At 40.2% G+C, this 144,179-nt stretch overlaps 2 protein-coding genes across 15 annotated transcripts; one reads left to right on the top strand and one right to left on the bottom strand.

The window, feature by feature from the left end:
• Nucleotides 1–78,414: 78,414 nt before the first annotated feature.
• Nucleotides 78,415–85,381, bottom strand: CHCHD7 (coiled-coil-helix-coiled-coil-helix domain containing 7). 9 transcript variants are annotated; one of them, XR_010159560.1, is made up of 5 exons: nucleotides 85,251–85,340; nucleotides 84,177–84,324; nucleotides 82,424–82,493; nucleotides 80,340–80,705; nucleotides 78,415–79,763 (listed from the first exon to the last, which is right to left on the bottom strand). XR_010159560.1 is itself a non-coding variant. In XM_009455414.4 (5 exons), exons 2-4 carry the CDS (start codon nucleotides 84,214–84,216, stop codon nucleotides 80,589–80,591), a joined length of 207 nt encoding a protein of 68 aa, XP_009453689.1. In that variant the 5' UTR covers nucleotides 84,217–84,324; nucleotides 85,251–85,381; the 3' UTR covers nucleotides 78,415–79,763; nucleotides 80,563–80,588. The 9 variants fall into 9 exon arrangements, 6 of the variants coding, with proteins under 6 accessions (XP_009453689.1, XP_001151645.3, XP_009453687.1 ...); XR_010159559.1 differs by having other exon boundaries at nucleotides 80,340–80,661; XM_009455414.4 differs by having other exon boundaries at nucleotides 80,563–80,705; nucleotides 84,197–84,324; nucleotides 85,251–85,381.
• Nucleotides 85,382–85,711: 330 nt separating this feature from the next.
• Nucleotides 85,712–136,762, top strand: PLAG1 (PLAG1 zinc finger). Of its 6 annotated transcripts, none has more exons than XM_519767.8 (5): nucleotides 85,735–85,967; nucleotides 120,452–120,556; nucleotides 128,772–128,870; nucleotides 131,575–131,933; nucleotides 132,462–136,762. In XM_519767.8, the coding sequence occupies exons 4-5, from the start codon at nucleotides 131,692–131,694 to the stop codon at nucleotides 133,720–133,722; spliced, it is 1,503 nt and encodes a 500-aa protein (XP_519767.2). In that variant the 5' UTR covers nucleotides 85,735–85,967; nucleotides 120,452–120,556; nucleotides 128,772–128,870; nucleotides 131,575–131,691; the 3' UTR covers nucleotides 133,723–136,762. The 6 variants fall into 6 exon arrangements, with proteins under 6 accessions (XP_003311863.1, XP_003311864.1, XP_024200944.1 ...); XM_063817117.1 differs by having other exon boundaries at nucleotides 85,749–85,967; nucleotides 131,575–131,724; XM_003311815.6 differs by lacking the exon at nucleotides 120,452–120,556 and having other exon boundaries at nucleotides 85,712–85,967.
• The last annotated feature ends 7,417 nt before the right edge of the window (nucleotides 136,763–144,179 follow it).

Below are 144,179 nucleotides of genomic sequence, written 5' to 3'. Positions count from 1 at the left end.
ATTAGAGTCAGAAATGAGAAGGAAAGCAGACGGGAGGAGAAAGAAAGGGAGGGGAAGGAAGGGGAGGAGAGGGGTAAAAAAAAGAAAAGAGAAGGGGAGGGGAAGGAAAAGATGAGAAGAGAGGAGGGGATTCGAGGGAAGGGGAGAAGAGAAGAGGAAGAGGGAGGGGAGCAGAATGAGGGGAGGCCAGGAGACTTTCCATTCAAAACCAGGAAGGGGACAGAAGAAACACAGTGCTGGTCCACAATGATGGGATTTTGCTGGGCAGGAATCACAAGTGCTTCCTTTCTCAGGCAGCCCTGCCTGCTTCTACTCTGTGATATGCCATCTTGTCCATTGTCCTCCATGAACCTAGAGGGTTCTTTGCTGTTTAACATTTTCCCCGCAGCTGAGGTGAGCTTTGCAGACTATATTCTCTCTCAAGGCTACACAGATTGTATAGTCTCAAACTAGAGGGAAGAAGAATTATAGCCTGTGTCAAGGCTGTCTTCACTTTTGCAATACAATTGGCTCCAATAACTCAATTGGCTTCTTGTGTATTTATTTCATCCTCCTCATTGGCCGTTTAAACCACTGCCACAGATCTTGCTTGGACGAAGCTTTAAGACTGAAAGCTGCTCTGTAACTGGCACCTGTGCTCTGCCCATGCCCGCCTCTGTCTCTGTTTGGTAGATGGGGTGGGAAAGGTTTAGGGGAAAGGCCACACCCATGGTGTGATGTTTATTGCTGACTGGATCCCAGGTCTGGCAGTCAATCTTTAACGGAAAGTGCTGGGGAAAAACTTAGGACCACAACATTTCTTCCCCTAAGGCCATTGTCTGGGATCTACACTTCTGAGTGCCTCCCATCAGGCACAGAGGGTGTTGGCTGTTTCAACCCTCCAAGGCTCCAAATTGCCATGCTCTCAGTCAACTTGGCTTGCAGGTAGAGAGGGCTGGGTTCCCTCCCTCCTCTACTCGCATGCTATGCTCTCCACACTGAGCTCCCTTCTGTGAGTTTCTGCTCAAAGCTGCAGAGCACCCAAGCCACAGAAAAATTCTGAATTTGTCTTACCTTTTCCCTTCATGCTACAGTCATACTCAGCAGGTAACACATTTTCCAAGGTAGAGTAGGATCCATTTGAACCAAATGTTTTCACTGCCAAACAAGTATGCCCAGATTTCTGCAGAATCTGGAAGATTCTGAACACTTACCACCTCTCACCTACGACACGACCTTCATTATACCACATATTTCCATTTCCGTTATGGGCAGCACTTCTTGTATGGTACTAAGTTCTATATTCACTATAACTGTGGCCCCAAGTAAACAGCCATGTAAGAGCTATGAAAGTCTGCTCTTGTCAGGTGAAAGTCCAGAGGAAGACAAACCATGTCTTCTATGTTGGTTCTGCTATAACAAGAAGGAACCCAGGCTACTGACAGCTCCTCGCTCTGCCATCCCAAGAATGTGACCATCATCATTAGGGTCAAGAGAGCAGCAGACCTAGGAAGGGATAAAGACGAAAGCAATCAAGGCACCAATTTGCCTTTTAAGAATATTTCTATTCCCTAGAAAGCAGACCCACATTAAAAAAACATAATAAAAAGACTATTTCTAGAAGCTCACACAACACTCCCCTCAAATACTATTAGTTGAGATGCAAGGATGCAAGGGAGACAGGTGATTGTAGTTTCTAGGACAGTAGCCATGATTCTGTCGAATGACTGTGAAGATTTCTGAGTAGGAAAGCAGGCATTAGTAATCTTGGCCATGGGCTCTCTCAAGTCACAGATGTGGATTCAAATCAATCAGTTTAGCTATGCAACTAAACTGATTGAAATCAAGTGATTTGAACTTTCTGAGACCCTTTTCCCATATCTGTAAATGGCTGCAGTTCTTCATATGACTGTCCCAAGGATTAAATGAGTTGACAGTTGTAAAATGCCAAATGCAGGGTTTGACACATGCTAATGCTCAACAGACGTCAGTATCTACTGTGTCCCCTATCTAAACTCTGACCTTGAACTTCTGGTATCATTTGAAATCTCTTTATATTAACATTTATATATCTATTCACTTTTTCCCTCTATATGTTAAGAATATTTTGATATTTCACTGTGGGAAGTAGAATTGCTTAAAGCTATGGATTTTAATTCTTTTTAATAGAAAATTTTTTGCCTCATTCTTTTTTTAGTATGTTTATTTAAAAAAGAGAAAATATAATGCCTCACTTTGAACTTCTGCTTATGCTGCTATTCAACATACTCTATGTATGCCATTTATGTTGATATAATTTTTGATAAATTTTGAATCTTGGCCCTCTTTGCCCTTGTGCTTCCTATTTTGTCTCCATTTCTTCCTCACCTGCTCCCTTCTCACTGCCCTGTCTCTTTTCCTCTCCTTATTTTTCCATTCAAAAATATGTAGTGAGTGCCTCTTATGTTTCAGTCCCTTTACCATGTGTTACATAATAGGTATATAAATATAGGTTACAGGATGTCAAATGGAACTTTTTTGATGTCTTGAAATTTTGGCTGAAGCCACAAAGCTGAGAAAGAATATGGATGGTAAGTACTTTATGTTCTTAAAAAAAGGTCCTGGCCGGGCACGATGGCTCATGCCTGTAATCCCAGCACTTTGGGAGGCCGAGGCAGATGGATCATGAGGTCAGGAGTTCGAGACCAGCCTGATCAACGTGGTGAAACCCCCGTCTCTACTAAAAATACAAAAATTAGCCGGGCGTGGTGGCACGCACCTGTAATCCCAGCTACTCGGGAGGCTGAGGCAGGAGAATCACTTGAACCCAGGAGATGGAGGTTGCAATGAGCCAAAATCGCGCCACTGCACTCCAGCCTGGGCGACAGAGCAAAAACTCTGTCTCAAAAAAAAAAAAAAAAAAGGTTCTAGACATATCTGTGAAAGGACAATAAAAATCTGAGGACTCCAAACTCTGCCAAAAGGAAAGTTAAGCTTGATAACTGAGTCATGCAAAAACCGCCTTCCTTTTGTTCCCAAACAGCTGTGATTTCACATGCTTGCTTTATCTAACCTAAAATACAGATCTACTGAGTGCAAGATGAATGTGTAATTCACACCCCCCTAACTCCGTTCTTTTCACATGTAAACTGTAGGTCCATTGAGTGCTAATCAGAGCCTCACAAGAATGCAATCATCGGCGTCATTGCCTACTCACCTCTTTTTTCCTTTCCTCCTTCCCCTCATGCTCACTCTTCCCCCTTTAAATATTGAAGTCCTCAAAACTCTCTTTGGAAAAAGCCCAGGACACAGACCCTGCTGTGTGTGTTTCTTTTTCCTGGTTGCATTCTCAACCTGGGCAGAATAAATTTCTAAATCAATTGAGGTTTGCTTCAGTCACTTTTTGGGTTACTTATCTGTGTAGAGCTAGTGAAAAACATATCAAAACCAGACTTCAGATTTCATTTCCAACATGTAAAGGACTTGAAAGTCCCATTCCTTTCCTTACAATAATAAAAAGCTGGATAAATGGAAAATAAATCACTTTTCTTGGACCCATCAGAGAATAGAGGCCATAGGACAAACTGCCAACCAAAAAAATCTGGGGAAACAGGCTCATTTAGAAACACACAGCCAAGATTTGCTCATCTGGAGCAGAAGCTGCCTGGAGCTCTTGACTGGTGGGAGCCTTGACATGAAGATTTCAACAAATTGCTGGAGGAGTGTGAATTAGCATAAGAGTGAGAAGCTCTTGGGGATCAAAGTCTTAGTAGGACCTCCACAAAAATGTGGGCTTCACATCCAGGAATCCCAGCAGGTTCTCACAGGGAAGCTCTAAGAAAGATCCCCTCCTGGCTCTGGAGCAGAGTAATCACTGTGAAATAAGGCCAGAACCTTCCCCATGCAAAGGTTTACCCTCCAGGAAAAAGGAGTCTGCCAGCCTTAGCCCAGCTGCAGGAAGGGTATTCCTCCCTACTCGCTCTCTCCAGCCCTGCTGTCTCATCTAAGGGGAAACAAGATTCAAAATGGGCCAGGGCTTCAGGGAATGAAGAGGAGATGGGAAAAGCTATACACCTGGACAAACACTTGTGAATGTCAGCTCTCAGAAGCAGGGCCTCCAAGGCTAAGGTTTAAACAAAAGATAATACAATATTATCCCTCCCCCTGCACCTTGCCTCTGCACCAACAGAGCTCCAGTATAACAGTGGATCGCAGCTGCAAAAGCTACAAGACATAGGCTCTCTCTGAAAAGAAACACTTATGGAAACCCAAAGACAATACAGGAGACACAAACAAGCACCCAAGAGGAATTTGAAGCCTCTGGCATTTAAAGCTACAGCAAACATTAAATATCACCCAACTCCTAGCCAGATTAACATAAATCCCCACACCAAGGGCCTATTTACCTCAGTTCCTATAACCCAATGAAACATGTTCAGCTTTCAAGAAAAAGTTACAAAGCATACGAAAACCAAGAAAAAGTACAGCCTCAAGAGATAAATTGTCAGAACCAAACTCAGATATGACACAAATGTTTGATTTGTCAGACAGGGAATTTAAAATAACTATGATTTGTATTTTAAGGACTGTAATGGAAAAAGTAAATAATACGCACAAGCATATGGATAATGAAAACAGGGCAATGGCAATGCTAAGAAAAAAATCTAAAGAAAATGCTAGAAATCGAAAATGCCATAACAAAAATGAAGAATACCTTTGATGGTATTCTCATCAATAGACTAGATACAGCTGAGGAAAAATTTTAAACTCAGTGAGAGTGAAGACAGGTCAATAGAAATTTCCCAGAGTGAAACACAAGAGAAAAACATACATGTCAGATGTGTAATTAGAATATCAAAAGATAAAGTAAGGCAGGAGGAAGCAGAAGAAATACTTAAAGTAATTATAGCTGAGAACTTTCCAAAATTAATGGCATACACCAAATCCTTACTACAGTAGAATTGGACTAGAAACAAATAACAGAAAAATAGCTGGAAAGACCCTAAATATTTGGAAGTTAGCCTCACACTTCAAAATAACCCATGGATCAAAGACCTCTCAAAAGAAACTTAAAAATATTTCAAACTAAATAAAAATGGAAATACAACTTACCAAAATGTATGAAATCCAAGAAAAGCGGTGCTTAAAAGGAAATTTATCTCGTTAAATGTATTGAATAGAAAAGAAAAAAGCTCACAAACCAATAACCTAAGCCTCCACCTTAAGAAACCATACAAAGAGAGCCATTTAAGCCTAAAGCAAACAGAAAAATAAGAATAAAAATTATAACAGAAATCAATAAAATTCAAAACAGGAAAACAATTTTTTAAAATCAATGAAATGCTAAGTGATAAAATTGTATCATATAAAATGCTCAATTAAAACCGGAGAAGGCAGAAAAAGTGATCAACAAAATTGATTGTCCTCTAGCCAGATTAAGGTAAAAAAAGGAAGACACAAATTACCAATGTCAGAAATGAAAAAGGAGTCATCACTACTGATCCTGTGAAAATTAAAAGGATAATCAAAGATAGCAAAGCCAGTTCAGCAACTACTCTTCTCAACAACCACAAAAGAGAACTGGAGTTTTAAAAGGAGCTTGAATGAAGAGGCACTTTGAAGTGTGAGTCCCTCAGATCAGAGAGCACTTTACATTTCTCCTCCCCACCACTCCCTGCACTGTCCTTCCCCACCACCACGTCTGACGGCATATTCTCCAAACAGGTTATTGGTGGCAAACTAGGAGATGTCCATGAAGACAGGGAATTTACAATTTCATGGTCCAGCTGGAGGCTTGCTAAGCTGCCAGAATCACAGGCAGCATTTGGGTAGAAATGCTATTGAGAGAACTTGACATATGTCCACAGGGGTTTCAGGCCTACATGAAAAAGGTTCTTGCCTCTTGGTTGAAGAATTCTAACTCCAGGAGACTGACTAGAGCTGCTCAGTATGGCAGGATCCTGGGAAGCGATTCAGCAGTTGGTCAAGCAGAAATGTAATGTGGTGGGTCAAGAAGCACAAATGGATGTTTAAGCCTCCTTGAAGCAAAGAGGGTTGCCAGCCAGGGAAAAGAGATCCCTGCAGAAAGAATTTGTAAACATTTACTACTGGTGTACAGGAGCTGGGATGTGCATGCAGCTCAATGAGAAATCTTACCTCATTGGAGAATGGTGGCATAAAGGGGCAGGGCTTCCCAAGACTGCCAAAATCAAGCCCCTAAGAGAGAGAGCATTTGGACACCTGTTATTGCAGACATTGACAACTGCATCACATCAGCAGCCATCCCACCGTTCTTATGACTTTATTCCTGCCCGTTTGTTTCCTCCTCACCACTGACGCGTGCATGGAAAGCATCAACAGAACAAGATATAAGAAGAGAAAAAGTAGATCGTACCTCCCCACCCACCATCTCCAGGACAGATCTTAAAGAGGCTTTGATTTAGAGTGGATTCGACTTTAAAATCTCCAAAAATGAGCTTAAAAATGACTGAAAACCATGAGATCTGCTAATTATGCTATTAAAAGGTGGGAAAGGGAGCTCTGGCAGAACACAGGAGTGAGAAGAAAAGGCAGCTGTCACTTTGGGAGGCCGAGGCGGGCGGATCACGAGGTCAGGAGATCGAGACCATCCTGGCTAACACGGTGAAACCCCGTCTCTACTAAAAATACAAAAAATTAGCCGGGCGCGGTGGCGGGCGCCTGTAGTCCCAGCTACTCGGGAGGCTGAGGCAGGAGAATGGCGTGAACCCGGGAGGCGGAGCTTGCAGTGAGCCGAGATCGCGCCACTGCACTCCAGCCCGGGCGACAGAGCGAGACTCCGTCTCAAAAAAAAAAAAAAAAAAAAAAAAGAAAAGGCAGCTGTCTGCTGACCTGTCCCACTGAGTGGAGCCACTGAATAATCAGGTTACCAATCATTGCTTAAAGAATAGTAGAGGGAGTTGGACATCTGGAAAACAAGAGCTATAGCTATCACATAGTTGATTCTCATTATTCACAGTAGTTAAGTTCTAGAAAATTGTACAAACCCTGAATTTGTGAATACTGAACCATTGCTCCCAACAGGAAATACAAGTTTAGGTTCCTAAAAGCCTCTGGTGATACTTTTGTCAACCCATCAGTACTCAACCTTGTTTTATGTGTGTTTCTGTTTAAAGATACCTTATTTTATATTATATATGTATATATGTATACACATAAACACACACGTGCACACATATATATGTATAGTTGATTCATTAACATTGAACCCACTCCAACAACACTGTAACTCATTCCTGAAGGAAGCTTATGTAACACACATATTTTCTCCGCAAGACACATCACAGTCTCTTGGCTTAGCGACACTAGACAGCACTTCACCTGGAGGCCATTTTAAACACCAAAATCACCAAACAAACGTTCCAAAAATGCAAAAAATGTGATACTAAATAGATTGTAAAAAGGACAGTTGTTTACAGTATGGGAGCACAAACAAGAAAGCATAGTGTTCAATGTTGTTCAGCCTCAGCTAAAAACATGCATGTTGGGAGACTCAAATTTTTCATTGCTTTTAGCATGTCCACAAATGACCATGAAAGCACAATAAGTGTTGATTTGGGAGTTATAGATAAATTTTAGCAAGTAGGCAAATTCACAAATATGAAATTCATGAATAATGAGGATGAACTGTACATGCTGGGTCTGGGGTGTGGGAGGGGACCTGAAACCCCACACTTGCCATTATCCTGGTTTTCAGTATTACTCTGTCTAATAATGGTCAAGTCATATCATTGTTTAAATAAATTAACATTTCTCTAATTTTTTAGCATCTCTGATATGCTTATTAGCCCTTGGTGATTCCTCTTCTGTAAATTGCCAGTTCATATTCTTTCCCTTTTTGTCTGCTGGGATTGTTCATTTGCAGTTTCTTCTCTATGCCAGGCACTAACTGCTTATTGATATTACATACAGCCACCCACGACCATACCACCCTGAATGCACCCTATCTCATCTGATATTACATACAGCAAATATCTTCTCCCAGCTTACCATCTTCTTAATTCTGTCTTTTTGATGGAATCAAGCCATTAGTTTGTTTTTTAAGTGTTGATTAAGAAGTTCCTCCCTCTTTGGGAGGCCGAGGCAGGCAGATCACCTGAAGTCGGGAGTTCGAGACAAGCCTGACCAACATGGAGAAACTCCAACTCTACTAAAAATACAAAATTAGCCGGGCATGGTGGTGCATGCCTGTAATCCCAGCTACTCAGGAGGCTGAGGCAGGAGAATCGCTTGAACCCAGGAGGCAGAGGTTGCAGTGAGCCAAGATCATGCCATTGCACTCCAACCTGGGCAACAAGAGTGAAACTCCATCTCAAAAAAAAGAAGTTCCTCCCTGCCCATAGGTTATAATAATATATTTTTCTGCTTTTAATTTATATTTCATGTAGGCTTTTAATCCATCTAGATTTCACCTTCATATGTGGCATTGAGTACTAATCTATTTTTGATATTCTCCGCATGTTGAGCCTATCTCTTTGTTCCTTATTATTCCTCCTTCATCATATTTTAAGTTGTTATATCTACGTGAGTCTGTCTCTGGACTCACTATTTTGTTCCATTGGTCTTGTCTGTCCATGCACCAGTACTAATGGTTTTTCTAAGTAGAGCTTTGTAGTTTTATTAATGTCTAGTAGAAAAGGCATTGTTTTTAAGATTGAGTTAAATGGACTTTAGACTTTAATTCCATCATATAATTTTTACATGTATAAAAGTTCACTTAAAAATCTGGGTTTTAGGGGTATTGAACACATTTATGGGTTCTTTCAAGAAGATTTGACATCTTTATGATATTAAATCACCCCCTCATCCTATGCAAAAGAATAGAGTGATAATTTATTTGAATGATTTTTAATGTCTTTTAATAGTTTTAAATTTTTTCTCCATAGAGGTCTTGTGCATTCTTGGTTAATTCCTAGATATCATTACAGTTTTTGCTGTTGTTTGTGAGTACAATCTTATTAACAAATGTTTTCAAGTTGATTATTACTTATTAGAGAAATGCTTTTGATTTTTATAGGCTATTCTCATATCTGAGAAAGTTGCTGATTTTTCATTAGTTCTGATAGTTTATTTGTTGAATATGTCAGGTTTTCTAGGTAGGTGATCTTATCCACTGCATCACCTCCAATCTTTACATCTCTCTTTTTGTTTTGTTTTGTTTGTTTTGAGACGGAGTTTCACACTTGTTGCCCAGGCTGGAGTGCAACGGCGTGATCTCGGCTCACGGCAACGTCTGCCTCCTGGGTTCAAGCGATTCTCCTGCCTCAGCCTCCCGAGTAGCTGAGATTACAGGTATGCACCACCATGCCCGGCAAATTTTGTATTTTTAGTAGAGATGGGGTTTCTCCATGTTGGCCAGGCTAGTCTCAAACTCCCGACCTCAGGTGATCCGCCGGCCTTGGCCTCCCAAAGTGCTGGGATTCCAGGCATGAGCCACCGTGCCTGGCCCAATCTTTACATCTCTTATTTCACTTTCCTTTCAATATTGGTTAGGATCTTCACTAGTGGTAATAGTGAGCATATATATCTTGTTCTTGTTTTTAAAAGAAATGTGCATAAAGCTTCTTAATTAAGTTTAAAGTTTATTATAGGTCTTTTGCTACATAAACTTTATCAAATGAAGAAAGTTTCCTTGCAGTCCAAATTTTCCAAGGGTTTCTAAACTTATAAATATGATTTTTCAACTTTGTGATATAACTTGTATAAAACTGGAATTGGTACAAATTTACCAAATTTGTACATAAAAAGTTTGGCAAACTTTACTGCATGGGCTTGTAGGCTTTTGAGAGGGAGTTACTTTGACCATTATTTTCACTCATTTAATTCACATTGGTTGATTCAAGTTCTCTATTTTCTCTTGCATAAATTTTATTTTTTAATTTTAGACTCAGGGGTTACATGTGCATGTTTTTTATGTAGGTATATTGCCTGATACTGAAGTTTGGGCTTCTAAATGATTCTGTTGCAAAATAGCGAACATAGTACCTGATAGTTTTTCAACCCTTACCCCTTCTCTGCCTCCCCCTTTTTGGAATCCCCAGTGTTTATTATTCCCATTTTTGTGTCCATATGTACCTTATGTTTAGCTCCCACTTATAAGTGAGAACATGAAGTATTTGGTTTTCTGTTTCTACATTAATTTGCTTAAAATAATGGCATCCAGCTGCAAAGTACGTGATTTTGCTCTTTTTTATGGCTGCGTAGTATTGCATGGTGTATAGGTACCACAGTTTCTTTATCCAATCCACTGTTAATGGACACCTGGGTTGATTGTATGTATTTGCTATTGTGAATAGTGCTGCTATAAACATATAAGTGCATGTGTCTTTTTGATAGAATGATTTATTTTCCTTTGAGTATATACTCAGTAATGGGATTACTGGGTCAAATGACAGTTCTATTTTTAGTTCTTGAGAAATCTCAGAACTTCTTTCCACAATGGCTGAATTTGCATTCCCACCAACTGTGTATAGGTGTCCCTTTTCTCTGCAATCTCACCAATATCTGTTTTTTGCTGACTAATAATAGCCATTCTGACTGGTATGAGATAGTATCTCATTGTGATTTTGATTTGCATCTCTCTGATGATTAGTGACGTTGAGTATTTTTTCATATGTTTGTTGGCCACTTGTATGTCTTCTTTTGAGAAGCGTGTTTTCATCTTTTGCTCACTTTTAGTGAGGTTATTTGTTTTTTTCCTTTTGATTTGTTTAAGTTCTTTATAGATTCTGGATATTAGTTCTTTGTTGGACACAGGGTTTTCAAATATTTTCTCTCATTCTGTAGGTTGTCTGTTTACTCTGTTGATAGTTTCTTTTGTTGTCTTGCATTAATTTTTAAACTGTATATTTTTCTAGGAATGTAGTAATTTCATTCCAGTTTTCAGTTATCATATAGCTATTTATAATACTCTTTTATTAATTTTAAATCTCTTTTTTTCTGTAATTGTTTCCCCTTCTTCTGTATTGAAAATGATGGCTAATGCAGCTCTTTCTTCTACACCATATTGCCGTTATTAGAAGTTGACGTTCCCGTATTTATTTTAACATGTACATAATTTTTTTCTAGAAAAAAAAATAAAGCTTGGCCTTGTTAAAGAGGCTGCCTTTTCAACAGGGATGTTCACTGTTGACCCTCCCAAGGCAAGTAGCGTAGCCAGGTCCTGAGACTTAATTTGAAGCTGAGGTAAGGGCTGAGGCTGCTGCAAGAATGATTCGATAGGGCCAAAATTCAGAAGTACTGAGATTAAAAGATTAGAGACCCAGATGCTGTGATTGTACAACCTGATTTCTTAATCTGTCACCTGCATGCAGCATATGAGGCCTCTGAGTGTGAGGACAGCATTCTGTGACTGCACAACCTGATTTCTTAATCTGTCACCTGCATGCAGCATATGAGGCCTCTGAGTGTGAGGACAGCATTCTGTGACTGCACAACCTGATTTCTTAATCTGTCACCTGCATGCAGCATATGAGGCCTCTGAGTGTGAGGACAGCATTCTGTGACTGCTCCCAAACAGCACAGAGTTCAGTGCACACGTCTGAACTGAGGCTGCCACTCACTGCTGAATGTGACCTGAACCCTGTCTGAAGAAAATGGGCCAATCCTTAAAACTCAAGAGGTTTCATACACATCACACACACAATTCTTACTCAAGTCATCAGAAGGCACTGCACGGCAGTATTTGCTTCAGCAACTATCTTTTTGGGGCATCTTTCCTTTCTGTTGGTATGACATCGCACCTGTTTGTGTTACCTGCCTTCCCATGCTGACATTCAAAGTTTTGGACCCTAGTATAATATTGGCCCTTAACAGTCCTCATGGACCCATCATCCAGGAATGTACATGCACAGACCTTCCATCTCCTCCAGTTTACAGGCTGACCAGAGATGGTATGGACTTGGTATCCCCAGGAAAGCCCTAGCCACACCCTTATTTTTGAAAATGTCATATGAAATTAGAGGTTGCTTCTTGTTCTCAAATTTAACTTTTCATTATGATGATAAGTGTTTAAATATTTATATTGCATTAAAAAATATGTTTCTAAAAATCTTATGGTGAATGAGAAGTGCTAGTGACAATTGATATAAGAAATAGGTTAATAAATTGTGTATAATCACAACTATATAAAATATGAGTTAAAACAATTCAAACTCATTTGGGGAAAACTTTATGGCTTAGATGCTGCTTCAATGGGTAGCATGACTACGGGTGATTTTTTTTTTTTTTTTTTTTTTTGCAGACGGAATTTTGTTCTTGTTGCCTAGGCTGGAGTGCAGTGGCACAATCCTGGCTCACTGCAACCTCCAGCTCCCAGGTTCAAGTGATTCTCTGGCCTCAGCCTCCCGAGTAGCTGGGATTACAAGTGTGCGCCACCACACCCAGCTAATTTTTTTTTTTGTATTATTAGTAGAGACGGGGTTTTACCATGTTGGCCAGGTTGGTCTCAAACTCCTGACCTCAGGTGATCCGCCCACCTCAGCCTCCCAAATTGCTGGGATTACAGGCGTGAGCCACCACGCCTGGCCGACTATGGGTGACAGTATATATTTTTTTTTGTTTTTTGGTTTTTTTGGTTTTTTTGAGATGGATTCTTGCTCTGTCTCCCAGGCTAGAGTGCAGTGGCACGGACTATGGGTGACTTTTTAAAATTTTTCTGTTTCCTGTGTCTTCAATGAAAATGAGGATGCATAGATACTGTTGATGCCCTGCCCAGACCTCTACCTACTGATACCTTGTCCCCAGCTACTGCAAGTGATTGCTAACAGTTTACCCCTGTGGTCTTCTCCCAAGACTTCTGCTTGCCTTACTAGAGCCAGTGATAACCGCCCTGGTGGCCAATGTCTATTTGACTCAGGATACAAGGGGGACAACTCTGTGATACAATTTCAGCTCTAAAATGACCCCTCCTCCCCCATCACGTCAAAGTGAGACTTTACTTAGCCAAACCCTTGCTTAGCTCTTACCCCTTCCCTAAAGCTTCCCTCTCTCTGCCTTATAGGTTTTTAACAATCAACCCATTTTTTATGGAGTGATGTCCATATAACTGCTAGTGTTTAGGCTGCTAGTTTTAAGTGGCCCAGAATAAGAAGGGGCTCTGAAGCACAGCCAAGCTCCACTACTTGGACCATAGAACCCAGAAGTTCCCACGATAGTAGATGTACAACAGATGCAGGCATGCTTCTAGATCTCCGGAGCAAGATTCTGCTATCCACAATAGAAAACCAGCTCCTAACATCTCACCAGGCCCTGGAGCATCTGACTATGGGACATCAAGTAAATACACAACCGAACTTCCCATATGAGATGAGGACTCTCAGATTACCAAGTAAGTCATAAGATCAGGCAAACCCAATATTAATAGATCTCATACACTTAGATCTCATCTCAGGCTCTGCTGCTGGAGAATCTGATCTAAGACAGTTGTTGACACTAGGAATGGGCCTACAAGGCAGGTTCTAAGGAAGGAAGTCTGGAATTGAATCAACTGCTACTAAGGAGGACCCTCCTAGCAAAAAAGTTTGGCATGTTATATCAATGGAGTTGTTCAAACATCCCCCTGTGATGAGCTGGGATGGCATGCGCTGATTGGTACAACATCCCTGCATATGACATATACAGGAGAAATGGTAATTATAAAAACTGTGGAATTGGGTGGCTGTTTCTGGATACCCTTGATGCATTAGAGGAAGAAAATGACTGGCTCAGTTTGGTTAATCCCCATATAAAGCAAACTGTGAAGGTCAAAGGGCAGCCTTGGTGCTATTTAAAAAGACCCTCATCACCTGTAGATGTAGGACAGACAGAGCTGAAGAGAAGCACAGAGCTTAATTCAAAGAATCTCAGAACTGCAGACAGTGAGAGACTCTGTCTCAAAAAAAAGAAAAGTAATCCACTATTGCATGCCAATTTGGCACAAGGTGTCAGATACAAAGAAAAACAGATGGGGTATTTCTGATGTGCATTTCAACCTTAAAAGTGAGAAACTAACTTCACTATTCCAGTAAAGACCTAGGGAAAACCTCCTTCCTAATCTGCTTGTTTCTCCAGTTATTTATTTCAGTATTTAAAACAATTTAGTTTTTTTACTTTTTATCTTGAGCTCTAAAGACCCTGGTAAGGAAGCGGTGGGACCCGGGAACTAGGGCAGAGAACACAGGTTGGTGCAGTTGAGACTCTTGATCCTCCAGCTTGTCTTGGGCCACTCTCCTTTGTTAGGGAAGAAAGCCCTCCTTTCTGGAATAGTGGCTCCTCCCCATACTTGAAGACCATACTAAGCCTCAAATGAGGTCCTTCAACTTTACCCTTGCCTTCCTCAAGATATGCTCCCTTCTCCCAGCCACCATGCCAATAACTAGCATCAAATCTCAGCATGGTCCTACCAAGAAAGTTATGGGACTGCTGAGGAAGAACAGAAATTATGAGGCAGCAGTGTTACAGTGCCTGGCCCAAGTGGCTGGCCAGTATCAGGAGAGCAGAATCGGGAGCGACGTCTTAGGGACTGGATTGAGATGAGAGACAGAAAGACACAGCTGTGACCAGGCACGGTGGCTCATGCCTGTAATTGCAGCACTTTGGGAGGGCGAGGCAGGCAGATCACCTGAGGCCAGGAGTTCCAGACCAGCCTAGCCAACACGGTGAAACCCCATCTCTACTAAAAATACAAACAATTAGCCAGACGTGGTGGCAGGCACCTATAATTCCAGCTACTCGGGAGGCTGAGGCAGGAGAATCACTTGAACCCAGGAGGCGGAGGCTGCAGTGAGCCAAGATTGCATCATTGCACTCCAGCCTCGGCAACAAGAGCAAAATTCTGTCTCAAAAAAAAAAGGAAAGAAAGAAAGAAAAAAAGAAAGAAAGAAAGAAAGAAAGAAAGAAAGAAAGAAAGAAAGAAAGAAAGAAAGAAAGAAAGAAAGAAAGAAAGACACAGCTGGATAAGCAGAGCCCACCAATTAGGAAGAACTCTCCCATGACACAAGAGCTGACACCCTATCAAGGGCCCAAGAAAACATTTCCAGGTTCTTACATAGTGCTAAGGTAGCCATATTAAATGAAGGAGAAATGCTCAAATACCCCATGACAGACTTTGGAGGAAGGGATCAAAAGATGCAGAGAAGTGGGCCTGCTGGGGAAATAAGAGCCACTGGTTGGCAATATCCTTGGGGACAGACCAAGTGAGACGTGGCTCACTGAGATGGTAACAAATTTACTGGCCAGAAGCATCACTGAGGATCTCAGTAGTGTCTGCCGTCTGCTAGCTGGAGCTGAAGGTTAGAGATATTGTTACTGAGCAACCTAGTAGAATAAAGATGCTAGAAGCCCCCAAATAGCAGAAGCAAATGGGAGGAATTTCAGCACTGGCAGCCAGAGACCTGAGCCACTGGGCTCTCTGGGGATGGCTCTTAGAATTCAGTACTTCAAATCCTGCTACTGGGTATATATCCAAAATAAATTGTTCTACCAAAAAGACACATGCACATATATGTTCATCACAACACTATTCACAATAGCAAAGAAATAGAATACACCTAGGTGCCAATCAACAGTGGACTGGATAAAGAAAATGTGGTATCTATATACCGTGTGATATGGCTTGGATCTATGTCCCCACCAAATCTCATGTCAAATTGTAATTCCCAATGTTGGAGGTGGGGCCTGGTGGGAGGTGACTGGATCATGAAGGCAATTTCTCATGAATAGTTTAGCACCATCCCTGCCTTGGTACTGTACTCACAGTAGTGAGTTAGTTCTCACGGGATTTGATCATTTAAAAGTGTATGGCACCTCCCTACTCACTCTCTCTTGCCCCTGCCCCTGTCATGTGACACTCCTCACTCCCCTTTTGCCTTCTGCCATGATTGGAAGCTTCCTGAGGCCTCCCCAGAAGCAGATGCCCCTATGCTTCCTGTACAGCCTGCAGAACCGAGAGCCAATTAAACCTCTTTTCTTTATAAATTATCCAGTCTCAGGTATTTATTTATAGCAATGTGAGAATGGACCAATACACCATGGAATACTATGCAGCCATAAAACAAGAAGAAAATCATGTCCTTTACAGCAATATGGATGCAGCTGGAGGCCATTACCCTAAGCAAATTAACACAGGAACAGAAAACCAAAAATCACATGTTCTCACTTATAAATGGGTATTCATGGACATAAAAATGGTAACAATAGACACTAGAGACTACTAGAGAGGGGAGGGAGAGAGAGGAGCAAGGGTTGAAAAGCTAACTGTTGGGTACTATGCGCACTACCTGGCTGATGGGATCATTGGCATCCCAAACCTCAGCATCACAAAATATATTCATGTAACAAACCTGCATGTGCACCCCCTGAATCTAAAATGAAAGTTGAAAATATTTTTTTAAAAAGAGTTTAGTACTTCTAGAGCAAAACAGATAGGTAGCCCATAAAGATACTGCTATTATATATAATAATCAAATATATATAGTATGTAATATACATATAATTTATATACAGATTATATAATTATATGTATATATAATCAAAAGATAGCAAGAACAGATAAGCAGAAAGCTGGGGTCAGCTGCTCCAGTGGAAATCCTTTGTCTAATTTTCAGACTAGAGCTAGTTCTCAGAGACCAAGTCCTCTGAGGACGGGCCTGGAATTCTGCAACAAAGGTATATAAACAATGACAGCCCCCTTCCTAGGCTTCCCTCAAAAAAACCTATGAAAAGCTGCAGTCACTTGCATAACTGTATTCTGGGGAAAGAGAATGCCAGACTTTTTGAAGGCTGTCAGAGCAAGTTTGAGTTGGTACTGATATCTGGAGACTCAAAATGCCATCATTGTCCTCCCTTTGAGTAAGGACTTACGGGGACCAAGGAATAAACAAAGCGTGGACTCAGGTCCATTTCACATGGGTCCACTGGATCCACAAGTCCACCCAGGAGTGTTTACCTTGTTTCCAGAATGTAAGATTGAAATGAACATACTTAGTAATTGGCAGAACCCCCACATAGATTTCTTGATCTGTGCAGTAAGAGCTGCTGTAATAGCAAAGCGCAAACCACTCACTGTCCACACCACTGACCCAGTCAAGATAGTAATTCAATACCAAAGTCACTTCCTAGGGGAAATGGCAGAGTGTAGTGCCACCCTCAGAAACTAACAGGAGGCAGAGATGTGGTGCTCCTCTAATACGCACTTAGCTCATTAGTCTGATCCTTACCCATATTAGGTGGATCATGGCAGATGACAAAGGACTGCTTACTGCAGGAAGTAAATTATTACCATAAGAACTCCACATGTGGCTGTTAATTAGATCCCATTTGTCAATTTTGGCTTTTGTTGCCATTGCTTTTGGTATTTTAGTCAAGAAGTCTTTGCCCATGCCTACGTCCTGAGTGGTATTGCCTAGGTTTTCTTCTAGGGTTTTTATGGTTTTAGGTTTTACACTTAAGTCTTTAATCCATCCTGAGCTAATTTTTGTGTAAGGCGTAAGGAAGGAGTCCAGTTCCTGTTTTCTGCATATGGCTACCCAGTTTTCCCAGCGCCACTTATTAAATAGGGAATCCTTTCCCCATTGCTTGTTTTTGTCAGGTTTGTCGAAGATCAGACGGTTGTAGATGTGTGGTGTTATTTCTGAGGCCTCTGTTCTGTTCCATTGGTCTATATATCTGTTTTGGTACCAGTACCATGCTGTTTTGGTTGTAGTATAGTTTGAAGTCAGGTAGCGTGATGCCTCCCGCTTTGTTCTTTTTGCTTAGGATTGTTTTAGCCATATGGGCTGTTTTTTGGTTCCATATGAAATTTAAAGTAGTTTTTTTAGTTCTGTGAAGAAAGTCAATGGTAGCTTGATGGGAATAGCATTGAACCTAAAAATTACTTTTTCATGATATTGATTCTTCCTATCCATGAGCACGGAATTTTTTCCATTTGTTTGTGTCCTCTCTTATTTCCTTGAGCAGTGGTTTGTAGTTTTCCTTGAAGAGGTCCTTCACATCCCTTGTAGGTTGGATTCCTAGGTATTTTATTCTCTTAGTAGCAATTGTGAATGGGAGTTCACTCATGATTTGGCTCTCAGCTTGTCTATTATTGTTGTATAGGAATGCTCATGATTTTTGCACATTAATTTTGTATCCTGAGACTTTGCTGAAGTTGTTTATCCACTTAAGAAGTTTTGGGGCTGAGATGGTGGGGTTTTCTAAATATGCAATCATGTCATCTGCAAACAGGACAATTTGACTTCCTCTCTTCCTATTTGAATACCCTTTATTTCTTTCTCTGGCCTGATTGTCCTGGCCAGAACTTCCAATACTATGTTGAATAGGAGTGGTGAGAGAGGTCATCCTTGCCTTGTGCTGGTTTTCAAAGGGATTGCTTCCAGCTTTTGCTCATTCAGTTTGATATTGGCTATGGGTTTGTCATAAATAGCTCTTATTATTTTGAGATACGTGCCATCAATACCTAGTTCATTGAGAGTTTTTAGCATGAAGCGGTGTTGAATTTTGTCAAAGGCCTTTTCTGCATCTATTGAGATAATCATGTGATTTTTGTCATTGGTTCTGTTTATGTGATGGATTACATTTATTGATTTACATATGTTGGACCAGCCTTGCATCCCAGGGAGGAAGCCAACTTTGTCTTGGCTTTTGATATGCTGCTGGATTCAGTTTGCCAGTGTTTTACTGAAGATTTTTGCATCGATGTTTATCAGAGATGTTGGCCTGAAATTTTCTTTTTTTGATGTGTGTCTGCCAGGTTTTGAAATCAGGATGATATTGGCCTCATAAAATGAGTTAGGGAGGAGTCCCTCTTTTGCTATTGTTTGGATTCATTTCAGAAGGAATGGTACAATCTCCTCTTTGTACCTCTGGTAGAATTCAGCTGTGAATCTGTCTAGTCCTGGGCTTTTTTTGGTTGGTGGGCTATTAATTACTGTCCCAATTTCAGAACTTGTTATTGGTCTATTCAGGGATTCGACTTCTTCCTGGTTTAGTCGTGGGAGTGTGTATGTGTCCAGGAATTTAGCCATTTCTTCTAGATTTTCTTTTTTTTTGGGGGGGGGGAGGGGGAAGGACAGAGTTTCCCTCTTGTTGCCCAGGCTGGAGTGCAATGGCACAATCTCGGCTCACCGCAACCTCCGACTCCCAGGTTCAAGTGATTCTCCTGCCTCAGCTTCCCGAGTAGCTGGGATTACAGACATGCGCCACCATGCCTTGCTAATTTTCTATTTTTTAGTAGAGACAAGATTTCTCCATGTTGGTCAGGCTGGTCTTGAACTCCCAACCCCACGTGATTTGCCCACCTTGGCTTCCCAAAGTGCTGGGATTACAGGTGTGAGCCACTGTGTCTGGCCAATTTTCTAGTTTATTTGCATAGAGGTGTTTATAGTATTCTCTGATGGTAGATTGTATTTCTGTGGGATCAGTGGTGATATCTCCTTTATCATTTTTTATTGTGTCTATTTGATTTTTCTCTCTTATCTCTTTTATTAGTCCAGCTAGCGGTCTATCTATTTTGTTAATCTCTTCAAAAAACCAGCTCCTGGATTCATTGATTTTTTAAAGGGTTTTTCGTATCTCTATCTTCTTCAGTTCTGCTCTGATCTTAGTTATTTCTTGTCTTCTGCTAGCTTTTGAATTTGTTTGCTCTTCCTTCTCTAGTTCTTTTAATTGTGATTTTAGGATGTCGATATTAGAGCTTTCCCACTTTCTGATGTGGGCATTTAGTGCTATAAATTTCCCTCTAAACACTGCTTTAGCTCTGTCCCAGAGATTACAGTAAGTTGTTTCTTTGTTCTTATTGGTTTCAAAGAACTTCATTATTTCTGCCTTAATTTCATTATTTACCCAGTAGTCATCCAGGAGCAGGTGGTTCAGTTCCCATGTAGTTGTACAGTTTTGAGTGAGTTTCCTAATCCTGAGTTCTAATTTTATTGCACTGTGGTCTGAGAGACTGTTTGTTAGGATTTCCATTCTTTTGCATTTGCTGAGGAGTGTTTTACTTCCAATTTTGTGGTCGATTTTAGAATAAGTGCAATGTGGTGCTGAGAAGAACGTATATTCTGTTGATTTGGGGTGGAGAGTTCTGTAGGTATCTATTAGGTCTGCTTGGTCCAAAGCTGAGTTCAAGTCCTGAATATCCGTGTTAATTTTCTGTCTCATTGATCTGTCTAATATTGACAGTGGGATGTTAAATTCTCTCACTATTACTGTGTGGGAGTCTAAGTCTCTTTGTAGGTCTCTAAGAACTTGTTTTATGCATCTGGGTGCTCCTGTATTGGGTGGATATATATTTAGGATAGTTAGCTCTTCTTGTTGCATTGATCCCTTTACCATTATGTAATGCCCTTCTTTGTCTTTTTTGACCTTTGTTGGTTTAAAATATGCTTTATCAGAGACTAGGATTGCAACTCCTGCGTTTCTTGCTTTCCATTTGCTTGGTAAATATTCCTCCATTCCTTTATTTTGAGCCTATGTGTGTCTTTGCACATGAGATGAGTCTGCTGAATACAGCACAGCAATGGGTCTTGATTCTTTATCCAATTTGCCAATCTGTGCCTTTTAATTGGGGCATTTAGCCCATTTACATTTAAGGTTAATATTGTTATGTGTGAATTTGATCCTGTCATCATGACACTAGCTGGTTATTTTGCACATTCATTGATGCAGTTTCTTCATAGTGTCGATAGTCATTATATATTGGTGTGTTTTTGCAGTGGCTGGTACCAGTTTTTCCGTTCCATATTTAGTGCTTCCTTCAGGAGTTCTTGTAAGACAGGCCTGGTGGTGACAAAATCCCTCAGCACTTGCTTGTATGTAAAGGCTTTTATTTCTCCTTCGCTTATGAAGCTTAGTTTGGCTGGATATGAAATTCTGGTTTGAAAATTCTTTTCTTTAAGAATGTTAAATATTGGCCCCCACTCTCTTCTGGCTTGTATGGTTTCTGCAGAGAGATCCACTGCTAGTCTGATGGGCTTCCCTTTATGGGTAACCTGACCTTTCTCTCTGGCTGCCCTTAACATTTTTTCCTGTTTTAACCTTGGAGAACCTGATGATTATGTGTCTTGGGGTTGCTCTTCTCGAGGAGTATCTTGGTGTTCTCTGTATTTCCTGAATTTGAATGTTGGCCTGTCTTACTAGGTTGGAGAAGTTTTTCTGGATAATATCCTGATGTGTGTTTTCCAACTTGGTTCCATTCTCCCTGTCACTTTCAGGGACCCCAATCAATTGTAGGTTTGGTCTTTTCACATAGTCCCATATTTCTTGGAGGCTTTGTTCATTCCTTTTCATTCTTTTTTCTCTAGTCTTGTCTTCACACCTTATTTCAGTAAGTTGGTCTTCAAACTCTGATATCCTTTCTTCTGTTTGATCAATTCATCTATTGATACTTTGTATGCTTCACCAAGTTCTTGTGCTGTGTTTTTCAGCTCCATCAGATCATTTATGTTCTTCTCTAAACAGCTTATTCTAGTTAGCAGTTCCTGTAACCTTTTGTCAAGGTTCTTAGCTTCCCTGCGATGGGTTAGAACATGCTCCTTTAGCTTAGAGGTATCAGGGAACCAGCCCCCAATATTTCAATATAGGTTCTTTCTATGTTTCCCTAAGTGTCGGCCAGTCTGAGAAATAAAGAGTACAAAGAGAGAAATTTTACAGCTGGGCCTCCTGAGGTGTCATCACATATTGGTAGGACCGTGATGGTGACCTCGAGCTGTAAAACCAGCAAGTTTTTATTAGGGATTTTGAAAGGGGAGGAGGTGTACAAACAGGGAGTAGGTCACAAGGATCACATGCTTCAAAGGGCTGTAAAGATCACAAGGCAAAGGCAAAATTAGAATTACTGATGAGGGTCCATGTCCCGCTGTGCATGCATTGTCTTGATAAACATCTTAACAGGAAACAGGGTTTGAGAGCAGACAACTGGTCTGACTTGAGAGCAGACAACCCATCTGACTAGAATTTACCAGGCTGGAATTTCCCAATCCTAGTAAGCCTGAGGGTACTGCAGGAGACCAGGGCATATTTCAGTCCTAATCTCAACTGCATAAGACAGACACTCCCAGAGCGGCTGTCTACAGACCTACCCCCAGGAATGCATTCCTTCCCTGGGGTCTCAATTATTAACATTCCTTGCTGGGAAAAGAATTCAGCGATATTTCTCCTACTTGCACGTCCATTTATAGGCTCCCTGCAAGACAAAAAATATGGCTCTATTCTGCCCAACCCCACAGGCAGTCAGACCTTATGGTTATCTTCCCTTGTTCCCTGAAAATTGCTGTTATTCTGTTCATATATATATATATCATATATATATATATATGATATATATAAAGATAAATGTCCATGAAATCTTCACAATTTGTGTTCAGAGATTGCAGTAAAGACAGGTGTAAGAAATTATAAAAGTATTAATTTTGGGAACGGATAAAAGTCCATGAAATCTTCACAATTTATGTTCTTCTGCGTCAGCTCCAGCCGGTCCCTCCATTCGGGGTCCCTGACTTCCTGCAACACAGAGGAGTTTGTTATTACCCACCTTCTGAAGCCTATTTCTGTCAATTTGTCAAACTCATTCTCTGTCCAGTTTTATGCCCTTGCTAGAGAAGAGTTGCGATCATTTGAAGAAGAGACGTTTTGATTTTAGGAATTTTCAGCCTTTTTGCACTAGTTTTTCCTCATCTTCCTGGATTCATCTACCTTTGATTTTTGAGGCTGATGATCTTTGGATGGGGTTTCTGTGTCAGGGTCCTTTTTGCTGATGTTGACGTTATTGCTTTCTGTTTGTTAGTTTATCTTGTAGCAGTCAGGCCTCTCTTCTGCAGTTTGCTGGAGGTCCACTCCAGACCCTATTTGCCTAGGTATCACCAGCAGAGGCTGCAGAACAGCAAAGATTGCTGCCTGCTGCTTCCTCTGAAAGCTTCATCCCAGAGGGGCACTGACATGATGCCAGCCAGAGCTCTCCTCTGTGATGTGTCTGTCGACTTCTGTTGGGAGGTCTCTCCCAGTCAGGAGGCACTGGGGTCAGGGACCCACTTGAGGAGGCAGTCTGTTCCTTAGCAGTGCTCGAGCACTGTGCTGGGAGAACCCTCCTTGTTAGGATCTGCTGTTCTCTTCAGAGTAGGAAGGCAGGGATGTTTAAGTCCACTGAAGCTGCGCCTTCCCCCAGGTGCTCTGTCCCAGGGAGATGTGAGTTTTATCTTTAAGCCCCTGACGGGGGCTGCTGCTTTCTTTTGGAGATGCCCTGCCCATTGAGGAGGAATCTAGAGAGGCAGTCTGGCCACAGCCACTTTGCTGTGCTGTGTTGAGTTCTGCCCAGTCCAAACTTCCAGGCCTCCTTAGTGTTGTCAGGGAAAAACTGCCTACTCAAGCCTCAGTAATGGTGGATGTCCCCCTCCCCCACCAAGCTTAATTGTACCAGGTCAACTTCAGACTTCTGTGCTGACAGTGAGAATTTCAAGCCAGTGGTTCTTAGTTTGGTCGACTCCATGGGAGTGGGACCCGCTGAGAAAGACCACTTGGCTCACTGGCTTCAGCCCCCTTTCCAGGGGAGTGAACAGCTCTGTCTCACTGGGGTTCCAGGCACCACTGGAAACTCCTGTGCTAGCTCAGTGTCTGCCTGAACAGCTGCCCAGTTTTATGCTTGAAACCAGGGCCCTGGTGGTGTAAACACATGAGAGAATCTCCTGGTCTGTGGATTGCAAAAGCCATGGGGAAAGTGTAGTATCTGGGCTATATAGCACAGTCCCTCACAGCTTCCCTTGGCTGGGAAAAGGAGACCCCCCTACCCCGCTCCTTGCACTTCCCGGGCAAGGTGACACCCCACCCTGCTTCTGCTCGCCCTCCATGGGCTGCATCCACTGCCTAACCAGTCCCAATGAGATGAAGAGGGTACCTCAGTTGGAAATATAGAAATCACCTGCCTCCTGCATTGGTCTTGCTGGGAGCTACAGGCTGGAGCTGTGCCTATTCTGCCATCTTTCCCAGCAATTCAAGAATGTATTAAATGTGATCTGGGTACAATGGTGTGAGCCTGTAATCTCAGCTACTTGGGAGCCTGAGGTGGAAGGACCACACTTAAGCCCAGGAGTTTGAGTCCAGCCTCACAACATAGCAAGACCCCTTCTCAAACCAATACAATCATGTCATATATTAAATGTGAAAAGCAAGGAATACTATATTCACTTTTTTAAAGGTAACAATTTGGGATTTCTCAGGCATCTTCATTATAGTTAGAACAAGTTTCAGATTAAAAGACAACTCTTCTGAGTTGTGCTGTTGAAAATGTTCTCCATTCTGAGCTTCAGCACTGTGAAGGATTAAACTCCTATTCAGCAAATATTCATTCCCTTCCTCTTCAAGGTTCAGGCAGAGTATAATTCCATGCTTCATTGACCTTGGACTTGGTTAGGTAAGGTGTCTTGCTTTTGCTTTGGACAGAGGAGCTTCAGTGAAAATGATGTAAGCAGATGTCTTAAGAGGCATGGCAATAGGCTGACTCACACCCTAAAGCAAAGCCTCTCCTGTAAGCAAAAAAATGAATACATAAACAAATGCTTATCTTTGTAATCCCTAGAGCTTTGGGGTGGTTCCTTGTGCAACGTTATTGGGCAATAGCTGGCAATTACAAATATTATTTACATTGTCTAAGTATGATTCTAGGTAAAGACCATTCACCTGAAAGTAGCTGAGCTGTCAAACCAGAAGATGTGGAGCTCCACCTTGAAAAGACTTGGATGAGATTATTCACCTAGAGAATGACCTGTTTTGTAAGCCTGGAATTATATAGATTACACTGAATCTTATGAAACTGAAGGCTCCATAGATTACCATTGGCTTAGCTTGATTTTATCAATTTTATCGATTTTATCAATGTGCCACGTACATCACACCTGGAAACCCTAAAAAATGACTTTGCCCTTGTTCTGTACCTTATAGAGAATCTACAGTCATTTTCTAGTTCACACCACACAATTCCTATCTTCAAATATCCTGCAGCCATATTCTACCCTTAACACAAATAACGTGTCCAAAGTTTATCTGTAACTGACACTAGTTGTGAAAGAATTAGGAAAGGAAGTTTGGGCCCAAATAAGACAAATGCAAAATAAATAAAATCAGCCACAGGGAGATGCAGGGAGTTTCCAATCAACTCTTTCCCAAACGGAAAGATGACTTGAGCAAATGTTGCTGCTGTCTATAGCAAGCACATGACAGTTGAGAGAAGGCTGAGGTAATTGGACAGTTGATTATATATATAATTGATTATGTATATAATCAATGCCCAGAATTACACTTAGCAACTGTGGTATAATAAATAATATTTGGTCTTTGTTCCCAGTTCCAGGCCCACAATTCCTATAATCCTTGGGACCTCTGGAGCAATGAGTGTCTTTTAAATGTTAATGGGATGACTGGTGGCTGGGGACTCCTAGACAGCTTCAGGATGGAGCTGGTTGCCCAAGGAACCAATCATGTGATTAGAGGGTTGGAACTTTCAGCCCCGCCTCCCAACCTCCTGGGAGAAAGGGAAGAGGCACTGGAGACTAAGTCAGTCATCAATAGTCAATGATTTAATCAATCATGCCTACATAATAAAACCTCCATAAAAACCCCTAAACAACAGGGTCCAGAGAGCATCTGAGTTGGTATACACATTGAGGTACAGAGAGGGTGGTGCACCCCAGTTCCACGGGGACAGAAGCTCCTATGCTAGAGACCCTTCTGGACCTTGCCCCATATACCTCGTTACCTGGCTGTTCACTCGTACTCTTTATAACAAGCTAGTAAACATAAGATAAATGCCTTCCTGAGTTTGGTGAGCCATTCCAGCAAATTATCAAACCTGGGGAGTGGGTCGTGGGAATTTCCAATTTATAGCTGATCAGTCAGAAGTACATATGGCCCAAAAATTGCAACTGGCATCTGAATTGCAATTTTTTGGGACCAAGCCCTTTACTTTGTGTGATCTGATCCTAATTCTAGGCAGATAGTGTCAGGATTGAATTCAATTGTAGGACACCTCATTGGTGTCAGAAATTTGAAGAAATGTACTTTGAAAAGACACCACATATTTGGTGTCAGAAGGAGAGAAACCTTTCATCTGGTGTCAGAAGTGGTGTGAGAAAAAAAATCACTTAGCAACCATCCAAAATACATTCTGCGAGGGGTGTAGTCAAGGGGTACACAAGTCTGAAGCACATGTAGAGTGCCCCTGAAAATGGCAGACTGATGGGTTGTGTACAAACATAGTCAAGGAAGCTTTCATTTACCAGAGTCTAAAGCATATTTTGAGGGTGTCGCTTGTCTTTTGATGGAAGTTCTTGTGCTCCTTCTTTAGCCTAGGCTTTTCGTCTGCTGGGTGTGAAGTGTCTCTTCTGTACCCTGTGTAAGTGCCCAGTGCCTGACTGCTCACCTGATTCAGCCGTCTCTTGATAGCTCCTTAACACATCACTCTCTTGACTCAATTCCCACCTTTCTGGCAGCTCCTCCTGTCTTCTATGTCAGTTCCCTTCTTCTACTATAGGTTGCAGTTTTCTGTGTTCCATCTTCAACCCCCTCACTAGACACATTATTTCTGGGTGATCTCATGGCTGCAATCATGATTTAATTGGTAATGAGCCCAAAATATATGTCTTTTATTTAACTCCACATCCACATATTTAATTGTCTGCTTAAACAGACCCACCTATTTCTGAGATATTTCAATCTCAACAAGTCCAAAATTGAACTCATTATTCTTCTCTGGTATTGACCACCCCATCCTCCCATCCCCTAGCCTCTCTGTAATGCACACACAAAAAGGGACAAAGCCATTAAGTTGCAAGTCATCACTGACTCCTCCCTCCTGCAACAACCCCATACCCCATATGAGAAGTCTCTTTTTAGAGATGGGGTCTTGCTGTATTGCCCAGGCTGGATTCAAACTCCTAGGCTTAATTGATCCTCTTACCTCAGCCTCCTAAGTAGTTGGGATTACAGGCACATACCACCGCATCCAGCATCCAATCTGAGAAGTCTTGACTTAAGCTTTTTTTTTTTTTTTTTGACAGAATGTTGCTCTTTTGCCCAGGATGGAGTGCAGGGGTGTGATCACAGCTCACTGCAATTTCCACCTCATAGATTCAAATGATTCTCTGGCCTCAGCCTCCCGAGTAGCTGGGATTACAGGTGTGCGCCACCATGCTCAGCTAATTTTTGTATTTTTAGTAGAGACCAGGTTTCACCATGTTGGCCAGACTGGTCTCAAATTCCTGACCTCAGATAATCTGCTCACCTTGGCCTCCAAAAGTGCTGGGATTACAGGTGTGAGCCACCACACATGGCAATTTAAGCTTTTAAATAGGAATGGGAAACAAGGTATTCTGTGACTCAGAGATGGAGCCATTGATGAAAACAGAAGAATCAGAAAGGAGAACTATTTATATTAGAAGTGGTTTTTTAGAAATACAAAGTTGAGGTGTTTACTATTACAACATCCATGCATGGCTACTTAACAATCAGTAGGAAATTTGAAATTAAATATATAAACTTGAGGGTTTTCTAGGTGGATGCAATTGTTGAAATCATAGAAATTTTAAAATACAGAAAAAGAACAAGGTTAGAGAACAGAACTTTGAAAAATGCCTAAATTTCTACACTGAGTAGAAGAAAGGAATTTAGTGAGAAAGTTTATTAAAAAACAGTTAGACCTAAAGGAAGGACTAAAGTAGTAAAATATATTGAAAGCAACAAAGGAAAGAGTTATAAGAATAAGGCAGAGGTCAACTTTCTCCATTATAAGAAAAATGTAAAGCAAAATTTGAAAAAGATTCTACTTTCACCTATCACATAAGTGGAGATATAAACATTTTATATTATTCTATGTTAATGAAAGTCTAGGGGAAAAGGCACTCCTGTACATTTTTAGTGGAGTGTAACTTGGTTCAATATCATTGGAGACAATTTGGCAGAAACAATCGTTATAATAATTTGTGATAGTCATTTGACCCAAAAATTTCCTTAGAGAAAAAATTTAGCCCACAGACATATTTACATACTCAAGCAATTATTGTAGAAGATAATTTATTATAGGATTATTTATTGTAAATAAAGGTAATAAACAAGTAACCTTTAATAAGGGCAAGTTAAAGAAATTACAGTACATACATAAAATGAAACCATATGCACTTGTTAAAAATAATGACTTGTGTCTGTATGCACTGATATGGGCAATTCTCAAGATGTATTATTAATGAAAAAAAACAGGTGCACACAGGATGCTACCACTTCTCCTACAAAAGGCTGTCTCATGGAAGAGCGGGTGGGTGTGAATAGGTATGCTTTTATACACACAGACTAACTCTGGAAATCTTCACACATGCACAAACTAGTAACAGAGGGATTTGGGGGACTGGAGAAAAAGGTTTTCTTTTTCTGCATTTGTATTATTTAATATTTTTAATATAAGCAAATTTTTTAAAAATGAGAGACTTTGTTTTTTTTCATGGCAAATTGGTTTCCCTGCCTTGGCCAACCAATAACAACCACTAGAAGTGCTCAAAGTTTGTTTCAAAATATCTTTTTAAATGTATAGGTAAACTGACCAAGAAGGAGGATTCCTAATTGGCCAAAAACTAAGTGGAAAGAGGAATTCGAAGAGATAAGTTGGCATTTTCCCCAACAGCATTTGTTGAACTCAAAGAACTAGAGTTTGGGTTTTCAAGTATAAAGTCTTTAGGGTTTTCCCAAGTTGGGAAGTCAAATAAGAGACACTCCTCTTAAAGACACACTCTCAGGATAAAGGTGACCTTTAAGTAACTCTTGCTCCTTCTTTCCACCCTTGGCCCCACCAGAGGACAGAAAGGATATTTTCCTATTATGAAGCTTGGTTTATGGAAAAGAAGGAAAAATTACAAACTAACCTTCACATGATTTTGTTGTCCAAATACATCCTGCATGAGAGAGCTTAAAATATATTAAGCCAAGAATTTAGCTGAAAATACCCGAAGTTTCAAGTGCTGAGAAGTCCACCATATAAGTCCCACAGATAAACTTCCAAGGAGCTGGACTTCACAATTAGAAATTATGAAAACACGAGGGAACAAAACACTATGAATGAGATAAACAGAAGAAAGAGACCCACAAATACATGTGACTTTTAGAATTTTCAGATACAAAATATAAAATAAGAATGGGTTGAAAATATTCTTGTAAGGAACAAGAAGAATTGTTCCTTACATGAACTGTTCCTAAAACATGATAATTTTTTAAAACAAGCTTATTTAAGAAATAACTAAATATAACTTCTAGACATTTTTAAAACATAATAAAAATTAAAATATCAATAAATGAATTTAGTAGAATCCAGATTTAATGAATTACAGAACAGAACTAGAGAAGTGTTTCCTAATGTAGCACAAAGAAAAGCAAAAGAGAAATGAGGGGAATGGAGTTCAGAGTGTCACATTCCAATATAAATGTCCTGTGAGAATTTCAGCAGAAGAAAAGGGAGAAAATGGAAGAAATGTAATATTTGAGCAGATAATGACTGAGAATCTTTGAGAATTGATGAACTGGTTAAAGAACACCAGTCCTCAGATTCAGATTTGAATAATCTCAAGCACAATAAATAAAATAAATCCACACTTAGACATGTCATGGTAAATGTGCTGAAAACTAATGACAAAAGTAATCTGCATAAACAGAAATGACAATTAGTCTGGACAATTGAATGCTCAAAACCAAAAACTGTAGTCTGAAAGAGTGAAATAGGATCTTCAACATGAGAAAAATTAACTGTCAATATAAAACTATACAAAATATCTTTGTAGGAAACAAAAATTCCTCTTAGAAGTATCTTTTCTAAAGTCCCCTTAGAAAAATCTTTTAGAAGATTTTTTAGAAATAAAATGAGCCAAAATGTCTTTTTATCTTATTAAGAATGTCCTTTAAACACAGTATCTTTCGGAAATGAAAATTTAAAAAAAAAAGTTTCAGTCAAGTAGAAACTGAGAACATTGCCACCAGCAAACCTTATAAGCAAAATGGTCCCAGAAAGAATGATGAGCAAAGAAAGTTGTAAAATGTGAATAATAAATCTAAACAAAACACTAGCTACATACAACAATAATAAATGTGTTGTTTTAAAGGGTTAAGATAAGATTGACACATCCAAAACCATCACAGGTAGAGATGATCAAATTTGAATTGGTCTGAGGTTCTTGTACTGCTTGAGAGGAGATTGTAGATTTTAAAGAAATAAATAATTGTATATGCTAACATTGCTAGGGTTATTTAAAGAAAGTAGAAATGCAGTATATAACTTATAAACAAAACTAAGAAATGATCAAGCATATTCTATCCTTTCAAAAGAAGGAATAGAAGTCACAGGAGAGAGAGAAAAAGAACCACAGAAAAGGCAGAACCAGGGCATTGTGGGGAGATGCAGAGGTTGAGCCCTGGCATTCCAGTATATCCAAATCCCCACAAGAGATTTAAAAAACCAGACAAAGCCTCCATAGCAAAGACAAGAACCCACAGATAACATTCCAACGAAATTAGGTGACAAGTGAGAACCAACCAGCAAGACCTTCATGGTATCCAGCTTCCATAGAGGGAGAGGAGGGAAGCAACAGATGGCTGACAGATCAAGGACAAGGGAACCCAAAACAGCCAACAAGTAGCACCCTAAAGTGTGTTGGGCCAATTTGAGAACAGCAGCAGAAATAGAAGGGATTGACCCACTCCTACAGAAGGTGAGTACAGTGTATCCATGGTAGGAACTGACTGTGCTACCGCAGCCTAATCCCTAGCAAGTCCACACACCCACCCACCCAGGCTCCCATCCAAGAGATGGCCCAGCAATAAGGAGACATTTCTAACAGAGTAATTAAAATTTTGGGGGTGGAGCCAAGATGGCCAAATAGGAACAGCTCCAGTCTACAGCTCCCAGCGTGAGCGATGCAGAAGATGGGTGATTTCTGCATTTCCAACTGAGGTACTGGGTTCATCTCACAGGGGAGTGCTGGACAGTGGGTGCAGGAAAGTGGGTGCAGCACACAGTGCGTGAGCTGAAGCAGGGCGAGGCATCACCTCACCCGGGAAGCGCAAAGGGTCAGGGAATTCCCTTTCCTAGTCAAAGAAAGGGGTGACAGATGGCACCTGGAAAATCGGGTCACTCCCACCCTAATACTGCGCTTTTCCAATGGGCTTCACAAATGGCACACCAGGAGATTATATTCTGCACCTGGCTCGGAGGGTCCTATGCCCACGGAGCCTCTCTCATTGCTAGCATAGCAGTCTGAGATCAAACTGCAAGGTGGCAGTGAGGCTGGGGGAGGGGCACCTGTCATTGCTCAGGCTTGAGTAGGTAAACAAAGCAGCCAGGAAGCTCGAACTGGGTGGAGCCCACCACAGCTCAAGGAGGCCTGCCTGCCTCTGTAGGATCCACCTCTGGGGGCAGGGCACAGACAAACAAAAGACAGCAATAACCTCTGCAGACTTAAATGTCCCTGTCTGACAGCTTGGAAGAGAGTAGTGGTTCTCCCAGCACGCAGCTTGAGATCTCAGAACAGGCAGACTGCCTCCTCAAGTGGGTCCCTGACCCCCAAGTAGCCTAAGTGGGAGGCACCCCCCAGTAGGGGTGGACTGACACCTCACACGGCCGGGTACTCTTCTGAGACAAAACTTCCAGAGGAAAGATCAGGCAGCAGCATTTGCGGTTCACCAATATCTGCTGTTCTGCAGCCACTGCTGCTGATACCCAGGCAAACAGGGTCTGGAGTGGACCTCCAGTAAACTCCAATAGACCTGCATCTGAGGGTCCTGACTGTTAGAAGGAAAACTAACAAACAGAAAGGACATCCACACCAAAATCCCATCTGTACATCACCATCATCAAAGACCAAAGGTAGATAAAACCACAAAGATGGGGAAAAAACAGAGCAGAAAAACCGGAAACTCTAAAAATCAGAGTGCCTCTTCTCCTCCAAAGGAATGCAGCTCCTCACCAGCAACGTAACAAAGCTGGACGGAGAATGACTTTGACGAGTTGAGAGAGGAAGGCTTCAGAAGATCAAACTACTCCGAGCTAAAGGAGGAAGTTCGAACCAATGGCAAAGAAGTTAAAAACTTTGAAAAAAAATTAGATGAATGGATAACTAGAATAATCAATGCAGAGAAGTCCTTAAAGGACCTGATGGAGCTGAAAACCATGGCACAAGAACTACATGACAAATGCACAAGCCTCGGTAACTGACGTGATCAACTAGAAGAAAGGGTATCAGCGATGGAAGGTGAAATGAATGAAATGAAGCGTGAAGAGAAGTTTAGAGAAAAAAGAATAAAAAGAAATGAACAAAGCCTCCAAGAAATATGGGACTATGTGGATATATTCCAGGAGAATTTCCCCAATCTAGCAAGGCAGGCCAACATTCAAATTCAGAAAATACAGAGAACACCACAAAGATACTCCTCGAGAAGAGCAATTCCAAGACACATAATTGTCATATTCACCAAAGTTGAAATGAAGGAAAAAATGTTAAGGGCAGCCAGAGAGAAAGGTTGGGTTACCCACAAAGGGAAGTCCATCAGACTAACAGCGGATCTCTTGGCAGAAACTCTACAAGCCCGAAGAGAGTGGGGGCCAATACTCAACATTCTAAAAGAAAGGAATTTTCAACCCAGAATTTCATATCCCGTCAAACTAAGCTTCATAAGTGAAGGAGAAATAAAATACTTTACAGACAAGCAAATGCTGAGACATTTTGTCACCAACAGGCCTGCCCTGCAAGATCTCAGGAAGGAAGCACTAAACATGGAAAGGAACAACTGGTACCAGCCACTGCAAAAACATGCCAAATTGTAAAGACCATCAAGGCTAGGAAGAAACTGCATCAACTAATGAGCAAAATAACCAGCTAACATCATAATGATGGGATCAAATTCACACATAACAATACTAACCTTAAATGTAAATGGGCTAAATGCTCCAATTAAAACACACACACTGGCAAATTGGATAAAGAGTCAAGACCCATCAGTGTGCTGTATTCAGGAAACCCATCTCACATGCAGAGACACATATAGGCTCAAAATAAAGAGATGGAGGAAGACCTACCAAGCAAATGGAAAACAAAAAAAGGCAGGAGTTGCAATGCTAGTCTCGGATAAAACAGACTTTAAGCCAACAAAGATCAAAAGAGACAAAGAAGGCCATTACATAATGGTAAAGGGATCAATTCAACAAGAAGAACTAACTATCCTAAATATATATGCACCCAATACAGGAGCACCCAGATTCATAAAGCAAGTCCTTAGTGACATACAAAGAGACTTAGACTCCCACACAATAATAATGGGAGACTTTAACTCACCACTGTCAACATTAGACAGATCAACGAGACAGAAAGTTAACAAAGATATCCAGGAATTGAACTCAGCTCTGCACCAAGCGGACCTAATAGACATCTACAGAACTCTCCACCCCAAATCAACAGAACATACAATCTTTTCAGCACCACACGACACCTATTCCAAAATTGACCACATAGTTGGAAGTAAAGCACTCCTCAGCAAATGTAAAAGAACAGAAATTATAACAAACTGTCTCTCAGACCACAGTGAAATCAAACTAGAACTCAGGATTAAGAAACTCACTCAAAACTGCTCAACTACATGGAAATTGAACAACCTGCTCCTGAATGACTACTGGGTACATAACGAAATGAAGGCAGAAATAAAGATGTTCTTTGAAACCAATGAAAACAAAGACACAACATACCAGAATCTCTGGGACACATTCAAAGCAGTATGTGGAGGGAAATTCATAGCACTAAATGCCCATAAGAGAAAGCAGGAAAGATCTAAAATTGACACCCTAACATCACAATTAAAAGAACTAGAGAAGCAAGAGCAAACACATTCAAAAGCTAGCAGAAGGCAAGAAATAACAAAGATCAGAGCGGAACTGAAGGAAATAGAGACACAAAAAACCCTTCAAAAAATCAATGAATCCAGGAGGTGGTTTTTTGAAAAGATCAACAAAATTGATAGACCGCTAGCAAGACTAATAAAGAAGAAAAGAGAGAAGAATCAAATAGATGCAATAAAAAATGACAAAGGGGATATCACCACTGATCCCACAGAAATACAAACTACCATCAGAGAATACTATAGACACATCTATGCAAATAAACTAGAAAATCTAGAAGAAATGCATAAATTCCTCGACACATACACTTTCCCAAGACTAAACCAGGAAGAAGTTGAATCTCTGAATAGACCAATAACAGGCTCTGAAATTGAGGCAATAATTAATAGCTTACCAACCAAAAAAAGTCCAGGACCAGATGGATTCACAGCCAAATTCTACCAGAGGTACAAGGAGGAGCTGGTACCATTCCTTCTGAAACTATTCCGATCAATAGAAAAAGACAGAATCCTCCCTAACTCATTTTATGAGGCCAGCATCATCCTGATACCAAAGCCTGGTAGAGACACAACAAAAAAAAGAGAATTTTAGACCAATATCCTTGATGAACATTGATGCAAAAATCCTCAATAAAATACTGGCAAACCGAATCCAGCAACACATCAAAAAGCTTATCCACCATGATCAAGTGGGCTTCATCCCTGGGATGGAAGGCTGGTTCAACATACGAAAATCAGTAAATGTAATCCAGCATATAAACAGAACCAAAGACAAAAACCACATGATTATCTCAATAGATGCAGAAAAGGCCTTTGACAAAATTCAACAACACTTCATGCTAAAAACTCTCAATAAACTAGGTATTGATGGGATGTATCTCAAAATAATAAGAGCTATCTATGACAAACCCACAATATCATACTGAATGGACAAAAACTGGAAGCATTCCCTTTGAAAACTGGCACAAGACAGGGATGCCCTCTCTCCCCACTCCTATTCAACATAGTGATGGAAGCTCTGGCCACAGCGATCAGGCAGGAGAAGGGAATAAAGGGCATTCAATTAGGAAAAGAGGAAGTCAAATTGTCCCTGTTTGCAGATGACATGACTGTATATTTAGAAAACCCCATTGTCTCAGCCCCAAATCTCCTTAAGCTGATAAGCAACTTCAGCAAAGTCTCAGGATACAAAATCAATGTGCAAAAATCACAAGCATTCTTATACACCAATAACAGACAAACAGAGAGCCAAATCATGAGTGAACTCCCATTAACAATTGCTTCAAAGAGAATAAAATACCTAGGAATCCAACTTACAAGGGATGTGAAGGACCTCTTCAAGGACAACTACAAACCACTGCTCAATGAAATAAAAGAGGATACAAACAATTGGAAGAACATTCCATGCTCATGGGTAGGAAGAATCAATATCGTGAAAATGGCCATACTGCCCAAGGTAATTTATAGATTCAATGCCATCCCCATCAAGCTACCAATGACTTTCTTCACAGAATTGGAAAAAACTACTTTAAAGTTCATATGGAACCAAAAAAGAGCCCACATTGCCAAGTCAATCCTAAGCCAAAAGAACAAAGCTGGAGGCATCACACTACCTGACTTCAAAATATACTACAAGGCTACAGTAATGAAAACAGCATGGTACTTGTACCAAAACAGAGATATAGACCAATGGAACAGAACAGAGCCCTCAGAAATAATGCCACATATCTACAACTATCTGATCTTTGACAAACATGACAAAAACAAGAAATGGGGAAAGGATTCCCTATTTAATAAATGGTGCTGGGAAAACTGGCTAACCATATGTAGAAAGCTGAAACTGGATCCCTTCCTTACACCTTATACAAAAATTAATTCAAGATGGATTAAAGACTTACATGTTAGACCTAAAACCATAAAAACCCTAGAAGAAAACCTAGGCAATACCATTCAGGACATAGGCATGGGCAAGGACTTCATGTCTAAAACATCAAAAGCAATGGCAACAAAAGCCAAAATTGACAAATGGGATGTAATTAAACTAAAGAGCTTCTGCACAGAAAAAGAAACCACCATCAGAGTGAAAAAGCAACCTACAGAATGGGAGAAAATTTTTGCAATCTACTCATCTGACAAAGGGCTAATATCCAGAATCTACAATGAACTCAAACAAATTTACAAGAAAAAAGCAAACAACCCCATCAAAAAGTGGGCAAAGGATATGAACAGACATTTCTCAAAAAAAGACATTTATGCAGCCAAAAAACACATGAAAAAATGCTCACCATCACTGGCCATCAGAGAAATGCAAATCAAAACCACAATGAGATACCATCTCACACCAGTCAGAATGGCGATCATTAAAAAGTCAGGAAACAACAGGTGCTGGAGAGGATGTGGAGAAATAGGAACAATTTTGCACTGTTGGTGGGACTGTAAACTAGTTCAACCATTGTGGAAGTCCGTGTGGCGATTCCTCAGGGATCTAGAACTAGAAATACCATTTGACCCAGCCATCCCATTACTGGGTATATACCCAAAGGATTACAAATCATGCTGCTATAAAGACACATGCACATGTATGTTTATTGTGGCACTATTCACAATAGCAAAGACTTGGAACCAACCCAAATGTCCAACAATGATAGACTGGATTAAGAAAATGTGGCACATATAAACTGTGGAATACTATGCAGCCATAAAAAAGGATGAGTTCATGTCCTTTGTAGGGACATGGATGAAGCTGGAAACCATCATTCTCAGCAAACTGTCGCAAGGCCAAAAAACCAGACACCGCATGTTCTCGCTCATAGGTGGGAATTGAACAATGAGAACACATGGACACAGGAAGGGGAACATCACACACCGGGGCCTGTTGTCGGGTGGGGGTAGGGGGTGAGGGATAGCATTAGGAGATATACCTAATGCTAAATGACCAGTTAATGGGTGCAGCACACCAACATGGCACATGTATACATATGTAACAAACCTGCGCGTTGTGCACATGTACCCTAAAACTTAAAGTATAATAATTTTAAAAAAAAATTTTACAGGAGAAAAACAGTAGAAAATAAGAGATGAAAAAGGTCCAGGTGAAAGAGATGAGAGGAAGAACAAGTCAGGAAATCTCAGAAAGAAAGCTACTAATTTTTAAACACTCCAAAAAAAAAAACAAACAAACATGAAACGGAGAGTTTGGAATTTAGAAGAGCTACCCTGAACATCACCACCTTCTAACATGCAAGAAATATACTTTCTCATAAAAAAATACAGGAGAAAACTCTCAAAGTTAAATCTCATGCAAAGTTATTTTAAGAAAAAAAAGGAACAAAACAACACCTTTAACACAATAAAAAGAAGCATGGCAAAAGAATTGCCCATAGAACAGGTCAAACTGTAACTTTCTATTTTAAAATAGTCAAAAACAACCAGGCATAGTGGCTCATGCCTGTAATCCTAGCACTTTGGGAGGCTGAGGCAGGTGGATAACCTGAGGTCAGGAGTTTGAGACCAGCCTGACCAACACGGCGAAACCCTGCTTTACTAAAAATACAAAAATTAGCCGGGTATGGTGGTGCATGCCTATAGTCCCAGCTACTCAGGAGGCTAAGGCAGGAGAATCACTTGAACCCGGGAGGCAGAGGTTGCAGTGAACCGACATCATGCCACTGTACTCTAGCCTGGGTGACAGCATGAGACTTGCATCTCAAAAAAAAAAAAATGAAGAAAATAATAATAATGAAGAAGGAACATGACCCAGAAACTAGAACTAGAAAAAGTGAGACATAAGTTGACATAACTAAGGAAAGAATCCAAAATAAAAGGAAAACTGATTTCAGAAGTGAAGATTAAGCTAGAAGTAACACAAGAGTGAATAAGCACAACAGGTAATACCTTAAAAGAGATAGTTAAAAGGGGGAAATGATAAAAATCAAAGCTAAATGAAAAATTTTACATGAGTATTTATAACAGCATATTCATCATAACCAAAAAGTGGAAACACCACAAACGTCTAGCAACTGATGGATGGATAAATAAAAAATAGCATACCCAATGAAACATTATTCAGCAATAAAAATAAATAAGTGCATGCCACGATATGAATGTATCTTGAGAACATACTAGGTGCAAGAAGCCAGTCACAAATGCCCACATATTGTATTATTCCACTTATATTAAATGGTCAGACTACGCAAACTCGTAGAGAGAAAAGTTATTGATTGCTGGGGACTAAGAGAGTTGGGAGGAAATGGGGTATGATTACTTATGGGTATGGATACCTATGGTAGGGGGCTATTAAAATGTTCTAAAATTGATTGTGGTGATGGTAGCACAACTCTGAATATACTAAAAACCATTGACCTGTCCACTTTAAGTGGGTTAGTTATATTATATAAAAGTTATATATCAATTTTAAAAGTAAATAAATGAAAAAAGGGATTTGAGAGAAATTGAGACTAATATTGAAGATAGGCTAAGAAGATTCAACATATTACATGAAAGGAGACTGTGAAGAAAACCAAAACAAGGGAGCAGAATATTTAAACTAAAATTCTAGAAAACTTTCCTAAAATATAAAATAGATTTGAATATGTATGTTGAAATAGCATGCCATATACCTGATCATATTTATCCAGAAGACTTGACACCAATACTTATTCTAGAAAAAAAATTGCTGGGCTTTAAGAAAACTAAAAAATTATTTGAATATCTAGACAAAAATATCAAGAAACTTATACAGAAACAAAAATGAATTATCTCTAGACTTTTCTACAGCAACATTTATGCAGGAAGTAATTATGTAACATATTCAAGATACTGAAGGAAAGAAAGTGTTAGCCAAGGATTTTTATATTGAGAAGAATATTAAGTATATAAAGCACAGATAAATATTCAATCAACACTCTCAGGGAATACTGTTCCTATGAATCCTTCTTGTGGAATCTACTAGAGCACAAGCTTCAGTCCAGGCGTGGTGGGCTCACGCCTGTAATCCCAGCACTTTGGGAGGCCAAGGCAGGCAGATCACTTGAGGTCAGAAGTTCAAGACCAGCCTGGCCAACATGGAGAAACCCTGTCTCTACTAAAAATACAAACTTAGTTGTGGCGGCATGCACCTGTAGTCCTAGCCACTCAGGAGGCTGAGGCACTGGAATCACTTGAACCCAGGAGGCAGAGCTTGCAGTGAGCTAGATCGCACCACTGCACTCCAGCCTGGGCAATACAGTAAGACTCGGTCTTGAAAAAAAAAAAAAAAAAAAGAACACAAGCTTCAGACAAGCAAAAAAAAGGCTATTAAAACTGTGTAGTAAAGAATTTAGTCTTGCCCAAAAAGAATTCTGGTCCTTGCCCTCACATTCTGGGAAGCAATCTCTAGGCCCTTGGCTATCATGCCTGATGATAGTATCTCTGTTTGCCTGGGAGGATGGGGTCACACTGGATTGTCTAGCAATATGACTTAGAGGGTAGGTTGGCCCTAAACTTAGGGTAGGAGCTGGCCACTCCAGAAAGAACAACAATGTGATTTAAGGTAAGGGCTTTGAGTCATCTGATATCAGTTGAACTGGAGATCAATCACATGGGCAATCAATCAGTGATACCCTCGTGGTGGAGCACTGATAAGTACTCTGAACACCAAGGTTGGGTGAGCCTCCCTGGCTGACAAAACTGCATCTTGTCACACATCAATGCCAGAAAAGTAACACATCCTGACACCATGAAGAGAGGCCAATGGGAGCTCCATTTTTGTTACTTCCACAGATTCCACCCCATGTACTTCTTCTCTTGAGTGACTTTAATCCATATTCTTTCCCTATAATAAATGATAATTGTAAGTATAATAGTTTTAGTGAGTTTTATGGGCCCTTATACCAAATCATTGAACATGAGTATGGTTTGGGAAACTCTTCTACATTTGCAGTTGGTGTCAGAAGTGAGGGAGGTCTTGTGTGAACCATGTACCCTCTAACAATTATAGCTGGCCAAGCCTTTGCGGACCACAACAAAAGGATTTGTCAGGCCAGGCACAGTGACTCACTCCTGTAATCCTAGCACTTTGGGAGGCCGAGGTGGGAGGATCACTCGAGGCTAGGAGTCCAAGACCAGCCTAGTCAACATTGTGAGACCCCGTCTCTACTGAAAATACAAAAATTAGCCAGGCACGGTGGTGCACATCTGTGGTCCCAGCTACTTGGGAGGCTGAGATACAAGATGGTGCCACTGCACTCCAGCCTGGGCAACAGAGCGAGACTCTGTCTCAAGAAAAAAAAAAAAGGATTGGTGGTAAGCATTAGAAATATAATTACTATTAGAAGTAAGATTAAATAGGAGCTAAAAGGGAAAAAGTCTGGTTTGTAATGTCTGTTTGCTCAATTTAGATATTGTATAATTATAAAAATAAGGGGAAATGGGAACAGCATATACCAAAAATGTTCACTCTTGTCAGTAGATATATTGAGATTGGTAATATTATTATTATTCTAAAACTTGTGTGTGTGATGTGTGATTTGAAAAGAATGAGTAATTATCATTTCAATTCTATAATCTTCTGTGTCCCTTAGAACCAGGATTCTGAGTGTGAAGAAAGGACATGCAGATATAAGAAGAAATTTCTAGAAATATTTTCTAGTCCTATTTGAATGTGTGTGTGAGGCCTAGAAAAAGTAGCCCAGTAGCAATGAATATCCCAAGTCCCCAGAAGGTGGTCTTATGTGGTCTTAAAATACCATTCACCTAGTTACTAAAGGAAACAAGGGTTTCTTGGAGCTGAGTGCAAGACTGGAATATGAAATACACAAGATGTGCCTGGAAAAGTTATCATATCAGATAGCAGGGAAGCTATTTATTAAAGACTGCTAGAGTTGTGTCAAAGGACTTGGGAGACAACTTGAAGAGGCTCCCACTGGCCAGATTAAGCTTTAAAAAGCTCAAATTCATCAATAATTTATCAATTAATAATTCATCAATAGTTTAAATCCATGAGTTCATGATAACACTGTTTTGAACAAATGTGTTTTCCTTAGAGGAATGATATGGAAGAAATTATTATCTTGAAAACTAGTTCAGAAAGAGAAAGAATCAATAATTTCTCCTGCATTTTCAACATAAACTATACCACTGGGAAACCACAGAGTAAATGGAGAAATTGATAGGCTAATCCTTGTATTTACTTAATAATGTATTCTCAAAATACGTAAAGCTAATAATATAGTAATAAACAGTTATAAGTAACAGAACTAAAAGGAGCAATATACAAATTTATAATCATAAGAGATTTAACACACCCCATTCAATAATTAATTCCTTAAGCAAAAAAAATTAATGAGTAGTAATCAGTAGTCCTGAAGAAAAAATAAATAAGCTTAATCTACTGGTTGTTTCTAAAGCATTGCAACCAACAAGTGGTACATTAATTATGTATTGCCGTGTAACAAATTATCCCCAAATTTAGCAGCTTAAAATAACAGACATTTCTTATCTCACAGTTTCTATGGGTCAAGAATCCAGAAGCAACTTAACTTTTTGGGTAATTTCATCTGAAGTCTCAACTGGGGAGGATCTGCTCATTCACAGGGTTGTTAGAACATTGGTAGGCCAGAGACTTCGTTTTCTCACCATATGGGCCTCTCATAGCCTAGCAGCTTGCTTCCCCCAGACCAAGCAGTCTAAAAAAGGCAGGGAGTGGGTGAGAACAAGTGAGAGCATCGAAGATGGAAGCCACAGACTTTTTTTTCTTTTCTTGGTAATAGCTTTAGTGATATAATTCACATACCATTCCAGTCACCCATTTAAGTGTACCATTTAATGGTTTTTAGTATATTCACTATTCATAGAGTTGTGCAATAATTACCACAATGTCAGAACATTTTCATTACCCCAGAAAGGTATCCCCCACATACCCTTTCATTGCCATCCCGTTAGCCCATCCCTCTTCCCCATTCCTAGATAATAACCAATCTACTTTCTGTCTCTGTAGATTTTCCTATTCTGCACATTTTCATATAAATGGAATCATATAATGCACGGTCATTTGTGACTGGCTTCTTTCCCTTAGTATAATGTTTTTAAGGTTCATATACGTTGTAGTATGTATCAACACTTCACTTCTTTTTAAGGCTACACAATATTCCACATTTTGCTTATCCGTTCATCAGCTGATGGACTTTCAGTTGTTTCCACTTTTTAGCTATTATGAATACTGCTGCTATGAACATTCAGGTACAAGTTTTTATGTGAATATACGTTATTGTTTCTCTATCTGGGTATATGGCTATAATAGAATTTCTGTGTTGAATTGTAACTCTATGTTTAATCATTTGAGGAAATGCCAGACTGTTTTTCAAAGCAGCTGTAGCATCTTACATTTCCATCAACAATGTATTAGTGTTTCAATTTCTCCACATCCTAACCAACACTTATTATCTGACTTTTTTATTATAGCTACCCTAGTGGGTGTGAAGTGGTATTTCATTGTGATTTTTATTTGCATTTTTATGATAACTAATACTGTTGAACATGTTTCCACATGCCTATGGCCATTTGTGTAGTCTTCTTTGGAAAAATAGACATTTTTCAGATCCTTTACCAAGTTTTAATTGGATTATTATTTTTCTTGTTATTATTGAATTATAAGAGTTTTTTTTCAGAGCTAGTCCATAAAGAGGAAGAAGTTCTCTATATAATCTAAATGGAAGTTCCTTATCAGATATATGATTTGCAAATACGTTCTCCCATTTTGTGAGTTGTCTTCTCACTTTATTAATAATGTCCTTTGAAATGCAAAAGCTTTTAAATTTTGGTGAAGTTTAATTATTTTTTCTTTTGTTGTTTATGTTTTTGATGTCATATATAAAAATACTTTGCCTACTCCAAGGACACAAAGATTTACTCCTATGTTTTCTTTTAAGCAGCTCTTACATTTAAGTCTTTCATCCATTTTGAGTTAGTTTTTGTATTTGGTATGAGATAAGGGTCCAACTTCATTTTTTTGCATTTGGATATTCAGTTGTCACAACATTTATTGAAATGACTATTCTTTCCCCCATTGTATGGTCTTAGCATCCTTGTCCAAAATTAATTGACCACAAATACATGGGTTTATTTCTGGATTCCCAATTACTTCAATAATAGATATGTCTATCCTTATACTATTACCACATCATCTTGATTAGCTTTTTAGTATATTTTGAAATTGGAAATTGTGCATCTTCCAAATTCGTTCCACCTTTTAGAATTGTTTTGGCAATTCTGGATCCCTTGAGTTTTCATATGGATTTTAGTATTAGCTTGTCAATTTCTACAAAGAATGCAAGTAAAGAGCCAGAATTAGTGATGGACTACTGTAATCCTAGCTACTCGGGGGACTGAGGTGAGAGGATCACTTGAGGCCAGGAGTTCAAGACTAGCCTGGTCAACATAGCAAGACCTCCGTCTCTACAAAAAAAAAAAAAAAAAAAAGATGCAAGTGGGTTTCTGACAGGGATTGCATTGAATCTATAATTCAACTTGAGAGGTATTTCCATCTTAACTATATTAAGTTTTTTCACCTGTTAACATGAGATAGAGAAATTATAAGAAAATAAAGAAGTTTAATTCTTTTCTACAATATTTTGCAGCTTTCCTAGTACAAGTGTTGCACTCTTTTGTTAACTTTGTTCCTAAGTATTTATTTTTATGCTATTGCAAATTTTTTCTTAAATTCATTTTGAGATTGTTCATTGCTAGTGTATAGAAATAAACTGATTTTTATATGCTGAGCTTCTATACTGCAACCTTGCTGAACTCATTTATAAATTAGTTCTGATAGATTTTTTAGTGACTTTTATTCCATTTTCTTGCCTAATTGTCCGTGATAGAACTTTTAGTACAATACTTAATAGAAGCAGTAAGAGTGGGCATCCTTGTCTTGTTCCTAATCTCAGAGGAAACTATCTATTCTTTTGCCATTAAGTACAATGTTAACAGTGAGATGTTTGTAGATGCCCTTTATCAGGTTAAGAAAATTTCCGTCTTTTTGGAGTTTATTGAGTATTTTATCATAAAATGTTGTAGGTTCATCTATGCCACAAGGCAACACTGTCCTTCACATAGTTCTTTGTGCTGTTGCTGTGGAGCCAAAGGAAGTTGAGGAGGCTGGGGTGCCACCACAGAGGCCTGGAGAGGCATCTTTTCAAACTCGAAGGAAAAGTTGCCCACAGCAGCCTGGCATGCTTCAGAAGTGATACAGGTGTCAAATATGGCTTGATGGGACTGGAGCCCACCAAGGTGGCCCTGGATATGGAGCGCTTCTGGGAGTGGGCAGTGGTGCTGGCGGATACTGTGGTCTCCAGTGGCACACGCTACCGGGAGGTGCCAATTCTGGTGCATGGGAGCCGGGTCTTTGTGGTCCACATGCTACAGATTTCCAGAGTCCAGTGATGTCTGCCTTTGCTCTTTAGGATGGAGAGCTGCTGACCCATTCAGGGCTCAAGGCACCCAAGGACTTCTAGTATGTCCATGACTGGAGTCCCTAATCATGCTCTTGGCCAGCCACCTTTTGAAAGAGTCAGAAGCCTTTTCACTTTGCCCCAAGCAAGCTCTAGCTCCCACAATTTAGTGCCGGGTCCTCTGTGCAGTGTCCTAGTCATCTTCCTCTTTCCCGCCCTGTGAAATTAGGGATACAGCCAGGCCTTCCTCCCCTCATTTCCCAACTACTGAAAATTTCCTAGGCTATAATGAGTGTATCTTCCCTGACGTGCTTCCTTCGGGGCCTCTGCTCAGGCCTTTCTCAGAGCGTATTCAGTCCTGGGGTCTTATCCTCCAGCTTTGTTTGAATTTATTCATTATTTTGATATCTCTTCCTCCTTTTGTCCACATGTAACTTGCTTGTTCTTGGAGCTCTACCAAATCTCTCCAGAGTAAATTCTTTCTACCTCTGGGTCAAGTAGTGGTGCACTCAATGACTTGGCCCTTTCTCTATAGTACAGAGTCAGGGCTCTGGCTTCCTCCAAGAGCACTTTGTTGACTCTAGGTCAGAATGAAAACAGAGCCCCGCTTCCCCAGTACCTCAATGCCACAGACCCTCAGCCCCACACTGCTGCAGCTATCCTCATCCCGAGTCCACCTACCTTACTCTATACCTCTGACAGACACCTAGGGGATCTGTCATGATCATTATCCCAGTTATAATCATGACCAAAGGGGAAGGGATACTTGGGGGATATGTAGGGAATTCATGCTAGAAGCTGTTGATTCTTGAGAAGTTCCATCTTCATTTCTTCCACAGTTGGAACTTCTAAAGGAAGGAGGGAGGCCTGAGGTTTTGCACAATCCATTTTGGAACCTGTTCAGACTCAAACCTTCACTTCCCTTGGCAGCCTAATACCTAAAGCAGTATTTTCGGTTGAGAAAAACCTGGTGCAATAAGTGAACATGTATGTGAAGTATGTGTTGTTGAGGCTCACTCTGGCCCTGTGGTTCCATCTTATTCTACCTTCTATGATGAGACTGGATAGCCCTAGGGGAGAAAGAGAAGGACTGGATTTAGCAAAAATGATTTGTGTCATTAAATTTTATTTGAGCATATGCACACACATAAAGCTGTCATATACTGTAATATTGTAACATGCTTTTCAGTATTCTACTGAAATGCTCATATGGGTTTTTTGTTTTTTATTCTATTGATAGGGGACAACACTTGCTGATATTCATGTTTAAACAATCACGCATTTCTGGCATAAACTCCACTTGGTCATGGTGCGTAATTCTTTTTATATGTCTCTGTATTTAGTTTGCTAGGGTTTTACTAAGTACTTTTGCATTTGTATTCATAAGAGATACTGGTTTATAGTTTTCTTTTCTTACGATATTTTTGGTTTGGGTATCAAGAAATATTGGTCCCATAAAATGAATTGGGCAGTACTTTCTTCCCCTCTATTTTTTGGAAGAATGTGTGAATAATTGATATTAATTCTTCTTTAAGTGTTTATTAGAATCCACCAGTAAAGCCATCTGGGCCTGGGCTTTTTTTCATGGGAGTTCTTGATTACTAATTCAGTTTTATTAAAAGTCTATTCACTGTTTCTTCTTGATTCAGTTTCAGTAGTTTGTGTCTTTCTAGGAATATATTCATTTCAGCGAAGCTGTCTACTTTATGGGCACACAATTGTTTATAGCATTTCTTTATAAATCTTTCAATTTCTATAAAGTTGGTAGTAATGTCCCCTGTTTCCTCTCTGATTTTATTATTTGAGGCTTCTCTCTTTTCTTCCTGGTTAATTCAGCTAACAGTTTGTCAATTTTGTTGATAGTTTCAAAGATCCAATTTTTGGTCTCATTGTTTGTCTCTATTTTCCATTCTCTATTTTATCTCCTCTATAGGCTGGAGAGAGATCCGCTGAGCTGAGGTGGCAGATGCAGGGGGGCAGATGCAGGGGGGTGGGAGGGGTCATGCTTCACATGCTACAGACTCTCACTGTTCTCAGCAAGTTTTAGTGATTTTTATTGGATAAATGTTTCTTCAGTTGTAGTATATCCTTAGGATCATTTTTAGAGACTTTAGTTAGAGTTTTTATTATAATTTCCATTCATTTCACTGGGAAGTTGGTCTACAGAGCTCCTCACGTTGTCTTGCCAGAAGCAGAAGTCCTTCAGTCTATTCATGAGCTAATATTGAAATGATGTGCTGTTTTGCCATATTGCCATATTCATACTCATAGAAGTAAGTCACTAAGTCCAGCTCACACTTAAGGGGAAGGGATTACACAAAGGTATGAATACAGGAGTTGGGGATTATTGGGACTTACCTTAGAGGCTGGGGAACATAGATTAATTTTGAGTATCATGAAACATTTCTGAAAATGTTCCACTAGCTAGACCATAAATTTAAGATTCAATGTATTTCAAAAGACTGGGTCTTATACAAATCATATGCTCAAACCAAGGGTAATTAAGTTAGAGATAATAACAAAAAGATTGCAAGGTAAACTTTGTTTGAAAATTACAAAACATATTTATAAATAATATGTTGGTCAAAGACAATTATAATAGGAATAGGAAACTACGTATACCTGAACATTAATTAAAATATAAAGATTGCAACCTATATATGTATCCAAAGAAAGTCCTGGATGGAAGTGCGTAGACATCAGTAATTATAATAGGAAAGAGAAGATTAAATAAAAATTAATAAGATAATTATCTAACTTACCAAGTTAGAAAATAATTTATAGAATAAACATAAAAACAGCAAAAGAAAGAAAATTATAAGGATAAGAGCAGAAATTCAAGAAATAGAAAACCTAAAATTGAGAGGATAAAAATATCAGGAGTTGGTTATTCAGAAAGTCTAATAAAAAGTGGAATGCCAGATCCTGCAAAGACTTAAAAATTACTCAGAGAATATTTTGAGCAACCTTATGTCAATAAACTTGAAAACTTAGATGAGACAGCCAAACGATTAGGAAAATATAACCTGCCAAACAGTACTTCAAGATGAAATGGAAACCTTAAATGTACCTATAACCCTTAAGGAAAATAAACTAGCTAAAAATTTTCCCATAAAGCAAACATTAGGCACACATGGTTTTACAGGTGAGTTTGACTAATCATTTAAGAAATATAAAAGAAAAGAAGATTCCACAACTCATTTCTTGAGGTTAACATAACTTTTATAACAAAACTGACAAGTACATTCTGAAAAAGGAAAATTATAGGCCATTATTGCTGATTAGCATAGATGCAAAAATCCTAAATAAAATGATGGCAAACTGCATCCAGCAATACACAGAAGAAAGACGAAGAAGAAGAAGGAGAAGGAGAAGGGGAAGGGGAAGGGGAAGGGGAAAGGGAAGAGGAAGAGGAAGGGGAAGAGGAATCAATCAAGACTAACTTAAAGTTCCTAGGAAAGCAAATTTAAAGGATTTATGGTTGTCTCAATATATGCAGAAAAAGTATCTAATTATAATAAAATATCAAAGAAACTCAGCAAACTATGGACAGAACGGTATCTTCTTCTTTTTTTTTTTTTTTTTTTTTTTTTGAGACGAAGTTTTGCTCTATCAAACAGGCTGGAGTGCAGTGGCCCTATCTCGATTCACCGTAACCTCCACCTCCCGGGTTCAAGTGATTCTCCTACCTCAGCCTCCTGAGTGCTGGGATTACAGGCATGCGCCACCACACCCGGCTAATTTTTTGTATTTTTAGTAGAGACCGGGTTTCACCATGTTGGTCAGGCTGGTCTTAAACTCCTGACCTTGTAATCCACCTGCCTCGGCCTCCCAAAGTGCTGGGATTACAGGCATTAGCCACCACGCCCGGCCGAGAATGGTATCTTCTTAATAGTCTACTAGTTATGTTTCTATTTCCTCCAAACAAGTTCAGAGCTCTTTAAAGGCAAAGACCATAACTCATGCATCTTTACATCCTTTGAGCTTAACAAAGCCTAGCACACAGTAGGTACTGATTGAATGATTGTTGACTGATTATTATTATTATTCTGCCATTACTTTTAATAGCGAAACTGCAATTACTTTTGCACCAACCTAATGAATGAATGAATGAAAAGGTGAAGGCTTGATCTTCTTGATAAAATAGTAGATGGGTCATCTGCCTAGAGTAAGAGATCTAGTAAGTCAGCATGTTGGAAAGAAGAGAATATTTAGGAATGTGGCTGCAAGTCATCAAGGGATAGAAGAATCAAATTTTGCAAACACTAAAGTAAAATGCAGGAGTAAACCTCTTTACTGTAGTTGAAATATTGACTTACCCATGCATTTCATTGTTTGTGCAAGGTACTGTAGGTGCTGTATAGGGCTACAATTAATTAGCTAATTCCCAAAGAGGATTTAGTAACTGTTGTAATGGATTATCAGCCCTTTACACCTTAGTGTAAATAAAAGCTCTGAAGGTAGGGGAAGGGTGCCATCTACTGAGAAAATGGAGCATAACAGAGCAGTGAAAGCTGAAATTTCCCATTTTTAAATTGTTTCTAGGAGTTGCCCTATCTAATTTCTTGCTCTGTCCACCACATATTTTATTAAGTATTTTTTTCAGATTATTTTAAAGCATTAATGTTTAAGAAAACTTTATGTCTCTTCAATAAATATTTCATGCCCTTTGCAAATACATCACACTTTGTTCATATCTTTCTTAAAATTTGTAAGGTGCTTTGTCTAAATATCTGTAAATAAAAATTTAAAAATAAAAGCTAGTGAATACATCTCCAAAGTACAGACTATTATTTATTAACAAACAAAACTACCACTTGTTTTGTTAATAAATTCAGGAAAAGTTTTGTTAATGCGAGGAAAACATTTTCACACAAAGTGAGGACAAGGTGTGTTCACATTATTTAATGCAAAATGCAAACAAGGTGCAATTATTAACAAATGCCGAGGAGGCGGCTTTGGCAAAAAGGCATGATTGGCACTGCCGTAGACACAGGAAAGCAGATGAAATCACCAGATCAGACAAATGAGTTGTCAGTCTGAACAGACAAATAAAGAATGCCACTTAAAACACACTTTAGTTCCTAAGGGCACAGCATAGACAATACTCTCTTTAAGTTGCATGAGATATTTTGTCAAGATCCTTCCTTGTACACAGAGACTCAGTTATTATTCACCTAGGGGCTGAGCCAAACACACAGACTTTGGCTCCGTGGCATTCAAGCTGATCTCCCCTGAAAGTCCAAACACAGCAGAAATGACGTTTATTGAGCACTTTCTATATGCCAGTCACTCAGCTTTTCACCTTATATATGGTGTATCATTTACTCAAGTAACCATATGAGGCAGGTTTTACACTGAATTTAATGATAAAGTAAGAGACTCAAAGAAACTGAAGAAACTTACCCAAGTTCTTACATTTAGTAAATGGTTGAATTCTAAGGCTAACCTCTTTGATTCTTAAACCTTTAATATTGTTTTGCACTTGTCCAGGCTGCTTAATAAGGAAAAAGTAGACAATCTAGCCAAGAAAAGTACAGTAGGCAACATCAAAGTAGACACTCTAATTCTTACATTGGGGAGATAGAGTTGAGTGAATCCCCATTAATTGGAACTCTTTGCAATATACACAAGGTAATGTTTCTCAAAGAGTTTCCATTGAAATGCTAATTCCTCACAGTGCCCCATGAAAAAGGAATTCTGCATGTTCAGTTGGGTTTCAGAAATGCTGCATCTGGTATCCTCTCTTAAAGAGCCAAAATGGGGCTACTCTGGGCACACTGCCTGTGGGGTAGCTCTGCTCCATGAGGAGAGAAAAAAAAAAAAAAAGCAGCCAAAATGTACATTCATGTGTTAAGAAGTCCAAGAGGTAAAGAACTCTGTCTAAATGTGTTTATCCAAAGTTTTATGCAGAATTTTCCTGTGGTACATCTAACATCCCAGTGATCACCGGGTAGAAAATGCTGCCCTGGCCAGAAAGGAGTCATTGATGGGTTGAAAGTAGGGGAGTGCTAAGGTTAGATCTGCGTATTTTTTTAAGACACAGGGTCTTGCTCTGTCACCCAAGCTGGAGTGCAGTGGACAACCATAGCTCACTGCAGCCTCAAATTCCCGGGCTCAAGCAATCCTCTCACCTCAGCCACCCAAGTAGCTGCCACCACAGGTGCACACTATCATGCCCAGCCTAGATTTTCATGTTCGACATAGGATTCTGGCAGCTTGGGTTTGAGGATAGAAAAGATTGAATGTGAAGGGAAGCCAGAACCTGAAATAGGGATATTTAGGGGAATAGGGATGGAGAGAGAGGGACAAATAAAGAAATGCTTAAGAGATGGAATCAATAGCACTTGGAGATGGATCAGACATAAGAGAAAAATAAATAAACTCACAAATTGCTAGATTGGGCAACTGAATAAATGTTGTAACATATGAGATAGAGAAATTGGTTTAACTTTTTTTTTTTTTTTTAGATGGAGTCTTGCTCTGTTGCCCAGGCTGGAGTGCAGTGGCGCAATCTCAGCTCACTGCAACCTCCTTCTCCCAGGTTCAAACGATTCTCCTGTCTCAGCCTCCCAAGTAGCTGGGATTACAGGCGTGAACCACCACACTTGGCTAATTTTTGTATTATTAGTAGAGACGGGGTTTCACCATGTTGGACATGCTGGTCTTGAACTTTTGACCTCGTGATCTGCCCGCCTTGGCCTCCCAAAGTGCTGGGATTACAGGCATAAGCCACTGCCCCTGGCCTAATTTGACACTTTAAACCCATTGTTTTCCAAATGTGTTTACCCTTTTTTCCCCCCCAATGAGATATCCCATGGAACTAGTGTTCTATAGAACATACTTCTGGAAACACTGCTGTGGGAGGATCATGCATCAGAAAGCCAACAGCACCATATCATCCAACTCCTACTGGGAAAATCCTAAGAAAAACTGTGTGGTGACAAAGGAATTGTGCTGTGAAAGGAACAATGTAAACATGATTTAAAGGGATATACACAGCCATCCCTTAGTATTCATAAGGGATTGGCTCCAGAACTGCCCAAAGATACCAAAATATGCACATACTCAATCCCAAGGTGGGACTTAAGTACATAAAGTATCTATATGCAGGTTTCAGATCCCAGAAATACTGTATTTTCCATCCACAATGTTTGGTTGTGGATGCGCAACTCACTGATAAGGAGGGCCAACTTTATTTATTGAAAAAAAAATCCATATATAAGTAGGTCCTTGTGGTTAAAACCCATGTTATTCAAGAGTCAACTGTATATCTAACTTAAAACAAAAACCTAACTTTTTTTTTGAGACAGAGTCTCACTCTGTTACCCAGACTGAAATGCAGTGGTGTGATCATAGTTCACTGCTGCCTCGAATCCTTTGTCAGCCTCTCAAGTAGTTGGGACTATAGGTGGGCACCACCACATCCAGCTAATGTTTTATTTTTATTTTCTAGAGATGAGGTCTCACTATGTTGCCCAGGCTGGTTTCAAACTTCTAGTCTCAAGCAATCTTCCTACCTCAGCTTCCTAAAGTGCTGGGATTACAGGTGTGAGCCACCACACCCAACCCTAACTTTTTTGTTGGTGGTGGTGGTGCCACTATAAGATCTGGAGCAAAGGGTTGGCAAATAGTTCTCACACCAAATCCAGGATGCGGGCTGTTTTTGTAACCTTTAATTGGAATACAGCCATCCTTCTTTCTGTAGCTATTGTCTGTGGTTGCTTTCATGCAACAATGACAGCATGGAGTGGTTGAGGCAGAGACTGAATGGCCAGCAGAGCCCAAAATATTTACTATCTAGACTTTTATAGAAAAAGTTTGCCAAACCCTGATCTAGTGAACTGTTAAGCACATAGTGGATTCTTGGAAAGAAATGAGCTGGCTGGATGCAGTGGCTCACAACTACAATCCCAGCACTTTGGGAGGCTGAGGCGTGCAGATCACCTGAGGTCAGGAGTTTGAGACCAACCTGGCCAACATGGTGAAACCCCTTCTCTACTAAAAATACAAATTAGCCAGGCGTGGTGGCACATGCCTATAGTCCCAGCTGCTTGGGAGGCTGAGGCAGGAGAATCGCTTGAACCTGGGAGGCAGAGGTTGCAGTGAGCTGGGATCGTGCCACTGCACTACAGCCTGGGTGACAGAGTGAGACTCCATTAAAAAACAACAACAACAACAACAAAAAAAACCTAATTGATACATTAAAGTTCATAAATGTGAACATCAAAAAATTTGCAACCCAAGTTCCCTCAGGCTATACCAGCTGATGAGTACAAAGGAATCCCAACAACAACAAAAACCCAGCGTGTAAATCTCTGGTTCAGCCTCCCACTCCACTTGCAGAAATTAGGAATTCCATCCCTCCTAAACCTACTAAAGTTTCTAATTATGGCACTTCTGGTGACTACCACTTGGCCTCCTTCAGTTCTTCCCCCCGCGACTCCCAATGTTTCCTCCCGAATCTCTGGCTCCCATTCCCCAAAGTGGGCTAGTCCAGCTAGTACCAACACCACCCCAGTGCTCATCAGCAAACGCTTAGGTTTCTCAGAGCTTTCATGAGTTAGAAATGCATTCAGTGGCAAGTAGCAGAAATTCATACTAAAGAGGCTTAAACAAAATAGGTGTTTGTTTATCCAATCAAAAAGAAGTCTAGTCATAGGTGTCCAGGGCTGATTCTGAGAAGGAAGGAAAAAGAAGGAAGGGCAAAGTGCTGAAGGAAGCATTCCAGCCAAAGTTGCCTTTTTTCAAAAACTTCACTGGTAGCCCAATCTAGTGGCTTCCACTTCTATCTTGTTGTCCAGAACTAGCTCACCTGGCAACCTCTGTTTGTAAGAGCATCTGGAAAAGTTAGTGTGTGAGCTTTCCAGCCCCCCAGTAGAGGGCGGGAAAGGAAATTGGAAATGGCTTTTGGAGTAGCCAGACTCCAGTATGTGACTCAGAGCCTTGGCTGTGTTCTCCATCGTGCCCTCACCGTTGTTTGGCCAAGTGAAGACAGTGCCCCCAACCCTTGTTGGTGCCCTACTTGGATATGGACCCCACCCAACCCTGTTGGCTGTGTTCAGTGGCTCACTGAGATGTGGAGGCTGTGGCCTCATGTGTGTCACAGCCTCAGTTCATCCCAGAGCTAGACATGGGACATAGCATGCTATGGCATATTTGGAGCAATGCTACCTTACCAGACCAACTTTGCCATGATCTCCCATCTTATTCTGAAGCTGGTCATTGAAATAAAGTTTGTAGGTATGCCAGGCATCTTAAAGAAAATTACTTCCCATGCCCTCTCTAGCATTTCATGTTAGTTCATCTTTGGGAGGTCTTCTATATCTCTCCAGACATGGCTGCGTCTGTAGAGTGCATGCAGCTTGGGATCTGACTCTGGAATCTTCACAAATCTAAAAGGGGGAATGAAAGAAAGTGGAAGGAAATGGAGTTTCAGGAATGCCAGTGCTCAGGGCTTAGGTGGGGCCACAGAAGGGAGTATTGATGGAACACCTACCACTTGCCATAAGCTTAAAGTCTACATTTTAATTATAAATGTGTTGTCTATTTATTAAAAAGATCAGAAAAAAAGTCTTGGAAATACAGTGACTAGTACAACACTATATTCATAAGTTTCATAAGAATTCGTATTTGATTGGTTAGATATTGGTTTGCTAGTTGGCTATTACTTTTAGTTACAATATATGCTAAGAAATAAAATATGTAATTTTTATTGCGTGTTCTAGAAATAGCCTCACTTTAAAATCAATGATACAGAGTTCTAAATTTTTCAAATCAGAGAAGTTGTACCCAACTCAAATGCATCATGAAAACAATACTTACCCCTCCACTGAATATGTTAAATTGGTCATGTGTGAACATTAACTAGGAATATAGCTAACATTATTGCATAGTAATAATTTTGGTGCAGAACATCCAAATCTCATTCATGTGCATTCTCATTTGACTTTTACAATTACTAAGTCACTCAAATTTTTCTAGATTTATCAGCCACCTCAGAAAAGTGGCTGCCTTTATAGGCAGATTTTAAGGGGCACTGGTTGAGGGCCCCAGATATCCCAAAATATTTTTGCAACCTGCTCACTAAAGCTTGACATAAGTGATAAATTTTCATTCCACAATTAGAAGTGAGACCAAACAAAATTTCCACAGGATCGACCATATATTCTTCAGTGTTACACGGAGGTCCAAAGGCAATGTAGTGATTGGGAATTCAAGCTCTAGACAGACCAGCCAGTGATCAACATTGGCTCAATTATTGTTAACTACATAAAATGGAAAAATAATTCTCTCTTCCCCCATGTGTTTGTGTCCAGGATTGAAGAAAATAATATTTAGAAAGCACTCAGTGAGTCTGGCAGCTAGGAGGATTCAATAAATGTTAGTCATTTTCTTGTTTTTCTGTTTGTTTTTTATTTTTGTTGTTGTTGTTGCTGTGGTTGTTTGATGGGGAAAGGAAAGACGATAAAAAAGGCACCAAGTTATCTGAAGGGAAGTGGATACATATTCCACAGAGGAGGAGAGAAAAGGACACCAAAAGAAGGGGGAAACTTCTGTGGCACATAATGAACAAACAACCCAAACTTCCCAGTTTTTCTCTTTGGTCCACAGGGGCCAGCCAAGAGCCCATGAGCTGGAGATTAGGACTTACTGGGGGAGGCAATGCAGCAGTATACCACCAGATGGCAGCATGGAGCCACTGCTGTTTTCAGCCTTCGGCAGCATTGCGGCTTCATCATGCTCAACTCCACAAGGTTCCAAAGAATTGGTTCACAGCAATGGAAATAGCAAATGTCCCAGCCAAACTCCCCTCCTTGCACCATCTAAGCCCTGAACATTGGTGTTCCTGAAATGCTATTTCTATCCACTTTCCCTCACTCAATCTTGTTGTTCTTGGGAATGTAAAATGACTAGCAAATCTGATTTACTGCAAATTATCTTAAAAGAGAACCATTTCACACCCAAAGGAAAGAATTGCAAGGCCCATTCTGCAGCAAGTATTTGGCCTGTTTCTTTCAAATCCACAGTGGCTCAGCCATGGCTAAAATATTATTAAAACAAAACAGCTCACATGCTTATAGGCAAATCACATTTTGGCATGATTAGTTCAAAAGCAAAGATGCCAGAGAGATCCAATGGCTTTTTTGTAGAAAAGTCAAGCATTAGTCTACCAACATCTTTGAAGAAAAATTTTCAGATACTGAGAAGCTTATAAATGGATTCATACAAATAAAGTATATTTCTTCCAAAAACTCAAAAGATTTTATAAAATTTCAGCACGGATCTAAAGAAATGGGTCATTTTTTAGCTACCAATAGGAATGACTATGAAGTGATCCATCATAGATTAAAGTATACATTATTGTTTACAACAGTCATCCTACAGTGGTACAGAACACTAGGATTTATTCCTCCTATCTAGCTGTAATTTTATAACCTTTAACACATCTCTCCCTATCCCTCCCTACCCTCTACCCCTCCCAGCCTCTAGTATCCTCTGTTCTACTTTTGAATATATTCTTTTTTAATTTTTAATTTAATATTTTAAATTGATAAATAATAATTGTATATATTCTGGAGTACCTAATGATGTTTTGAGACAAATAATGTATGGTGCTCAGATCAGGGGATTTTGCATATCCATCACCTCAAAGATTCATCATTTCTTTGTGTTAAAAACACTCAATATCCTCTTTCTAGCTCTTGAAACTATCTAATTAATACATTATTGTTTACAGCAGTCATCCTACAGTGGTACAGAACACTAGAATTTATTCCTCCTATCTAGCTGTAATTTTATAACCTTTGACAAATCTCTCCCTATCCCTCCCTTCCCTCTACTCTTCCCAGCCTCTAGTATCCTCTGTTCTACTTTTTACTTCCGTGACATCAACCATTTTCTAGTTTCCACATATAAATGAGAAGATGTGGCGTTCAACTTTCCATTCTTGGCTTATTTCACTTAACATAATGTTATCCAGGCTCATCTTTGTTGTTGCAAAAGACAGGATTTCATTCTTTGTATGGCTGAATAGTATTCCATGGCATATATATTCATATTTTCTTTATCCATTTACCTGTTGTTGGACACCTAGGTTGATTCCCTATCTTGGCTATTGTGAATAGTGCTGCAATAAACATAGAGGTGCAGGCGTTTCTTCAATATACTGATTTCCTTTCCTTTGGATAAGTTTCCAATAGTGAGATGGCTGGATCATATGGTAGTCCCATTTGTAGTTTTTTGAGGGACCTTCATATTGTTCTTCATAGTGGCTGTACTAGTTTGCATTCCCGCCAACAGTGGATAAGAGTTCCCTCTTCTTTGCATCCTTGCCAAAGTTTGCAAGTTATTTTTGATCTTTTTGATAAAGAGAAGGTCAAAAGTGTACATAATATCCCCAAATGCTACAACTTACATTTGGCTCATAGATTTAGTCAGCAGATGAGAAAAACATCCAAATAACTCCCTAGAAAATAAGCACATCCAGAATCTGAAAACAAGTTATCCCTGCTTATGTCAGGATTGACTTATACTTAACCTGCTTTTGTATTGTAATAACCTAGCCTGACATAGCAATTATGTGCACACCCCTTTTCTCTGGAGATATGTGTAACTTACTGTGGGGTAAATGTGAGCCCATATTAATTTAAATAGATAATTTTAAAACACTGTTTAACAGTGACACTACTTTGAGCCAAAGAAAACAAAAGAATCTACCATTTAAAATATGTAGTCTTACCTTAAAATTAGTACCACCAGTAACTAACTTTATCAGTGATATTAACATACCACATCATGTGCCTCTAGATACAGTGCACTGGGAAGAACACAACAGCATTTAGATAGTACTATGGCCAAAAAACTCCAGGTTAAATAACTCCAGGTTATTTAAACCTAGATCCAATGATGAGGAAATCACAGATAAACTCAAATTAACAGAAATTCTACAAATAAATGACCTGTACTCTGCAAAATTGCCAAACATGAAAGGCAAAAAAAAAAAAAAAATGAGAAAGTGATCCAGAATAAAGGAAATGAATAAGACATAAAAACTAAATGCAATATGTGATCCTGGACTGGCTCTTTGACCAGAAAAATAAATTGCTATACAGGACATTACTGAGACAGTTGGCAAAATTCTCATAAAGACTATATATTAGACAATACTAATGTATCAATATAAAACTTCCTGATTTTGATCATTGTACATAGTTACATAAGCCAAATGTCCTTGTTCCTAGGAAATATACACTTCAAGTATTTAGGAGTAAAGGGCGATGTACTCTCAAGTGGTCCAGAAAAAATATATAATTATATGTGTAGGAGGAGAGGAAAAAAAGAAAAAGAATGTGCAAATGTAGCAAAATGTTAACAACTGGTGGATCAGAGCAGAGCGTATTTGAAAGTCCTTTGCATTATTCTTGCAACACTTCTATAAATTTTAAATTGTTTCAAAACAAAAAATAATCCATTTAAAAAATCGTAGCAACATCATCATTCCAGGCCAAAATCCTGTTATTACTTTATTAACAAAGCACCACTGTGCACAAAAAACAAGAAAATGTTTAAAAGAAAATGAAATCACCCATAATCTTCCTCCCTGTTCTCCAGGTATCACCTGTCTACAGGTTTCTTCCCCTGTCTCTAAGTCACATGTCTCTTGCACCCTCTGCTCCAGGCCTCCATCATCTCTTGACTGGAGACTTGGGTTCTCCACTTTTTCTTGTCCCCTTTCCATCTGATCTCGGCAGATGTGTGCCCCTCGTGCTTGGCACTTGGTAGGGGCTCAACAAACCTTTGTTGAATTAATGAGTGAATGAATCACAGTAAAAACATTCTGTCATTTGCTTTTTTAGGTAAAGCAAATTGAAATGATGTTGTACACATTCACATTTTTTTAAAAAACAGAAGTAGAGATTTGGGCAAAATGCATTCTAAAGTGCCTGCCTGAATATTTTAGCATTTGCAAAACATCCAAATGTTTAATCTCGGTTAAACTCCTTCTACTGTAGCTCATCCCTAGAGTAACATGTGCCCCTGACTTTACCTTTATGCCCCCTTTTCCACACCATCGTCAGCTGGCTGCCCACATTCTATTGTACACTGTGGTTCTCTGCCTGGGCATTATAAATCAGGTGGCTATATCCAAATCTCTCAAATCAGATCAGATTGGGTTCTGCCTTCTGGTTGAACTAGAGCCTCCTGGGCCTCACTAAAATTGTGGGCCTCACTGAAATGGAAATCTGCAGGCATTTCCATAACCTGCAGGGTTGGGCACCTGATAGTAAGCATGACTCCATCACTAACCAGCTGTAGGCCTTTCTAAATTTTTAAATCTTTCCTGTTCTCAATTTTCAATAGAGTAAAAGGGAGGTGAGATTAAATAATTTTTAAAATCACCTTTAGTTCTGAAACATTATGATTCTATTATTCTAACGCTAGGAAAAGTAGAAATCAGATAACAGAAAATCAGGAGTGGAAAATTTTTTAAACTCAACAGAATGTAAGTATGATGATCATGATTTATTTTAGGGTTTGGATGCAGAGGACAAAAGAACAGGACTCCCTTCACACAAACTGGTGGAATAGAATTAAGGTAATTACAGACTGGTAGTTGCTGAAGACGATAAATGACTTAATAAAACAGTTGACCACAACTCTTAACAGCTATGGTTGAATGACACATGCCCAAATGCTATAATTAAATTCCTCTGTAACCAAATTCTGGCAGTGAGTAAGCTTTTCTTCCTTTATACTTTCAAAGGCTTGGGAAATTAAGTACAGTCAGTTTTTTAGATTACTATATCAATGGTTCTCAAAGCATGGTCTACAAATCTATTTGACGGATTAGAACAGAGATCAGAGCACTTCAGAGTGAGACAGGAAGGGTTGATGAACAAGTCCCACTTGAGAAAAGTAAAGGCCAGACTAGTTAAGTGGCTTGTCAAAGGTCACACAAAATGACACAACAGACTCACTTCCTGAATGTCTGATTGGGTATATCACCACCATGCATCTCATCCATAAAACACTTCTAACCAGTCATTCATGAGCTGGTATCTGGTGCTGTTATTGAAGTCATGGGCATATTTCACTTCTGACATTGATTCACACACTTCATCCTTGTTCACACCTCTGGGACTGCCTGTAAGCTTAGGTAGGTCTTGTACAATGAGATTCTTTGCAGTCCTGGAGTCATTGCACCACGCTGGAATGGGGGCCAAGATGGATATCCCCTGCCTCCCTGATGTGCGTCCTTCTCTAAACTGCCTAGTGAATACAATCTCAGACAACTCTTCAGGCACAAGCATTCCATTCAACTGTTTTTGCAATGGTAGTAGGAGAACAAGGCTACATATTTATTCTTCTGGGGGCTATATTTCCACCAGAGTGCATTCTGGAAATTTGGACAGTTAGAAAGCCATTGCATCACAGCACCTTGTACATGTTTTGAATTCAAACTAATATGTTAAATTAAAAAGCCAGTTCTTATCTATAGACATTCAGCATGCCTCTTTTCTAGATTTGCCCAGATAGACAAGATGGAATTAAGAAGCACTCTCATGATGGAAGATAATTTTCTTCATTGTAACTATTGGCAAGAATAAAGATCACCTTTGCTATCTGACATGGTGATAGTAGTTTCCACTTTACCATGTGGTGGAGAAGAATGAGCACATGATCATGCCTGTGCCAGCCTTGCAGTAAGCCACCTTCAGCACCTGGCTAATCCCTTTACCCTGCCAAAGCTAGATGAGAACTAAGGTTTTGCAGGTCCCCCCTGCTCTGTGTAAAGACTCCTCTCTTCAAAGGCTTGGGATCCAGAGAGACAGCAAAATAATCAGTCACAGAGCCCCTTGCAGTATTTTCTCACAAAAACCATATGAGGTTTTTTTAAATCAGGTCCAAAGCATCCTTAGGACAAAAAGAATGTGATTTTCTGAATCTCGTGGTCTCAGGCTTCTGCACCATCAGTAAGCCTTTCATAATCATTGGGAAGTTTCCATACATGTGGCTCCAGCCTTTCCAGGTCTCTCAAGCTCTTCTGTCATTCATAACAGTCCCATGAAACGAAAGTGATTCCTTGTCAATTCAAAAGTTTGAGCATTCCTGAGCAGGAAATTTGGATGTGGGAGGATATAATATCTAAGTCCCTTTTTCTAGAGAATTGAGACCTGTAACTTAATTTGTGAGATCATTCAAGGAAGGGGAAGTGATCAAATCGTGGGGTTCCACTCCCCTTTTTTGGGAATCAGACTGTATGAATCTGTATCCCTATTCATTGTTGTTGGTTTTATTCACATAAAGAAAATGTTCTTTTCTTCATCTTTCTGGTGGATGGAGAAGAAAAAGAATTTCCAAAAAATGTAAAATTAGCAATAGGCCCTCTTATAGGTGTGTTTCTCAAGTTCCCACTATCAATGTTTCCCTAAAAATTAATAGCCAATAATTCATATTAAATGTTCCCAAATTATTAAAAAGCATATCCTCTCTAGAGAAATGTATTTACAAAGAAGTCTTACAGATAAAGTTCTAAAGAACATATTCATAATCAAAAACCACCAAACACAAACTAGAACAGGACACCACTGCATGCAAACCACATGAAACAATAGGCAAGAGAAGAAGATCTGCAGAAATATTAAAAACTGGGACCTTCATACATGGAATCACATATATATGTGTGATTAATAGATTTAAATTAAAGATCTACATGATGTTCTACGTACAGCAGTGATCCCCAACCTTTTTGGCACAGGAATCGGTTTCATGGAAGAAAATTTTTCCATGGACCAGGGGAGGGGATGGTTTTAGGATGATCCAAGCACATTATATTTATTGTGAACTTTATTTATATTATTATTACATTATAATATATGATGAAATAATTATACAACTCACCATTATGTAGAATCAGTGGGAACCCTGACCTTGTTTACCTGCAACCAGACGGTCCCATCTGGGGGTGATGGGAGACAGTGACAGATCATCAGCCATTAGATTTTTATAAGGAGCATGCAACCTAGATCCCTCACATACACAGCACTCCTATGAGAATCTAATGCCGCCTCTGATCTGACAGGAGGTGGAGCTCAGACAGTAATGCAAGTGATGGAGAGCAGCTGTAAATACAGATGAAGCTTTGCTCACTCGCCCTCTGCTCACCTCCTGCTGTGTGGCCCAGTTTCCAGCAAGCCACGGACCGGTACCAGTTCGTGGCACAGGGATTGAGGACCCCTGATCTACAGGATTAAACATATGAATAAAGAATGGGAGATTATGAAATAAGCAAGAATATCAAGCAAAGAATCAAAGAAAACTTCTAGTAGTTAAAATGTGGAATAATTACAAGTAATAATTAAATGGACAATTTAAAAAGCAGATTAGCCACAGATGAGGAAAAAAAGCAAATTGGAAGGTAGAGTTGAAGAAATACCAAGACTGCATCTGTTGAAGAAATACCAAGACTACATCTCAGAGACATAAGGAATAGGGAAATATGAGAAGTTAAAACACTTGAGGATAGAGAACTTTCTACATTTCTAGAAGCAAAATAAAGACTGAATAAGGGATGCACAATATGTTAAAGGATAACAATGAAGTTTAATTTTTAAAAATTAATGTAAGATACAAATTTTTAGATTCAAGAAGCCTAAAGAAATACATACCTAGACAAATCAATAAGAAACTAAAAACACAAAATACAAAAAAAAAAGAGTCTAAATATATCCCAAGAAATAATACAGGCTACCTATAAAGGAATAACAGCTAGACAGACAGATTTCTCCTAAACAAGAAGAGCAAAATTCTGAAACTATTGTATAACAACTTCACAGTACCAAAACAATAATAAAAACAAAAAGCCCCTCAACCTAGAATGATTTATCCAGAATAAGCAGCTTATAAAGAGGAGGACCCCAAAAAAGGATAATTTTGTATAGGTAAAAATGAAGATAATTTCTAAAAATTATATTATAACTAAATAAAATTATAATTAAAATTCTTTAGAAATATGAAAGATAGAAGAAATTATCATGTTTAAGTACATTCATTTTGTTTTTAAAAAGTAGATATTAATGTCTTATTAAAATGTAGAGTTAACAAGATGAATTAAAAACTTAAACATAAGACCTGAAATTATAAAATCCTAGAAGAAAACCTAGGAAAATCTTTCTGGACATTAGCCCAAGCAAAGAAGGTATGATGAAGACCCCAAAAGCAAATGCAACAAAGACAAAAATAGAGAAATGGGACATAATTAAGGACTCTGCACAGCATAAGAAATAATCAACAGAGTAAACAGACAACCTACAGAATGAGAGAGAATATTTGCAGGTTGGGTGCGATAGCTCATGTCTGAAATCCCAGAACTTTGGGAGGCCAAGACAGGCGGATCGCTTGAGGTCAGGAGGTTGGAGACCAACCTGGCCAACATGGTGAAACCCCGTATCTACTAAAAATACAAAAATTAGCTGGGCCTGGTGGCATGCACCTATAATCCCAGCTACTCCGGGGGCTGAGGCAGGAGAATCGCTTGAACTTGGGAGGAGGAGGTTGCAGTGAGCCGACATCACACCACTGACCTCCAGCCTGGGTGACATAGTGAGACTCCATCTCAAAAAAAAAAAAAGAAAATATTTGCAAATTATGCCTCTGACAAAGGACTAATATCCAGATTCTACAAGGAACTTAAACAACTCAACAAGAAAAAAACGACTCCATTAAAAGCTAGGCAAAGGACATGAACAGACATTTCTCATGAGAAGAAATTCATGCAGCCAACAATCATATGAAAAAATGCTCAATATCATCAGAGAAATGCAGATTAAAACCACAATGAAATACCATCTTACACCAGTCAGAATGGCTATTATTAAAAAGTCAAAACACAACAGATGTTGGCGTGGATGCAGAGAAAAGGAAATACTTATACATTGTTGGTGGAAATGTAAATTAGTTCAACCTTTATGGAAAACAGTATGGAGATTTTTCAAATAACTAAAAATAGAACTACCATTCAACCCAGCAATCCCACTACCAGGTATCTACCCAAAGGAAAAGAAATCACTGTACAAAAGACATTTGTACTCATATGTTCATCACAGCACTATTCACAATAACAAAGTCATGGAACCAACCTTACTTAGTGTCTATCAAAGTTGGCTGGATAAAGAAAAATGTGGTATATACATATCATGGAATACTATGCAGCCATAAAAAAGAATGAAATAATGTCCTTTGCAGCAACATGGATGGAGCTGGAGGCCATTATCCTAAATGGAGTAACTCAGAAATAGTCAAATACTGTATGTTCTCACTTGTAAGTGGGGTCTAAACAATGGGCATGGGCATAAAGATGGAGATAATAGACACTGGGGACTCCAAAAGTGGGGAGGATGAGAGGAAGTTGAGGGTTGAAAAATTACCTATTGGGTACAATGTTCCCTTTTTGAGTAATGGGTACACTAGAAGCCACTTTTGCAATATACTTATGTAACAAACATACACACATACTCCCAAATCTAATTTTTTTAAATAAAGTATAGAGTTAAGATATCATATAACAATTATTAAAACTGAATGGTGGATAAAGTATTCTAAATGGATCCCTATTTTCTAACTTACTAGCCATGTGAACTTGAGCAAGTCACTTCACCTCTTCAAATCTCCTTTAGTTTATTTGTGAAAACAAGTTTGATAACCAGTTTGACAATAAACAATTAATACAATTCAACTTTTATTATAAATTCTGCTGGGAAGGTAATGTCACATTACATTTATGCCCATGGGTTCTGGAATTATATTGTTTGAGTTCAAATCCTGGATCCATCCCATACCACCTATGTGACTATGGGCAAATTATTTACCTCAAGTCACAGGTTTTTCTCCTGTAATATGAGAATGAGAGTTGTCATGAAGAAAAAATGAGAAGGAAAAGCAATGTACCCACAGAAAGTGCATGGCATGGTGCCTGGTGCATACTAAGCATTTTTAAAATATTGGTAATTGTTAGCCGGGTGCAGTGGCTCACACCTGTAATCGCAGCACTTTGGGAGGCAGAGCCGGTGGATCACTTGAGGCCAACCTGACCAACGTGGTGAAATCCCATCTCTACTAAAAATACAAACTTAGCCAGGTGTGGTGGTACACACCTGTAATCCGAGCTCCTTGGGAGGCTGAGGCAGGAGAATCACTTGAACCTGGGAGGCAGAAGTTGCAGTGAGCCGAGATCGCACCATTGCTCTCCAGTCTGAGCAACAAGAGCGAAACTCCATCTCAAAATATATATATATATATAGGTAATTGTTGTCATTAATATTAATGTAGTAGCAGCAGCAACAGTCATGGTAGCAGTATTGCTCTATTTGGGAGGCAACTTATAATTATTAACTGTGGAATATCTTTGAAAAATGTTTTTGGCAGAAGTTATGTTCCCATTCCTGACTGGAGCTCATTATAAATACCCATCTTCTCTGAATAGCGCAAGGACCTTTGAAAAAGTGTTCTGAGTAAACTAAAAGTGCTCAGCATCCAGGAACATTCTAGATGGGGAACATTCTAGATGGGGAAAAAATTTTTCCCCCTTGAGCTTCCATTTAATTCATTTTAAATCTTTCTTGTGCAATTTTAACTGACAATCAGCATAATTAAAAACAACAAAACAAAAATTCCTGCCAATATTTCTAACATAAAAATTTTAAATGGCCTAACATTATGAACGTTATTTTACTTGAAGTGAACTTACTTTCTTTTTTGAGATGGAGTCTCACTCTCTTGCGCTGGCTGGAGTGCAGTGGCGTGATCTTGACTCACTGCAACCTCTGCCTCCCAGGTTCAACCGATTCTCCTGCCTCAGCCTCCTGAGTAGCTGGGACTACAGGCGCCCGCCACAACACCTGGCTAATTTTTTTTTCTTTTTTCTGAGACAGAGTCTTGCTCTGTTGCCCAGACTGGAGTGCAGTGGCGTGATCTTGACTCACTGCAACTTCTGCCTCCCGGGTTCAAGAGATTCTCTTGCCTCAGCCTCCCAAGTAGCTGGGATTACAGGTGCCCGCCACCACGCCCGGCTAATTTTTGTATTCTTAGTAGAGTCGGGAGTTTCACAATGTTGGCCAGGCTGGTCTCAAACTCTTGACCTCGTGATCTGCCCGCCTCGGCCTCCCAAAGTGCTAGGATTACAGGTGTGACCCACCATGCCTGGCCGTGATTTTACTTTCGAGAGGCTTTATATTATATAATGGATGTGCACTGGATTTGAAGTTAAAACAAAACCAAACAGGCATATTTAAATGATCCTTCATGTACTGTATTAGGAAGAATATTGTGGCCCTGGACATCGCTGATTAATATTTAATCTCAATTTTCCTCAACTGTGAAAATAGAGACTTTAGAATCTGGCTTGTTTTACAAAGTTGTTATTGGATATCAGCTGAGAAAAACTTGGATTAAGTTGTAATTGAAGTCATTGTACAAATTTAAGTTTTTCTTATTTCAGAATGTGAGCTCACTCACCCATACAGATGCTGGTTCTTAAATTTTGTTTGTACTAACTGAAAAACAACTTATTTGGTTGGTTGACACATTTACGCCACTGGGGCCTGAATTCGGCTCCCTTTTAGGAGGGACAGTTTCAGAATATGCCATGAGGTGTCTGCGATGTAGATCCACGCTCTCTGCAAACGGGGCTGCGCCTCTGTAGCTGAGTCCTTTCACAGACTCCTTTAAGGAATTTCCACAGGCTTTTGCAGAGCTGTGCGTGCTCCAAAATATACATTGACATGATGATAAACCAAAATGGATTTAAGTGTTTAAAGTCAGAAATACACTTTTCGAAATAAGTACTTCAGTTGGCCGGTAGAGCAGTAATACCTGGATGCTGAATTGAATTTGTTTAGAATAAACCACAGAGTAAACTTTTTCATTTTAACATTTTGCAATGAAGCAAGGAAAAACAAAGGGGAAAATACAATTCCATGAAACGCTTCCTTCTTTCTACGATATGAAACAATTGCAACTCGTAGCCGACTTATTCAGCCAAGCCAGAAACCCTGAAGTCTCCATAAAAATGTTTAGATTCGAATTAAAATTAAATATGCTTTCTATGCCTCCAGCTCTGTCTGCTTCTTTCTGTCTTTCACTTGTTTCTTACATCTCCTGTAATCCCTTTCTGGTGCCCAGAAAATCTGCTGCAAAAGAATCCCCCAAGCTTGAAAAAAAAATTGCAAAAACATTCAAGTGCCTATTTTTCACTTATTTATTCTGTATTTGCCTGTCAGTGTTAAGAAACTTTCTCGTCCTTTGTTGATGTATAGTTGCTATATCACTGTCTAGTTGTCTCCATTGTTTTAATTTGGGTGGAATATTGTGAAATATTTTGATGTAAGCAGCGTCTTGTGTGGCTGGGCTACCCAGAGTGAACTCCAGTGTTCTGTAGTATGGAGGTGATTTTGTCTCATTCATTCCATTCACTCAGACATCACTGCCCCCAGCATATCCTGAGAAGTGATATATTGTTTTATTATTTTGGAAGCATTCAAGCCCCAACTTGGAACATCAGAGGCTAAAAACCCTGTTTAACTAGATAGGTGGTTCAGCAAACGCTCACCCCATATCATGTCTTCCAATCTGTGTGGTGTTCAGACGAAAGGCTGAGCTCACCCTGGGGGTAGCCCTGGGAAGGTCTGAGAACTTGGCACAAAGGCCCTTGCTCCTCTGTTTCTCCTAAATTGGTTCTCTAGTCAAGAGGTGGGAATTGGAAAACAGTACTCCCACTGTGGCATCAATTTATAACAGAGTAGAGGTTGGCAAATTCTCCCTGTGGCTTAGAGGGGCCCTCCACATTTTGAAACATGGACTCACTGTGCTTGCCTCTGTCAGAAATAAAGGTCCACCACTAAACAATGTGGTTAGGATAGCATGGCCTCCAGCAGCCAGGACAACAAACGGAAGGTTTTCTAAAAGAGGGGAAAATGTTTCTTCCTTCTACCTAAGATTGCACTGCTCCAATCTCACACAGGTATCTTATACCAGCCCCCTGATCCCAGCTCCAGGCTTGACCCTGAGTACACAGTGCAATGTCCTGGAGAAGTAAGAAACTGATGCAATCATCTAGGAGCTTGGCATTATAAAAGCAAAGGACTAACTGAATTTTCCACCTAGGACCTTAGAATCCCCTGTGCTAAGGGATTTTTCTTCAAAGATGTTTGGCATATTTTTTTTAACCTTGCAAGGATGCAACAGACAGCATAGCAGAGAAGGAGCTGTCTGCCAAAGATGTTTGGCATTCTATACATTCAAAATTGAAAGTATTTTTGAACTTCATGCACAGCCTTCATTTATTTTTTGTACGACAATACACAAACTCACTCCCTGCTGTCTGTGGATTGAAAGTTGATTGCACTGTCTTTGTCCTGGCATCCCTAGAGTCCTTTTCTGCCTGAACCCTAGAAAGCTTTGACACTACTATTCACGGCTGCATTTTCATTACCTCAATAAACATTATTTCCAAGTTCCTTAAATGCCCACTCCTGCTCTCATAGGGACACTCATATGACCTCTCTTATTTGCACATTCTAAAACCCAGGAGAGGTTCAATAGATAAACAGTCAGATAGGATAGCAAGAAGCTAAGTCACCCATTTGGGTGGTAGCCAGGAAGGAACAAGCTTTGCTGCCCCTGCCCCTTGTCATGTTCAGTACAGTCACACTCCGTCCTCCCCAGCATCCCTTTATTCCCCACCCCTAACGCTCTAGGCACACACCTCCAGCCCCTCTTATCTTGCCTTATAGATCCTTTTGTTCACAGCATTTATAACTTCCTGATATTGTATCTAGTTCATTTATTGCGCTTATTGCAAATTGTCCATCTCTCTCCACTATCATATAGGTTCCATGAGGGTAGGGATCTTGCCTATTTTGTTCAGTTATGAACCTCCAGTTCCAAGGACAGTGTAACACATGGCAAGTACTCAATATTTATTGTACAAATGAATGAATGCTGAAAGATAGCTATGTCTCTAATGCTCAAGTCATTATGTGTACCCTGCTCATCTCTAAATCTTTTCCTTGCTTGCTTTCCTCATTTCTAGGTGCAAAGCCTTGGCAAAATTTCAAATTAAACTTTGTCCATGTCATTCTTCTCTCTCTCTCTTTTTTTTTTTTTTTTTTTTTTTTTGAGACAGAGTCTTGCTCTGTCACCCAGGCTAGGGTGTAAGAGCATGATCTCGGCTCACTGCAACCTCTGCCTCCCAGGTTCAAGCGATTCTCCTGCCTCAACCTCCTGAGTAGCTGGGATTACAGGCACCCGCCACCATGCCCAGCTAATTTTTGTATTTTTAGTACAGACAGGGTTTCACCATGTTGGTCAGAATGGTCTCGAACTCCCGACCTTGTGATCCACCTGCCTCAGCCTCCCAAAGTGCTGGGATTACAAGTGTGAGCCACCGTGCCTGGCCTCTTCTCTCTTTTGTTACCTTCCTCCCACATTCCCCATTGCCCAGAACTTTTATTTAATCTAAACACATCCTTTCCTTGTCCCACCCTAGCCTATATTCTTCAGAGTGCCCAATGTTTCATTATACAATGCAGTCCCTCTTTTGGTGGCTCACCCCTTCTAAGAAAACCCATCCCATCATTTATTTTATAGTTTAGAAGGAAGGTCTCTATTCCAATTAATTGCTATAATATGCTCTGGCTATCTTTGGAAATATGTTACTGTCTTCTTGAAGATTAATGACTTGCAACACCATGCAATTTTATCGAGCTTGCCCTCTCCCTTAGAGATATCCAGATACTAAAATAACTATAATTAGTTTTGTAATCATTCAGCAATAACGAATTCTTACTCAAGACTAGGATGCAATTTTGAGAACATCAGGAGCTCAACAGCATGGCGGTTAGGGAATATTGATCTATTATTTCAGCAGAAAAAAACCAAAATATAACCCCATTGTTTCAACAGAGATTTCATAAGTGTCTTTTTACTTTCCTTTCTCTTCAAAAGGTAGCAAGAGAGAATAATAAAAGCAGCCAATATTTATTGGTGCTTCCTATGAACCAGTCACGGTGCTAAGTTTTTTACAGACATTGTCTTACTCAATATCCACAGGTCACTCTTTGAGGCTGGCATTTTACAGTTACAGAACTTGAGACTTTTAAATCTAAGAATGTATCCAAAGCTCCCAGTTAAAAATAAGTAAGGAGAATTATAAATCCAGCCAGTGAAAAGAAGAGACCATGCCTCTAATCACCAGTGACACACCTCCCATTGTATACCCTCTTTCCTCAGCTTTTCATATATTCTCTTCCATCCCCATACAACAATTAAAAATAAATAAGCGAAGTAATGAGATTTAAAAAGGAAACATAGGAAACTGACCCAAACACTAGTCTAACACCCTTGTACTAGGCACGGGAAGTCATAACGCTGAGAAGGCTGGAGATGTACAGCCTCAGCTTAGCAGGATTGCAGGAGCATTCACCAGTCTGGGTTTTATGTTGCAGTGGTGGTCCTTTGGTTTTGTTTTCCAGAGAGGGAGACAAATGCAATCTATTAAAGTTATGAAAGACATTCTTCAAAAGTAGGAATTATATACAGAAGCTGTCAAGGGTTTGGAATTCTGTTCTACAAGATGACATATATGTATATATGAAGTGAAAGAAACAGGGAGATGACACTCTGGTTGCCCAGGGTGTGTACCATAAATTCAAAACACCCCATGCCAGTCCACAACTCCCAAGTCTTTAAGGAGTCCACATGTGTCAGGAAACTCCAGCACAAGAAAATGACAAAACCAGCCTACTTATCCAGGGGGGGAGAAGTCTACTTTGCAGATGATCAAGTCTTTTTGCCTTATTCTTCCTTTTGACTTTATGACAAAGGGCATGTTATCATCTCTCACCAATGTCATCTCTCACTGTTATCAGAGGATAACAGTGGATGGGATGAGGATGTGATGAGGTTGGCAGGGTATACAGAATCCAACATTTTGAAAGACTTCTTAGAGTTCATAAGAAGGTTTAGTAGAGAATCAGTTATCCAGTCAATGGTATTTGTTAATTTGTAATTTTCTCCTACAGTATAAACATCCTCATTCACTTTTACATCTTCTACAGAAGCATTTTTTGTGTGTGTGTACCACTCAGTAAGTATGAAATGGTGAAATGAATAGTACTTTGAATAATAGTCACAGTCAAGAGCTGTAAAGGAAATGAAGGACACTGAGCAGGTGGAGTTCACCACAGGAGAAACTGGGGAGGGGGGGCAACATAGATCCCTGTTCAGTAGGCAGGTCACTTAAACTTTGTGAGTTTCCATCTTGCACCTACAAAGTAGGACAAATACTGACATCATTGGGTTGTATTGCATCTTAAAGGTGATCATGTTTCTGACAATATCTTATAAACTGCAAAGGGCTGTGCAAATATGAAGTACCCCAGTGGTCTCTGCTTCTGCATTTTCATGCAGGACGTGACAGATAAAACCTATTTGTACAATGTGGGATAAAATGATAGACACCAACATATAATCATGTACAGAGCCACCTAGAGCTGTACTCAGCTCTACAGCACAGGGAAGGTGGAAAGCGAGGAAGCTGCAGTGAGGTTGAAGAGGTGCTTGAGGAACAGGACTAGGAGAGGCAGAATTAGCACACAGATTTCAGTGGAAGTGAGAAGAGACTAGAGCAGTTCTTGAAGGAAATGAAACACAGCTTTGGAAGGAAGAGAAAGGAGAGGACTTCTGATTATGGTTAGTGGGACAATCTAGCTGACAGTCAGCTTTACCTATATATGTCGTGCTCTAAATGTTGATGGATGATATTAAGTTTCTTCTCAGTGATTTGGTATATAGGTCCAATTCCTTTTACAATCTCCCCACCTCCCCCCAGTAAAATGTTTTTGTATTCCTGCTTATTGGAGATTCCAGGTATATATTAAGGAACTATGATCATGGTAGGATGTGAAGGAGAAGAAAATTATCGAGAGAGAACATTCTGGACCAAGTCATGTAATAAAACTAAAAGTAAAGGAGTGAAATAAAAGAACAAACAATTTGGCTTTTTGTAACTTTTCATAGGAGAGGTGGAGAAGTTTTTTAAATTGTCATTTTGGATTTTTGAGGGGTGGGTGGGAGAGAGGTTTAAGAGGTGGCTGAGTAAGAAGAGTAAAGTAAGTAAGAAGTAGTACTTGATATTATGGCTTTACCAGAGTCAATCAACAATTAGCTGAGGCTTTTACTTATTACAAATACATCGAGTATCTATGTAGATGCATTTCAAATATTAATAATGTCTACTTGCACAACACATGAGAACCTTCTTTGGGTTTCACAACGACCTATAGATTTTTTTTAAAATATATATTTCACAGAAGGAAAGGTGCTGCAGATGAAGCAATCTACTCAAGACCATCCAGGTGATAAGAGGCAAGGCCAGAACTCACACCCAGATATTTGGACTCTGAATGCAACATTCTTTCCACACCCTGCTGTGTTTTACTTGTGTGTGTGCAGCAGGATTTGTGGTTGAGATTCTGGCATGAGGATCTTCATGTTTATGGTAGATGATCTTTTATCCTCAGGACCTACTACAATCCACAGCCCCCATCCTGCACTCAGTGAACCATTCTCTTCTTCTTGCTAGGGCCTCATCAGTCTCTATCACTTCCTCTCTTCCTGCTTAAACTTCCTTATATTATAACTGGCCCTGTTTCCTTCAGCCCACCAATACTGAAGTACGAGGCTTTGCAATGAACCTGATTTTCCTTTAGTTTCCTTTAGTTTCTTACCAGGACTCGTGGGAGGAATCTGAGTCTATCTCAAGCCTATTCATTTGTGGTCACTAATCAATGACAAAAGAAGCAGAAAATAGAGTGTACAGTCACCTAAAGTTTTTGTAGGTGAACAGTTTTTAAATGTAATTTAAGAGTTTTCCTGGAAAAAACACATGTGTTCTGAAACAGACTTTGCATTTCGTTGCATAATAGCACCATCCAGTTGTCAGAGGAAAAGCCCAGCAGCTCTGAGAGAAACCACGGGCTCTGAACGGGGCAGGAGGCCTGGCTTCAGACCTCACCAACACCACACTTGACACTTGCAGGGCTGTCATGTGCTGACGGACACAAGCAATGACAGACACCACTCATAATATGGAAGATTATGAGTGAAAATTGTTCTTGTGTTTATAACTGAAAAGCAAAACAAATCTGCCTCTTTTAGTCTCCTTTTTGGAATAAAGCAACTGATGCTTAAACTACATTTTATTCTTTTATTTTTCCTCTGCAAAATAAAAACTGAAGGTGAAATAATTAGAGTGCATTTAGGCGACTTGATTTGCCTGATTTTACCATGTTCAGTAATGTACCCAGCTACCCAGAGTACACAAAGTGAATATTACAGTAGAGATGAAGGGGAATTAAGAGGAGGGGAGAAGAATTCTGACCGGGCATATGAGGAAGGCCTTAGAGAGATTTCATATGAGCTGAGCCTTAACAGACAGGTGAAATTTTAACTGGAGCAGTCAAGAGATGGCCGTTCAAGTTCAGAAAATAGGATACATTGGGAATGGTGAGTGTGCATGGAAGGAATGCACAGGTTGAGCATCCCAAATTTGAAAATCTGAAATCTAAAGTGCTGAAATCCCAAATTTGACGCTCATAGAAAATGCTTACTAGAGCACACCAACTTCAGATTTTCAGATTTGGGATGCTCAACTGGTAAGTATAATGCAAGTATTCCAAAATTTTTTTAAAAATCAAAATAAAAAACTTTTCTGGTCCTAAGTATTTCAGATAAGGGATGCTCAGCCTGTACTTAGATATTTTTATGTCTGTCTATCTAACTAAAACCTAAGGTCATTGAGGACATGGGTTGGGTCTTATGTGTCCAAAACCAAATCCCTTTCTAACTTCCTCAAGCTGCTCCCTTCATAAACGTGCCAGCTCTCAGAGGATTTTGTAAACCAAGGGAAGAAATGTGAACGTGCGCCTCAGGTGGTGAGCAGATCTTGGGAATTTTTTCCCAAGCAGAGGAATTATTTCATTTGTGTTTTAGAAAGATTTGCCTGGCCATAGTATAGAGAAGGAATGGCGGTGGGAGGTCGGGGGTAAGATTTGATGGGAGAAAAGTTAAGACAGCTGCAGTGTGATTCAGAATCACTGTAATAACCTGTCTGCCTCAATGCCTCTAGATTTTTCTAAACACAAACTAGATTTGATCCTCTCCATCTCAAAATCCTTCATAGCTTTCTCTTGCATACAGAATAAGGTCTAAAATACCAAGCATGGCATTCAAGGCCCTTCATAATCTACACCCATTTTACCTTTCTAGACTTTTTCTCTTGCTACCTCCCTTCACACACCCTGGCTCCCGTGAGAACTTCTCCTCTAACATGCTATGTGTTTATTGCCCCTTTGTATTTATTGAGGCTCCCCTCTTAGAAGTTTGCTCTTATTCCTATTATGGTGATCGTTTCATTTTCCCTTACAGCAGAGTGGAATTCTTTGAGGGCCAGGATAGTGTTATTCATCCATGCTCCTCCACAATGTTAGCCTAGCATTTTGCTCATTATCGACACCTGGCAAATATCTGTTGAGCAGAATTTAACCGTAACAGCAGTACTGGTACTTGGATTCACTTAATATTTATTGAGCTCCAGAAATCATAAATAAAAAAACTGATCCACTTAATTACATTGAAATGTAAAACACTGTACAGAAATATCTTTACAAGCAAAAAATAAAGTTAAAAGACAAACTAGGGAATACCCATAGAATACATATGACAAAAAGGTAATTTCTTTGATAGGCCAAGGGTCCCCAAATCATTCACACCAACATTTTTTTAAATGGGCAAGGGAAAACCAATAACCTGCAGTTCCATTTTTCACTGATTAGATTGGTAAGGATGAAAGAGTTTTAAAGTATCCAGTGGGACTGAGGGTGTCAGGTAAGAAACACTCAAAGGCTTTGTTTATAAGCGTATAAATTGGTGTGGTCCTTTTTGGAGGGCAATTGATTTGCAGTATCTACACATTTTTAAATGCAGAAAGCTTTAACCTAGAAATTCCACTCTTAGAAATTTTACAGATAAAAACATGCACAGACAAAGACCCAAGAACAAAGATGTTGCAACCTTGTTTATAGCATACTCATCAACAGGAGATTGCTTCAATAATGGTATATCATAAAACAGAAACTGAAGCCACTGAAAGAAATAAAGTAAATCTATAATCACAGATAGAAAATCATTCCAAATTTAATATCACTTAATATCATTAAGTGAAAAAAGCAAGGTATCCTACAGCTCATGTACTATGATGTTCTTTTCATGTAATAGATAAGCTTTTATATGCATGGAAAATCTTGAAAACTTGACACCAGCTGCTTCTGGGGCAGATTTATTGTACACTGTATACCCTTTTGCATTGTTTGAACCTGCATGTTTTTCAGTGTGGTCAATTTTAAAAGCCACCACCTCCTCAAACACACACATTTGTTGACCATTTACTATATAATAGAAGCAGACCAGGCATTATGGCTATAACCGTGAATGATATTATGTCCTCCAGGAGCTTACAAATACTAGATCCGATTCTCAAAAAGGAAAAAAAAAAAAAGATGCTTTTCCATGCTACAGACACAGTGCACCATCCTCCCCCAACCCACTGAGAATCTGTAATAAGATGGTTCCTGCAGGACAGAGATGTACATGAACACAGCAAAATGCCTTCTCTATATTTTGTCAGTTGATAATTGATATCAAAGGCTTGCCTGACGCCAAAATTTCTCATGGCGCCCACTGACACAATTTATCAAATTAATTAGCTTCACCTCTCCCAAAGTAGAATCTTGGAAAGGGAAATAAATACAACAGAGGCAAATTTAACAGTGGTGATGAGAAAAACTCCCAAGACTGCCACTCAAAAGTGGTGCCATGAGATCTTGAACAACCAGGTTATAAGAAGAGTATACTGAAGTTTTCAGGGTAGATGTAAAGAGGCAAACTAGGAATTAGGGAATTACTGAAGACAAATTTTAAACTGAACAAGTTTTGCCTGGACAGAGTCATTACATATATGTTAAGGATTTGCTGATTAAAAATCCCAAAACAATTAGTTTGTCATTGAAAGTACTTTATAAAAAACACACTTATAGAAACCAATCATCAAAGAGCTGTGCCATTATTACAAAGCTACAGTAATCAAGACAGTGTGGTGCTGGCATAAGGATAGACCTATACAGGTCCATGGAATAGAATTTCAGGCCAGAAATAAACTCTCACATGTACAGTCAACAAATTTGCAACAAGGGTGCCAAGACAATTCAATGAAGAATAGTCTTCATCAATAAATGGTGCTGGGAACACTGAATAGCCATATGCAAAAGAATGAAGCCTAACTCCTACCTCATAATGTACAAAAATTAAGTCAAAATATACAAAGACCCAAATGTAAGAGCTAAAACCATTAACACTCTACGAAAAAAGGTGGAAATCTTTGTGACCTTGGATTAGGCAATGCTTTCTTAGATATGATACCAAAAGCAACGAAAGAAAATAAAAAATTGGAGTTCATCAAAATCAAAAACTTTTATGCTTCAAAGTACACCATAAAGTGAAAATACAACTCACAGAATGGGAGAAAAAAATTGCAAACCACGTATCTGATAAGGAATTTGTATCTGGTATATATAGAACCCTTAAAACTCAGTAATTAAGACAACTCAATTTAAAAATGGGCAAAGGATCCAAATAAACATTTCTCCAAAGAAGAGATACAAACTGCCAATAGACACATTAAAATTTGGTCGACATCATTAGCCATCAAGGAAATGCAAATCAAAGCCATAAGGAGATACCAGTTCACACCCACTAGGATGGCTGTAATCCAGAGCAGATAACAAGTGTTAATGAGGAAGTTGAGAAATTTGGAACTCTCATACACTGCTGATGGGATTGTAAAACAGTGCAGCCACTTTGAAAAACTGTTTGTGCCTCAAAAGGTTAAACAGTTACCACGTGACCCAGCAATTCAACTCCTAGGTATATATCTTAAGGAGAAATTAATGTCCACATAAAAACTTGTACAAAATGTTCAAAAAACAGCATGACTCATAATAGGCAAGAAGTGGAAATCCAAATGCCCATCAGCTGATTCATGGATAAATAAAATGTGGTATAGCCATACAACGGAATGCTTAAGTACTGATACATGCAACAACATAAATTAACCTTGAAAACATTAGGCTGTCAAAGAGGCCAGTCACAAAAGACCACATATTATATGATTCCGTTTATATAAATGTCCATAAATAGGCAATAAGATAAACAGAAAGCAGATTACCAGTTGCCTAAGTGTTGGAGGTTGGCATTAGAAGAAAATGGGAGCCAGGCACGCAGATACAACTCCAGGTACTCAGGAGGCTGAGGCGGAAGGATGCTTTGAGGCCAGGAGCTGAAGCCTGCAGTGAGCTATCATGACGCCAATGCACTGAAGCCTGGGCAACAGAGTGAGATCTCATCTCTAAAAAATAAAATGAGCCAGGCACGGTGGCTTACGCCTGTAATCCCAGAACTCTGGGAGGCTGAGGAGGGTGGATTACCTGAGGTCAGCAGTTTGAGACAGCCTGGCCAACATGGTGAAACCCCGTCACTACTAAAAATATAAAATTTAGCCAGGCATGGTGGCTTATGCCTCTAATCCCAGGTACTTGGGACTCTGAGGCACAAGAATCACTTGAGCCTGGCAGGCAGAGGTTGCAGTGAGTCGAGATTGCGCCACTGCACTGCAGCCTGGGCGATAGAGCAAGTCTCTCTCAAAAAAATAAATAAAAAGTAAAATGAAAAGGGGAGTGAGTGCTAACGGGTACAGGGTTTCAGTTCGGGGTAATGAAATGATTACTTTCTAAAATTGATTGTGGTGATGGCTGCACAACTTCATGAATATACAAGATCACTGAATTGCATACTTTTAAGAGTTGATATACATGACATATCTCAATAAGGCTGTTATCTTTTTAAAGTCTTTCAGGAAGTCAAGTAAGAGGCATGTCTTTGTGTGGACTCCATGTGCCACCGTCCTAGGAGGGAGGCTCCGGTGATCACTCGAACCCTGCAGCTCTAGTTCTGCCCCCACGTCCAGGTTTGGACTGAGCTACCCCTTGGTCCTGAGCATTTAAACGTTTCTCCCCTGGGCCAGCTGCAGTGGCTCATGCCTGTAATTCCGGCACTTTAGGAGGCTGAGGCAGGTGGATCACTTGAGGCCAGGAGTTTGAGACCAGCCTGGCAACATGGTGAAACCCCATCTCTACTAAAAATACAAAAATTAGCTGGGCATGGTGATGGGTGCCTGTAGTCCCAGCTACTTGGGAGGCTGAGGCACGAGAATCACTTCAACCTGGCAGGCAGAGGTTCCAGTAAGCCAAGATAATAGCACTGCACTCCAGCCTAGGCAACAGAGCGGCACTCATCTCAAAAGTTTCTTCCCCAATCTCCAGAACTATAGCTCCCTACAGAGTGCCACTGGTAAGCCAACTGCAGTTCTTTTTTTTTCTTTCTATGATGGAGTCTCGCTCTGTCGCCCAGGCTGGAGTACAGTGGCGCCATCATGGCTCACTGCAAGCTCCGCCTCCCAGGTTCATGCCATTCTCCTGCCTCAGCCTCCCAAGTAGCTTGGACTACAGGCACCCACCACCACGCCCAGCTAATTTTTTTTTGTATTTTTAGTAGAGACAGGGTTTCACCATGTTAGCCAGGATGGTCTTGATCTTCTGACCTCGTGATCCGCCTGCCTCGGCCTCCCAAAGTGCTGGGATTACAGGCGTAAGCCGCCGCGCCCGGCAGCCAACTGCATTTCTTGAACTACATCAACCTCAACCCAGAGGCCCAGCGGGCACGAGGGCCTGGTGGGAAGGCAGGTGTCCAAGTCTTTACCTGAAGTGCTCAGCAATAAGGCAAAGGTACTGAAAATAAAGACTAACAAGAGTGGCATCAGGACAACTAGTTACAAGATGAATGTTGATACTGGTATGTACCTTCAAAGGAGTGACATTAAAATTCCAAGCCCTTTAACAAGTGTGCTTAAAAATACAAAAATACTTCTTACACAGGTAGGCATTCATTCTTTTCTGGTCCTATTTTAATCCATCATTTTTATAGCAGTCAATACAAATCAAAAGAATTTTGGACATGATCCACTTTTTACTCAAATATAACTACATTTAACAATCAAGGTCATGTGGCTTAGAAACCTGAGCTTGGTTTTAGACTCAGACAGACAGTTCATTGTCGGCAGCCATTAAAACAATGTTCTTGACCCAAGACCAGATGAAGAGAAGGGACAAAAGCAATGTTTTCAAGTACACATTAAATTTCATTCAATAATAGTATGTCTTCATAAAACTACCATGAATGAAACAAACGATTCTAAAAGGCAGTGGGCATAAGGAGGGCTGCTTCACAATCTACCCCAGTCACCACACTGAAAAATCATATTGTGTTTATATCATAAAGTGAAGTTCTAGTCTCATCCCAGTGTTGAGTTCGCCTGATGAACCCTGACCCTTTTCCCTGCCCAACTCATCCTGCAAATAGAAATCTTACTTCTAAGGGAATCCATTTGTCTTTCTTCCCATTACTGTGGTTCAAAAACTGATACTACAGCTGCAGAAGGCTACCCAATATTTAAGGATTTTAATCACAGAATCCTGTAACTAAGACTTTCTTTAAAGAAAGACAACCAGTTCTTTTTTATGTCATTTATTTAGAAAAACCCATTTGCCCCTAGTGAATGTACTAACCTTATTTAAACAAAGATAAGTGAGGGAAGTAAGAAGTGATTTGAGGAATGAGCCTGGGATCTGAGGCCCGCCACACATTCCTTACCTTCAACTTACCTTTCCAGTCTTCTCCCACCACTGCTCCACCCACCTGAGATTCTAGGTGGAGCAATCTACAGGATACTCTCTGAATGTGGTTCCAGCTTCTCTTGCCTCACACTCTTGCTCATAACATTTCCTTTCCTTGGAAACATTGCCTTCATCTCAGCCCCATTCAGTCTTTATTTGTTCACATCATACTCTTCTTTCAAAACCCAGTGGAAAAGCTCAATTTCTCATGTAGCCTTACCTAACTCCATGCCTCCAGAAAGTCATGCAAACTCATGCCACAGCATAGCCAGCAGCAACATACCATCGGCATGGCACTGAGAGCAAGCAAAAAGGACACGGGGTGACTTCACTGTCTCCACTTGAAGAACTTAAGGTCTGTCTGGGTGAGGGGTGTACAGTCTTAAATATTACAGCAATCATTTATTAGAAATATTCATCTGCTTCTAAGTTATATAAACACTTTTAATGCAAACATTCAATAGGGCCTATTTCCCACTGCTCTCAAGATTTCATCTCTTTCTGCTGCCGTAGGCATAAATGGCTTCACTCCGTTCTTTCGTCTCTGCATCACGATAGAATTCTGTGTACAGGCATTAAAATAAAAAAGAAGAAACCAAAATCAGTCATGTATTAAATGCTAATCATTTGCCAGTAATTTGCTATTGCTTCCTCCAAAAGGAAATTCTAAAAACCAAGTTTTTTTTTTAAAAAAAACCCCAAAACCTAATTATAGGACTCCAGATAAACGTATTTAAATTAGTAACAATTAAATAGAAGTACTCATTCCCACAGGAATACATTAACAGCAATTGGGATGAGAATATACAAAGTACAAAGTACAAAAGTATATACAGTCTGTCAAGAAGAGCTACTGAATAATCGTGAAATAAAACCAACAGTGCATTTAGCAAAGCGAAAGGAAATAGCTGGATCCCGTGGTTCAAGGAAACAGAAATTATATACCAATGTTTTCAGAAAAATGGACCATTTTAACTTCCACGGATGGCAGTGAGAGAGAAAAAGGCAGAAATTGAAGCCTAACATGATGTGTTATGACAAGGGAAGTTAAACATTCTGTTCATCTCCAGGAAAACTAAATTTATAACAAAGACATTGTTTTAGGGCTGCAGATACTTAAATGTCTAAGAAGACCCACCTATATTAAAACTGCATTCTTATAGCTTAGAGGACGACGAGGCAGCTAACAAGAGCTCTCAAGGATCTTTCACGGCTAAAGTAGCACACAGAGGATAAAGTTGAAAAGTTAAGTTTCCCTACAGCCATCAGTGGGAAAGGATTGTGGGTACTGACTAATTTTAGGCTTCAGTTTCAACCCTAGGAGATGGGTTTTAACACAAAGCTAACCAATCTAGGCTTACCCAGAATCTCCGGCAGTTTTTGTACCTCAAGAAGTAAGTGGAACACCTTTCCCTGTCATAGTTATTTTCATCCAGACATCTGGTGGAAGCATCAGATTCCTTACAGATATAAGAGAGGCATCATTTAAAAGGTAGAACAGGATCTAAAAGCAAACAAACAAACAAACAAAAGCTGCTTCCCGAGAAGCAAATAATGTGAAATAGTTCATTTGTGTTCATTTTGATGGGTAGACTAATAAAAACTGGACAATCTCGCCAGCTATCCCAGTATGCACTCTGCTCAGGCTAACACCTTCCTTTTTATAATGTGGGCCAGTTTTCTGAATATGTGATCACAGGAATTTGAGCCAAATAACTGTGATCAATTAATCCAGTAACCATTTTAGTAAGAAACTGAGGCAAGGCGCAATGTGTTAAATGACTACTGCACAACTAGAATCAGAATCCATCTCCTGACTCACAGTACATCTCTCCTGTTTTTCCAGATTTTCACTTTGGCTTCAATGTTTGATCATAACATTGGTTTCAAGATTCCAAGTAAATCACTAACAACTGGTCTACAACAAGACAACCTAAATTAACACCATTCATCTCAATGCATTTTTGGCTACCATTTACTCCATTATACAAATACACTATTATATAAGCAATTTTAATAGATATTACTTCAAAACCGAAGTCAACAACACAAGCTATAAATTCAAAGGAAAGTAGGTGCCACATGGGGATTAAATTTAAGCTGTGTGAACTGGAAGTAGATTGAATAACAAACTTAAAAGTGAAAGGTATGATTCTGTGAGGTCACCTAAAGCAGGGGTCCCCAACCCCCAGGCCACAAAGTGGTACTGGTCTGCGGTCTGTTAGGAACCCGGCCAGATAGCAGGAGATGAGCAATGGGCAAGTGAGCCTTACCGCCTGAGCTCCCCTTCCTGTCACATCAGTGGCAGCATTAGATTCTCATCTAATGCTATTAGATCCCTATTGTGGGATCTAATATCACGAACCCTATTGTGAACTGCGTGCATGTGAGGGATCTAGGCTGCAAGCTCCTTAGGAGAATCTAATGCCTGTTGATGCCCGCCCCCTTCCCCGTCTGTGGAAAAATTGTCTTCCACAAAACCGGTCCTTGGTGCCCAAAAGGTTGGGGACCACAGATCTAAAGGAAAGCTTTAGCTATATGGGTAGACAGTTTGCAACACATATCTAAGAAACATGTTCTACCTAAACAGAACAAAGCTGAATTTCTGTGCCAAATATTTAATGAATGTATATATTTGGAAAATGCATATAACTAAAGAGTATAATTTTCATGGGACCAGTATAACTACATTATTCAAACGTAGCAAAGCCACAAGTGAGTATCGCAAATCATACCAAATAAATGCCAATAAAAGCTTACTCTTAAAACATTTCATTTATCAGATACCTTTGTGAAAACCTTTAAGCTTTAAATAGGCTAATTATATTATCAGCCCATTACTCTCAGCCAGGTTGTCAAGGACATGATGATATTATTGCTAGTGAAACAATAAATGTCAGTGACAGTTTAAAAATATCATACCTTCCAGTTTTCCATGTTTGGACTAAATATTCTCAGTGTTACATTTTCCTGTCTAGTTTTACAGTGACAACCAAATGCTTGCATATTATACAAATAAGGAAAACTAAAGAAAAGATGAATGTTTGTTAGAGAAATTATAAACATCTAAAAATGCTCTAGTTAAATAGGATATGCTGGCCAACAATATTTTTTCTAGAGAAATAACTTTATTCAACAACTGCAGAAAACAAAGGCCCACAAAACTAGAGCAGCCTGTTTTTCCAACTTAACACTCATGAAAATTAAAGCAAACCATCCTACCGACAAACAAGGATTTATGTCAGGATCTCTCAGCCTCTGTGTTACCGAGGGCATTCTAACAGTCTTCTTACTGAGGGTAGACAGAAAAAAAATAATTATACAGTAGTTGACAGAAAATAAATCAATACATCTCAATAGCACTAAAAGTACCTGAAATTTTGATTTTGGCATAATGATCACTTAGTGAGGAACTTCATGTATTCTCTGTATTTTGCGAATAAAAACTTGAACGTGTTTTTCCTTTGTATTGCCATGCCTCAACACAAAGGCCATATATTGGATTGAAATGCATCTACTGGCTGGGTGCGGTGTCTCACGCCTGTAATCCCAGCACTTTGGGAGGCTGGAGCGAGGGCTGCTTAAGCTCAGCAGTTCGAGATCAACCTAGGCGACACAGAGAAACCCCATTTCTACCAAAAATACAAAAATTAGCCTGGTGTCGTGCCGTGTGCCTGTGGTCCCAGCTACTTGGAAGGCTAAGTAAGGTGGGATAGCCCAGGAAGTCAAGGCTGCAGAGAGCAGTGATTGCACCAGTGCACTCCAGCCTGGGTGACAGAGAGACCCTGTCTCAAAAAAACGAAAAAGAAAGATAGTTCAATTATAATTCAGTTGTTGTTTACTCTTATTCTTAAGTTTAAGCAACCAAATGTACTAATAAAACCTAAGAATACAGTATGCATTCCAACAATTACTTCCTTATTTTACACCAATTAGCATACAAAATAAGAATGAAATTCAGTACAGTCCAACTTTAGCAAAAACATTCATCAACTGAAGTACCAGAGTGCCTATTTTATGGCCAATAGTAGGGTAGCCAACACACCAAAAAGCCAAGTTATTGCTTAGTTGACATTATGAAAAGCTATACTGTTTCAAAAACAAAAGAGTTGACATTTTACTTCCAGTGGCATCTTCTCTTTAACTATTTCCCTGCGTTGCAGGAAGTCAAGGAATGCTACTGTGCTTCAGTAATCTTCCAATTCAATTCCTAGAGATACAGCTTTGCAAAAGTTTAGGAGGCCGAGTCGGGCGGATCACAAGGTCAGGAGTTCAAGACCAGCCTGGCCAACATGGTGAAACCCCCTGTCTACTAAAAATACAAAAATTAGCTGAGCGTGGTGGCACGTGCCTGTAATCCCAGCTACTCAGGAGGCTGAGGCAAGAGAATCGCCTGAACTTGGGAAGCAGAGGTTGCAGTGAGCCGAGATCGCGCCACTGCACTCCAGCCTAAGCGACAGCAGTGGAAGACGCCGTTTCAAAAAAAAAAAAGAGACACCCAGCCCAGTTCTACTATGGGAAAGATCAGGACGTCCAGGCCAAAGGAGACCAGCCTTTGCAAAAAAAAAGAATGGAAAAGGGTTTGGTTATTCTGGTGTCCATTAAGTAATCACTGAATAATAATTTTATGATTTTCATTGAACAATACAAGAAAATATCCAGCCAACAGTAACATCTTGGCAAAAAAGAAATCAAGATGCTGTTCAATTATATCTACAAGCTTCTTCCTCTCCTGAAGACAATTTTTTTCCACACTTCACTTCTTCCTAAGAGAGATGATGATAGTAAATAAATTCACAGCTTTCTTTTTTACATCTATCCTATGATGTGAGAACACAGAACTCTTCATACACCTTAGATTTAATAATCTCAACAAGGATCAGACAACCTTGCATTAAATTTAAGTTTCGTGCCTTACATGAAAGTATCCTACTCTATATTTTATTGTCAGTCAGAAATTCTTCAAAAATAATACCTAGGTAACATCACATATACCCAGTTCGAGTTTGGTGCATGAGTTTCTTCACATTTCATTTCCTTTTCCTTCCGGATTCTAAATACAAGGCACTCTAAGTTTGGATTTCCGAAAGTCCCCTCCTTTGCATGAGTTCCTCGTGTATTAACTGGAATTGAAGAGGAAATGTCAATTTACAGTGAGGAGCGGGGCTGAAGTGCAACATCGAGTGCTCCGCTAAAGGGGCCTTATCTATTACTTTTTGAATGTACTAAACAAATGTTACAAGGCTCTACTACTTGCAGAGCATAGCCAGAAAGAAAAACCAAGCAAAGATATGAAGGAGGGGCCACAAAACCATAGCACATTCAGGGAATAACTCTAAAATCCACTCCAAAGGGCAAACTGCTTAATAAAGCAGTTCCTGATTTCCCATCCAGTGGTTCACGTCCCCCCTCTCTAAGTAGCTTTGAAAGGGCAGGGGGAAGGAAACGTTTCTGAACACGTTCATGCCCACACGCCCGGTGGTCGGAGCCCAGGCAGGGTCCGCGGCTCTGCTAAACCCGGAAGCTGCACACGCCGTGCCGTTAACCCACTGCCAGGTGCAAAGTGGAAGGGGGCAAGAAGTCAAGGGTGGCCTGCCGGTGGTGGGCGCGCAGGGCAAGGAGAAACGAAGGGCGAACCCGAGGCCTCGCCGCCTTCCGCGGTGTAGGCCGTCAGCATCTGATCTTGGACGGCGCGCACAGGTGAACACACCTTGCTGTGCCCTGAGACCATGCCGAGAGGCGCAAGAGGCGAGGAAAACGCAGGGAACTGGGGGTGGGGCCGGTAACTGCGCTTCAGAGGCTACACAGGAGAGTGGAAGAAGAGCTGGGGTTGCCCGGACTAGGCAGAGGTCATCTTCCTCGCCCCCGGAGCGAACAGACCCGTGCGGCGGGAGGAAGAGCAACGGGAAGAGGTCCGCGCTGCGGCGAAGCCTGGCGGGAGCGCCTCCGCGCCGCAGAAGTGCATTCGGGCCCCGCTACGGCCCAAGGGCACCCCTCTCTTCCCGCTTTTCTGCGGCCGCTTCGGAGGTAGGGCGGGGGAACCACTCACCTCCGGCCTCCGCTTCGCCAGCACCCAGGCCGTCTCCAGCTCCAAACACGTCAATGGCTCACGCAGCAGGACCTTAAGTAGCGCGCATCCCAACTTGCTGCCCCCGCTCCCCGGCGGCAGCCCGCCCAATCGGCGCGCGCCGCCGCCAGACTGACAGCCGCGCGGGGCCCTGGGCCGCAGGGGCGGGCGGGCCTCGCCCCGCCCCCGCCTGGCGAAAGGAGGGCCGAGGCGGGAGGAGTGGGCGGGGCGGTGAGCGCGACCCCGCCCCCTCTTCCCCCGCCCCACCGCGCCCCCCAGCCGCGGCCCGTCTCTTAACACTTCGGCTTGACGGGCGGCGTCGCGGCCCAATGGGCGGGCCGACTCCCGCCAGCGGCGGCTCCGAGTGGCCAGCTCCCGGGCGGAGCGCGCGCGGGGGGCGGGCGCAGCGGCGGGCGGGGGTTGGGGGCGGGCCGACGGGAGGCGGGGGCGGTGGCCGAACAGGCAGGGGGAGGCAGCGGTGGGCGCGACGTCGGCGGCGGCGGCGGCGGCGGCGGCGGCAGCTGCAAGTTGGGCTGCAGGGGCAGCGCATACACTACAATGGCTGCTGGAAAGAGGCGTAAGGAAACAATTTCCAGGCCCGCCGCGTCCAGCCCGAAATATGAGAAAAAAATTATTAGAAATTCCGCGGGCGGTGTAGAGGCGGCGGACGGGCCGGAGGGAGGATGTTAAAGCCCCGCGGTGAGTTCTCCGGGGGTCCGGGGCGGCGGCGAGGCGTTTAGCGGGAGAAATATCAGGGTTATTTAAATTATGGGACTAGCCGAGGGGGCAGAGGAGCAGCGGCGGCGGCAGGAGGAGGAAAAGTTTGTGCTACTCTCAGCCCCTGCTCAGGACCCCAGAGAGAAAAATAATAATAAAAAATAAAATAAAATAATTACGCGGGGCTGCGAGGACTCCCGAAGTCGCTTCTGACAGGGCAGGGGGCGATGCGGCTGGGGACCCGAAGGTGAGGTCGGTGGGAAAAAAAAAAAAACCTTTATTCAGGGTCTGGAAAGTTTGAAAAGTTTTCCTCCTCCTCCTCCTCCTCCTCTCTGGTGCTGTGAATATTGTGACAGCGGCAGCGGCAGCAGCGAGAGCGGAAGACATTAGAGACCCGAAAAATAAGGGAAAAATTAATATAAATTCAGTTTTGAGAGTAAACTCTCCGCATTTTCCACCAAAACATCCCGGGGGAAGGTCGCTTCCCAAAGGGCCTGGCGGAAACCCGCAGTCGGCAATATTTGGGGGGCACTTTGAGTGACTTGGGGTAACTTTGCCCCTTTTTCAAAAGAGGTTTTTCTTTTCTGGAGAAATGAATTTGTTTTTGCCCTTTCCTCAGGTGGGCAAGCCGGGGTCGGGGTGCGGGGTCTGCAGGGAGGTGTGAGCCCGGGGTGTGTGGCTGCGAGGGGGGGTAGGGGGAGGGGGTGCTAAATGAAAGCAGGAGATCGGCACAGAGCAGGGACAGCTTGTTGTCAGTATCATAAACAACCAAAATGGAGGGAGAACTCAGGCATATAACCAAATAAAAATTTTTAAAAAATCGCAAAAAATCCCTAAAAATCCGGGATGCTCCCCCTTTTCTCGCTAAAGGTAAAAGTATGTACCGCCTTTCCCCTGAAGTCCATTTTGACTTTGCAGGGACCAAGGAGTTAATATTTATTTATTTTTTAAAACTTTCGAAGGGCAAAAGCCTTTTATAACTCAACCGACAATGAGAAAACGTGAAAATCCGATGCAAGAGAAGCAGGGGGAGCGAGGGGGGAGGTGGTAGTGCAGAAACTGCTAAACTTATTGGTAATGTGGACTGATCTGAGATAAGATAAACACTATATTTGCTATTTTATAACTCTCTTTTAATGATCTTTGCGGGGTTTTTTTGGGTGGAAAAAAAAGTGATGCCATTTTCTTAATAGAGTTAATATGTGTGATTGGAAGAATAAACCTTTCCGGCTTTAGATTGCATTTTCGTCGCATTTATGCTTCAGGTTTTGTTAGTGGCTCCCTCCTTTCTTTAAACTGGGCTCTGCAGAGGAGGGATAGAGAGGTGGTGGTGCTCAGAGAGGCTGGAGTGCAAGGCTGGAGTACCTTTTGGGGAGGGATGTGGAGTTGCTTGGTTTCCCCCTTCCTGACAAGTTTGCTTCACCTGTTCATCCTTCCTAAAGACTGTTAAGCTGAGGTTTTCTGGTTTTATGTATATAAAAGGATGATGTCTCTTGCATCACATTGATGTTAATGGGAAAGTGCTGCTGATGTTGGTTCCACGTGGGATATGGGACAGAGCAGGGCATTTTAAAGGGACAGCTTCTCTTTTCTTATGGTTTTCATCACCTACACAGAATCACTGTCTGAGGACCAAAAGCAGAGGTGCTGGGAGGGTGTGGTGATGGAAGAGCCTTCCCTTTCTGTTACTCCAGTGCACCCACCCATAGGAGTGATGGAGGGACAGGAGGGATAAACAGCCTCAACCGAAGATGGATATGTGTATAGTTTGTATCCAAGCTGTTCCTTTGTGTAACAAGCCCTCCCAGGAACTTTTCATGTTACATTGCTTTGCTTTGGAAGCTGATTTTGGAAGGAATTGTGGAAAAATGGAAATAGTTTAAGGTGTGTGGTGTAATGCTATAGCATTATTGAACAGTTATGAATTCTGTGCAGTGAGATCAAAGAGCTGTGTATGCCCATAATGTGATTTTACAGCCATTTTGTAAAAACTGTAAAATACCTAATATTCAATTTGGCTTAAGGTACCTTGAGGACTTCTGGTTGAAAATTACAGAGTGGTGAAGATTCTTTAAAATTGTGAGCAGTAGGCATTTCTTTAGGGGGAAGGAAAGCACACACACCAACACCATGGAAAAGTTTACACATCCATTTTTAAAGTCCATCCTATGCATGGGTTGTAACTTTGCGCCTTTGAAATGAAAAGATTTTTAAAATCCTGAGCCCTGTGAGTTTTCATTTTCCAAGTTGAATTTATTTGTGTTATTTAACAGAAAGTGTTTACTGACCATAAACTACTATCGGCTCGTATGTTTTAGATTTCCACGATATTTTCAAAATTTAAAATGTGTAAATTGTTAGCTGTACTATAATGGGGATTAAGGTTAATCTTCAGTAGAAATTACTTGTGTTCCATTTTCCACAGGTATATGGAGTTTCTGAAATAAATCCTTATTTCCTCTTGTTTTTATGATTTATAGACATGGATTAAAATTAGAGCTGAATTTTTAGACTTCTTATATAGAATGTTTTTTCTTGCCCTACTGTATAAACAAGTTATTATTTTTGTAGTCTATTGTATGTTAACTTGTGTTTACAACTGAGTTCTTCCAACTTTCTGTAAATACCTCCATACAACATCACATCGGTAACGTGTTTGAGTACATCATCTTGTGGTTTCTGATTTTGGAAGCAATTACAACTTTCTAAGAACTCATTAAAAGATTAATCTCATCACCCACAGTTAAATCAAAATTGATTGGAAAAGGATTAAGCTATCAATAGAGAAGGGAAACTCCTCCATGCCCAATGATCTTCTGTCCAGAGGTTTCAGAATGCCATTAAGACTTACAAAGCCTTTTCATTTTATCTTACGTTTTCATTGTATTTTGGCTCAAGACAGTTACATTGACTATAAGTAGTCAGAATTATGCTGTGCATTTAAAATAAATGAGACTTAGATCTTGAATAATTGCCACTTTGACAAACCAGATACTAATATCAATAAATTGAATCTCTATTAAAAAATGAAGGAATTCAAGTTATATTAGATCATCGTGTTATTCAGGTTGTTTGGACACTATGACTGGTTTATTGTCAATCTAAATAAAAGTGCTGGTATTGTGATTTTTTTTCTTCCTCTCATATAGGGTGGTGTAAAACTTTCTTCATGTTTGTATTTTATGCAACTAGCTACTTGTCTGTTTAGAAAACGCACTCAGAGTGCACCAATCTAAAATCTGTAATCGCTTAGAGAGTCTTATTTAGATGGGGCACAGCACAATATTTAATTTGAAGTGATTGTACTGAGCTTTTGTGATGCCTTAGAAATACTACCTGTTGAACATCCTTTTCTGAAGCTATTAAATTATACCAGTATACAGAAATAATGTCATGATATTGTGTACTCAAAATCTTTATTTCAGTTGGAATCGGAGAAACCTCATATATTGATAGTCTTATTTGAAATTTATATGCCTACTTTTGCTGCTTGAAATTCTATAAAGAATTTATCTGCTGTGGAAGATTTATAAGTGTGGGCTAATATTGACACATTCTATATCTGTATATTATTACCAAAATATTTTAGTAAATAGTAAATAGATATTTATAGCAAAATAAATTAGTAAATTTGCTTTATCAGTATAGTTTTAAAATTTGAAGGGTGCTGTTTGTGTTTTAATAACATGCACAGGTGGGGGTTATTCCTTCATTTTTAATGTAATCCTGATTGTCACTATGTACATTTTGGTTTGATATTCTGCAAATTTTCCTTTCTAAGGATTAAATTTGTTGTTTCCTAAATTAAATGTGATGCTCCTGTCTTAAGTGAGATTTGGAAAGCCAGATAACTAAAACATATATCCGTAGCTATCTTTGAAGTTTTGTTTCAGTAATCATTTGCCTCTTGAGCTGTGTAGTCAAAATAATTTTATCTAAGAATGTTTTAATATTTTTTCTTTAGAATCCTGTTCTTTGGAAAATTAAGATATATAAAAAATTACCAGTTACACACATCCCCAAGGAAAAAAAACTTTTACTGAAGAAACTTACTTACATTGCTTGGAATACATATTCTTTTTGGTGTGTTTGCAAGTGTATAAGAAATAAATATTAATTTTTTTCTCTTTATATTGATAACATCTTAGATTCTTTAATTATTTGAGTAAGGGAAGAGTTTCAAAAGGAGGAAACTGAATCTGTTCAACAAAATCCAAGGTAGTGAATATGATCAAGGTAAAAGGGCTATAAATCATCCCTTGAGCCATTTTTAAATGTCTTAAGAACCTGATAAACACCTTTTCTGAAACATTGAATACTTTGAAACTATATCAGTCACTTCTGAAAAACAAAGGTAGACCTTTAGTTTCTTTAGTTTTACCAGGAATTAATATAGGTAGCATATTTAACCAATTAGTAAGTGTTTAGGTAGTCATGGAAAAGTATTTACAAATAAGTAAAATATGAATGCAGGGTAAATCAGATTGATTAGCTGTAAAGTTAACCTGATTTTAGAATTCATGCATGGGAATTCTTTTCTATTTTACCATAAGAATACTTTGGAGGTAACTAATTTTTGCTTTTTGTATTTTATTGCCTAAATTTTTTGAAATGCTCAAACCTGAAATCCACTGTTACTACTTTTCATTTATGTTAGATTAACTTTTATATCTTATTTGCAAATTTCATTGTAAAATATCATTTGAGAAATTAAATTAAGATTTTTAGATTATAACATTTTATAAAAGTATTGAGCTATTAACATTTGAAGTTGTAAGAAATGTATGTGTATGAAAGCCTAGTAGAAATTATTACAGGGACATAATTTGATTTTTACTTTTAAATCGATTAGTCTGCTGCCCAGAGGTTTGCATTATACTCACTGTTTATAGCTATCCCTGCCTCCTCTTTACAGGGTGGTACTGACAAGGATATGGTGGTGTGGAACCTCCAAGGGCACTTGGGTATTTTTGTTTTCTGATTTTGCGTATGTATTGGTGTTTGTTGTTAAGAATTTTGCTCTTTAAAAAAAAATGCTTATCAGAACATTTAAAAATTTTATAAAACAGAAATATCTTATTTTTTTAAAAAGGTAGTGTTATGCTGCATTAAAATTGTTAGTATTTAAAAGTCCCTGGATGTCTTATAAACAGAGTTACTACAGGATCATGGTATTAAAACTAACCACAGTGTGTGTTGGGAATTTGAGATGACTACCTAAAAAATGTGTGTGCATGTGTAGAATGAATGAACTTATGCAGTATGTCCTAGGTTAATAGGACAAGAAATTTGCTTAAAATATTTCCTTACATTTAAAAGTGGAATCTTCTTAATCTAAAAACATAGAAAACCTAGCAATGTGAAGGTGTTAGGAAGCAAAAATTTTTTTGGTGCCTTTTAAAAATAAGAATTTTAAACAATGAAAGTGTATAACAATAAGTATGGACTAAAATGTCCAAAATTCATGGTAAAGAATTTGGTAGATAAGAATTTCAGAGTAAAATAACAATTGTGGTAAATTAAAAATTCATCTTATGTGAATAAATAATAACCAACTACAAGGCAAAAGTTATAATTTTGCCTTAAAAGTTAGATAATTGGGGAGATCTACCAAAGAATATTTTTAATACCAATTGCTGGTTTCATAATGACCTTTTTAAAATAGATCCCCAAAGCCTGCCTTCCTTCTCTTCTTAGATTTGAATTAAACTAAATTGAATTCTAAGAATAATTTGTAATGGTTATTCAGAATTTTTTTTAAAATAAGAAAAATTACTTTTTGCTATTTTTATAAAAGATTTTGAAGATTGTTTTGAATGTGTGTCTTCGTGAAGTGTCCTGAGAAAGTTAGAAATTATTGAAAATCATTTTCTTCACTGTTCATCAGAAACCTTAAAACTTTAAGTTAATGAAATAAATTTTAAAACCTCAGTCTAAGAATAGTTTGCTTCATGGACTTTTTTAGAGCAATTTAAATAATTTGTTACAGACTTAGTCACATTTAAAAAGCCTTTCACAAGATAATGATAACATTTCACCAGCAAAGTTCTTAATTTCTGGTATGTTTTTAGGTCTATGCTGCCGATTAAAGGAATTTTTTCTTTCCCATTTATTAATTAGCAATTGCTTTTCTGAAAGAGTACCTAAACTTTTGGTATTATCTTCTGGGATAGAAGTTGCCTTTAGTATTAGAAAATTTTTTGAGAGAGGAGGGGGCATCTTTTCTTAAAAGGCAACAGAATCCTTTACAGATTGTGAAGGATGTGCCATTAGAGAGTCTTGAACTCTTCTTTTTTGAGAATGAGAGCCCCACTTTAGCCTTTCACTCATTAAATATTTGAATTATTATTGCAGACCAATATTGGAATTGCACATATATATATTGGTTGTGATTTCCTATCTTTTTGTTTCTGAATGTGATAATATTCTCAGAATAAGTGCTACATGTTAAAGGCTGCCATATCAGTTTTTAAAAAATTATCTCTCTTTAACCAGTGGTTAGACATTAGAGCCCTTTAACTTTAAAATACATTTTTGGAGACTGTTAAACTAGAAATCAATTAGCAAATGAGGAATTTAGCCCCTTTGGCTCAAAGGCAAAATTGGAAGGTGTCATTATCAATTTTATTCCTTTGAAGATACATTAGTAAATATTTATTGAATTGTTCTTGATCATGAGAATTTTAAGAAATTAAACCTGGAAACTTCAGATAGTTCAAGTGTACAGTTTCAAAATAACACTGGTTGGATTTTAGTCTACCAGATTTTCTCAGTAACTTGATTTTTTCTTGTATTGTCTTAATGCTGGAGTTACATAGAGCTCACATCACTTTTCATCATACCCTGAGAGAGTTATAATAAGTAGGTTTTATTTTTATCAACTTTGGACAATGAAGGGAAAATGCTGTTTTATTATATATGAGCACTTTCCTTTTCTTAAGCTATTTTCTGTATTTCCTAAACATAATTCATTTAAGCATTGCATTCCATTGAAGAGAAATTAGGTCCATTATTCTGTGTTACACAATTGCAACTTATGGAACAGTTGTCACTTTATATATTTGGATTGTTATGACCTTATAACCTATTATAAGCCTAAAAACAAATATTAATATAACCAGCATATCCTATTATAAATAAGCTATACCTCAAACGTGAATTTGTTTTCCTTGCACCTTTAAAATTGTTTCTAAATAAATCTGAGAAAATGTTCTTCGTATGTTTTGCTAATTTGTCATAGACTGAGGTAATTTAATTGTATAAATTTCAATCTAGATTTTTCTCTTCTAAAACTGGTAGCATTTTACTTGATGTTTACTATTCAATTTCATAGGATTTTAGCATTAGAATAGAAATAGATGTATAATAAAATAGGTTAATTACACCAAGAGTGGTGGAAGCAGCCCTACTAGTTATTTGGAAGATTTTTAAAATGTTTCCAAGAAGGAAAGTTTCTGTGATGATCAGGCACACCAAACAGGAGTTAGTGACATTTTATGTTTTTCTTTATCTTGCTTCATAAAACGTGAGCATTCTCAGGGCTACTGTCATACAAACAAATAACTGATTTAACTATGCTGTATGTTAAGCACATCTATCAGGTCTAGCTTTTAATGTAATTTGCTCAGTTTATTTTTAAGAAAAAGGTGTAAGACATTTTTTCAGCAATAATTTGGCATATATTACGTTTTGAAAGATGCTGTATTAAAATATATTGTCATATTTGCTTACCCAAATCAAAATGAAAGTAAACTATCAAGTAATAGGCTTAATTAGACATAGAATGAAAGCTTTAAATATTAAACTGAATAACTTGATTTACTGCTGAAATATACATAATTTTAATTCAGATAGTTGTTTTTGTATCTGAATCTACTTTTTATGCCTAGAAGTTTGTAAACAAAGTACAAAAAACACATATAAAATTCTGTAGACGTTCCTAAGCAGCTAGCCTTTAACAGTTAATAAATTTATTAATTTTTTTTCAAATATATGGTCAAAATTACTTAAAGATCGTGATATATTCAATTATTTTCATTATTCTTCAAAGAAAAGTAGTGACAAATAGGTCAGTACTTGGTTGAATGTCTGTTGTATTTAAATTCTTAATTATCAAGCATTTAATACTTTTAATGGTATTTCAATTTTTTAAGTACAGTTACAGATGTTTTTCTTAAAAGCCCTTCTTCTGGGAAAGTATAAACTAATGTCTGTACTTCCTATCTCACAATATTGCTGTTGAGAGATTGGTGATAGACAGTTATTTTAAAACTTTACTTCTGTAACTGCTTTTATTTAATATGTTCTCAAGATCATGTTATTCTTAAATTCCTATCTAGGAGCACTTTTAATCATAGCCTGGGTTATCTTTTCAGATGTATACCAGAGATACAGTTGCTCTACTTAAACATTAGATCTCATGTGGTGCTTGAATTTAATTATTCTTACTTCACCTTTTATCCCTCAGTGCAGGGAAAAGTAGAGAAAGCAGTTTGTTGTGGGAGAAGTGCAATTGATCACATTCAGAGGCTGACTCATAATAGCTTTTGTACAATGCATGATACTCTTCCAGAATTAAAAGAAATTTTTTAATTGAAGCCAAAATACCCGCATGTCTAAGTTTGTCCTAATCAGATTTCAGGCACACTTGTGTGCTTCCATTGGCCCTTCCAAGTGTTCTTGCTGTTTGCATGTGTTTGGTTCTCAGTGCTGCCACCCTGTGTATGGCAGTGCCTTACGTAGACTAGTTTTCTGTGCTTTTTAAAATCAAGCAATAACATCCAAAATCACTTCTGGAAAATGAGCATACGTATTAAAATTAATATAAAAGTCATTGTGGTATACTCTGGTTCTGTGTTTAATGCTGTACTAAAATCTAGATCTTTTTCAAGTTGCACAGTTCAGAAGTGTGGTCTTCAACTGCTAAGTATAAAATTCAGAAAATTTTAAAGATAAGTAACTTTATTTCATCCATCATTTCACTGAAATAAAGTAGAATTAGACTAGTATTTTAAATCTAGCTTGAAATTGATCAAATAAGAAAGCAGAAGTTCTGATCCTTTAAAGATGAGATGTTACAAAATTTTTTATTTCAGCCAAGTTTTAGTTAAAGGTTTTCCTAGTAAAAACAACAACAAAAAAAATGAGCCCAAAAAGGAACTGTTTATGTTTAAAAGAAAAAGAAACTCAACTTGATTGGTTGAATTATTCCCTGAATCGTTAGCAACATGACTTTTATAACTTTCAAAATATTTTGAATATTAATGCTATGCTTCAGTCATAAAATACTTTGGCTACCTATCAGTCTTTTCTTTTACCTATGTTATCTCATTTAGTTTTCACAGCAATCTCTTGAGATAGGAATTGCAGGGATAATGTGTATGCAAGAAGCAATAATGATTTCAGAAGGAATTCTGTTACTTTTTATAAGTAAATCTTTAGAATGGACAGACCTATAGCAGCTAATTATTATATGTTATTTGGGTAGTATAAACCTAAATTATGTCCATATTGAAGTTCATATATTTAAGAAAATTGTACATTTTTACAAAATGAAGATTTCAGGCATAGAGTTGACAGAGTAATTCAAGTTAGAAAGTGTTAAATGTCAACTTATCTTTAAGCTGTACATAAGGAATTGGGGAAATTTATCAACTTATTAAGCTAAAGGAGATTTTTCTAAAGATATAAGCATAAACTTTGTCTCATAATAAGGATCTTAAATAGGTAGTTTTATTAATTTTGGCCTTAAATTTGTTGCAAAGCTGTCTGATTTCAGAATAATGAATAAACATTTTTCCCCAAATTTTTGAATGGTCTTATTTCATTAAACAATGTAATTCTACATGATGATAATTGAAAATATTGCTTAGCTTGGTTAATTTTAGATGTTAGGCTTCCAAGCTAGAAATGCCACTGATGATCTTCCCACCCAGGAGAGTTAAAAGAATTTAATACAGTATATGGTATTGTCCCAATTACTAAAGAATTCCAAGTTTCACATCTCCATTTTGTTATTCATGTAATCTCCATGGGTTTGGGGGATTTGGGGATTTCTCTCTTCCTTTGTGTCTCCCCTATAATAAACACATAAATATTCCTTAAATTTATTTTAAAATAAAAATGTGATTGTCACGGGAAATGTGGCTAAATGTTGAATTGGGCGAAAAAGAAAAATTGTCTAAACTTCTCTGCTTTTATGCCTTTGGATGATGAGTTAATATATAAAGAGGTCCCAGAGCATTGTTTTTTAAAATGCTAAATGAATGGTAAAGACAGTAAAAACTATAGGTGCTCAAGGGAGGGAGAGGTGGAACTTGAGATGGGCTTTGAAAAAGGCATGAGTTAGGAATTGGCAGAAAGAAGCAGGGCTGTTCAGGTGAGAGGAATGGTTTTGGCAGAGGTTAGGAGACAGAGAAGACCAGTCTGACTGGAGAGGATGGTTTGCAAGGGGACAGTTCAGGAGCCGCTAGAAAGGTGTGCTGAGATCTGATTGTGAAAAGCCTTTATTACCAGCCTGAGGAATGTGCACTATGTGCTGCGGAAGGCATTGTAGCTTTTTGAGCAGAGGAGGATGAATTAGGAAAGTTAAGTTGATCCAGAGTCCAGAATAAACTGACCCCATGGATGTAAGACTAGCGTTACAGAAATGTGAATATATTCCACGTCAGAAGCGGGGCCCGCTGCACGCAGAGGTCTCAGGTCTTTACCACTAGGTCCATTCTGCTAGCAATTCAGACTTCAGCTATTCTGTGAATGGCTCTACCATTTTTTAGTTCCCTAGTCATGGAACCACCTTTTTCTATATTCAGTTGGAACTTCCGTCATGGGTTTAATACTTGTGTTATAGAGACATTAACGAAGTGGACACATAGAAGAAGTTAATACCACCTGGGGGAATTAGACTCACAGAGGAGGTAGCTGTAGAGCCAAGAATGGGGCGGAAGGCCGGGGAATCCAGGGAAGGATGCTTGGGCCCGCATATGCAGCACGTGCCCCATTCTTCTGCAGTTGAGTGTCAGGGTGTCAGGGGTGAGCAGAATGATGGTGGAGAAAGCTAGAAAGGGAGACAGGCCAGGAGGCATCAGGTCCTGAAGGCCACACAGAAGGGGTTTTATTCCGTTGAGAGGGTACCCACTGAGGTTCAGAGCTGGGTCTTTCATGGTATAAACCCACTCTTTTACCTGCATCCCCATTCTCTCTCCTTTTGCTCATTCCTCTCACCAGTGATTCTCAACATCTAATGTTCTCCTATAACCCTCTCACCAGATGTCTAGCTTAGCTCCCAGAGAAGACTGGGACTGTCAGTGCCCTCTTTACCTCTGGATTCCTCTGTAATGATGCCCAGCCCTCCTGTAGGGGAGGATCGGGGCGGTGGCGGAGACGTACTGCCTAGTGCCAGGAAGGGTTGGTCTAGCTGGGGAAGCTGGGCCCCAGGGCTGTATACCGGGGCTTCTGGAGCCAGCCGGTTACTCCAGCCCCTCGTAGGTCCTTGTATTGTCACTCACTCCTCCCATCTTGGAATTTCCCATCTCTTCCTCTCCACTTGCAAAATATGCTCAGATCTTCCCAAATCAAAAAAATAAAATACACCTTTGGCTTCATCATCCCCCTTCCCTAAGTACCTTTCCCCTCATCAGTGCCAGACTTTCTGGAAGAGTGGTCCATGTGCTGTCTGTTTCTTTCATCTCCCCTTACTCTTTAGCTATCCTGCCCCTTCATTTTGAGTCTGCATTTGAAGGCAACATCAATCAACAGCCTCCCAGGCACCAAAGCTGGTGGCATCATTTCCATTTTATCCCCACTTGCCTTTCTGCGGGATTCCACATGTTTGGCAAACTCCTGCATCTCTGACTTTTCTGGCTTTGCTGTTCCTTCTCTGGCACCTCCTTTGCACTTTGTTTGGGTGGCACCTTTTTTCCACCTGTCCCCCCAACCACCAGCATTTTGGCATTCCCCAGGGTTCGCAGCATTCCCCAGTCCACTTCTCAGCGTACACTTTTCCTGAGCACCTGTTCCTACTCCTGCGGTACCTTTAGCTTGCAACTTCTTGCTAATGAAGCCTTAGTCTCTACCTCTCTCTAGGGCCTCCGTGTCTCTTTTCTGTTTACACTAACATCTCCACATCTATGTGCAAGACACCTTTCCTTTTATATCTTATTCATTCCGCAAATTTTACAAAGTGCCTGCCACACAGGTCAAGTACCATGCTGGGTACTAAGCCAGGCCCCACCCACAATGAGCAAAGGACACAGTAGTTAGTAGAGCTCCCTCGGGGTGCAGTAGGCAGCATGAAGGAATTAAGAAGGAGTTCAGAGGTGAGGAGTCCTGGGGGCCAGGGAAGAGGGACCCTAAGAGACAGTGATCAGGGGAGACCTCTTGATAAAAGGCCCTTTGTATAGAGGCCTGAATGATGAGAAGGGGTGGGCCAGGAGTGACCTGAAGGGACGCTCCAGACAGAGGCCCTGAGGTCTGGAGGAGGAGCTCTACGTGCTGGAGGCAGAGGGAGCGAGATAGGGGACCGGGCAGAAAGCCATCTTGCTGGACTGTCTTGTAACCTCTATGAGGACCGCTGGCCCTGAGTGCAGTAGAACTCCGGAGCAGAGCGGGGGTTGTCCTTTGCAGGGTGGCTGTTACCTCCAGCCTCATCCTCATCTGTGCTGCCCTCTGCACATGGCTGTAGGACCTGGGTGCTCCCGTCACCTCCTTCCTCCCCTGCCCCTTTGAGAGGCGTGTTGCTGGGGCACCCACAGCCTGCCTGCCTCAGCTGTGGTGACCCCTCTGTGCCTGCACAGCCACGTCCTTCTCACCGGCCCTGGAGCACTGCTCCATACCATGTGTGGGTATGCAGCTTCCTCTCGGGGCTGAGCCTTGGAGGGCAAGGACCGCGTGCTGTCCTCCACCCCACTTTCTCTGTCTCAGAACCGGCACACGGTAAATTCCTGGAGAGGAGTACTCTGTTTTCAGGGGCAGTCCAGAGGTTTGATTGTGGTGAAGGGAAGCTAGAGGAAGCCCTGAGCAGCAGTTAGAGGCTGTGTGATGCGGGCCGTCCATTCCAGAGGGTGTCTGGGACGACATGAGTTCCAGGGAGAAGTCAGTAAGAGGAGGCCTGGGATCACTTCTTTGGAGTCACCCAGCCCCTTGTTAACTGTGAAGTGTGGAACAGCAAGGTTGGGAGAGAGAAGGTGGTTAAGTTTGTCTCTGCTGCTCCCTACCCACCCTGTTCCCTGCTCCCTCCATAGCTAAGCCCTGCGCAACAAGTACAGACAGACCTCCTGACCGCCACCAGGCCAGCCCTCACCTGCAGCAAGCCTTGTTACCATGGGGGTGGCAGAGACAACTACACATGCTCCAAAGAAAGACAGACACAGATGCATGAGGGAAAAGGATGCACACCCCCCAGAATACCCAGAGCAGGGGAGACCCACAATCCCAGACAGAGAAACACGTGGACCTAAGCAGAGTGGGCGTGGGAGGCTGTATCTGTCTGTGCAGGTATGTGTAAATTATGTTTATATTTATATTTTAGGAGAAAGCCAGTGGGAGAAAGACAAACACAGAGAAAGAAGAGAGAAATACACCCAGTTCACACCCAGAGAGGGGAAAGAGATGCACCAGCAACTCTGACTCTGTCTTTTCCCTGCTTGAGGGGAGACCCCAAAGCGGGGAAAGACACTGCACGCTCACCAGGATAGGCTGGGAAAAGACACTGAGGACACCTGGACTGGGGGAGAGAGTGACACATCCAGAAGGTGAAGGTGGGAGAGACAGATTCCAGGATGGGCGGGAGAAAGAGTTACACTCACGCCAGGATGTGAGCGGAGACGCACTCACTCCCACGGCAGAGGGAGACACACAGTCCCGGATGTGAGGGCAGGACACCAGTCCCACCAGGATTTGGGGAGAGAGGCACACATGCTCAGATGGGGGTGCACACACAGAAGCATGCAGAGGTGGGAGAGAGACACAGACACCTGGTCTGCAGCAGGGAGAGAAAGACCCCCAGCGAGGAAGAGAGAGACAGACCCCCAGAGTTGGAGGGGGAGAGACAGAAATACACGCCAGAGTGGGAGGGCCCCAGAGATCCACAAACATACACAGCCCTGGAGGGGAGAGAGGAGCACACACACACACACACACTAGGGAGGGAGAGGGTGCCTGCACCCCATGTGGGAACACAAGACAGAGCAACTCCAAAGGGAGGCGGCACATGTGTGCACACACATGCACACCCCCACGCATCTGGATGGGGTGAGGGGAGAGAGAGAGACACATGCATAGAGGAGGACACACACACATGTATGCACGCCAGGAGGCAGGAGGGAGGCCCACACCCTTGCAGAGGAGTTAAGACAGGCCAGGTGAAGGACAGCACACCAAGGGCAGTGAGAGACACACGGGGTCAAGAGATGTGCACACGCTGCTCGTCTATGCGTGTGGTACTTGCACCATCCCTGAGACTTGGGGCAGGAAACGCTCGCGGTGCCACCCAGTTCTGACTGACGTGTCCTCACACCCCACTGGGTGTGCCCATAGAGCCAGGTCTGAATGGTAGTCAGCGCTTGGCCCCTGAAAGTACCTGAACTCTTCCTATCCTCCTCAGGTCACCCATATCCAGACAGAAGGTCACACCAAGTTCCTTTACCCTAATTAAAATGCTGGAAGTATACAGCGGAGGCATCACACACTCATATATCCGGTTCTATCCTCTGAGCGTGATGTACACACTTGAGAGTACAACAGTAGAGTGAAGAACCCCTTGGTTAAACCAATACAGTAAATGCTGGTGTATCACCAGGTTCAACAGTTAGTGCCTCCACAGCCAGGCTTGTTTCTTCTATCCCGTACCCATGCCCGTCCCCATTCCCTCGGGCTTGTTTATTTTCCTGCGGGTGTGAAGTTATTTCATGCCATTTATATATTTATGATCATGTGCCTTTGGCTCCCCAGCTCGTTCTACTAGGGATTCTCTTTTCCCCTGCTCCCTAGACAGCACCTTTCTGGCCAACTCTGGTTCCATGGCACTTCTGTGCTCCCCAAATTCCCCTGTGATGCCCGTGTTATAGCAGTGAGCACGCAGCTGGCTTGCCTTGCAGTTTGGTGTGTCCTCCCACACCCACGAGACTAGGTCTGTCATCTTGATATCACTGCTCACCTGCACACAGCAAGCACTTGGGAGGTTTTGTGAGACAAGTGCCCCGAGCTGTAACAGCTCAAAGGAGAGACTTGTGTTGCCCATCTTGGGCTCTGTCTTCTCACCAACCCAGGGTTCCCTGGGCGCTGGCCCCCTCCCGGCTTGCACCGTCACCTGTTCTCCCACACGAAGCCAGGCACCTTGAGCTTCAGGACCTCCTGCCTCCCTAGATTTGGGCTGAGGTGGCCTCAGGCAAGGGAACCTGCTCGGTGCTCTCTCCAGCTGCTGGCTATGAACTTTGGGCCTCCTCACATCTGTCTCACCCCCTGCAGTCTTCACCAGCCCTGGACGCTGGCTTTCTGGGTCGTGGCTCCACCACCACCCTACCCCAGCCTCTCTGGCACCTGCCCTCTGCATGTTCTCCCCTGCTGGCCCAAGAAGGCTGGTTAGCTTCCATGAAGAGTGCAGGTGGTGGGCCAGCTAGCTCTGTAACAGACCCCGTGAACTGGGAAGTGACTCCCTTATCTGGAATAATAGTGCTGTCTGACTGAAGTGCTTGCCCTGTGCTGACTGTTCAGGGCACCTACACATAGTGATGCCATTTATCCTGGTAATGGCTCCCTAACATGGGTATTGTCTTGATTCCCAGTTATAGAGGAAGAAAATGAGCAGAGAGAATTTAAGTCACTAAGTATTAAATGAGATAATGCATGAAAAAAATTCTCAGCAAAACACCTGGTTCCATTCAAGTGGTCAAATGGTTTTTGGTTGTTTGTTCTAAACAAGCTTATTCACTCTATTTCATGAAATTTTGGCTAATAATTATGATAATAATAGTCTCTAATAGAACTAGAAATCTCTGATAGTCATTAGGTAACTTTACCCCCCAAGTTCGCTGAGAAAATTGAGTCTGTCAGATGTGCACCCTCAGCAGCTTCTTCGCTCACCACCCACCTTATTTGCTTTCTAACCCCTCCTTTTCTTGGCTGCAGAGGAGCTCTGCTCTTCTGCCCAAGGCTCATTCACTCTTTCACTGTCCCATTGAATATGGGATTGTGTTTAGTCCCACTGACTTCTTCCCTTCAGCCAGAGGAGGTGTTCAAGATTCTCCAGACCAAAACGGTTCAGAGTCTTCACTTGTCTCTGCCATCTCCATTCTCTTTCTCCTACAGGCCTTCACGTCTTTCTCAAACCACACCCGGCAGACTCCTGCCTCACCACTCCCCCGAAGCAACTTTGGCAAAGGTTTCATGATGGCCTCCTGCCCCACACGCACGCTGCACCCACATACACACATGCCACACACACACAAACACACACACATACACACACACACACCCCCCCAGTGCTGAGTCCAGCAGATGCTCTTCCGGTTCCTCCACCTGCCTGCTCCATGACCGAAGTCTCTCCCACTGTAGTGCACCCACTGCATGCATGAGCCACCATATTCTGCCACCTCAGCCTGACACAGCTCCTTGATCTTGCTACGCTCATTTATTCTCCACCTTTATTAGTTAAAAAATAACTAGTCATCATATGCTGAATAGTTACTTGATAGCCTAACTGCAATATTTTTTCCTTTTTTTTTTTTTTTTTTTTTTTGAGACAGAGTTGTGCCCTCTCACCCAGGCTGCAGTGCAGTTGCATGATCTCAGCTTACTGCAACCTCCGCATCCTGGGTTCAAGTGATTCTCTTGCCTCAGCCTCCTGAGTAGCTGGGACTATAGGCATGTGCCACCATACCCAGCACATTTTTTGTATTTTTTTAGTAGAGATGGGGGTTTCGCTATGTTGGCCAGGCTGGTCTCAAACTGCTAGCCTAAAGTGATCCAACAGTCTTAGCTTCTCAAAGTGCTGGGATTACAGGAATATTTATTTCTAAAAAATAGTTTACCTAATGAAGGCCGGGCGCGGTGGCTCACGCCTGTAATCCCAGCACTTTGGAAGGCCGAGGCGAGTGGATCACGGGGTCAAGAGATCGAGACCATCCTGGCTAACATGGTGAAACCCCATCTCTACTAAAAATACAAAAAATTACCCAGGTGTGGTAGCAGGTGCCTGTAGTACCTGCCACCGAATAGCAGGTGCCAGCTATTCGGGAGGCTGAGGCAGGAGAATGGCGTGAACCCGGGAGGCGGAGCTTGCAGTGAGCCGGGATCGTGCCACTGCACTCCAGCCTGGGCGACAGAGTGAGACTCCGTCTCAAAAAAAAAAAAAAAAAAAAAAAAGTTTACATAATGAAAGATCTGACTGTTAAACATTTGTTACTGTGTCACTTGTACATCAGTCTCGAATGCTTAGAAATAACCGTTTAGCCTCAGTAGAGTAGAATTATCAGTTGATTGGTCTGTGGCCTTTGTAGCAGGGTCAAGGGTACAAAAATGATCATGTGCATTCCTTAGGTTGGAGAAGATGTAAACATCATAAACTGTATAAATAATTTCTGACTTTGTCATTGTCAACCAGCTTTTTTTATGTACCCAGAGCTTGTGGTACATGTACATGTAGATTTACTGTGTAGGGTGAAGTGTAGTGCTGCCTTTAGGTATTTTTTTAAAACTTTTTATTGTAGAATATTTTAAAGATATACAGAAGTACAGAGAACAATAGAATGAATCCTCACAACCATTGCCAGTTTCAAGTCACCACACCTCAGCAGCCAGTCTTGTTTCCTTTGTCCCCTACCCATACCCATTGCCTCTCCTGCAGACTCTTTTGATGCAGTTATTTCATATCATTTGTATATTTCTTGGTGTTTCCAAAAAGTACAGACTCTTTTTAAAGGTACAATTGCAATACAATTATCACACACCGAAAGAACAATAATTCCTTAATATCTAGTGAGTTTTCAAATCTGCCTACTTATCTTTTGTTTTTAAAGATTTCCATGATCCAAATCCAGTAAGGTCCATACCTGCTGTTAGCTGTTATATTTCTTAAAGTCTTTTTTGACCCACAGTTACTCTTTTTTTTTTCCTTAAAGCGCATTTGTTAAAGAAACGGGTGTTTTGTCTTTTGTGTTTGTGTCTGTCTGTCTGTCCTGTAGTGTTTCCCCCAAGTCTGAGTTCTGCGGATTGCATCCCTGTTGTATTCTTTACATGCTCTGTAAGGTTCAGGTTCTGCTTTTTGCCTCCAAACACGTTATAGTCTCTTAAAAAGGAAAGCTGGAAAGATTGAATGTGGAAGAAATACATATTGAATTAAGTGCCATAAGCAATCATGATAACATTGCTATCAATATAGTAAATATAGCTATTTATCATAGCTGTAGTGTTATGGTGTAGAATTAGTGTTCCCATCATTTTAAAAAATGCATTAAAAACTAACAGATATTTCCTTCTGGAATGTTCTTCTATAAAACTATGTAACACTTTAAAAAATTGAATTGGGATCTTAGTTTTGTATCTTGCTTTTTAAAAACGTAACATTGTATAAAGATTGTTTCCCATGTACTTGTATGTTACTTCTTTGTATTCCTCAAAAGCTAGACCACTTGAGAATGAATGACCACAGTTTATTTAGCCTTCCCTAGTTGTTGGCGAGTAGGTAGTTTCCAGTCCAGTCTTTAAATAATGCAGTAATGAATGACCTCATGTATGAATCTTTGTGGGTGTCTCAGGTTATTTCTTAAGTTAAATGCTTAGGTGTAAAATGAGTGGGCGAGAAGATAAGTGCCCACTTTTCTTTGGCTTGGCAATTGCATGGCAGCTTTGACCTCCAGGGAAAACTCACAGTCGCTATCGCTGGTAGTACACAGGAGTGCCCATTTCCTTCACTTTCCCCACCATGGGCCACAGCCACTTAGAGCAACCTTCCCTCTCTCTACACTTGTTGATTTCTTTTGTTTTAATTTGTCCTTCGTGTTTTCCATTCTTAGCCATCACCACCTGCCGTCATTGCATTTCCCTTTGATACCTGGGGCTGCTAATCTTCCCTGTACCAAAAATCCCAGTTAACCCCAACTTGTTATCGTTTTGCCTAAAAGATTGACACTGAGTGAGGGTGCATAGTACATTCCTCAATATGAAATGCTTGATATGTGTAGATTTGTAGTATCTACTTTGGCTGTTCAGAACCTGTGTTCCTCCTTTCTGGGGTTTTTTTTTTTTTTTTTTTCCTGTGTTTTAGATTATTGATGTTGCCAGATAAATGAAAGATCACCCTATGTTAATACCACAGGTTCTGTTAAGGTGGGGAGAAAAACACACCTGCCAAACTCTGAATTAAATGGAATTTGTAAAGCAGATAAATTAAGGGAGTAATTATTCACATTACCCAACAATTTGCCTTTAAAAAAAAAAAGTATTGAAATTGGCACCTCTTTTGGTACCTTTAGTTATTATCTATCTGAGCAATGTCAATTGAGAATCTAAAGTATTAGAACTCCAAAAGTCATCATCGAAGTGCTCTGAAATTACAGTGCATACTAAAAATACCTCACATTTGCATAATGCTTGTAAAGTCGCATCATTGTCTGGAACACCCCACCCCTGTGAATTTGAACCCTAAAATGGCCATTGCTGACCACAGGCTCGCGTCCTCTGCCTCCACTTCCTTCCTTGCTCCTGCTGACTTTGTCTCTGCTGCTACATGTAGTTTATGCTTCTGGGCCTCCTTCTCTCTAGCTCAGGTCTCACATGCTCCCTGCTGCCACCGCTGGCTCCTGCTAGTGCTCTAGAATGTTCTGCTTCTCCACTGCTCTCTACTTCATCTTCCTGCTCCCAGCCCTGGGAGAATCCTCTCCTCCTGCCTTTTCCAGATGACTCAGGACAGTGACATTACTGGGTGATCTAAAAGCAGCGCGTGTAAAGCAGGCCTGCAGTGATGGCATGAGTCCAGGGCCTGTGGTCGTTTGGCCCTCCTTGGTCACTCTCCAGCCCTGTCATGGGAACATACCCCCATTCCCTTTAAATTCTGTAGCGCCAGGCTCCCACGTTCCTCCAGCACGTCAAGCCACATTTCCCATGCCTGCCCTTGCACGTGCTATTTCCTCTGCTGGAATGTTCTTACCCCTTTAGTTCACTGGACCAATACCTACTCATCCTTGAAAACTGCTCATGTGTCACCTACTCTATGAAGCAAAATTAATTACTGTGTCCTCCCCCCGTGCCTTGATGGTCTTTGGTTTGGCATCTGCACACACCCTGTCCTCCTCTATCTCTTCTTATGCCCTGGGTCCCATCCCCTCTAATTCATTATCCTTTCTCTCCCTTTCCCTCTCCACCTGATCCTTCCTGTCAGCATTATAAACATGACAAATCTCTGCCATCTTTTAAAAAATAAAACAGTGACAGCTCACTCTCCTCTCTGTACCTTCCCCTTCAGCTGATAGCATTTCTCCGAAGAGGGTTGTGGACTTAGTGCCCCGGGTTCCTCATGCAGCACTCCTTCCTCACCCCAGGCCTCCATTCTGGTTCCCCAAAGTATAATAGTTCTTTTCAATTTTACTAAAAACCTGCATGTCACACAACCAGGAGGAAGTAGGGTTTAGTCGTTACCTTGGCTCTACCTCCCTGAAACATTCTCTTCCCTTGGCTTCTGTGACCTTAGAGCATCCTGGCTTTCCCTGCTACTCAGTGGCATACCTTCGACCTGTTGCTGGCTTCCCCACTCTGTCCATTCTCCAGGTAGTCCCTCCTTTCCCCTCTCCATGCCCCTTTCCACACCTTGCAGTGCCATGGTCTCTGCTGTATGCCATCTTCCCCCTAGTCCTTACCCTGCTCTTCAAATCCTTTGCTGGTGTGCCGCTCACTGTGTTATGTGCCTTACATGCAGTATCATTTATTCCTCACAAAAACTCTGTAGGGCTTCATTATCTCACTTTATAGCTGAGGAAACTGAAACTGAAGAAAGATAAGTCATTTACCCAAGGCCGTGAGCTAGTCCACTTGACTTGCTGTCACCAGGTGAGATTGCTTCCACACCACTGGCTGAGTGACCTGTCCTGCAGCCCTTCCATCTCCAGTTACACTTGTTAAAGCAGCGGCTCTCAGCCCTCAGTCGACTCCAGCCTTGCCTTTCTGCAGCCTCCCTTCCCACGGCTTTCCTTAAGACACCATCAGCTCCAGTCACAGAAGGAATAAGCATTTCTACCCTAGTCTGCCCTTTTCTTCTTCTCCCCCGACTAGGACGCACTCCCCACCTCTCCAGCCTCACCTGTGCAGGCCCACATCTTACCTCACCCCAATCTCAGTTCAGTTGGCTCTTTCGTCCCAAATTCCCATCTCCAAAGCGTGGAAAGATCTTTTCTTTCTGTGAATTCCCACTGTACCTAATCTATACTTACCTTGTGGCATCTTCTACCTTCTGCTTTGCATTATCAATAATTATAAATTATGAGTATCCTTTTGGGATACCTCCCTTACTAGACCCCAGGCTCCTTGATGGTAGAACTGGTGACTGATTAATGATACCTTGATAGTTAAATTAAATGATAAGGATTTGTTTATCTGTAAGTTTGTTCTTATATCCCTTACCCGGAGCTCTGTGCAGATAGGGGGTCTATACTGGTCTGTTGGGGAAGACGAACTTTCTGGACATGACCACAAGATGGCAACAGTGACTGCAGCGTCCTGATATCTGTAGAGGGTGGGCCAAGTCAAGAAAGAGAACAATGTCTTCTTGATTGCAGGAGACTCAAGGGAAATCCAAGAGAATTTTCAAATTTAAAGCATTGTGTCAATTCCCAGTTATTCACAGAGGTGAGCAAATAGATTGGACAACTGTTTTCTTCCGTGGGTTCATTTGGCCAACAGCATGGAAAGCTCTCCTCCTGCCCTTCCTCTCATCTTCCTTTTATTCATTCAGCACATACTTGAGTTTCCCCTGTGTGCATCCACTGTTCTAGGTACTAGACATACAGAACTGGTCAGTAAAAGGCAGGATCCTGTTCTGATGGAGCTTACATTTTGTGGCCTTCACTGGGACCCAGTGGAAGATATTGGAGACAGAACCAAGAGTTTCCTTGCTGTTTTTTGTTACTTCTGGAGTCATCTTTTCCCCTTTCCCCCAGCATGGATTGATCCATAGTTTTATATTATCCACACACGTTTCATTTCAACAAGCAAAGGCACCACTGGTCAGCGAATCACAGTGACTAATTTTGTTTTAGCCATGATTATTGGTGGCCTTCTCCCCTGCTTCCCAGTTACCCAGTTAATCAAGAATCGACTGTGTTCTTCTTACAGTTGAAGATATGGAAGTTAAAGAAAGGTAAAAAATCATGTCTAATGTTGCACAGGTAGATACATGAGAAAGTACATACTCAGGTCTTGGTATCATTCATTCCTTTCTGATCATTGTCAGTAAAGTTTTTTAAAGCAAAAGAAAGCAAACAAGTCCAGCATTGTGATAGGTGCCTATAGACAAATTTGACATACACTGTGTCTGTGCTAAAGGTGACTTATAAGGTGGACCTAATGTAAGTTTACTTAAAGTTGCATGTAGTGTTTAGAAACATTTCTTCAAGGGGTAAACAAGAGTGTAAGAAAAATATACATGTAATAATTTAGAAGCATCAGCTATCACACATTGCTTGTTTTAAGACTAAGAAGTTACTGTTAGAGCAGCCTCCTTTGCGGTATGAATCTTAGTTGAGTATTCATTTTTTTTCCCGTATCAGATCCCTGTCCCCTCCCTGCATCTTCCCCGCATACCAAATGGCTCTGCAAGATGGGATTCAGTTCCACACAAACTCTTGCCAAACTTGCCTTCATTTCAGGAGGACGAGAGAAGGGGTTTAATTTGAAAGGCTATGTGAAAGAGGCATCCTGTGTTGTAGAACTCACAGTATGGAATCTTGGCTCCTATGTGCTTCAGTCGAGTAGATTTTTTTCTGACATGTAGCTATTTTCTCTGATTTTTAGCTATTATAATATTTTCATAGGTGCATTATCATCTTTTACCAACCAAAGTTAAGCCATTAACAGGGGTCAGTCCATTGCTGGATAGTCAATAATTACATATTACCCAAGTTACTTTTCAATTTAACATGCAAACTGACTGCTGGCTTCCGGTGGATCAGTTTTACTTTAGCTGTGATTTGGGTTTATGTATGACCATGGCCACCATAAAATTTAAGGTACACCCTGCCTATGCCACAGAGATGAGTAAGATCAGAAGTATGCTACTTCACCAAATATCACTTTTAATACAAATCTCATTATATATGAGCCTTGTTCTCAGGAACTATTCCCATTGTTTGTCCTTCAAAGATTCCATTGACTGTGATTCCGTATAAGAGCCTGTGCCCAAAAAAAAAAACCCTTATTTTTTAAATCCATATCAGGCCAGGGCAGCACTTACTTCTGAGTAACACTCTGAATATAATAGCTTTGCATTTTGAGCCCTCAGAACTATGCTAGAGACTTTACATACATCACTTTAATTCACACACTACTGCAAGGTAGGTGTTTTTCCCATCCTACAGAGGAAAATGCTGAAGAGAGACTGAATACATCATTGAAAGTAGTTACACAGATAGTGAAGGTCAGACAGGATTCAAGCCTAGTTCTGATTCTTGCCTTTGTCTCTCTGCTGCTATTCCCCTGCACTGCTTTAGGTTCTGAATCAGGGCAAGGATTCATGTTTTCGGGCCCTCTCCAAGTCAGAGTTTTAAAGTAGCATTGCAAAGGTGATTTCCAGAACTATACTGCCTGAGATGATGGAAAGACCTTCTCTCTGTAACACATCTGTGTATCGCAGTAGGGAAGGAGACCAGGGGAATGGGGGCAAACTGAGGAGTGTATCATCATGCAGTGTAGGGGCCACCCCAGATCCTGGTGCTGAAGCTTCAAGAAGGAGGAGGCTGGGACTTTGCATTGATGGGTTTGAACCCCATTTTGTTAATTAACTGTCAGCAAACACTGCAAAGGCTTAAGTGAGTTTATAGTTTAGGAAGGTCAGGCCAGGCACAGTGACTTATGCCTGTAATCCCAACATTTTGGGAGGCTGAGGCAGGTGGATTACCTGAGGTCAGGAGTTCGAGACCAGCCTGACCAACATGGTGAAACCCCATCTCTATTAAAAATACAAAATTAGCCAGGCGTGGTAGTGCATGCCTGTAATCCCAGCTACTCAGGAGGCTGAGGCAGGAGAATCGCTTGAATACGGGAGGCGGAGGTTGCAATGAGCTAAGATCGTGCCATTGCACTCCAGCCTGAGCAACAAGAGCGAAACTCGGTCTCAAAATAATGTAATAATAGTAATTTAGGAAGGTCACTTTTTTTTTTTTTTTTAATGCTAACCAGCTGGACATGGTGGCTCACGCCTATAATCCCAACACTTTAGGAGGCCAAGGCTGGCAGATCGCTTGTGGTCAGGAGTTCAAGACCAGCCTGGGCAACATGGCAAAACCCCGTCTCTACCAAAAATACAAAAAATTAGTTGGGCATGGTGACATGCACCTGTGGTCCTACCTACTCAGGAGGCTGAGGTAGGAGGATCACTTGAGCCCAGGAGGCGGAGGTTGCAGTGAGCCAAGATTGCGCCACTGCACTCCAGCCTGGATGACAGAGTGAGATCCCATCTCAAAAAAAATAAAAATAAATAAAAATGAATAAAATAACCTAAGTAGAAACTGAAAGGAGAATGACCACTTAATTGTTTTGGAGACCAACAAAGGCACACAAAGATTGGTTGCTTTCTGAAGAATCTAAAAATGGCATTGGGTATAGGAGTTGGGGAAGCAAGTTGTATAGGCACCTACACTTAAGATAATTTGTCAATTATACAAATAATTTTTAAAGTTTAAGCCCCTTCTGACATGACACGTCCATGGCTCCTTCACCCTTCTTGTCTCCTGCAGAGCTCCAGTCTGCCTCTCTTGCTCTTAGCTCCAAAAACAGTGAATCCCCTGAAGTTACCTAGACCCACCATACAGTTTGTGACTCCCTCTACCTGGAGTACCTGCCCATGCCTGGCTAATACTTGTTCTTTTGTTACCTTGGCTTCTGTGTTACTTCATTTGTTTTATTGAATTAATCAAAGGCAAGCCTATCAATTAGCATGGCACTTCTTTCTTTTAAAGCAACTGCTAATGAACATTTTTTAAAAGGCTATGCAGAGGCTGAATTGAAACACTTCAGGGGGTACTTCCTTTGGTATTTGATAAATGGAACGTATCCCAGAACTATTTATCATCCGTAGGTCTCAGTTCCAGTTAGATGTATTCTTGGAGACTTTAAATCATGTAGTGTGATATGCCAGCCCATAAAGCAACAGGTGAACCGAACTGGCTTCCTCCAAGTTTGACAGCTGAGAATGTGGCTCTAAAACCTGCCTAGATATATATCCTTTTCTAGTAAGGACTGAGTGCAACTCACATTTAAGCCAATATTCCTTTCCTCTTTTTTCCCTCCCTCTGAATGGGAAGGAGAGATTTTAGTCACTTTGAGTCATTGCACTTAAAGGATTTTAGTTTATCAGTTTGCAGAAAGTTTTATTTTTGTACTTCTGTAAATTTATGTGATGATGAGTTTTTCATCATTTTGTTTTTTATAATACAAAAACTCTGCCATTTTGTTGTTTTTTAACAGTTTTGGGGGGTATAATTGATATTGTATAAACTGCCCATATGTGAAGGGTGCTTGCAGTTTTCACATATATATGCATACGTCCCTGAAACCATCACCATTGTCAACATAGTGAGCATATCCGTCATTTCTAAAAGTTTGCTCATGGCCTTTTGTGATGGATCCCTCCCTATCCTACCTCCTGTCCCTAGACAACCTCTGATCTGCTTCCTGTCCTCTATGGATAAGCTTGCATTTCCTAGACATTTGTATAGATGGAATCGTGCAGTATGTACTCTTTGTTTTGCCCAACTTCTTTCATTCAGCCTGCTTATTTTGAGGTTCATCCATGTTACTGTATGTATCAATAGCTTATTCCTTTTTGCTGCTGATTAGTAGCCCATTATAGGAATATACTACAACTTGTTCATTTGTTTTGGGGTTTTTGTTTTTGTTTTTCTGAGACACAGTCGCACTCTGTCACCCAGACTGGAGTGCAGTGGCATGATCTTGGCTCACTGCAACCTCCGACTCTCAGGTTCAAGCATCCCAGGTTCAAGCCTCCCAGGTTCAAGTGATTCTCTTGCCTCAGCCTCTGGAGTAGCTGGGATTACAGGCGCCTGCCACCACAACCGGCTAATTTTTGTATTTTCAGTAGGGATGGGGTTTCACCATGTTGCCCAGGCTGGACTCGAACTCCTGACCTCAAATGATCCATTCACCTTGGCCGCTCACTCACCTTGGCCTCCCAGAGTGCTGGGATTACAGACATGAGCTACCGTGCCCGGCTAAAACCTGATTTTATCCATTCACACAAGGATAGACCTTTGGGTTGCATCTAGTTTTGACTATTATAAACAAAGCTACTATGAATAGTCATGAACAAGTCTTTGTGGAAGACCTGTGTTTTCAGATCTCTTGGTAAATAGCTAGATGTGAAATGCTGTGTCATATGGTAGACACATGTTCAACTTTTAAATAAATTGCCAAACTGTTTTTCAAAACAATTGTACCATTTTTACCTTCCTGTCCATGGTAGATAGGAATTCTATTTGTTTCACATTCTCAGCAGCTCTTGATACTGTCCAGTGTTTTTAATTTTGGTCATTCTAATGGGTAGATAGCATTATCTCACTGTGGTATTAATTTGCATTTCCCTAATGCTCAATGATCTTTTCGTGTGCTCCTTTACCATTCATATATTTTCATTGGTGAAATGTCTGATCAGATCTTTTGCTCATTTGTTAATTGAGTTGTTTTTTATTGTTGAGTTTTAGAAGTTCTTTATATATTCTGGATGCAAGTAATTTATCAACTTACAGTTGATCTCTGCTTTGCAGAGATGTTGTTCTAATCTTCTAATGGCTTGTCCTTTTTATTCTCTTAACATTGTCTTTTGAGGGGAAGTTTTACATTTTGATGAAATCTGACTTATCAGTGTGTTTATGTTATGGGTTGTGCTTTTGGTGTTGTGACCAAGGACTTTTTGACTAAATGAATGCCACAGAAATTTTTCTGCTTTCTTCCAGAAGTTTTATAGTTTTAGGTTTTATATTTAGGTTCATGATCCATTTAGAGTTAAGTTTTCTATGTGGTGTGAGATGTGATTCCAATTTCATTTTCTTGATGTGTAGATATCAAACTTTTCCAGCAGCATTTGTTAAAAAAACATTATTTTTGGTGAAATAATTTTTTCTGATTATAAAGACATTTGTAAAGATTGTAAAGACATTGTAAAGATTATAAAGACATTTGTATAATGTAGAAAAGTATAAAGCTTATATCTTCCTAATCTTCTGTTTGTAATTTACCTAGGTACATTTAACAGTATTGGGAGAAGGAGAGCTAGTTTTAAGTGCATACTTTTAAAAAATTGGAATAATAGTGTAAATGCTTACTGTATGTCCTGCTTTTTACAATTTTAACATTGTAACTTTCCCCACGTAACTTAGTATTCTTTAACTACTCTTTCCCATAGGATTTAATATTCTTTGACTGCATGGTTTTTAATGGCTGCATAGCTGTTCTATCACATGCATATCACACTTCACCTCTTTTGACATTATCAATTTTTAATCTTAAAATATACTTTGAACATCTTTATACTTAAATATTTTTTATTTTTGCTTAAATTTTTCTAAATGAATTATCAGGTCAACATATATTAACTTTTATATGGCTTTGATTACATAGTTGCACAATACATTCCAGAAAGGTTTCAACAATTTACACTCCCATCAGCAGTAACTAAGCAATTTAATCCTTTATTGCAAGTTTTGTTTGTTTGTTTTTGTAAAACCCTCAAGGATACCCTGGACACTCCTGTGCTCCTCTTAAAGGCAAATATTTTTCCCCTAGCCAAGTGCCATTCTCCTTTCTCATTCTTCCCAGACATAGGACCCTTCTACTCAGCACTGGCCAAGGTGAGCAAACTCCATGCATTTCTTGCCTTTGCTACCAAAAAACTTAGCAGGATGAACATACGTCCCTCCTAAGTCTAGTTTGATAAAGAAGCCCCTTTTCTTATCCAGGGCAAAAGCCTCTCCATCTTCTCTAGATCCCATTCTACCCTGATTCTTCCAAGAATGCCCCACTTTCTTCCCCGCCTCTTTGTCCTCAGCATGGAAGCATTCTCTAGTCTCTCCCTCTGGGATCTTGAGTTTCCCCCTACCTTGTTTTTCTCTTCTCTTTAGGTGCAAAGCTCCTAGAAAGAAAACATCCTCTTGTTGAATGTCATTTGCTTATCACCCAATGAGCTATCCTTACTTACACATTCTCATTCTCCCTCCTCCCATTCTCTCACTCCCTCCCGCCCCACCCAATAACTTCTCTTGCTGAAGTTTGGCGTCCTCATGCCTAAGTGGTGAACCTATGGGCCAGTTCTGTAGCTCTTAGCATTTTTATCTTTGTGGTTTCCGCCACATTTTTCTTCCTTCTCCTTGAAGTTCTATCTCTGGTCTTTCTCCCCTTAAATTAGCTGATTTTGCCTCATAGAGGTGATCTTTAGGCTCTATCAGCAATTAACCAGTAACTTGGCTTGAATCTGTCTCTGTAAGAGTTGGCTGTACAACTATCATTGTCTTTCTTCCTCATATCTCTTTTTGTTAATACTATTAGGCACATAAGTGGACTTTCTTCTAGTAAATCTTATTTTTGCTGGTTTTCATCTCTGCTTTGGATAACTCCAACACATATCTTCTGTGTCTCATTCAAACAACCACTTCCTTTCCTCCCTCTCCCGTCCTACCTCCCCAAGCATTTGCTGTTCTCAGTGCTTTCAATCCATCTCATAATGAGTACAAGAGTGTGAACAGTCCAGCCCATTGGGCACTTTTCTCATCTGAATCCGTACAGCATGTATAAATTACGCTTCACGGTAGCCAGAAGGTCATCTTAGAATCTAATCATCTGTGGTTCTAATCTCTGACTTCTTTTTTGGCAGTCATGCCCTCCCCTACAACCACACACACACTTTTTTCTTTGTCTTTCTTAATTGTACATTTTTTAAGGCAAAAATCACCAAATATCCATAGTACTCTTTTCCTTTTCTGACCTTCTGTGGTACTTTTTTATACCATATAATATTGTTTTTAAATGTTGATTTGTTACTCTGATACCACGTTATGGCAGATCTTATTTAACATTTATATTTCTTAACTTGACAAAAGGTATATATTCTTTTTTTATATACATACTTTAAGTTCTGGGATACATGTGCAGTACGTGCAGGTTTGTTACATAGGTATACACGTGCCATGGTGGTTTGTTGCACCCATCAACCCGTCATCTATATTAGGCATTTCTCCTAATGCTATCCCTCCCCTACCCCCACCCCCCGCCAACGACAGGCCCCGGTGTGTGATGTTCCCCTCCCTGTGTCCATGTGTTCTTATTGTTCAACTCCCACTTATGAGTGAGAACATGTAGTATTTGGTTTTCCGTTCTTGTGGTAGTTTGCTGAGAATGATGGTTTCCAGCTTCATCCATGTCTCTGCAAAGGACATGAACTCATCCTTTTTTATGGAGGCATAGTATTCCATGGTGTATATGTGCCACATTTTCTTAATCCAGTCTATCATTGATGGACATTTGGGCTGGTTCCAAGTCTTTGCTATTGTGAACAGTGCCACAATAAACATACGTGTGCATGTGTCTTTATAGTAGAATGATTTATAATCCTTTGGGTATATACCCAGTAATGGGATTGCTGGGTCAAATGGTATTTCTAGTTCAAGATCCTTGAGGAATCACCAAACTGTCTTCCACAGTGGTTGAACTAAGTTACACTCCCACCAACAGTGTAAAAGCATTCCTATTTCTCCACATCCTCTCCAGCATCTGTTGTTTCCTGACTATTTAATGATTGCCATTCTAACTGGCGTGAGATGGTATCTCATTGTGGTTTTGATTTGCATTTCTCTAATGACCAGTGATGATGAGCTTTTTTTCATATGTTTGTTTGAAACATTTCATATGTTTCAAATGTCTTCTTTTTTTTTTTTTTTTTCTTTTTTATTGATCATTCTTGGGTGTTTCTCGCAGGGGGGATTTGGCAGGGTCACAGGACAATAGTGGAGGGAAGGTCAGCAGATAAACAAGTGAACAAAGTTCTCTGGTTTTCCTAGGCAGAGGACCCTGCGGCCTTCCGCAGTGTTTGTGTCCCTGGGTACTTGAGATTAAGGAGTGGTGATGACTCTTAACGAACATGCTGCCTTCAAGCATCTGTTTAACAAAGCACATCTTGCACCGCCCTTAATCCATTCAACCCTGAGTGGATACAGCACATGTTTCAGAGAGCACAGGGTTGGGGGTAAGGTCACAGATCAACAGGATCCCAAGGCAGAAGAATTTTTCTTAGTACAGAACAAAATGAAAAGTCTCCCATGTCTACCTCTTTCTACACAGACACAGCAACCATCCGATTTCTCAATCTTTTCCCCACCTTTCCCCCCTTTCTATTCCACAAAACCGCCATTGTCTTCATGGCCCGTTCTCAATGAGCTGTTGAGTACACCTCCCAGATGGGGTGGTGGCCGGGCAGAGGAGCTCCTCACTTCCCAGTAGGGGCGGCCGGGCAGAGGCGCCCCTCACCTCCCGGACGGGGCGGCTGGCCGGGCGGGGGGCTGACCCCCCCCACCTCCCTCCCGGACGGGGCGGCTGGCCGGGCGGGGGGCTGACCCCCCACCTCCCTCCCGGACGGGGCGGCTGGCCGGGCAGAGGGGCTCCTCACTTCCCAGTAGGGGCGGCCGGGCAGAGGCGCCCCTCACTTCCCTGACGGGGCGGCTGGCCCGGCGGGGGGCTGACCCCCCCACCTCCCTCCCGGAGGGGGCGGCTGGCCGGGCAGAGGGGCTCCTCACTTCCCGGTAGGGGCGGCCGGGCAGAGGCGCCCCTCACCTCCCGGACAGGGCGGCTGGCCGGGCGGGGGGCTGATCCCCCCACCTCCCTCCCGGACAGGGCGGCTGGCCGGGCGGGGGGCTGACCCCCCCACCTCCCTCCCGGACGGGGCGGCTGGCCGGGCGGGGGGCTGACCCCCCACCTCCCTCCCGGACGGGGCGGCTGGCCGGGCGGGGGGCTGACCCCCCCACCTCCCTCCCGGACGGGGCGGCTGGCCGGGCGGGGGGCTGACCCCCCCACCTCCCTCCCGGACGGGGCGGCTGGCCGGGCGGGGGGCTGACCCCCCACCTCCCTCCCGGACGGGGCGGCTGGCCGGGCGGGGGGCTGACCCCCCCACCTCCCTCCCGGACGGGGCGGCTGGCCGGGCGGGGGGCTGACCCCCCCACCTCCCTCCCGGACGGGGCGGCTGGCCGGGCGGGGGGCTGACCCCCCCACCTCCCTCCCGGATGGGGCGGCTGGCCGGGCAGAGGGGCTCCTCACTTCCCAGAAGGGGCGGCCGGGCAGAGGTGCCCCTCACCTCCCGGATGGGGCGGCTGGCCAGGCGGGGGGCTAACCCCCCCACCTCCCTCCCGGACGGGGCGGCTGGCCGGGCCGGGGGCTGACCCCCCCACCTCCCTCCCAGATAGAGCGGCTGGCCGGGCAGAGGGGCTCCTCACTTCCCAGTAGGGGCGGCCGGGCAGAGGCGCCCCCCCCACCTCCTGGACAGGGCGGCTGGCCGGGCAGGGGGCTGATCCCCCCCACCTCCCTCCTGGACGAGGCGGCTGGCCAGGCGGGGGGCTGATCCCCCCACCTCCCTCCCGGACGGGGCGGCTGGCCGGGCGGGGGGCTGACCCCCCCACCTCCCTCTCGGATGGGGCGGCTGGCCGGGAGGGGGGCTGACCCCCCCACCTCCCTCCCGGACGGGGCGGCTGGCCGGGCAGAGGGGCTCCTCACTTCCCAGTAGGGGCGGCCGGGCAGAGGCACCCCTCGCCTCCCGGACGGGGCGGCTGGCCAGGCGGGGGGCTGACCCCCCCACCTCCCTCCCGGACGAGGCGGCTGGCCGGGCAGAGGGGCTCCTCACTTCCCGGTAGGGGCGGCCGGGCAGAGGTGCCCCTCACCTCCCGGATGGGGCGGCTGGCCGGGCGGGGGGCTGACCCCCCCACCTCCCTCCCAGACGAGGAGGGAGGACGCTCCTCACTTCTCAGACGGGGTGGCTGCCGGGCGGAGGGGCTCCTCACTTCTCAGACGGGGCGGTTGCCAGGCAGAGGGTCTCCTCACTTCTCAGACAGGGCGGCCGGGCAGAGACACTCCTCACATCCCAGACGGGGCGGCAGGGCAGAGGTGCTCCCCACATCTCAGACGATGGGCGGCCGGGCAGAGACGCTCCTCACTTCCCAGATGTGATGGCGGCCGGGAAGAGGCGCTCCTCACTTCCTAGATGGGATGGCGGCCGGGCAGAGACGCTCCTCACTTTCCAGACTGGGCAGCCAGGCAGAGGGGCTCCTCACATCCCAGACGCTGGGCAGTCAGGCGGAGACGCTCCTCACTTCCCAGACGGGGTGGCTGCCAGGCAGAGGCTGCAATCTCGGCACTTAGGGAGGCCAAGGCAGGCGGCTGGGAGGTGGTTGTAGCGAGCCGAGATCACGCCACTGCACTCCAGCCTGGGCGCCATTGAGCACTGAGTTAACGTGACTCCGTCTGCAATCCCGGCACCTCGGGAGGCCGAGGCTGGCGGATCACTCGCGGTTAGGAGCTGGAGACCAGCCCAGCCGACACATCGAAACCCCGTCTCCACCAAAAAAATACGAAAACCAGTCAGGCGTGGCGGCGCACGCCTGCAATCGCAGGCACTCGGCAGGCTGAGGCAGGAGAATCGGGCAGGGAGGTTGCAGTGAGCTGAGATGGCAGCAGTACCGTCCAGCTTCGGCTCGGCATCAGAGGGAGACCGTGGAAAGAGGGGAGAGGGGAGAGGGGAGAGGGGAGAGAGAGCTCTATCTACCACACAGTCCTTCTCTGAATATGTCTCAAATGTCTTCTTTTGAGAAGTGTCTGTTCATATCCTTCGCCCACTTTTTGACTGGGTTTTTTCTTGTAAATTTGTTTAAGTTCCTTCTAGATTCTGGATATTATCCCTTTGTCAGATGGATAGATTGCAAAAATTTTCTGCCATTCTATAGGTTGCCTGTTCACTCTTTGATAAACCTGACAAAAATAAGCAATGGGGAAAGGATTCCCTATTTAATAAATGGTGTTGGGAAAACTGGCTAGCCATATGCAGAAAACTGAAACTGGACACCTTCCTTACACCTTATACAAAAATTAACTCAAGATGGATTTAAGACTTAAACGTAAGACCTAAAACCATAAAAACCCTAGAAGAAAACCTAGGCAAACCATTCAGGACACAGGCATGGGCAAAGACTTGATGACTAAAACACCAAAAGCAATGGCAACAAAAGTCAAAATTGACAAATGGGATCTAATTAAACTAAAGAGCTTCTGCACGACAAAAGGTATATATTCTGCAGCCACAACTAACTTGTGTGCTCCTACAGAACAGGGATCATGTCAGTCTATACCCACAGTAACTCAGACTGGTACCATACATAATAGGTGTTGGTAATGTTTATTCCATCAGTGTCAGATATTCGTCTTAGGAGAGTGGTAACCATGTATAATTGAGCCTTGACCCTCTGTTGTAGGGAAATGAAGCAGGTGATTTTCTGCATAGAACTTGTGGCTTCTTTTTCTCTCTTAGTTAATATCCCTAGAGATCGGTCTTCATAACCTGCACCAACAGACGGATGCAAACATTGAATACTTCAGAATACATTTTGCATTTTCTTTGTATGTCGTTGAGGATGGACATGACCTGGGAATTTAATTGAAAACAAGCAATAATCGCATCATAAAGACTAATTCAAGAGCTCAGAAATTGTCCCTGGCTCCTTATTCTGCCTCTGCTTGAGGGTGCTCAGTGGCTTGCACCCTTCTCTGTGGACAGGTGGCCTGGTCTCTGACTGAGGAAAGCACTCATGGGGCAAGATTTCTCCCATAGCGATTGTTAAGGACAAGATAGACACCACAAAAGGTTTTTCTGAAAACTGTGTTGCAGAGAAGATAATGGGTGTGTTTAGAACATAAATAAAGAAAATAAGCAGCAGTTTTGAGAAATGACAGTAAACTTGAAATAATTTATCAAAATAAAAATGTGAATAATCTAGATAACTGTGATTCGGGAGGAAATATATAAATCTAGGGATATTAATTTGTGTACTTTTTGTTTTTCCATGTACTATACATTTTTAACAGGATTTAAGATACATTTTTCAATAAAGTGCAAAGAATGTGAATAAATGATAATGAATTAAAAGCAGTTTGGTTCATATGCCATTAACCAGATTGGCCTGACTTTTGGAATTTAAAACTAACTCTTCTTTTCTTTTTAGGTTGCCTCTTGGTGCTGCCTTGGCCGTATTTGGCACCCAGAATGCTTCATTCTGTGACGGTCTATTAATAAGGTTGCCTTGCTAGAGTTTGGAGCAGGGCCTCAGGTAGGTGGCTTTTATCATTATATGGCATGACTTTCAAAGTGATTAATTATTCCAGTTCCTAAATACTATAAGATATAATATTAAAAGCTTTGAAAAGCATGCCACATAATAAGCATGCCACTTACGATCTTAGGGTCTATCAGTATGTACTGTGATGGGGACTTCAGTAATAATTATGGTCGAATGGGAGGCTTGAAATACTAGCAAGGAGCAGTCTTCCTCACTCTTTGCACAAAACACATAGCTGCTGTAAAAACTTAATTTGTTCCTGTTCCCCAGATAGCCCACAGATGTACTCTTAAGCTCTTCTTTCTCTAAATCTTGCACAGTGATACACTATCCCATGTTGCCCTTATATCTTTTTTTTTTTTTTTTTTTTTGTCTCCTGGGCGGGATCCTATTACCTATGGGCAGGTGGAGAGGGGGATTAGACTTGCTCACAGGGATGGGGCAGATGCTAGAATAAGGAACCCAATGCAACAATAGAAATTTGCCAGCATTGTTGGGAAGAGGACACACACAAGCTATCTAGATTTCCCAGCCTGTAGGCGCAGCTCAGTGTCACAGAATCAAGGTGTAGCAATACTTGGAAATCCAGGCACACGTGGATTTGGTACCAGGTAAGTCTGTCAGTACGACCTTCAAGATAGGGTAGAGGTTGAGAGGCCAGGACCCCCAGCCCTAGGACGGGGAGACTGGAAAAAAAAACAATGGTGGCTGTGACAGATACCAGGGGATGGGCTCCTGAACTCTTCACTGATGGCAGATGGGGGAAAGGAGGCCTTGGGCAGGGTTTCACAAGATACATCAACAGAGCTTGATCAAATCAAAGGTACACGAATTAATCGGGCTAAAATTTTCTATAAGAACAATATTCTATGGGTTTAAGCATCAACACCGTTAGCATTAAAATTTTAGCTATCAGTATACTGTAAATATTTTAGCTATCCGTATACTATAAAAATTTTAGCTATTTGTATGCTATAAAAATCTTTAGTGTTAGGGGTTATGGGTTTTTTTTTCTTTTTCTACTTTACTGTAGTTTTTAAACTTGTTTTCAATGAAGTTGTTTTTTAGTAGCTAGAAAAAGGAAAAATGACTAGTTTTACTTAGCCAAACTAAATTTATGCAGGTTTTCTCCTTTTTTATTCTCCTATATCTGTAATCAGTTGAAAATTTTCTCTGATATTTTAAACATGATCCTCACATTTTATTTTCACATGAAGGATACCCTCTTTTAAAGATTTTGAATTTTACTTTGTTCCTTTTTCCTTCCCATAGAACTTCACTGGCTATTTCTAAATGATAAATCATGATCAATACAGGTTCCATGTGCTTAAGGAGCTATGGAACAGGACATTTAAAGCAGAAGTGTTCTAAACGTCCAGGCTGGCTGAGTGCTACCCAGGTTTGTATCCGTGCTTGGCGGGCTCTGGGTAGCACGTGCCTGAGACTCCCTGGCTTTTGAGGTCTGCCGAAGCAGGTGACGCCTCTCCTGGGGACACAGAAGCAGTACGGACTCCCAGGTGGCGGTGGTGCTTTCCCTAAGTTCCTACCTCTCTGCCAAAACAAACTAACCATGTATTTCTCTGGGGCTTGTCTTCTGAGCTTGCTTTATAACCAATTTGAAATTTCAGGAGACCTGAAACATATTTACCTGCTAGCTTTGATTCCTGAAATTTCCTTAAAGGGACCACAGTTCTGTTCAGCAAATGTCTATCAAATGTCTGCTACATGCTAGGGTGCTGACCAGGTGCTAGGGATACGAGGATGAATAATAGTATCCCTGCAGATGAATTTACTGTCGCTGGGGGAGAGACAGGTCAGACAGGTCATTTCAAGAAGAGCTTTCCAGTCCATATTAAGGGTGAAAGGTTCAGAGAGGTAAGGTTTTCAAGGTCATTCTTGATCAAATAGAATTGGTCAAGGAATATAGATAACAAACCTCTTCTAATTGTTCCAGCCAGGAGAGTACATGGGGTCCTATGGAGGCAGAGGAGAGAGCGGCTACCCTTGACATGACGGTTTTGCCTAGAACTGATCCTGTTTACCCTTAACTATGTGGGAATAAATAGAAATAGTTGTTTCTAGAAGTGATTTTATCCTGGACATGCACATGAGCATAACTTAGGGAGGACAGATGGATGGTATGTGCAGACCTGAACCAGGCCATGAATTCTGTTTTCATTACATTTTTTAGTACTACTAAAGCATCAGCACATACACAACATTTATGCCATAGCACAAGCCCGTCTTTAAAGTACACTTTACTTTGAGATGGCTTAAAACTAATTTCTGCTTGAGCTTTTATAGATAAGTACAACTTATATTTATAGCTAAGTAAAACTTTCTTTAGCACTTTTCTTATAAAGTGTCTGATGTCTGCCTTTTTGTTTGAATTTATAGGCAGATTCAGTATGGGTGCTTGACAGTTCAGACATGAAATCTGGATTATTCTGTATTTGCGATTTTAATAGCATTAGGCAATTTACTATACATGAATGGAGGCATGTTCTCCAGATATTTAGGGTCCTTCATTGTGAACATTTTTATAGTTGGTGTCAAACATTTTTGTTGTACCCCCAGAAATTTAATCAGTTACTGGTAATAAGATCAATAACTTACCACAATTTGGGATACATGCAGTTTTCAGATTGAGCTGACCTGTGGGCTACCTACTTTGTAATCAGACCCAGATCACCAATATTTTGGGACTGTTTTATAGAAAAAAAAAAAAAGCACAGGAAATTATCTAAAAATAGAGTATTGATTAAGCAGTCTTACTTTGCATTCAGATATAATTGTCCTTCTTTGCTCTCTGAGGCATCATTGCTTCCCTTTTGCACAACTTCTTTTTCATTTCCTCTTTGAAAATACTAATGGCCCCATGTGAAGAAAATGAAAATATCTCAGTGTTGTACCACCCATTGTATTTTTAAGTCTTTTTATTTTGATAAAAATACACAATCATAGGGAACCCTCCACCCCCACCCCAAATAGCAGTTGAAATGAAGTGCTTCTAAGTTGTGGATCATTAGAAGGGAGCTTTCAGTTGGGCATGGTGGCTCACGCCTGTAATCCCAGCACTTTGAGAGGCCAAGACGGGTGGATCACTTGAGGCCAGCAGTTCGAGACCAGCCTGGCCAACATAGCAAAACCCCCATCTCTACTAAAGATAACAAAAAATTAGCCGGGTATGATGGTACATGCCTGTAATCCCAGCTGCTGCGGAGGCTGAGGCATGAGAATCGCTTACACCTGGGAGTTGGAGGTTTCAGTGAGCCGAGATTGCACCACTGTACTCCATCCAGCCTAGGTGACAGAGTGAAACCCTGTCTCAAAAAAAAGAAAGAAAGAAAAGGGAGTTTTCAAAAGAGAAAAAAATCTTTTAACTTAACGTGGCATTTTTGCTCTATAAAATAAACAACCAAGGAAAATATGTCTGAATTGGGAGATAAAATTTACTTGATACTCCTTCTTCATTGGGTTATCTGTTCATTCTCTCTGGCTACTCTAGAAAATGAGTGGCCTGAAAAGGAACATCCTGCTTGTACAGATAAGAGAACTGATATTGGGGTTTTCTGATTCCACTTTGGAATTCATTGACTTTTTCCTGTTGGTTCTTACAGACAAAAAGTTATGCCATTTTTCCCCTCACTTCTCACTTCTCAATTAGTTTTTATTATCTGTATACTAAATATAAGACATTTCTAAACATCAGTAAGGCTAATTTTTATGGTAAATTTCAAAAAGATGTCCTAGAACTATATTTTAATGAATTGCTCAAAATGAGTTAAAAATATAAAACGCAGTAATTCAAAAAGGGCATCCTTATTTTTGATTAACTTTAGTTAACTATGACATCTAATTTAGGAAAGTAAATACTGTAGTTTTCCACAATCCAGTTATAAAATGCATTTTTGGGGACCTGCTGTAAACTCAGGCGAGTTAGGTGCATGTCTTGGCTATGTCTCCTGCTTCACAGTAGTTGCTCCAGCTCCTTTCTGTTCCCCTCTGTAGGGACCAGCAGCCCCAGCTGAGAGTCTCGTCCTTCCTGCCCCATACCAAGGACTAATGCAGGCATCAGGCATGTTTTCACTTTGGAAATTTTTATTACGAATGGGAGCCAGACTGATGTTATCTACTTGTATTAGTTGATTTCTTAGTATTAAGATTAGAGAATCCTTGTTTTCTGAGGCAAAATAAGTATTTTTAGATAACCTTTTATTACAATTGCTATTGTTTTAATCTAAGACTTTTCAAATAGCTGCTTAGTTTCAAAAAAAATACTGTTCTATTAGCTTATTCAATTTGTTGGACCAAATTGTGTTCATACTACATTATCTTTGACTTGAATATAGATATACACAGTTGTCCCTTGCTATCCATGAGGGATTAGTTTCAGGACTTCCCTGGGATACCAAAATTCACAGATGCTCAAGTACCTGATATAAAATGGCATAGTATTTGCATGTAACCTATGCACATCCTGCCATGAACTCTTCACATCATCTCTAAATTACTTATAATACTTAACACAATGTAAATACTATGTAAATAGTTGTTATACTGTACTGCATATGGAATAATCACCAAAAAAGTCTGTACATGTTCAATACAAATGCAGTTTTTAAAAAATATTTTCAATCCATGGTTGGCTGAGTCCATGGATGCAAAACCCACAAATACAGAGGGTCAACTGTAAATTCTGTCTTATGTCTATTATGATGACTAAGCAAGCCTGTAGGTCATTGTGATGCTGGTAAGCACTTGGCCCTGTTTTAATTTTTTTCATTCATTCAACAGTTACTTTAACTGCCTTTTATGGGAAACAACAGTGAATAAAACTGGCACAACCTCTCTGCCCCTGTACCGTCTGCAGTTGATTTTTCATTCTTAGGTTTTTATAAGATAGTTTTTTTCCTGTTATTTTTCACTAATAAGTGATTTTACAGACTATGGAAAGTGAATGCTATAAAAATTTACAAATTATGCAGAAACACCGAAGTTATTTCTTAAAAATGTTCTAAGTATACTGTTGCCCTTACTTCAAAACTGACTGCCTTCAGTTGGGTTATCTTAGTAATAGATTCTTTCATGTTATTCAAAACTCTCTTGTGTTTCATACATGTAAATTACAATATTAAGAACTGGTAAGTTTCCTTTTGCAACCTACTTTATTTACTCTATATGGAAAAACCTGTTTTAAGGAAATTTTTTGACATCTTCTGAATTACTTACTAAAGGCATCTTGTAAGCATACAGGAGAATAAAGCTTTGATGCTTGATGGTATTTGCCCTTAATTAGCAAAATCTATGTTTGACTTTTAAATATGAAATAATTATTGATGCAGGTAAGTGAAAAAATTCACAGCTCTTAGCAAAATGATTATCAGAAGTATGGAATTTAAAATAAGCAGTTTTAATACAGGCCTGTTCTTTTGCTGGCATCTCATAGGAACTGATTTTAGTAGACCCTCTGATGTATGACTCATTTTGGCTTGTTAGTTTTTTATATGAGTCACTGTTTTAGAATAATGTAAAACATCGGAAGATAAATCTGGGTGTGTGTGCACAAACACGCCATACTCTCTCTATTGTTTCTGTATGCAAAGTTGCCCTGGAAAAAATTGCTTCTTCTGGTACCAACAAAAACTAGAAGGGTATTCTGAACTGCTGTTCATCTTAGAGTGATTTGAAATGGGTGTATGTATTTTCTACTTTGGTTCACAGTTCATCAGACCAAGGCAAAGAAGAATTTTCATCACTTGAAAAGCACAATAACCAATCTTTGTGAGTTTTTTTTTTTTTAAGTAGAAAAGAAAAACATGAGTACCAAACCAAGTTTTGTTGCACTTTTCAGAATAGTACTCCTGGTGCTTTTTAAGTTTTTCTTAATCCTATACAAGAGAATATACAGATAATTTTATCTAACTTTTCAGTTAGGATTACATAAATACAAACTGTATATTTTTTATTATATCAATCCAAAGAATAATTTCTAACCAGTCCTGCTTTCTTTTTTGGGGGGAGATATTTAGCAGAACTTTGAAATTATTTGGCAACTCATAAGAACTCAAAATAGGTTCAATTTAGGGAAATTAAGAAATTCAAGATTATGTTTTGGGATAAAATAAAGTAAAATGATTGGCTGTGTTATTTTAGACTGTAAAATACATAGAATGGGTGATTTCTAGACTATTGGAATATGTCACAATATACATAATTTTAAACTGTTGAAATACTTAGATGCTAAAGGTTTTTATTGTAAAATGCCATTGAACAATGAGCATAAATAAAGATTTTATGAATGTATTTGAGAATGCAATAAAATTTATATGGATTGGAGAATAAAGGAAAAAATACATAAACTTATTGTTTACTAGTTAACTTGGGTTTTCAATTTGTTTCTACCCAAATCGTTTTCCACTCAGACAGATGTATTAGCTATTACTTTACATTAACAGTTGTTTAAATTATTTAAAACTGCCTTTATAAACTGTCTTTTAAACTTTTTAAGTCTTAAATTTATTTCCTTTTGGATATTTGGCAGCTCTAAAAGAGAAAATAGGCACTATCCCCTCTTTTGATCTTTTAAGTATAGTGACAGGATTTATCCACTTGCAAATTGGTTTGCTAACCTGCCTTGTCATAGAAAACAGTAGAATAAAAGTGAAGTCACAGTTTTAGGGCATTCATCCCTTCTTTATCACACATATGCTGTCAAGTTGTTCATCTTCTGTGGGCCTCTCACCTTAAAATGGCAATGATGGTAAACACATCCACCTCTCAGATTCATTGAATTCCAGGGAGATAATAGAGATGAAAACACTCCACACGTGTCAGGTATTTATATTCTTAAAATAACGTAATACACAAAATGGTCTTTCATATTCATAATTACCCTACAAAAAACTCAGTATGTGCCCTGGGCAAGTAAGTATTTGCAAAGTTAATGTTATTATTTTGTAATTTTGATGTGCAGAATTCCGTTCTTCCATTTATGCATGTCCTGTGCTTTACAAAAGAATGGAGCTTTTGCTTTAATGTTTAAAATATCTTTATAGGTGTAAATTTTTGCTTTTCTTGTCTTTTAAACTATAAAAAAATGCTGCTTTCAGATATACCCTTGGCATTTTTATAATGATGCTTGAATGCCTTCTATTAAATACTTTATTTAGACATCATCAAATTCTTCAAGTATGAAAGTTTTATTACAGGGGATATTTTTAGATTTGTGTTAAGAATCTGAAAGTTATTTTTATTTAACCTGTCATTAACATATCTGTTATTTTAACTGTTTGATTTAATTATCCCTTTATAATCATGATTTCTGAATATTCATCTTTAAAATACTCTGAGTTTACTGATCTCTCATGCCTTGTGCTCTCTACAATAGGTGATTCTATTCTGCCTTTTGACCGTTACTCTTTTCATGTTTACTTGTACGATCAAGAATTAACAGATTGTTTTCTGTGTGTGATCTCAGTCTACTAATGATCATACTACTGGTAAACATTATAAGCTACTTTAAGAGTTTTCAACAATGACCTCTTAAACGAAATGATGCTCTCTTCCTAACACCCCTTTCTTCTGTAGCAAATCTATATTTAACTTGTCTTGCATGCTTTTGAAATCTAAAGAGTGCAGAGTTGTTGCTACATTTCAGCCATCCTTGCAGCATCCTGAAAAATAAATTGGCAGGTGTTGCAGATAGCAAAAGTGTAGCTCTGAGAGGCCCCCGTTGTGCTAGTGTGCACAGTATGGGCGTGAGTGCTTTCACCGGGAGCCTGTTGTTCTTTGGGTGGCTCCAGATGTACCCTCCGAAAGGGGCCTAAGATTGTCACTTCCATAATATTAATAAACTTAATAAAATTTTGATCATTTGGTTTATAAACAGTAGCCCTAATATCCATTTCAGTAGGTAAGTCAGATTTTAGAAATAAATAAATTTGGGAAAGAAGTGGGGAGTCATTCAGCATCACAAATTGCTATTTATCTAGGTAATACTTTTTATTTACGCATTTATTTGGTCACGTAAATGTGCTTAGACCTAATAAACATATGTAGTTGGTGAAAATTAATGCATGACTCGTAAGCAGAGTATGGAATGTAAGCATGTGCCATGAAACTGCAATTCTTTTATCCTGTATTTTCCATCATTTACATACCGGTTCCATTTAGAAGATAGTCCATTTTCACTTTTTTTTCATAGATTGGCCAAAATGGGAAGGATTGGATTCCACTCTCTTCCACGAAGAGTCAATGGGACTGGCTAAGATCAAAGTCTGAGGCTTTTTCCATCAGTAATCAGGTATGCATTGAACTAAAAATCACTATAATTATGTGCATGCACCTTTAAAGTATTTGACTGATATGCATATTATGAATGTGGTCTTTTAGTAGATTTTGAGCTCACAACCTTATCCTATAGTTTGAAATGCACCTATGATAATTAATTTGAGTTTTGTAATATACTAAAATAAAAAGGTATTATCAGCCATGAAAAAATTTCAGCTGGTCTTAGAAAAGTGTAATATTTGAAATCAGTGCAATCTTCATTGCTCAGTATGTACATCCAAAGATAACAGAATTCATTTGTTACTCCATATTGATTATCACCAATTTTAGTAACAATCAAATGTTTGTATATTGCATATTGGTGCACTTCTAATAATTTTTTAAAATAACTTAGAAGTTGTTTTTCTTAACTGGAATTCTTTGCCCATTATGGTTGGATTTTATAACACAATGGCAAATATGACCAGTCTTTGAAGTATTTTCAGATATTAGTTATATACAGGGATTTAGATACTTGCATTCCGTGTAGATTCTGCAATTGGGAAATGTTCAATTTGTTTCCCACGATGTTCCAAATAGGTGCATAAAAGTATCAGGTTAGGAAATCAAATAATGAAAATTAAGGTTTGTTTCCTGCCTTGGTAGAATGCTTTATACCAGTTTATAGTGTCATTACTGGTCACAGCAGAGTAGCTGTTTAGATATTTCCGAGGGAAGCAGAGGAGCTAGCTTTTGAATGAGAATATAACAGAAATAGAGCAAGAAGTCCTTGAGATCCAGAAAATCTAAAACAAAAAGAACATATGTTACCATTGGTAATGTCAGTTGCATTGTGTTAATGTCACTTTTAAACAGCAAGGCGGATTTTTAGACCATTTGAATAGCACAAAGGCCTTGCCTGTATCTACCTAATAAAGAAAGACACCTGAAGCAAGTACTGATGAACTTACCCATATGCCTTACTATGTTAATAAAGTGAGTGGATAATTGCCGTATTTTGCCTGTTTAGAAACAGCCTTTACATTAAAATAAAGTTAGACCTATTGTAACATAGAGTTAATTTTACAAAAATGTAGGTATTTAGAGCTCCTGCGAAAGTATAACTGGAATCCGTGAAAGTTAGTCTAATAGTAACTTGGTAGTAGCTTGGGACAGCAAGTGTCAGTGTCAGTCTGGTGCCAAAACACAGGTGATATAAGGAAGTTGGTTTTAAAAGAGGTTGCAGGTATTATTTCTATGGTCTCTTAAAAGTACATCACAGGCCAGGTGTGGCGGCTCACGCCTATAATCCCAGCATGTTGAGAGGCTGAGACTGGAGGACTGCTTGAGCCCTGGAGTTCAAGACCAGCCTGGGCAACATATTGAGACCCTGTGTCTACAAAAGATAACAAATAATTAGCCAGGCATAATGGCATGTACCTGCAGTCCCAGCTACTCGGGAGGCTGAGGCACTTGAAGATAGCTTGAGCCCAGGGAAGTCAAGGCTGCAGTGAGCCATGATTGCCCCACTGCACTCCAGCCTGGGTGACAGAGTGAGACTCTGTCCCAAAAGAAAATAAGTACATCACTCAACTAGCCTTTATAAACGTTGAGGAATTGGAACTTTGAGGAGTTGGTTTTCTTACCCTAGAAACAGAGTCGATAATATTTACTATGTTTTGTCAATGAATTTTTAAAGGTTTTAATTCATTTTTAAATTTTTTGTTTAAAAAGATATACTCCTTGCTGTACAATATGTACATTTCATTCTTTTTTGCAGCACCAATAACACATTGAAACTCTGACACACCTTTTTACCAACCTTAAACACCTCTTTGATGATGTGTTGTGTGCCATGTCAGAAGTCCACACAGGTCTGCTGCACACAGGTTGCAGGTGTGTCCAAAGGCCAATGCCCTCAGCTCTCGGGGATGCCTGCTGACTCGTTTACCTACTAACCTCAGTGTAGCTAAAATTTTTGTGATGTGAAAAATGATGAGGAAAATTACATTAACCATGTCTTTCTCCCAAAATGACAAAGAGCCATGCTCTTCACCTAATAAAACATCACAAGGTTTTACTATTTGAAGAATTTGTATTTGTTAGGAAGATGAATCATTTCTACTCTTGACTCAGGAATCCCTCAGAGTATGATGACACTGGTATAATGCATCACTTCGGGTGGTGCATTCAACTCTTTCAGGCCTCTAGTGTCTCTCCGTGAAGTACCTCTTCCACAGACTCAGTGGTTCACAAGGTGCCTAAAAGAGTTTTCAGTTGCTTATCTCTGTTTTCCTATAATGCAGTCTGACTAGAGCTGACATGCACAAATCAAACTGATTTTTAGAGACTGAAATATTTGCTGAAACGTTTTTAGTCAGATTTTATGTTCTCTGATCTTTTGTAAAAATTGAAGCTTAATAATGCCACTTTTTAGAGTCATGTTTTGATTCTTCATGAGAGTTCCTGAAATCACTACTGCTATGCCTAAGTAAAACATGTGTCAAGTGGAATTTCAGGGTATGTATTAACTGTTCATTCTGAGCAATGCATTTCTATGTATTTTGACAAATATAAAGAAACCTATGGGGTTTCTAATGTAATGTGATGATATTACATTAGACCAGCTGAATCCATTTTATTGGTTTCTTTTTTAATTCAAAAGCATCACATAGCAAATAAAATTTTTAAAAATTGAGTTTAGTTACAAACTAGTTGTTTCTTATTTTTTTTTCCAGTCCCTTTTTGCTTTCTTTTACGACCACATGAAACTTGAGAAGCCACCTAAAGCTATATCATTTAGTGGAGTTGGGCAGTTCCCAAGTGTCCAACAAGAAGGCCTGGTTTAGGCTGCGATGGCCACTGTCATTCCTGGTGATTTGTCAGAAGTAAGAGATACCCAGAAAGTCCCTTCAGGGAAACGTAAGCGTGGTGAAACCAAACCAAGAAAAAACTTTCCTTGCCAACTGTGTGACAAGGCCTTTAACAGTGTTGAGAAATTAAAGGTTCACTCCTACTCTCACACAGGAGAGAGGCCCTACAAGTGCATACAACAAGACTGCACCAAGGCCTTTGTTTCTAAGTACAAATTACAAAGGTATTAAACTCTATTTGTCTTTCAGATTATATTTTCTCTTATGTTGGCTGTTTGAAGCCATTGTAAACGTATGTATTTGTATACACATTTTTCAGCTAATTTGCAAAGAGGAAATGTTAAGTAGATTAGACATTGGTTTAGTTTTTAGTATTCTAAATCACATACTTTTATGTGTTAGTGTCTTTGGACTTTTTAAAATAAAATGCTTAATGAGTAGAATTTCCATTTGTAGAAAGAAATTACAACAAGAAAAGAAAGGGTAAGGACGTTTACGTGAGTATATTCAGTCTTGCTCATTTGCTTTTGTAATGATAGCTGGAAACCAGCAAAAACTAAAGTGGCAACTTAAATGGCTCAAGTTTTGCAGTAATTAGGTATATTAACTATCCTTGTGGTATATATTAAGTTAAACAGTTTCCATTACTAAGGGAATTCTGTGTTAGCATAGTAGTTTAGCTTCCATTTGAAAAGTGAATACATGCCATTTTTGTCATAATAACTACTTATAGATTATATCTGTGTTTAAAGGCACATGGCTACTCATTCTCCTGAGAAAACCCACAAGTGTAATTATTGTGAGAAAATGTTTCACCGGAAAGATCATCTGAAGAATCACCTCCATACACACGACCCTAACAAAGAGACGTTTAAGTGCGAAGAATGTGGCAAGAACTACAATACCAAGCTTGGATTTAAACGTCACTTGGCCTTGCATGCCGCAACAAGTGGTGACCTCACCTGTAAGGTATGTTTGCAAACTTTTGAAAGCACGGGAGTGCTTCTGGAGCACCTTAAATCTCATGCAGGCAAGTCGTCTGGTGGGGTTAAAGAAAAAAAGCACCAGTGCGAACATTGTGATCGCCGGTTCTACACCCGAAAGGATGTCCGGAGACACATGGTGGTGCACACTGGAAGAAAGGACTTCCTCTGTCAGTATTGTGCACAGAGATTTGGGCGAAAGGATCACCTGACTCGACATATGAAGAAGAGTCACAATCAAGAGCTTCTGAAGGTCAAAACAGAACCAGTGGATTTCCTTGACCCATTTACCTGCAATGTGTCTGTGCCTATAAAAGACGAGCTCCTTCCGGTGATGTCCTTACCTTCCAGTGAACTGTTATCAAAGCCATTCACAAACACTTTGCAGTTAAACCTCTACAACACTCCATTTCAGTCCATGCAGAGCTCGGGATCTGCCCACCAAATGATCACAACTTTACCTTTGGGAATGACATGCCCAATAGATATGGACACTGTTCATCCCTCTCACCACCTTTCTTTCAAATATCCGTTCAGTTCTACCTCATATGCAATTTCTATTCCTGAAAAAGAACAGCCATTAAAGGGGGAAATTGAGAGTTACCTGATGGAGTTACAAGGTGGCGTGCCCTCTTCATCCCAAGATTCTCAAGCATCGTCATCATCTAAGCTAGGGTTGGATCCTCAGATTGGGTCCCTAGATGATGGTGCAGGAGACCTCTCCCTATCCAAAAGCTCTATCTCCATCAGTGACCCCCTAAACACACCAGCATTGGATTTTTCTCAGTTGTTTAATTTCATACCTTTAAATGGTCCTCCCTATAATCCTCTATCAGTGGGGAGCCTTGGAATGAGCTATTCCCAGGAAGAAGCACATTCTTCTGTTTCCCAGCTCCCCCCACAAACACAGGATCTTCAGGATCCTGCAAACACTATAGGGCTTGGGTCTCTGCACTCACTGTCAGCAGCTTTCACCAGCAGTTTAAGCACAAGTACCACCCTCCCACGTTTCCATCAAGCTTTTCAGTAGGATTCTGGGACATGGATTCATTACAGAAATGTATGTGTAGCTGTGCCCTAGATGACCATTTTTATTTTAGTGCCTACTTTAAAACAGTATAAAAATTTCTGCTTTTGTATAATACAAATTTTCATTAAGCCAGTATAAAATAGAAACTAGCTTTTAAACTGAGCTTTGGAACCATTTGTGTTCAGTTAAGTTTACCTGGGTATTTTGTCCTGATTCACTGCCAATTGTCACATTTTAAGACTTTTTTTTTTTCCATATAGGAAAGCCATTATTAGTAGTAAACTTTTACAAATCCCATTTTCAAATTACTTTTAGATCTTAAAATTTTCGTTTTTGTCTAATAACAGTGGCTCTACCTTTTGACATCTGGCTCATTAAAAAATTTAGCAATAGAATGTAAATTGTATAAAAAGTTTGTGAATAACTCAAGGGTTTAAATTTTCTTACTAACTTCTAAATGGATTAATAATCAAGTGCTTCAAATGAATTAAGAGTCCAGTTTCGGAAGATAACAAATGTTTGTTAGATACACCATAATTTCAGATCAGTATATTCTGAAGACTCCCTGTTGTCTGGCTAAAATATTTGCCATCTTTATTATGAGCCTTTAAGGAAAACAAACCCTAAACACAAAGCATCAGTATTTATAGCAAAAAGAGACTCTGTTAGGTGACATGGCATTTCGTGTCACTTAATAGTTGGCCCTAAATTAGTACACAGGATATTTTGTCGTGTTTCATCCTTCTTAACATGCTATCTTTTCATTTAATAATAGTAATAGTGTATGGCATTGGGGTCTTCAGAGTCGATATATAGGTAGATCTCTTTAGTCTTTTCCACCTTTCACATCCAAGGGGTGGGTCAAGTGCAGCCAGCAATTTATTTTCATTGTTGGTCCACGGTTAGTCCATAATCTAGAGCCATTGTGGAACTGCAGCCATGAGGTGTGTTTATCCCACAGTGGATTGACTCAGCCTCTGTGGGTGACAGACTTCTAAGCAGGAAGATAGACGTGAAGCACATGGTTACATTTGGGAACTTGTGTAGGGATCATGGCCCCTGTAGCCAGGGTTAAAAACTGGACTTTTTAGAAGTAAAGTAAAAGCATATCGCTTATATCATTTCTTGCTGAATTTGATATGTTTTTCTTTCCCTTAAGAATCAAAAGCAGAAAACAAAAACAACAGTCCTACTCCCATGTTATCTTTCTGATTCAATGTGAATCCATCTTTCCTTGCAATATTTTGGATGGAGAATTTGAAGTTAAATGCATTAGAAAACTACCTGAGGAACTACCACAAAGTTTTAAGTGACTAGAAATATATACAGTAAAATCCCACTTTCATGCATCTCTGGGAAATGATAGGAGTATTGCAAATAAGTTGAGTTTGTAGAGGGTAACAAAGTAAAGTAAAACAAACCTATCTTGGTTAACATGAAAATAACAATTGAGAATGTATTATATTCACTGAATAATTATAGGCTTTTCCTCACATTAGACAACCAACATAATCTTCTTAAAGGTCTAATTAATATATTTTTCTAAGGGTCAGTTGGGACATTAACCTAAGAAACATATCTATTAAGCACTTGTTAACACCTTATTTTAGGACCCTTTCCGTTGGGGATGGGGGCAAGGGTGGGAGGTTTTTAGAAGAGTATATATCTCTTTAAAAAAAAACAGAAAGAAAAATATTTCTGAGCACTCATTAGCCCTATATGGAAACTTCTTTCCTTTTTGTAGGGCCAGTTATCACTGCAGATTGCAATGTTTACCAAGAATTTCTAAAAATGAGTGCAGATTACTGAATATAATACATAATTTAAAATATTTGGGAGTAGTATAATTTGTGGAGAAATGTAAATTGTAATAATGTAAATGGGGGCTTCAATATATATATATAATACACACACACACACACACACACGCACACATACCGCACTTCATAGAATCAAAGTTGCTCTCTGAAGGAGCTTTGGCTCCTGATATTTTATCATGCTCCTATATTTTTTTAATCCTTGGAGCAGTAGTTTTTATACTTATGTATTTAAATTTTATTATGAAAAATTACATTTATTAAAAAAGTGTGTTCCAAAGGCATTAAAATTATATATGTTAATAAGGAAGTACATTTTTAAATTTTTCAAACTGCTCCTAGCTTTTGATTAGGAGAATATTTTTTCTGAAAGTAGGCTTTTCGCTCTGCTTCATTACTGCTTCCTTTAGTTTCTATGAAACAGATTGCTTACCTAAATCTTTAGTTGAATGATTAGTGTTCAATATTGCTTTAATCACCATGTAAAAGGAAAAAAATTGGTGACAGAGCACAAATAGAAAACCTATTTTTAAATAGAAATCACAAATAGCAAGTGTGGAAGCACTACTTTATTCTGTTTAAAATGTACTTAAGAAGTCATCAAATTAGTGAACTGAGACATTGGCCTTAGTAGGCTGTATTCACTGCTAATTTAAAAAAGGGAGTACCAGGATTTATTAAGTAAAGCATTTTGGAAATGGGGAATAGCGCCATATATGTATGTATGTGTATGTGTGTGTGTATATATATATATACACACACACACACACACATACTTAAATCTTGCCCTGCATGAAATTCAAATACATGGAGGCACATCTTCAGGGCACCAGTGTTAAAATTTTGGAGTCTTAATTTTCATGTGTACACCTCTTTGCCTGTTCCCGCCCCCAGACTTGAAATAACACTTCAGAGTAAGAGGGAATTCAGCTAATTTGTTTTTAAAATTGACTCTAGTGGTCACTAAACCCTTTTTGAGAGAATTTCTATTAAAGATGAGGCAGACTCGCTTATTTGAATTGCACAATGTTCTAACAAGGATGTAACACAGAATTGGCTTTTTTTTTCCTAGAAAAAGATTGTTTGTTTCTATGTCAACTAGATATGATTAAAAATAAGTATTGCCAATGCTGTTTTCATTCTCTAGTGGCCAGAATCATTATCCTTGAAATTTCTGGTAGTGCCTTAGCTTGGTTAAAAAAAAAAAAAAAAAAAAAAAAAGGGATTAACATTAAATAAAAGTAGTTTTGAATTTGGGCCTCAGACAAGATATTGAACCTCATTCAGTTTCACTTCCACATGTATGTACAAATTAGGTCACCAAACACGGAAGTATGAGTGTGGAAGGATCTTGGCACTGTAAGCAATGCTATCCATTGATGTATACAAGTACCTTTATAGTTATCGATCACTGTTAAAACTTTTATTTTAAAATCCTATTACCAAGTTCAGTTTTTTAAAACTTCAATTGTCCTGGCTGATTATGCATCACTCTGTGTGCAACTTTTTTATTTCATTTAGTGTTTCTTTCAAGCTGTGTATTTTTGCCTATTTGTTGCTTGTGCTTTATTTTTCTTAGTCATTTGTGGAATATAGTGATATATTGTGTTAATTTGGACAGTAGCGGTTTTTAAAAACCATATACTGACTGAAACATGAGCCAGAGCCGATTGCTTTATTAAGCTAATAATGAATGTTAAAGAGTACATATTTTCAGGATCGTTCATCTAGTGAGCAATACACATATTATAGGCCAATATTTTTTTTAAAAATAGAGCTTGGTCAACCTCTATACTACACATATTACAAGATATAGCACTTTCAAAATGAATCTAAACCTTTACAGAAACTTTCTTATAGGTTATGCCTTTTATTTTAAGACTTATTATAATTCAAGTGCCATTAGATGATATATATGTAGGCCTTTGATATATAATGCTTTGTGTACAAAAATGGTAGATGGTATTTTAAACAGGTACATTTTTACAGTGTTTTCTTATCAATTTGCTATATTGCACAGAATCAGTGTGTGTCTTTTCATAAGGTTTTACAATGGTTTATTTTTTTACAAGGTTTACGTGTCTCAAAGCACACTGTCTTCCCAGTACGTAAGTTAAAAAATACCAGTTCACCCAAGTTGCTTCTAGCCTACTGAGATCCATGTGACATTGGAGGAGATCTTTTAAATGTTTAGTATTCGTCATTAGCAATGGCTGGCTGTTAGTTCTGGTAAATGTGTGCCTAAGTTGAATTTGTCTTGTTTTTCTCACACTGTGTCAGCAGCCATGTCTACAACACAGATAGTCTGTTGTGATCACATAGATCTACATAAGTTGTGTAGTTTTGTGCTAAAAACCCATACGGAGCTCCTTTGGGATCATAGAAAAGAAGATCATGCAACCAGCATTGGTGAAGGCACACTCAGATTGCACTTAGGGCCTTTCTATGATGTTGTCAACCCTCTGAGGATGGAAGGCAGTGTCTTTTGATGTTATCTAGCCTAGAAATGACACAGAAGTATTGCTAATGTATAAAACACTTCATTATATAAGCTTCAGTGGTACAGATGAACCAGAATGAATGTTTATCTTCTCAGAAACACTCCTTCAATATTATGTTGGATCATGCTGCTAATGTAACTTGGGCTACAACTCCTCATGGTGCTACAAACTTCTCTGTCTCATTCAGTCGTATTTTTTTATCCATAGAAAAAGGACTACATTAGGTGTAAAAGTGTACAATATATTTTTATACTGTGACTTAATTTGTCATTAACAAACTTTTACACCACCACAATGTATTCATGTGCACTTGCAAAAGGAGATCTCGGACATGCAAATGTTACCAGAACAAACCCAGCTTTTGTCCACAAGGTGACTGTAACTCAGAATGGAAAGTGGGCTTTATAATAGGGTGTGGAGTGAAGAACATGCTGTATGTTACTAACAGCCCTTTGAATTTAACAAAAACTGGGAATCCATTAGGAAACGGATTGCATCATACCTGAACATAAGCTGGACTGCTGAAATTGTATTTTTAGCTAATGAAAAAGTGTTTGGACTAGTACTCTAAAAATGTTCTAATGATAAAGTTTTGAGTCAAAATAGAAAAGAAAAAAATCTGCATTCCAGGCCGAATTTTGTATATTTTTATTGCATTTAAAATTGCTATTCTGTAATATTGGGAAATCAAGTGGCTTATCATGTATATCATGTACTTAAAATGTATTCACAAACTACTGTTGTATTTGTATAAAATATAGACAAAGATCATATTTTTTGTGTGTGTATAAGCTCTGTAAAATAGCAATCACATTATGAAGCTGCAGTGATACTACATTTTAAACATTCACATCCAAAGAAGCAGACTATTTATTGTCCATATACCAGATTTAAAATATTAATTTGCTGCTAATTAAACAATAGTACTGCAGCTTCTTGTGGCCTACAGTGTTATGTTTGCTGTAAGAATAAGATATGTGAATTCCACAAAATATATGAATAAAATTATAGAATGGCTTTAGATAATGTAGATCTTCCTGAAATTTTAATAGATGATACTTTTCTATTTGCTATCACATTTTTTCTTCAAATTATAAGTATTTTCTCGTTTGATTAATAGTCTAATAGCTGGGTCTAGGACAATATTGTTGAAATGTAAAATCTAGGTTTTTGGTTTGTTTTAAAACTTTTGTATCTTTAGAGGAAGGATAGAAATTTTAAGTTAAAAAAGTCAAAAGGTGATGCATCAAAACTTGAATCCAGATGAGTTTAGAATTCAAAAAAGGATATTAGTTGCTTGTTTCTGGGAGATAAAATTGGTATTTAGCATTTATTTAACATTTATTGTTTGTCAGTACTAAAATTATTCTTTCAGAGTTCCCTTTGGGCTGTTTGCCTAAAATTTTGCTGAAGAAAGCTCCCTTGACAACTTGTGTGGACCAAAATGGCAATCACACACATATTTCAGCTAAAACTCATCTGCTAAATGGTCAGCAACACAGCTTCCGAGACAGGTGTTAATTCTAAAAATTCGGTTAATACCTTTCCAGGAACCAACTGTAGAAATAATTTGTTATGTATCTCATAGCACCTCTTTCAGTATAATAGGAAAAATTCTTCCTTTACCTTTTTGACTTTCCTATTTTCAGAGGGGTAAAGAAAATGAACATAATTCCAGTGTGGCAATTCCTTCCTCTTTTCACTTGTTTAATTTCTGCAAATTAATGCAGTATTTCTGTATTATTAGAATTAACACTAAATATGTTTTAAATTCATATGAAATCGTTCAAGGACTTCACAAGAAGGAAAACACTTGTGCCCTTTTGCCTTTTTCAGAATATGTCTGCCATTCTTTGGAGGAGCTAGTTTTACCTTAAAGAAAATGAAAACACTTTTCTCCCTGATACACTGTTAACAGCGTAGCACATAAATTCCCAGGTTCTTTCTGCTTGAGAAAAGGAGTGGGAAAAGAGCACGGTGCTTGATGGAGACTGTATCCATGAAGGAATGCACAGAATATCTTCTTTACTGTAGTCTTTGGCTGCCATTATTGCAGATGAAAATGAATAATTTTTTTATGTAAACAGGCTAACTGCGTTACTCAATAGATAGATACTTTAAATGTAAACCAATGTGTATTATAAATGCACAAGTGGAAAATTCTATAAATTTGAATCTTTTTTTTAGACAGGCAGAGAGTCCCTTTGAAATAACACCTGAGTCAAGGTCTTAGGGTTTTGAGAGAATGAGAGTGGGAAGAATAAAGGCCCCTCACATAAGGTTTTCTGCTTTATGGTATTAGAATTATTGGAAAGGTATACTTTTGGTTTATTCTATTTGTCATTAGAGAACTTTAATAATTTCTTGAGGCTCCTTTCAAAGTGTTGCTAGTGCAACTAGTAGTCTTACCGGAATAATGTTAGTAAACTGCTGTTTCTAAAAATAATTGATCTGTTATTAGGATTCACACACACCTGATATTTTTAAGCAGGTTCCTATAAACAGATTCTCATGACCTAGGAATGTTCATTGTGTAAGAAAGTTAATAACCTAAGCCATGATGCCCTATTTAAAGATTTTTAAGTTATGTCGGCTTTTCCCACCCCAGAATTAATGGTGATCAGTGGCTGTAACAAATATAAACCCTGTAAGTGTCTTGAAGACCATATTGTCTAATAACTTCCAGCCAGTAAGTTCAACTCATCCCCAGCTTTCTGAGTTAAATTTTTTTTTTTGCAGTGGTAAAGTGCTACTTTTGTATTTTGTCATAAATTCTTTTATAGGATATGTCCATATTTATTCCTATATGCTAGCTTTATTGAGTTAGTCAGTGACCCTGAAAATGTTCCTCCATCCTTAATAGTACCTGCCCATTTCCTCCTCTGCCTTTTTCCATCATTATCTTATGGAGTTACTCACTGTTCCTTATACTGGAGCCTGTGCTTATCTGTCCCTTCACCTCCAGTTGTCCACCATCCCTGGAATGCGGGATTTCTCCTCCTGCACGAGAATTCCACGTGCCAAAATCTTACCCATTATCCATCCTCCAACCCTTTTTTAATTATCTCTCTTCCACAAAGCCTTCTGGTCTCATTCACTGAACAGTAATTTATTTTCCCTCTAAACATCTCAGAATAATGTTGATTAGATCATCTCAGAATAATATATTTTCTAGTACCTGAGGGCAAAACCCTATCCACATACAGTTGATTAGATCATCTCAGAATAATATTTTTTCTAGTACTTGAGGGTAAAACCCTATCCACATAGTTCCAAGCACAGGGCAGATAATCAAGTATTTGTTGGATGCATGACAAACAGTGCTTCCCTGAAAGACTCAGCCATTTTAAGATTTAGGAGACTTTTAAAAAACCTTTTCAAAATTTGACACTAGAAATTAATAAATTAATAAAATAATTTTGACATGGGGTATCTCTGTTCTATGGAAAAGTTTGTTTTATACCCTGAAGAGTGTGTAATCATCCTGAAGAGTGTGTAAACTTCCTTTTGTTCTGGTTTTCTGCATCAGTGTGAAGAGATGCTACACGTGTACTGTCTCTTCACAAGTACATCATCACTAAATGCTTTCCCTACAATGGACCAAAACTAGGGAGCCATTGAAGATTCTAATCCTCCTTTGAACTTCAAAGGCTCATTAAGCTCTGAATTAGACGGATAAAAAGAAAAAATACACAGATCCCAGAGACCTACAATTTGAAAGAGAATGAGACTTACCTGAAACACTGAAAGAAGTCAGTGGAGCCAGGTGTGGAAGTTATCAACCAGGTGTTGAAGCAAAAGACGAGTTCTGATACGTAAGGATTCAGAAAGTATACTTTGTATTTTTTTAATTACAAATAATCCAGAGAAGCAAAAATCGAATCAATATGGACATCTCCAGAAAGCAGAAGGTAAACGTGGTGATAAGGAGTTACCAATAACTTGGTTAAATCTAAATTATTGATAATTTGCTAGTGAATAAGTATTTTTGAAAGTGATTGATGCTAATGTAATATAAATATTCTCAATGGCTATTTGATAAACATAAAAGTGGCTAGGGTTGACATATCAAGTTCCTATCTCCCCCTCCCTCTCCCTGCTCTCCCCCCCCACCCCCAGCCCCCACCCACACAAAGGAATAAAAGACCCCTGTTAACCCTTTGGAGACATACATGGAACCACAGAACAAGGTGCTATGGAGTTCGAGTTGGAAAATCCAGTTTGGGGAGCAATTTAAAGCAAAAGTAATACAGTATTTTTCTAGTGTCCATGCCAGTTATTTCATGTTCTTGTTTTATTACATTTACTAAAACCTCCAAGAAAATACAATGGCGATAGGCATTGGTGTCTTATTCCCGACGTTAACTAAAATGAATTTTTTTTTTTTTTTTGATAGTTAAGATACTCTCTGATAGTTTGGGGAAAATCCAGGCGTTTCTCCTATAACATCGTTTCCTGAAGAACTTTATATTCTGTAAACACTGCGCACGAAATAACGGGGCTTACCAACGAGGAGTGCCAGAACCTGCCGGGCGGACGCCGGGCCAGGGGCTAAGAGTCTACGGCACCTGGACCCTCCTCCCTCAGGGGGTTGGGCCGGGGCGCCCCGCTCAGGGGCGGAGCAAGGCGGTCTGGCGCCCCTACCGCAATTTTGTGCGGAGCGCAGCTCGCGCTGCATGGGCGCTCCGGCCCGGAGGCAACCTGTACCCACCAGCCTTCTCCCGCGTCCTCTGCGCCGCTTTCCCTGGCGCGCGGGTCTCGGCCGCACCTGGCTGCGGGCTCCGCGCCCCGCGCCCCGCGCCGAGGACGCGGATGATGCGGGGCCTGCGGCTCTGGGACAGCCCGGACGGCCTAGGTGTACGACCTGGGGCGGCGTGGATGTGACGCCTGCATTCGGCCCCTCCTGTTAGGAAACCCCTTCCGAGCAGAACAGACGGCTGCCTTTATCACACGCAAGAATTACCAAGTTTGGCTGCCGACTTCTAGGAAATGCCTTTTCAGCATCTGTTGATGCGTCCATACAGGTTTTTCTACTTTTCGTTTATTGGTGTTTTCATCTTTGTTGAAACAGGTTGGCATTCCGGGAGCTATCTGCTTGTTGTCGACGCATTACTGGATTCTCTATGCTAATACTTTGTTTAAACATTTGACTCCATATCAATATGTGAAATCGGTACCTAGTTTCCTTTTTACTGAATTTATTAGCCTTTGGAACTCAAGTTATTCTGGCTTTGGAAAGACTGGTTGGGCGGGGAGGAGGGTGGAGGATGGGGCTGATTTTCTTGCCGTTCTGGAAGAGCTTAACTTTGGGAAATTCAGCCTGCTCTCTAAAAGGCGGATGGTGCTTGAGGCGCCCCTTCCTCAGGGCAGTTCCTCCTTCCCATCTTTACTCAGGCAATTGCTCACTTCAAATGCTCCAGTTGTTCTTGGATCCATTTGGGGACTTGGAATTGCCAGGAAATCGCCTATTCCCTGCAGAGTCTCACCTGTGCTGCCACAGGATTTGCATGCCGAGAGTCTTTCATCTCCACTGAAAGGAGACTCCCTTTTATGTCTGTCGCCCTTCTAGTCTGACTTCACCAAGCTGACACTCAAAAAATCTCACCATCATTTGTGATGTGGTCACCCTTTGTTTGCTTTAATTTTATGTGTGTGATAGTTTACTATTGGTTTTCAATTTTTCACCTAATCTAACATTCTTTGTCTTTAATGAGTTTATTCAGTTCATTCATAGTTAAGACTGATTTTATTCCTCTTACTCTGTGCTTATTACTTTAAGGATGGTTTCTCTTTTTCGTTTACCTTATTTTTCTGAGTTTGATAGAGTTGTTAATCATTCCACTTCTTCCCTTTTTTAACTTTGATGTTGCTTTGTATGTTTTAGTCTCTTTAATCACTACAGTCCCTTTTCCCCTGCTTTTTATTTTTTGTTTGTTTTGTTTTTGTGTTTTTGAGATGGAGTCTTGCTCTGTTGCCCAGGCTGGAGTGCAGTGGCGCGATCTCACTCACTGCAACCTTCCCCTCCCGGGTTCAAGCCATTCTCCTGTCTCAGCCTCCCAAGTAACTGGTATTACAGGTGAGTGCCATCACGCCTGGCTAATTTTTTGTATTTTTAGTGGAGACGGGGTTTCGCCATGTT

Source organism: Pan troglodytes, chromosome 7 (genome assembly GCF_028858775.2).
Source record: "Pan troglodytes isolate AG18354 chromosome 7, NHGRI_mPanTro3-v2.0_pri, whole genome shotgun sequence".
NCBI lineage: Eukaryota > Metazoa > Chordata > Mammalia > Primates > Hominidae > Pan > Pan troglodytes.
Note: the sequence above shows the minus strand (reverse complement) of the source record. Positions and strands in the feature narration are given on the sequence as shown.

Bases quoted from the DNA above. Each gene is read 5' to 3' on its own strand.
- CHCHD7 (XM_001151645.6), bottom strand. From the start codon at position 84,235: ATGAAATGTGAAGAAACTCATGCACCAAACTCGAACTGGGTATATGTG. The intron at 82,494-84,176 runs GTATTATTTTTG...GTCTACCCTCAG, and splicing joins GTATATGTGATGTTACCTAG to TAAGAAGACTGTTAGAATGC. The intron at 80,662-82,423 runs GTAGGATGGTTT...TATATCTGTAAG, and splicing joins ACATAAATCCTTGTTTGTCG to GAATCTGATGCTTCCACCAG.
- PLAG1 (XM_003311815.6), top strand. From the start codon at position 131,692: ATGGCCACTGTCATTCCTGGTGATTTGTCAGAAGTAAGAGATACCCAG. The intron at 131,934-132,461 runs GTATTAAACTCT...CTGTGTTTAAAG, and splicing joins TCTAAGTACAAATTACAAAG to GCACATGGCTACTCATTCTC.